The sequence below is a fragment of the Leucopleurus acutus genome, assembly GCF_964270905.1.
Source record: "Leucopleurus acutus genome assembly, chromosome: X".
Lineage (NCBI taxonomy): Eukaryota > Metazoa > Chordata > Mammalia > Artiodactyla > Delphinidae > Leucopleurus > Leucopleurus acutus.
Window position 1 is genome coordinate 97,251,211 of NC_139148.1, and position 144,179 is coordinate 97,395,389.

Here is a 144,179-nt window from a genome sequence, read left to right on the forward strand (position 1 = left end):
CTTCTTCCCACTGCCCTAGCTCTTTTCACTATTTTCCTTCCTTCCTATGATGTTTTCCTTGACCCTTTGTTATATTTTTCACCTTCTAATGTTTAAGGGCCATTGAGGGGTTCACCCAGCCCTGCAAGCCTAATGAGCTCAGCGGCTTCCCCAGTCATTTGCGCATGTCTCCCAGCTACTCCAAGCAGCTTCCTGCCACAAGGAGAGACCGCTGTGTACTACTCAGACAATGGAAAGCGATAAGTGGGTTGGGGTAATGTTTAATCAGGTGGTTGCTTGCCCCATATTAATGAGTAAACCACCTCCTATAGTAGCAGTGGTAGTGTTAGTAGAAGTAGTCATTTACTGGGTACTGGAATTGATCAGCATATAGAGGCTACAGAATTCTGTATTCTGAGGCTACAGAAGAGTTTGTGTTTGTATGGCTGTATCTTTACAGAAACTGTCTGGGTCACTAAACTCTCTCAATATCGAAGTGCAGATCTTTAAACAAAATATTTTAGCTGCCAACAGAGCCCTTGGAGAGCTTATAATCAGAATCCCTCTCCTCCCCTTTATAGCTGAGAAATCCGAGGCTAACGTGGGAAGTGCTTTGCTCCAGGTCAAGAGGCCGGTTTAAAGGCAGAGCCAGGACCCAAACTCAGATATGTCTGACTTCACAGTACCCTCCTCCGCCAGCACTATTACCCTTGGTTCACAGGTACCCAGATAAATATTTATCGAGCACCTGACGTGTGCCAGATTTTGAGTCAGAGACGTTAGTTGGTTTCCGTGGGTCACACTGCAAGCACACGTCAGGGTTTAGAGGCCCAATCTCCAGTGTATCCTCCCAGCCACAATGCCAGCTCTCATCGCAGCCCTGCACCTCAGCATTTTCCAGCGCAGTTCTGAGAAGGGGGTGATTGAGGGCTAGATAGGCAAGCTCCTTGGTGAATACTTATTGATGTGAAAAAAAGGAAAAGTCGACTCTTCCTTTGAGGATCAGTTGAACGAACTCACTAGAGCTGTGCTTCTCACACTTGAGCCTGCAACAGGGTTACCTGGAGAGCTTGTTACAACACAGATTGCAGGGCCCCACCCCTAGAGTTTCTCATTTACTAGGACTAGAATTACATTTCTAATAAGTTTTAGGGGCCACAGGTCGAGAGCCACTGTTCTAGTCTATAAAATGGGTACGATAATGCTTGACTTGGTTCCTCTCTAAGGGTCATCTCAAAGTTTTAGTTGAGAATGGTTTTGGACATCAGACCTCAGTTTTCTCCATCATTTTGAACGTGCAGGAACAACTTCCAAATCATATCTGCCCTTATCCTTTTTCAGAGCATTGTGGAAGAAGTTTGGAAGAAATGTGAGGTCATTTAGTCTAGCCTTCTGCATCTAAGCTGGAGTGTGCCTAACCTAATCCACATACATGCCTGGAGCCTCCTACTTCTTTTGTTCATTTATTCCTTGAATGACTATGACCAGCACCTCTCTGTCTGGTCCTGTGAACTAATCATCTCTTTATCTTAATTCTTCCCCTTGGATGTTTGCCGGTGGTTGTTCCCAGGGGATTTACCTGCTCTGGGCTGTGTGGGCCTAATGCCTATTGTAGTGCTTGACGCATAACAGCACTCAATGTGCATTAGCTTCCTTGCCTACAAACTGGTAACACGTCCCCATTACACAGGAGCCATCCTGGCTCCAAACCAGGGCATTGACCAGGAGATAACTGAAAAGGGAAAGTCCTCCAGGTGACAGTCTACCATATATTTCTGTAAATGGTGGTTCTCAGCCCTGGTTGTACATTAGAATCATCCGGATAACTTTTAAAACATTATGTTGCCTGGGCCCTACATCAGACCATCTGAGTTCAAACCTCTGCAGCCAGGGTCCAGCCTTCAGTAACTTTAGAGCTCTCCAGATGATTCTAATGTGCATCTAAGGCTGAGAACCTCTGTTAAAACCAAAGCCACTTTTCCCTTCACTCTGCCTTCTTGCCTTTTTAAGCAGAGTTTCAGAAGGGATTCAGTAAAGGAGTGGTTCTGAAACATTAGTGAGTGGGCATCAGAGTTACTGAGTCCCACAGACTTCTGACCTCACTCCCAGAGATTCTGATTGTGTAGCCCTGGGGTGCCCCCTGGGAATCTGGATTTCTAAGATCCCCCGTGGTGTGGGTGCTGCAGACCATTGGTGTTCAGGGAAGTGACACAATTCTCTTCATCTAGTACCCCTTACCAGACAGTGGTGATGTGTGATTTTTTCTTTACCCTCAATCTCCATGATAATTTTCCAGCACTGTAAGCGTGTGCACACCCACACAGCTGTGTTGGGGAGCACGACACCAAAGTTACCAAGTGTCCACTTGCAAAGACAAGTGAAAGACAAAGGAGCACATGTACTCTTGGGTAATGCGAGGCAGCTAGCAGCTGAGGAAAGAGTTAAATCATTAGGTTGTTTATCTTGATTCAGTCTCTGTAGGACTCGGGCATTTGCCTCCATCTCCACCTGCCATGGTTAGAACTGTCTTCTACCATTTAAAGAGAAACAGGTTCATTGTTAAAGCATGAGGGTAAATTAGAGATCACAGGCAGCAAGAAAGCAGAACAAAACAAATCATAAGCCATTCCTAATCCAGGGCAGCAGACCAGAAAGAAGAATGTTTTGGGTTGTTTTTGAATATCTCAGTCAGCTTTAGCTAACACTGCCCAGTGCTTACAAGCTTAATTATTTGCCACAAAGATGGGGGAGGGGTGGATAGCTAGATAGGGATGATGAGGTTGGGAGGGAATTGGTTAGTCACTCTGTTGGCTCAGAATGACTGGCAACACAGCTCCCGCATTTGCCATCCATTCCCTCTTCTCTCCTGGATCAAAGACAAGAACAGAGGCGACAAATTAGTCCAACAGCCTCGAGACACCAATTAGATTATACCTTGCAGGGAAGCACCTCTGGGAGGTTGGAGTGTGTGTGTGTGCACGCATGTGTCTCCCCCAACAATAACAACTTTATTAGATATTCAGTCTTTCTTACTAAATATTCTCTTGCACAGCCCAGAGTAGGGATGAGTGGGCATAACTGCTGGCCTAGCTAGGGGTACTCAGAATTCAGGGTTGGAGGCTCAATCCTGATACCTTTTCTCTTCCTGGCTCCACATCCTCTCAGGTCCCTTCCCTCAGAATGACCACCAGCTCACCATTTTGAGAGCTTGGTCCAACCTAACCATGGATTTCTCAGGGCTAAGCTTTTGCTGTGTGTGCATGTGCGTGTGTGTCTGTGTGTGTGTGGAGAGGGAGGTGAAGATGTACTACAGCTTGTTGACCCTCTAAATTCAGACTCCTTGGATTTGAATCCCAACTGTACATTCTATTAGCTGTATTACCTTGAACAAATCACTTCACCACTCTAAGCCTCAGTTCTTACCTTTAAACAAGGGATAACAAAAAGAGCCTAATATAGAGAGTTGTTGTGAGAGTTAAGAATCCATGTAAAGCACTTAGCTTGGCACATTATAAGGACTTAATACATGTCACCTGTTGTTATCATTATCATTACTTTTATGGAAGAAAAGAGAGACTTCTGGGGCAAGCAGAGAAGCCCACAGCGGTTGGCAACATGACCTAAATGTCTGGGGCACTGTAAAACCAGTATTTTGACGCCCCAGGATAGACTTTTCCTTGGGTGATTGCTATTAACACTATGGCCAAATGAAGCTGACTATTTAACAGGGTCTGACGTGTAAGATACTCTTGGGAAAAGGGGTTTAGAGAGTAACAATTCCAAGCAGAGAAAGGACTGGGCAGGATTTGCTTATGAGTGACCCTAAGTAGGAGGAGGCAGAGCTGACAGAGTGGATCAGTAGACAGTGAGCCTAATTCCATGGGCCTTTCTTCTTCCTTCCCTGTCCACACTCCAGCAGTGTCTGAAATACCTGCAGTTCTCTGGGAATGGTCCACTTTCCTCTCTCTGGCCTTTGAGCAAACTCATTCTTCTCACACTGCCTGTTCTTTGCTTATGCTAGCCCCTCATCCTGGAACACCCTTGTACCCACCATTCACCCGGTTAACATGACTGTCTCCCTTGTTTTCTCCCTTTCCCAATCTAAGTTCAATGCCTTGCCTTCACGTTTCCACAGCCTAACAAGTTATCACTGTGCATCATAGTATCAAGTAGATGTGCTGTCCAGTCCAGTAGCCATGAGCCACATGTGCTTACTGAGCACTTGAAATGTGGCTAGTCTGGAATGAGATATGTTGTAAGTGTAAAATACAAACATTAATAATTCTGTATATTGATTACATGTGGAAATCATATTTTGGATACCTTGGGTCAAATAAAATATATTAAAATTAATTTCATCTGTTTTTTATCTGCTTTTCTAAAGGTGGATACTAGAAAATTTAAGATGACAAATGTGGCTCACATAATACTTCTGTTGGACCACCCTGCACTGGACTGTCAGGTCCATGAGGGCAGATGCCTTGTCTGTCTTGCTTATCATGGAATCCCCACTGCCTGCCACAGAGTAGTGCTCCCTAGATATTTCTAAATAACCAAATGAAGGAATTGATCTTGTATCTGGATTTGCATTGAACCCCGGAACTTTAGCTAGATGCGTGGAATCATCTTGGATTTATTTTCCATTCCTCCGGATGACCAGGTATTTAATTCACATTACTGGATTTCATGTCTTTAATTTCACTGATGACAGGAAGTTGTAGCTGTGGCTAAGTGATGTAATGTTGCTCCACTTACAGATTTATTATCTGTAAATCCTGCTCACGTCTGTTCAGAGAAAGTGATGTGAAGAAGAGGAAATAATTCACAAGCTAAGGGAAATTTAAAGCAAAAAAATTAATGGAGAGGTCAACAGGAGCCAAGACTATGTGGCTAAAAGAACTTGTATTAGTGTTGTACTGCTGTATTAAAACTTACTACGAACTTAATGGCTTAAAACAACCTAAGTTTATTAGGCAACAGTTTTTGTGGGCCAAAAGCCTGGGCCCAGCATGGTTGGATCCTCTGCTCAGGGTCTCACTGCACTGAAATCAAGGTATCCAGTCAGGGCTGCCGTTTCTCATCTGGGCTAAGGGCCTCTTCTAATTCCATTCAGGTTGTTGGAAGAATTTGGTTTTCTTCTGGGTGTTGCTGGCTGGGGGCTGCTCTCAGTTCCTAGAGGCTGCCCACAGTTCTTTGCCATGTAGCCCCCAAAGGCAGTTCACGAGATGAATGTTTGCTTTCTTCCAAGCCAGCTGGAGCATATCTCTCTTCTTTCTCATCAGCCAGAGAAAAGGCTGCTTTTAAAGGGCTCATGCAATTAAGTCAGCACTACCCAGATAATCATCCTATCTTAAGGGCAGCTGATTTGGGACCTTAATTACAGCTACAATACCTTCACAGCAGTACCTACTGATAGATTAGTGTTTTATTGAATAATTGGGGGAAGGTGTGTATGCACCAGTGGGGAATCTTGGGAGCCCATCTTAGAATTCTGCCTACCACAAGACCTCAGACAAGATCCTCCGCTGCTTCAGTGAGCTGAAACTTTGAGTTTACAGAAGAAGCCAATGCCTTTAGAGCTGGAGAAGGCCTATTTAGGAAGTGGCCACAGGACCTGTGGAAGGGACTCTGAAATCAGGAAATGTCGGCACTGGAAGGCGTGTTGAAGATAATATAAAATAACCCTCCTGTTTTACAGTTGAGGATACAGAGGCCCAGAGAGTGGAAGCCTTTTGGGAGCGGTCACTGCAGCTACCTCATGTCCCCTCCGTAAAATCTGTTGACTGTCGGAAGGGCTGGCAGATGGAACATTTGAAATCCGGTAAGATTAAAACCTCTCCTCCAAACTAACTTTCTCCCTTTTCCCGTGATTACCTGTGTTCTGAAACAACTGACAGCCTAAAAACACTTGTATTTTTTGGGTTTTAGATAAATAAGTTTACTTTGTATTTAACAATGCAGTCCTCCTCTCACTCACATCTAACACTGAATGTACTGGTTGTTAATGTTACGAATTGTGCTAAATTTCCTGATTTTCAGATGTATATTTTTCTTTAAACCAATTGTTTAAGAGATGAGGAATTTGGGCAAAGAAGTGACTTTCTCATTCAGGACAAAGTACAGTGATGGAATTATTTGAGAGCAGACTTTTAAGGGGAGGGATGTAGAGGCTCTGGGCCATTGAGGGCAAACAGTCTTGACAGCTTCGGATGGAAATAACCTTTGAGCCTCAAAGTCCTCTGTTCAGCTCCTTCCCATGCCCCCAGCCAAAGGATCTGATAAGGAACACAGAAGGGAATGTAAAACCCCTGGGATCTCAAAGGAACATTACCTGAGTGACATTCTTAGGCCCAAATTTTAAAAATTCACACATACCATTTGTTCCTCCAGGGGATGTTTATCTAGTTGCCGGATGCTTTGGGCTACTTGCTTGATGACTTGCATTGGCTTCAGGTCTTCGTGGTCTTTATCCTCCCTATTACCATCTCCACCACAGGGTCCCAAGAGGATAGAAAGAACTGGCAGAAAATCAGTTTACTTTCTTTTTGTTTGAAGCTTTAAGGAAAGGACTAGTAGGAGTTGGGCTAGAAACAAAGTATTGATTCTAATGGTCTGTGGGGAATTATGTCACGTCTCGCTTTCTCTTGTTCTCCTGTCTGTCCCATCCTTACATATAAATGAGAACTGACTTAGTGAATTCAAGAAACCCTTTGGATCTGCAATATTAAAGGGTGTCCGCTGTGCCAACCCACACAGTAAAGGTGATAGGCAGGTAAAAAACAATAAGAAGAAAACAAACAAAAAACAATACCGAAAAACCTCTAGGTGATCAGTATAGGTGCTTCTATCTAATTAACTCCTTGTAGGCAAGTCAAAACTGAAGGTTCTCCACCAACCAATGGTAAAGTAGAATATTCATAAATCTCACCACTCGTACAGATATGAATGCATTTTTGCATTAATCTTTTTTTGCATTAATGTTTTTGCATTCATCTCTACTGTGAAACTGCCCAGACCTCAGGGTTCCCAATTCCAAACTGAGTAGGGATAGAAGTGCAGACTCTCAGTCATATGCTATTGAATGAATCTTTCACTACCACCACTATCCTCCTGTCCCCTCTTGGTGCCTCCATGCAGATGTGGAATCTAAAGGGAATATGAGCTACTGAACAGTCAAGATGATTGAATATACCTGCTCCAAGGACCAAGGCTACTGCATATGCTGTGCTTGTGACCATGTTTCATGCACATAGGATGATGAATAAAGAAAAAGAGTCCCCCATAAGGACACTAGGGGACAAGGGCCATGGAGTCAAAAGAATGATTTTCATATTTTAAAGAACTACTTACTAGCTTATTGACCTTGCGTAAGTCATTGACACATCTTGCTGGGAAAACTGAAGTCTACGAAGGTTAGGAATACCTATTCTGCATCTCCCATAGGGTTGTTGTGAGGAATAAGTGAAATAATTATGTGAGCATGCCTGGAACTTAATGGCTACTCAATAAATATTTGTAGATTCTGAATGATGGCCCTCAGGGGTCTGGCTTCACGAGGCCCAGGAGCTTGATGAATAGAGCTTAGGTGTACATTTTGGAGTAGATAGAAGTCCAAGGAATTAGTGAGGGAAGATACTGTATTTATACTGTAAGAATTGGATGTTCTAAGCCACACAGATTTCCATTTATCCCAGTCCTCAGTCATATTTGATGGAGAATAGAAATAATTTTCTAGGACTCAGATGCTCCATTAAACCATTAAAGTGCAGGCAGAGAAGAAAGAACTTCTGGTCACAGTGAAAAGCTGATTCTTCATGTGTGTATGAGGAAAGATCGAAAGTCCTACTTACCAGGCTCTCCCAAAAACACGTTAGGAATCTCACAGAAAGCAAGCTTTATGAGAAAGGGGATTGTTGTGTGGTTTTCTCACTGCTGTATATCTAGTGCATAGAAAAATACCTGGCACGTAGTAGGAACTCAATACATGTGTTGAAAGAATGAATAAGTACTCTCATTCATCATTCAAGATAGGACATTGTAACCAATACCTATATATTACTTTGTATTGTAATTGTCATGGAGTGGGACTGTGGAATCTAGAAAAGGCATGGGGATGAGAGAAAGAGAAGTTTATGGTAGTCCCAAAATTATAACCACAAAGAGAAATTAGGTTGGTAAGGCTTTCCAACTTGGCTCAAGTTTTCAGGAAAAGAGAAAAAAGTGTTAATTGCCATGGGATTTACTGGAAGTAATATTTCACTGGAGCAACATTAACGATGAAATTTACCAACAGCAAGACTAGCATTTTCTACCATTTGTGTAGTCTGATTTCAACACAGTGAAGCCCTCCATGAAACCCATCCTTGGGGGCTGAGGAAGATTTGTTACAAACAGGACTTAGATACTTAAAAATTCTTTACTATCTTCTTTCTTCTTGGCCTTGTCTTTGCAGTTCTCCTACCTGTCCCTGAAATCTGTTCCCAACCTCCAGCCTCTGGTGGGTTTCTCACAGTCCTTGGCAGGTGCTTTTGACAAGGATCCTGATTCTGTGACATATGGCCATATTGGTACTAGAACGGCCAGATCCTGGTGAGCAGGTCCTAGGCTCCTGTGAAAAAGTCTAAAAGGTTTCCTGTCAGAGACAGAAGTTGTCTGGTTTCTTCTTGTCTCTGGATCCTTGTGTCAGCCTCTCCTATTCTGACCCCTTCCTTGGACTTGCCTTGCCATCTAGCTTCTGGACTCTTCTATTGATTACTTTCTTGGCTCCGATCTGTTATTTTATTCTGACCTTCAGTTTCCGTAAACTCCCTGGAAGTGGACTATTTTCTTGACGTGTCCCTATATTTTGGTTCTACAATCTACCTTAATCTACAGCTATAGTTCCATGTTTTTCTGTAGATCATGGCTCCTTTGCCTGATAACCCTTGATACTCCAAACCCTGCCTAAGCTCCAACAGAGGGGAAAATGCAAGGTAGGACCAGTCCGAATAAAAGATAATTTGCAAAGGGAGTGAGGGCAGTTTCAACTAGTGATTTGACATCTTCCCCCTATTTAAAGACCTAGGGACATGGTTTCCTCAATCTCTAGAAATCTCTTCCATAGGAATTCTGGTCTCGGAAACTTCATTCAATCTAGAAGTTCCTAAAAAAATGAACCCTACTTTATTGGAGATGCTGGTCCATCTCTGAGCAGAAAGGAACTGATGAATCCCCAAGTCCTATTTCCCCAGATGAGGTAAGAGTTTCCCCCATCCCTGCTGTGATGGTTAATTTTGTGTCAACTTGACTGGACCACGGGTGCCCAGGTATTTGGTCAAATATTATTCTGAGTGTATCCGTAAGGGTATTTTTGAATGAGATTAACATTTGAATTGGTAGACTGAGTAAAGCAGATTGTCTTCCCTAATGTGAGTGGCCCTCATCCAATCCGTTGAAGACCTGAACAGAATAAAAAGGCTGACCCTCCCCTGAGGAGGAGAGAACCCCTCCTGCCCAACTACTTGAGCAGGACGTAGGCCTTTACCTGCCTTTAGACTTAAACTGAAACGTTGGCTCTTCTTGTGTCTCAAGACTGCCCAGCTTTTGGACCAGAACTTAAACATTGGCTCTTTTGGTTCTCAGGCCTTTGGACTTGGATTGGAACTATACCATTGGCTTTCCTAGGTTTCCACCTTGCTGACCCATCCTGCAGATATTGGAACTTCTCAGGCTCTATAATTATGTGACCCAATTTCTCATAACCTCCCTCTCTCCCCCTGTCTCCCCCTGTCTCCCCCTGTCTCCCCCTCTCTCCCGTGTCTGTCTCTCTCCCTCTCTCCCTCTCTCCCTCTCGCCCTCTCGCCCTCTCTCCCTCTCTCCCTCTCGCCCTCTCTCCCTCTCTCCCTCTCTCCCCCTCGCCCCCTCTCCCCCTCTCCCCCTCTCCCCCTCTCCCCCTCTCCCCCCTCCACCCCCACCCCCCCCTCCCCACCTCCCCACACACACACCCACACCAAAATTAGCTTACTGTGTTTCTTTCTCTGGAGAACCCTGACTAATATATCTGCCCTTCCACGTTGGCTGCTCCATGAAGAACAAGAGAAAGATGGAAGAAAATTTCAAGCAGTCTTATCATACTTGAGAAAATATTTCAAATCACGGTGATTTTGGAGAAAGGAAGCCTTATTAAGAATTAAGAGACCAAAGTTGTAATCCTGATTCAAATAATTTATTTGTGGCATGACTTTCAATACATCATCTCCCTTGTATTACTCCCATTTTATAGTGAGATAAACTGTTGTAATGAACACGCAGCCTACACCTATACCATAGGTCGTTCTAATGAATGCTCAGTGCATACCGATGCCATGGTTATGCTATAAAAAGTCAAGCAACTCAATCATTGTTACTGAGCAATAATATCAACTCCCAATATATTTTTTTACTTTTAACCAAGAACAATTTGTTATAATCTTTTCTGAGGCTCATTATACCAAAGGCAACGTGAATCCCTTGCTTTGTTTTGTGTCCTTTAAATAGAAATAGAGATACAATGTCTCCTAGGAAGAATGGTTTTTGTGACCATGACAATTCAACAGAATTATGTGCAGGAAATGGGTACCCAGATATTATGAAAAAAGTCTAGCCACACATAATCAAAAAGCCCTGTAAATTATGGTATATCAGTATATGGGATAAGATTTGATATTTTATTTCCAAGCTTGCTGTTGGAGATAAAAGCAAGAATTAGCTGATCGTGCCAATTGTCGAAACGGCAGCTTATTAGGGCTCATATCAAAGCTGAATCCTCCAGTACTGATGCCAGTATGAAAGGGTCAATAGGAAAAGATTCTGTCAGAATAGGAATAAAAAAGTTTTCTGAGTAGGAGACATAGGTCCACAAGGAATGGCTGGAAAAACATTCTTGATGCACCCGTGTCCCTGCACCTTTACTCATGACTGTACCTCTGCCAGGACGCCCTCCTCCTTCCAACTCATGACACCCTCCCCAAAGGCCATAACCCAGTTTAAGTCCAACCTCCCCTAGGAAGCAGCCCCACATGTACCACAGGCCCCTGTGATTGTGCCCACCCACATAATTTTTCTCCAGCACTTATTTGGCATTTAGCAATAGCAGAGATACCGCAAGGCAAAATGTATTCTTCTCTCTTCAGTACTTCATGACTTGGCTAAACACTTGCAGCAAAACCTTGGACGGATTGCTGGATGCATCTGGACCTCCATTTCTTCATCTTTGAAATGAAAAATTTGGATCCGAGCTGTGGTTTTCAGTCTTTCTTTTACTTATGAAACCCTTTCTACTAATAAAATCTGTAGAACTCCAATATACAACATTGAGACAAAAAAGGGAGTTTCTTTCAAAAAAAATAAGCCTGTGGATCTAGAGCCTTCTGAGTGCAAAAAATCCCCCTATGGTCCTTCTTAATGTCAGTTTGAGGCCCTTCTGTGGAACCCTTGAAAGCTCTGTGAAAGAGTGTGAAAACCACTGAACTGTATGATCGCTAAAGAACCTTTCCAGCCTCTGTAGTGTATGTTTCTGGACTGCAAGCATCTTGAGGGCAGTGATCATGTATGACGTTGGGTCTCTAGATTTCACATTGTCTGTGGAGAGAAGGTGCTACATTAAGATATGTAGGCCAAAGAGGAGCATGAACTCCCCTGGAGGCATTTGGTCTTCTGTTCAATAGTCTGAAGAAGTTTTTGCCTATTTCTTGGACTAGGGAGATGGACTCAGTAAGCTACCACACTCTGTCCTTAACCTTGAGACTTTGAATCTGCCCTTTAAATAACCTTCCCTAAGTTTTGGCCTCCTAGAAGCTCTACCCATGGTAGTATTCATAGATTGCTAGATTTACTAGGTAAAGACAATTCAAGGCTCCTTGGACTCACATCTAACTGATGTAATTTGAGAGGTAGATAGATCTTATTTCCTTTAGGAGAAGAGGAGTGTGTGTATGTGTATGTGCCACACGTATACACATATGTGAAGTTTTTTGTTATGTTTCATCTTTCAAAGCAAAGGGATCAAAGCTTAACTAAGTTGCTTTGAAAATAGGAGAAAGTGCCCTCAGCCCTGAAAGTAGACTATGTTGATATTTCAGACCAAATAACAAAATTCTCTTTTCTAGGTCCCCTTTTATGATTACTTCAAAAATATTCCATACCCAAGAATTCATCATCGTATCTCTGAATATAGGTTGATTCATTGTATCAATATAGTGACTACTATATACTCATGTTATTTGCATAGTCTAATTATTCTATGCATATAAAATCAGAGGCTTACTCTCAGAGAGAATAAACCTTAGAAAATGCCAACAAGGGGGACTTCCCTGGTGGTCCAGTGGCTAAGACTCCATGCTCCCAATGCAGGGGGCCCAGGTTCGATCCCTGGTCAGGGAACTATATCCCACATGCATGCTGTAACTTAAGATCCTGCATGCTGCAACTAAAGAGCCCGCATGCAGCAAGGAAGATCCTGCACACGGCAACGAAGATCTTGCATGCCACAACTAAGACCCAGCGCAGCCTAAATAAATAAATACATATTTAAGAAAATGCCAACAAGGAATTATATAGAGTCTCCATCCTAGGTGCTGGGCTTAAGTCATTCTAACATTAAATAAACTAGTTGACCTCTTGAAGTCTCTCAAATAGCCTAATGTCCATGACTCTTCTTACTAGCAAAGGCTGTGACTTGTCCTTCAGCTTTAGTGATTAGTTTCAGGTAAGTTTAAAACAGGAAGGGTTAGTCGAGCCCACACTCCTCCATTCACTATATGGGAACAGGCCCAGAAAGATGGTGTGCTAGTTAGCAGAAAAGCTAGGGCTAAACTCAGTGTTTCTAACTTTTAATTTGTTGTATTTTCCACTGATAAAAGCCTCTTATCTTTCAACTTTTAAATTGAGCCATATTGATAGGAGCCTACATAATGTAATGTAGGGGACCCTTAAATGGTAATTTGAATGAAAAGAAATGTAGAATAATGATTCATTTTCATGACAGTCTCATCTTTAAAAGGAGTCCCTTTCTGTAAAATAGGGTAGAATTTTATGTGATAGGAAGAGGGAGGGAATGAACATTTATGAGTTGTTGACTATGTGCTTGGCATTGTGCTAAGCACTTTACATGTATTTATCTTGCATAATACACATAACAACCCTACAAGGTAAGTATTATTCATTATAAGTGAGAATTCCAATTCTCAGAAGGAAAGTGACTTGCCTAAGGTCCATAGCTAGTGAGATCTGGGAATTGAACAAACATCTGTGTGGATCTATACCCACATTCTTTTTTTTTTTTTTTTTTTTTTTTTTTTTTTTTGTGGTACGCGGGCCTCTCACTGTGTGGCCTCTCCTATCGCAGAGCACAGGCTCCAGACACGCAGGCTCAGCGGCCATGGCCCACGGGCCCAGCCGCTCCGCGGCATGTGGGATCTTCCCGGACCGGGGCACAAACCCGTGTCCCCTGCATTGGCAGGCAGACTCTCAACCACTGTGCCACCAGGGAAGCCCTATACCCACATTCTTATTAGTCACTATAGCATTCTGAACCCTAGAACCTCCTGAGGAGGATAAGAAAACCATTACTCTTCTTGTTCAAATGATTTCATTGTTATTCATTCCCCAGCTGAGCTTCCTTTTGCTCATGGGATGTGGATACCTTTGGTTTCTTATGGGGCCAATAGAAAGGGCAAGGATTCTGGGATGAAATTGTTCAGCATCCTTTCTGTCATTCTGCTGATCTCTCTGCGAGGAATAAGCTTTTATCCCTCCTCATGCAGGATGTTTTACCAGGTGAAAAAGCATTGCTTTGAATACTCGTCTTCATCACCTGGTATAATTGTTTTGGTATCTTTTGTAATTGAAGGATTGGTTTATTATCCTTCTTCATCAACCAACTCTAATTACTTTTTTTGGAGGGGGAGTGAAGTGGGAGGGAGAAGTCATCTGTAATTTGATTGAAGAAAAATAACTAGCATCAAGTATCTACTGTGTGCTGGCATGTGCTGGGTACTTTGTATCTACCTCACTTAATCTTCACAATAATCTTTCAGAGTTATATATTCACATTTAAGAGAAAGGAGAACTGTGGTTTGAAATGGCTAAGTAAATAACATGAGGTCACATGGCTATTAAGGGGCAGAATTGGGATTTGAACTCAGGTCTATTTCACTCTAAAATCCAAGGTCTTGGACTTCCCTGGTGGCACAGTGGTTAAGAATCCGCCTGCCCATGCAGGGGACACAGGTTCAAGCCCTGGTCCGGGAAGATCCCACATGCCGCGGAGCAACAAAGCCCGTGTGCCACAACTACTGAAGCCCACAAGCCCTAGAGCCTGTGCACCACAACTACTGAGCCCACGTGCCATAACTACTGAAGCTTGTGTGCCTAGAGCCTGTGCTCTGCAACAAGAGAAGCCACCACAAATAAGAAGCCCGCACACCGCAACGAAGAGTAGCCCTCGCTCGCTGCAACTAGAGAAAGCCCACGTACAGCAACAAAGACCCCAATGCAGCTAAATAAATAAATAAAATAAAGTCCGAGGTCTATTCTACTATAATACTCAACCTTCATTTAAAACACAGTTATTGCCTTCTACAAGTATCTAGGCAAGCTGAGAAATCTCAGTCTTGCTCAATTATCTCTCAGTCCTGGCTCCCCATCTCTGAAGTTTTCCCTGCAGTCGAATGAACACAATCTACCACCTTTTTCAGAAAGAAAAAAATGCAGAAAGCACAGCTTCCTGACATGGACTTGAAGGATTATTTCCTGTTTCTTCCTGTCCCTGCCCTGAATGAAAGGTCTGGATATACCTCTCCTGCCTCTAGTCAAGTTAAGGACAGGCACCTGGGTGTGTCATCTTGGCTACAAAAAGTCCGATGGCATTTTTATTGTCATTTTAACTACAAGCATTTCCTCTAACCTCCTGTTTCCAATTCCTGCATCTGCTAATTGACTAATTTTGTTTTCAGTTTTCTGAAGCTTGTATATTCTTAATTATGTTAATAGGGATAAACTATTTAGACGATTAACATTTAAAACACATACTGGGCACCAGCAAAGTTTAAAAAAAATTTATTGAGGTACAATTCACATAACATAAAATTAACCATTTTAATGTGAGCAATTCAGTGGCATTTAACACATTCTCAATGTTGGGCAACTAACACTTCTACCTAGTTCTGAAACATTTCCATCACTACAGAGTAAAACCCCTAATCCGTAAAGCAATTTCTCGTCATTTGCACGCTGCCACCTCCACCCCAGCCCCTGGCAAATACCAGTCTGCGTTCTGTCTCAATGGATTTACGTATTCTGGATATTTCATACAAATGGAATCATAAAATATGTGACCTTATTTTTGTCTGGCTTCTTTCACATAGCATAATGTTTTCAAGGTTCATCCACACTGTAGCATTTATTAGTACTTCATTGCTTTTCTATGGACAAGTGATATTCCATTGTATGTATATACCACAATTTCTTTATCCATAAATTCCGTTGGTGGACATTTGGGCTGTTAACACCTTTTGACTGTTGTGACTAGTGCTGTTATGAACATGTGTGTACATATACTTGCTTTGGGACCTGTTTTCGATTATTTTAGGTATATACCTAAGGATGGAATGTAGGTTTATATTGCCATTCTGTTCTCTGTTTAACTTTTAGAGGAAACACCAAACAATTTTCCAAAATGGCTGAAACATTTTACATTCTCATCAGCAGTGTACAAGAGTTCCAATTTCTCCACATTTGCCAACACTTCTGATTCTCCTTTTTATATTATGAGGTATCCTAATGGCTGTGAAGTTCCTTATTGTGGTTTTGAATTTCGTTTCCCTAATGACTAATGATGTTAAGCATCTTTTCATGTGCTTGTTGTCCGTTTGTTTATCTTCTTTGGAGAAATGTATATTCAAGTCCTTTGCTCATTTTAAATTGGGTTTTTATCTTTTTGTTGTTGACTTGCAATAGTTCTCTATATATTCTGGATACAAACCCTTATTTGGTATATGATTTGCAAACACTGTCTCTAATTTTGTAGGTTATCTTGTCCACTTTTTGATAATGGCCTTCGATGACATAAGTCTTTAATTTTGATGAAATCCAGTTTATCCATTTTTTCTTTTGTTGCTTATATTTTTTGTATAATATCTAAAAATCATTGTGAAAGTCAAGGTCATGAAGATCTACCCATATTATTTCTTCTATGAATTTTTATGGTTTTAGCTCTTATATTTAGAGTGTTGATCTATGTTAATTTTTATATATGGTGTGAAATAAGGATCCAGTTTCATTCTTTTGCACGTGGATATCTAGCTGTCCCAGCACCATTTGTCGAAGAGACTATTCTTTCTCCATTGAATGGTCTTGACATCATGTCAAAAATCAGTTGGCCATAGATGGTTTATTTATTTATTCATTTTTGATAATTAAAACAAACAATTTATTGTTAAGGGTTATAACATGTATCAGTAATGACAGTACTATGTAACATATGATGATAATAATAGCACAAAACAGGGCCAAGGTATAAATGGAATTGTATTGCTGCAAGATACTTACTTTATCCATGAAGTAGTACAATATGTTTTTAATTTGCATTTTTTGCAGTTTTTATTGAAGTATAGTTGATTTACAATGTTATATTAGTTTCAGGTATACAACACAGTAGTTCATTATTTTTATAGATTATATTCTATTTAAAGTTATTATAGAATATTGGCTATATCCCCTTTGCTGTATATTATATCCTTGTATCTTATTTATTTTATACCTAGTAGTTTGTACCTCATAATCCCCTTCCCCTATCATGACCCTCCCCTCACCACTCTCCCACTGGTAACCACTAGTTTGTTCTCTGTATCTATGAGTCTGTTTCTGTTTTGTTATATTCATTCATTTGTTTTATTTTTTAGATTCCACATGTAAGTGAAACACAATATTTGTCTTTCTCTGTCTGACTTACTTCACTAAGCATGATACAGGTACATACATGTTGGAAATGGCAAATTTTCATTCTTTTTTATGGCTGAGTAATATTCCTGTGTGTGTGTGTGTGTGTGTGTGTGTATGTATGTATCATATATCAATCACATCTTATTTATCCATACACCTATTGATAGACACTTAGGTTGCTTCCACATCTTAGCTATTATAAATAATTCTGCTATGAACATTGCATTGCATGTATCTTTTTGTATTAGTGTTTTCATTTTCTTCAGATACATACCCAGGAGTGGAATTGCTGGATCATATTGTAGTTTTATTTTTAATTTCTTGAGGAAACTTTATACTGTTTTCCACAGTGGCTGTACCAATTTACATTCCCCCAACAGTGAACTAAATTTTCCCTTTCTCTGCTTTCTCACTAATATTTATTATATTTATTTTCTTTTTGATAATAGCCATTCTGAAAGGTGTGAGGTGATATTTCATTGAGGTTTTGATTTGCCTTTCCCTGATGATTAGTGATGTTGAGCATCTTTTCATGTGCCTGTTAGCTATCTGTATGTCTTCTTTGGAAAAAATGTCTATTCAGGTCTTTTGTCCATTTGTTAATCGCATTGTTTGGTTTTTTTTATATTGAGTTGTATGTGCTCTTTATATGTTTTGGATATTAACTCTTTATCAGATAAATCATTGGGAAATAACTTCTCTTGTTTAGTAGGTTGTCATTTTATTTTGTTGATGGTTTCCTTCACTGTGCAATGCTTTTAAATATAATTAGGTCCCATTTGTTTATTTTTGCTTTTGTTTCCTTTGCCTGAAGCAATAGATCCAAAAAATATCGATAAGACATGTCAAAGAGTGTACTGCCTATGTTTTATTCAAGGAATTTTATGGTTTCCAGTCTTACATTTAGGTCTTTAATGCATTTTGAGTTTATTTTTGTATATGGTATGAGAAAATGTTCTAATTTCATTCTATTATATGTAGCTGTCCAGTTTTCTCAACAGTACATATTGAAGAGACTGTCTTTTCCCCAATTGTATATTTTTGCATCCTTTGTCATAGATTAATTGATAATATGTGAGGGGGGTTATTTCTGAGCTCTCTATTTTGTTTCCTTGATCTATGTGTCTGTTTTTGTGTCAGTTCCACACTGTGTTGATTAGTGTGGCTTTGTAGTATAGTTTGAAGTCAGGGAGCATGATATCTCCAGCTTTGTTCTTTTTTTCCTCAAGATTGCTTTGGCTATTTTCAGTCTTCTGTGGTTTCATACAAATTTTAGGATTATTTGTTCTAGTTCTGTGAAAAATGTCATGGGTATTTTGTTAGGGATTGCATTAACTTTGTAGATTGCTTTGGATAGTATTTTTTAATGCATGTTCCTTTATATTTTATTTACCATAAACATTAAGAGAATACAGCAAACACTGGAGAAAGACTTTTTAATAATTTTTGATATAAAGTTTAAGACTTAAAATTAGGATTGCTACACCCATCCACCCCAATTCAACATGCAGGTATCATTTATTTCCAGATACAGTGATTCTAGAGCATTGCACTCACTTGATAGTTTTATAACAGTATCCTTGCCCTGTAACTTAAAACAATTTCACAAACTGTGTACAATCATGGTATACTACCATCATTCAGAGAGTTTCCCCAAATGAATATATTCACACAATATTACATTAAAATTTAAGTTTTTAGAACATCATCTTCATAAGCCAAACCACAAAAACCCAGGTTCTAGTTTTAAATGTGTTTATGAAGACTGCTGCTGAGCTCAAAGCATGCAGATGTTCATGACCACCTAGATGACGCTGGATATTGAAACTTCTTCAGTAGGTCCAATGATGCAATTTTTCACTCATCCCAGGTATCTCCATATTTGTTTACTTTGACTTGGGCAATATGATCAGTAATACCAGTGGGAGTAGATTCATTCATAGAAGCACTGAATGGAGTTGGCTCATAATGAGGAAGCATCTCTTTTTCTGTGTTGTCTGCTGCTGGGGTTGTCACAAAAGATAAATGACCCCTCATGTTTGAGTCATATTTTGACTTCTGAGAATAGTGCCCAGTTGGTGAAGATCATCATGCCTGTCCTGATCATAAAGTTTCTCCAAGAGGGGAATTCTCAAGATTCTTTAACTTCTCTTGGCAAGTTTTCACATAGGAAAGCTTTCCAGCAAAGTATCCCATGATGCAAGCAAATCTGTTTAGGGATGGAACCATATTTGGGATGACCTGAAAGGATTCATCTGGACCAGAAGCTTTCATCATTGCCTTCTGCAAAGACTCTTCTTTCTTCCTCTGTTGGAATGTAATCAGCCCTTATGTGGGGAATTGGTCTTGGAACTTCTGCATTTGTCTCTTGAAAATCAGCCCTCCCATTCGTCTTTCCTCCAAATGACACCAGTGGGTGAGAGCACAGCAAACCTTGGTGACCAGGGGCAGAAGGCCCAGAGGGGACCCGAGAGGGCTCAGTGGGGATGGGAGGGCAGGAGACACGCAGGACCACAGCGGAGTTGGGGGGTGGGGAGCAGTCAATGACACGACCGCCTAGAAGTCACCCAGATACAGGCTCAAAATGACCATGACCCGGAAGCACTGGTGATGTATGGGAGGAAATCGCTTTGGATAGTATTAACAATATTAATTCTTCCAATCCGTGAACATGGGATATCCTTCCATTTATATGTATCATCTTTCATTTCCTTCATCAGTGTCTTATAGTTTTTGAAGTATAGGTCTTTTACCTCCTTGGCTAAGTTTATTGCTAGGTATTTTATTCTTTTTGATGGGATTGTAAATGGGATTGTTTTCTTGCATTTTCTTTCTGATAGTTTATTATTAGTGTATAGAGTACCTTGCAACTTTACTGAATTCATTTATTAATTCTAATAGTTTTTTGGTGGAGACTTTATAGCTTTATATATATATCACATTACTTTTAGGGTAGGTTTAGTATATTTATCTTTCCTTCAATTCTGAATGATAACCTTGCTGTGTAGAGTAACTTAGGTTGTAGGCTTTTTCTTTTCAGTGCTTTAAATATATATGACACTACATTCTGGCCTGCAAAATTTCTACTGAACAGTCATCTGATAACCTTATCGGGGGGTGTTCCCTTATATGTGAGTCTTTGTTTTTCTCTTGCTGCCTTTAAAATTCTCTTTATCTTTAACTTTTGCCATTTTAATGATGATATATCTTGGTGTGGGTCTCTTTTGGTTCATCTTGTTTGAGACTCACTGTGTCTCCTGTACCTAGATATCTGGTTCAAGAAGTTTTCAGCCATAATTTCATCAAATACATTTTCTACCCCTTTCACTCTTCTCCTTCTGGGACCCCTATAATGCAAATGTTAGTACACTTTATGTTGTCTCAGAGATTTCTTAAACTATTCTCATTTTTTCAAAATTTGTTTTTCTTTTTGCCCTTCTGATTGGGTGATTTCCACTATTCTATCCTTCATATCACACATGTTTTATTCTGTATCATCTAATCTTCTGTTAATTCCCTCTTGTGTATTTTTCTTTTCAGTTATTGTATTCTTCAGCTCTGACAGTTTCTTTTTTATATTTTCTAGCTCTTTGTTAAAATTCTCACTGTGAGCATCTACTTAGCATTCTTCTTTTTTTTTTAATTTTTGGCTGCGTTGGGTCTTTGTTGCTGCATGCAGGCTTTCTCTAGTTGGCATGAACAGGGGCTGTTCTTCGTTGTGGTGCATGGGCTTCTTATTGCGGAGCACGGGCTGTAGGCGCATGGACTTCAGTAGCTGTGGCACACAGGCTCAGTAGTTGTGGCACATGGGCTTAGTTGCTCCATGGCATGTAGGATGTTCCCAGACCAGAGCTTGAACCCATGTCCCCTGCATTGACAGGCAGATTCTTAACCACTGTGCTACCAGGGAAGTCCCTATTTAGCATTCTTATTACTACTGTTTTGAACTCTTTATCTGGCTAATCTGGGCTGCCCAATATATAGCTTGAATCTCTTGCTCTGCAGGGAGGAGCCTTGAGTCCGTGATATCCCCTTCCTCTTCTGGGTCCCCCACTAGGGGTGTGGGCCCCGACCAGATCACTTCTCCCTTCCTACCAGACTCCATGTGGATCTTTCTTCACAGCCTTGGCTTAGAAAAGACAGCCTGCTAGCCAGGTCTATTTCAGCGAGAGTCACTCTACACATAATTGTAATCTTCATGTGTTTGTGAGGGGAGGTGAGCCCAGCATCCTCCTATTCTTTCATCTTGATCTTGAAGTCTACATGGTCTATTCTGGACTCTTAATTCTATTCCATTGATTTGTATGTTAGCTCTTATGCCAGTGACATGCTGTATTGATTACTGTAGATTTGTAGGGAGTTTTGAAATCAGAAGTGTGAGTCCTCTAACTTTGTTCTTCCTTTTCAAGATTGTTTTGGCTATTTAGGACCCCTTGCAAATCCACATGAACTTGAGAATTGGCTTTTCCATTTCTGCAAAAAAAAAAAAAAAGGCTGCTGGAGTTTTGATAGAGATTGCACTGAATCTGTATATCCCGTTAAGGCAGAACTGACATATTAACAATCTTAAATCTTGTAAACCATGAACACAGAATGTATAGGATGTCTTCCCATTTATTGAGGTTTCTTTTAATTTCTTTCAGCATTTTTAAAAAAAGTTTTCAGTATATGTCTTTCACCTCCTTGGGTAAATTTATTCCTGGATATTTTATTCCCTTGACCAATATGGTAAATGGAGTTATTTAAATAATTTCCTTTTTGGATTCTTCATTGTTGGTGTATGTCGATTTTGCATCCTGACATTTTGCTTAATTTCTTTATTAGCTTTTCTGCATCAATTGAGATGATGATGTGGTTTTTCTCCTGCTTTCTTTTAAGTTATGTTTACACTGATGGATTTTCTTGTGTTGAACCATTCTTGCATTTCTGGGATAAATCCCACCTGGTCATGGTATATAATCCTTTTAATATGCTGTGTATTCAATTGGCTAGTATTTTGGTGAGGATATTTGAATGTATATTCATAAGATATATTCTGTAGTTTTCTTGTGATGTCTTTATCAGAGTAATGCTGGCCTCATACAATGAGTTAGGGAGCTTTCTCCTATTTTTTTTTTTTGAGAAGTTTGAATTAGTGTTAATTACTCTCTAAATGTTTGGCAGAGTTCACCAGTGAAGCCATCAGGTCCTGAATTTTTCTTTGCTGAGATGTTTTGCTTTATTACAAATTCAATATATTTACTGTTCAGAATTTCTATTTCTTCTTCAGTCAGTTTTGGTAATTTGTAAGTTCCTAGGAATTTGTCCATTTCATCCAGGTCATTTTATTTGCTGTGATATAGTTGTTCATGGCATTCTCTAATAATCCTTGTTATTTCCGTAAGGTTGGTAGTAATGTTCCCATTTTCATTTCTGATTTTAGTTCTTTGTATTATTTCAATTTTTTCTTTGTCAGTCTACCTAAAGGTTTGTCAATATTGTTCTTCTTTTCAAAGAACCAACTTTTGGGCTCTTTGATTCTGTTATTTTTCTGTTCTCTATTTTGTTTTTCTCTACTCTAATCATTATTATTTCCTTTTCTCTGCCAGATAGGCATTTACTTTGCTCTTATTTCTCTAGTTCTTTAAGGCATAAATTTATGTTATTGATTTGAGGTTTTTCTTTTTTTTTAATGTAGGAGCTTAGAACTATGATTTTCTCTCTTAACAATAGATTCCCTCAGAGGTGGTTTCTGTCTACTTCTTTTCTCCTGTGAATGGGCCATACTTTCCTGTTTCTTTGTGTATGCTGTAACTTTTTGTTGAAAATTGGACATTGAATATTATAATGTTATGCATCTCTAGAAACCAAATTATACCCCTTCTCTAGGATTTGCTCTTTTTGACTGTGGAAGGCTGTAGTTGTCCATTTGTTTAATTACTTTTCCAAACTATTTTTTGCAAAGACTGTATTCCTTGTCATGTGTGTTCAGTGAAGTCTCTGTTCCTTCAGTTAGTGTTCAACTAATGTTTTGACAGAGATTTCCTTTAACTCCAGAATACACACACATAGGGGCACACACCCCGATAGTTAAAAAAGCCAAAAATCTACCTTTCCCAGTCTTTGAAGATTGGCTCTATGCTGGGACACTCTTTCAAAACTTAGCTAGACTGTTTATAACTCTGGCTTAGCCTTCACTTCCTGCTTACACTGAGCTCAGAGATGAGCCAGAGGTGAAAACTTAGGGTCTTCTTAGGTCTTTTCTGAACATGTGTCCCACTCTGGGAATGTGTATGGCTTTCTAGATTCCCCAGTGTACATGGGTGCTTTTGAATGTCCTACTTTCCAAAAAAATCTCTCTCCCCAAATATCCTTTCAGACTTTAGGCAGTCTATTGTTTGTCAGACTACAATCTTTTGCCCCAGGTTGTGTGCAGGGTTTTCATTTGCCTTACAGTGTTTTGGGGCAAAGTCCACCATTTTACTGTCCTGAGTGATTTCTGAGTTAGGTGAAACAGAGATGAGTGCCTTGCATCAGTCCTTTCAGGAAGCCCATAGACAGTTTAGAACAGATAAACATAATAAGTCTCAGATAAGGTCTGCTCTGCTCCCTCTAGAACCAGGGATTAGGGTCTCACACAAGAAATGGGAGTTGCTGTCTTCAAAACCACTGCTGAGCTAGGGAGGGGGTGGAGCAAGGGCAGTAAAAATGCCACATAACTTTCTTACCATATGGAAGTTGATTTTTTCCCTTGATTCAGTGCATTCTTGGTTTCTGTAAATCTTTGACTGTTTTCCAGATTTCTGACAACGTTGATTATGACTTTCTGCTGGTTTTCAATGTTTCTGAGAAGGGACAGGAGTTTGGAGCTGCCTACCCTGACAATTTGCTGATGTCACTCTCACCAGCAAAGTTTTAACTGGGTCACTGAATCCAGGGCTTGTCCTGGAATCTTGGCTTAAGACACTTCTCTCCAGAGAGCCTTAAAAAGAACCCTGACCTCTGTATGTCTTCCCCACATAGGACTTCTTGCTTAGACTTAGGCCTAGTGGATACCCATGGGCATTTGAATGTTGATGGGTGGTAGGAAAAGATTCCCACCATGCTATGTAATACCTCTGGTATCTAGGTTTACCTTAGTGGTCCTTTTCTCTCAGTCCATACTTACCACTTTCTGCAGTTCACCTACCTGTCCTAGTCTGGACTCCTTAATACTGAAGGCTGAGATCCCTCAAAGGCTACTACTCCTGTTGCTTCTCTAATTCCCCTCCCCACCCCTGCCACCAAAGTCTAAATAAAGAAAAAAAAAAGAATCAGATTTGCTTTATCTGGCTTGCCCTGGCTACTTCCTCTGGAATCTGACCTTTTTACTTACTGGGAAATTCATGCCAACTTTCTTTTGCCATCTTGACTTTATCATTTTTTCCCCTAAATCTTTCCTGAAGTATTGCCCTCCCTTAGAGGTACTTTTTTAGTCATGATAGTAGCTCTTAGAATTCAGCCATACAATTTCCTCTCCATCTCAATTCTCTCTCCCTCTGCTCTGGGCCCATTATTCTCACCCTTTTCCAAAATCTCTGAACTATACCTTACAAATACAGGTAGCTTCCATTTCTTTGGCATTTTCAGAAATGTATGTTGTGGACCTGTCAGATAAATTGTCAAAGCTGCAGTTGCTGCAGGCAAAATGGAAACTAAGTACTGAGTATACAGATGAGTAATCATACTAATTGCCTTGCAATCTAATTGGATGAACATTCTACTGCAAAGATGCATTGTGGGTAATTTGCTTTTACTTTGGAGGGGGGGTATCTATATTTGCACCAGAATTTTTATTGGAAATTTACTGCTAATATAAGAATGAGGGCACTTTATGACTCCTTAAAAGCGTACAAAATATGCAATTAAAAATAAAGATCCCCCTTTCTTTCCAAGAGTTGTAAAACTTGGCAAAAATAGGAACATGTATTTTTCCACTGCAAAAAGGAGCGTAAGATGCAAAATCATCATCTTTCACCAAGAGGTGACCAAGGCTGTAAAAGATAAGGTCAGAATGATATAGAGTGAAACCACAACACATGGAACTCTTAAAAAAGGATCTTTCTGGATGGTAGAGTTTTCTGGAGTTCAAAAGTTACTCTTTGCATCGCAATGACTTTAAGGTAATCATTTTGGATAAAACGTTTTCTAACGTGTATTGCACACTTCCTTGCCTCCTTAAGCAGAATATACTGAATATAATTTCATCTTTTCTCTATGACTCAGGGTGCATGCTATGATTTTCATCTTCTCACTGTGCTGTGTCCAGTGATACCCTCAGGGCCTATTACAGGCTATAAGAATATTTGCTCCAACACTAAATGTTCCCAGACTGCAGAGAATTATTTTGTCAGCTTTTTCCTAGTTTTTTTTCCTCTCTGTCCCCTTGCTCTAAGTATTCTCTTGTCTTTGTTTGAACATCCACTGTCTAGCATTTGACATGACGTTCCTAATCTTTGGTAGCACCGGAGATATCCAAACTTGGTTAGAATTATACGAAAAATACAGGTGTATAGATTCTGAATCAAATCCTGTCTAGGTTCGCCTTAAGGGAAGCACACATATTAAAATGCATGGATATGATGCAGATATCCTCTTTGTTTTGTTCCTGGTTCTTAGCTGCGTTATAGGTAAGTGATGTTGCTGAGGTTGTAAGGTGAGGTTGGGAAAGGTGAAGGGTCACTTTTTACAGTAACATTCAAGTTACTACAAAGCCAGGAGGTAGTTGACAGTGTGCTTCCCATTGCACTCCACTGTTCTAAAATGATACCCCTATTATTGCACCTTTCAGAGAAATATATTAAAGCCATAGCTGAGGTCCATAATTTAAGCATATCATTGGGTTGTACCTCATTCCCACAACCTCAGTTTCTGATCTCACGAACACCTTATACCTAATGCCCAAGACTCTGAAGGCTTTAACCCATGGGTCCTGCAGATGCAGGAGTTAAGGTAGACAGCAAGGGTCAGGGTAGAGCCCCTTTTATTGTTTACTTTTGCATGAAAAGACACAGTTCTGGTTTGATCACATCCATAGACTTGAACATTGCAACAGAGATGATTTCTAACTCGGCAACTCCTCTTTGGGAGATTGGATGAAGAATAACTGTGATAGGAGTTTTCACTTATGTTTGTAGTGAAAAAGACATGTGCAGATCCTTTTGACAAAGCCAAGGGGCTTGTTCAGTTCTTTTATCTATCCCAAAGCTGCAGGGAGCCTCTGTTACTGTCGCGCAGAGCTTAAAATCAACTGGAAAAAACAGGGACAGTGAAAACAGCAGATCTGTGCTGAATCACATTCGGTAAGGAGCATTCAGATGTTAGTAAGTCCTGTGTCTGCCACTTAATTGGATCAGTGATTTATTTTATCCCAACCTCTAGACCCAAATCATTTTTTATGAAAAATAAAAATAGCCCAATGTGACCTTGCCATTCACCTGAGTCCTGAGTATCTTGGAGGGAAGGCAGGCACAGGCAAGGTTTTCACTGATGTATCTGCTCATACCCTGCTTCCCTAATTACAATCCTTTATGGGGGACCAGATGGCCATTAATTAAAGAGGTTCTCCAAATAAGAGACCCCAATGTACAGAACCTTCTTGTGCTCTACATCTAGCAGATGCTCAGTCTAGCTAGCCTCAGTTATAGAATCCAGGGTTATAGGGTACTTCCTTTTGGGTAGGAGATACAGAACACAGAGATGGCCCAGAAAGGAGGGCACATCACATAAATAAATCCTAATTACCCAGTGGGGCATCCACTGAGGAACCGTCAGCACCCAGCTCTTTTGTATGTCTTCCGATGTAATGAGAATTCATATGTATTGATATGTACACACATGATCCTGAGGCAAAGTTGGTTCCCCAGTTTCCTTCTAAATCATCAAAGGAAGCTTAATTTACATTCAGTGTGACAACTGTGCTAAATGTTACTTTAAAAAATCAGTTTCAGCTAATTCACAACTTCTTTATTAGCTAGACTCTTTGATGAACTAGAACAATCCATTTCCAGACTCTGACAGATAATTCTATTTTCATTAGGTAGATGGCTAGTTAAGATCAGACACTTAAAGAACAAACTGATAAATATTCCTTTCACACATGGAAAAGTTCAATGATATCAGTCGGTTGGAATGTGACCCTTTCTTGCCTTGTCCAGACATACTTTTGGGAGATCAACTGATATGCAATGAGGAGAAGGATAATGGGGGATTACTGACATTATTAGTCTGTTTGTGCACAGCTGGAAAAAGCTATGATATATACTCTGGTAACAGAAAAAGAATGTATATGGTGACAAGAGACTTGGTTCCAGGCCCAGCTCTTCCATCAAATACCCACATGACCCACAACTCAGTTTACGTACTGCAAAATTATGATGTCTACCCTTATATATCTCACAGGTTTATGAGAAGATCTTAGTTTGGGCTTCCCAAGCTAAACAAGGATTCAAGTATAAGTAGTTTGTTTGAGAATAGAAGAATGGGGCGGTGAAACAAGGAAGGGAAGAAAGCAGAAATTAAAGGTAGCATTATCAAACTAGCTACCACAGAGAGTGACTAAGGCTTCAGCCTTGAGGGGAAAGTCTGGGAGGCAGTGTAAGACATCTGCTTCAGAGTGATCCCACCTGAGGGGTGAGGCGACACCGACTCCTGTCAGTCTTTGGTTGAGGGCTGTTAACACCTCGGTACGTCCTACCTGACACACAGGTTGGTAAAGTGGGCTTCACTATCCAGAGAAAATCCTCAGTGAAAGAAATGCAGGTGCTGGCAGTAGGGAGTTGGGGTAGGGTAGCATGCTCTGAAGTGGTAAGAGTAAAGAAGTGTAGGCATGATAGCATCTGCTACCTTTGGTACAAGGGTATAAGTGAATGTATTTTTTTAACATCTTTATTGGGGTATAATTGCTTTACAATGGTGTGTTAGTTTCTGCTTTATAACAAAGTGAATCAGTTATACATATGTTCCCATATCTCTTCCCTCTTGCGTCTCCCTCCCTCCCACCCTCCCTATCCCACCCTCCAGGTGGTCACAAAGCACCGAGCTGATCTCCCTGTGCTATGCAGCTGCTTCCCACTAGCTATCTATTTTACGTTTAGTAGTGTATATATGTCCATGCCACTCTCTCACTTCGTCCCAGTTTACCCTTCCCCCTCACCGTGTCCTCAAGTCCGTTCTCTACATCTGCATCTTTAAGTGAATGTATTTTGTATTAATAAAATTTCTTAGTAATTATAAGCGTTAGAGTTCTAGGTACCTGCTAATACCCATGAAAGTGATGACAAAAAGCCATATGGCTGGAAAAAATGGAAATGATTGTAATCATAACTTCTGTCGAACACTTACTATATGTCAGATATCATGACATGTTTTAAATACGTTGATTCATTTAATCCTCTTTATGAGCTAAATATTGTTATTATCTCTATCTTATAAGACTGAAGTTCAGACAGCTGACATAACTCACTCAAGGTCACAGAGCTATTAAACTGCAGATCTGGGATTTGAACCCTGGCAGTCAAACTATGAAGTCCATACTCTTTTTTTCTTTTTAACAAATTTATTTATTTTCACTTTTGGCTGTGTTGTGTCTTCTTTGCTGTGCATGGGCTTTCTCTAGTTGTGGCGAGCGGGGGCTACTCTTCGCTGCGGTGCGCAGGCTTCTCATTGCGGTGGCTTCTCTTGTTGTGGAGCGTGGGCTCTAGGCGCACAGGCTTCAGTAGTTGTGGCACGCCAGCTCAGTAGTTGTGGCTTGCAGGCGCTAGAGCGCAGGCTCAGTAGTTGTGGTGCAGGGGCTTAGTTGCTCTGGGGCATGAGGGGTCTTCCCCGACCAGGGCTCGAACCCGTGTCCCCTGCATTGGCAGGCGGATTCTTTTTTTTTTTTCATCTTTATTGGAGTATAATTGCTTTACAATGGTGTGTTAGTTTCTGCTTTATAACAAAGTGAATCAGTTATACATATACATATGTTCCCATATCTCTTCCCTCTTGCGTCTCCCTCCCTCTCACCCTCCCTGTCCCACCCCTCTATGTGGTCACAAAGCACCGAGCTGATCTCCCTGTGCTTTGCGGCTGCTTCCCACTAGCTATCTATTTTACATTTGGTAGTGTATATATGTCCATGCCACTCTCTCGCTTTGTCACAGCTTACCCTTCTCCCTCCCCATATCCTCAAGTCCATTCTCCAGTAGGTCTGTGTCTTTATTCCTGCCTTACGCCTAGGTTCTTCATGACATTTTTTTCTTAAATTCCATATATATGTTAGCATACGGTATTTGTCTTTCTCTTTCTGACTTACTTCACTCTGTATGACAGACTCTAGGTTGGCAGGCGGATTCTTAACCACTGCGCCACCAAGGGAAGCCCCTGAAGTCCGTACTCTTAAAAGACTATATCCTACCTACAACCCTTGGGATAAGGGGCAGAGCAGCCTCTCTGGTGACATTTAAGATACCGTTTCCTTTAATTTTTCATTTATAACCAACTGCCTCAGCTGGTAAAGAGGATTTAAGATATCTTGCTGACGTTTTGTTTGCTGGTTTCTGGACCAGTGCCTTGAATATGACAGGAACCTCTGAGCTATTTTTTACAGGTTACATTGCATAGAGCTCTGTAAAGGGAAAGAAATCAACTTGTTTTATGAACATGGCTCTCCTTACTGCAAGAAGATATTTTATAGCTTGACTCTTTCTCTAGTTCTCAATGGTCCTAGGCAAGCTGACCGATTTGGAAAACACTTTTTGTTTCACCTGTCACTTTATGGACAGTGGGGTGATTACATAAATACAATCAAATAAACTAAGCTTAATTTGCATGTCTCAATCCACTCAGGAGAAGCAGCATGGGGAAACCAGAGTGTTAAGGATTAGAAAATAATTCTCTATGTGCAGCCTATGATGAAGCTGACAGATGCTCACTGAAGGTATGACAAGTGCATATCTTATCTTAAAATTGTCTTCTGCAAGGACTTTGGTATAAGCCTTCTTACTGCTGCCCATGAAATGACAGTGTTGCAGTCAAGTTTCCCAAACGATGTGACAGCCATTAAATGCATGATCCATGGGAGGGGAAGGTAAATGGCATTGAACATTTGGAGGAACAGTAGAAGGTGCCGCATTGGGCCTGGGTACTCTGATGTTATTGATGGGCTGTGCTCAGTTGCTCCAAGAGGTTAAGAATACTGTTCCTTTAACTCTCTTCCCCACCTGAAACAGCATCTTCAGTTGTCTCTTCTGTGCATGTATCTATCATCCTCTGAGACTAACCATACCAAACAGAACTCACCATCCTCCAACTCTTTTTGGGCTGCTGTTAGTGCTTTCTTCTCCTTGGCTCAAGGTCACGGTCCCTCCTTTTTCTCCTCTTCTCATGGATTGACTCTCTTCAATTCCCCACACCTGGCTTCTTCTCTGTAACTAATCCTAATTGCAGACCTTCTCTGACTTAAGCCTTCATTCTTACTTCAAGAGCCCAGTCTGCATACTGAGACAGCGAAAAGTATTATAAGCCAAACATCTTTTCTAAACTCTCTGCCTTTAAGACCATACATGATATAACTTGGCTATATTTCTCCATCCTGATTTCTCCTTTATCCAGGCAAGTCCCTATTCTGACCTGCAATCCTACCAGGTTCTAACCTCTCTGCCTTTGTGAGCCTTATTCATTCCACCTGAACTATTCTTGCCTCTTGTATCAATACACGCTCATGTAAAACCTATCCAACTTTTAAGTTCTTCTCCATGAGACCTGCCTGTCTATCATAATCCACGATGCTTCATACTATCTGCAATCACTCTTTTCAATAGGTACTTATGTATACATTATATTTATATTATAGATACGCTTCATTTACGAATCTCATCTCAAGTGAATTGTAAACCTCCTGAAACAGGAACTGTAGCTTACATTTCTCCTGAGTTCTCACAATTCCTAGCAGAGTGGCAAGTCTAGACAGCCTCACCATTAAGGTTGGTGAGAACCTGGATGTTGTTTACTACAATGTGCCAGTATATCTGTGATGCAGCCATTGAATATTTCTTTATAAAAAACACTTAAATGTGTGGGGTTTTTGATTTGTTGTTTTGGTGTGACCTTAAGTTTGTATCACTTAGCTTGGAAAAAAAAAGAGACCCCATCTGTGGCAGAAGGTAATACGTGGATGTTGCCCGTAGTTAGAGATTTGCTAAGGAAACTCATCACATGTAAATTTTAAGTTACACTAAGCCAGAGGTTAGTTACCATTGGAAATATCTGCTAGGAGGACGGATGTTGTTGTCTTCCATAGACTGAATATTTGTGTCCCTCCAAATATTGAAACCTAATGCCCAATGTGACAATATTAGGAGGTGGGGAGTTTGGGAAATCATTAGGTCATGACAGTGAAACCCTCATGAATGGGATTAGTGTTCTTATAAAGGAGACCCCATAGAGCTCTCTAGCCCCTTCTGCTAATGTCTGTGGATGTTTTGTTGGATGCCTGTGAGCCAGGAAGTAGATCTTCACTAGACTCAGGATCTGCTGATGCCTTGATCTTGGACTTACTGGCCTACAGAACTGTGAAAAATAAATGTCTGTGTATAAGCTACCCATCTATGGTATTTTGTTATAGCAGCCCTAACAGACTAAAACAGTACATTTTTAGGACTAGATTGAAAATTTACCTCATTCTTATAGTAAGAAAAGCTATGGGGCTCTATGCTTTCAGTAATAACACATTGTTGTTTGATTTTCTGCTGAGAAGCAGAAAAGATAGAGATAGGAAACTCAAAAGGAGAAACTGTCTTGCCTACTCTTTTCTCATTCGAGAAGTTCTTTCCCTGAAATCTTAGAAAGTGCAAAAGAATAAAAGCTGTTTCCACCTGAGAAAAAGAGCCCGTAACTCTTTTATTGGTAAGGCAAAGAGAAATCCTGAAGCCCTGTACTAGTCAGGAAGGAAATTTGATTTAAAAATAAAGATTTAGAGTGAAGTAAAGTGGAAAATTCTAATTATGTCTGAGAATAAGACCAAGATTTAGTTAAACTGTAGTTGATAACAGGGATTATTCCAAAAGACAAAAAAGTATATATATAGATATACTTCATTTTCTTTAAATGATTTTATGCCTGATCTTTAAGCATATCTGAACATACTACTTAAAATAAAATAGACCAGCAAAGTGTAATATTTTTTCTAAAATGTAAAGTCCTAGAAATCCACAATTTTTGTTGTAGTCTAAGGTAAGCATACCTAACAGTTTAAATTTGATCATTCAAACCACTTACCCAAGGGTCTTACTGCCACCTGTTGTTCATGAATCTAAATTACATGAAAAGTGCCTGAAGGGTATTTGAGTCTCTTGAGGGTTGAACTACATGTAAAGTGACATTGGCCATCTATATTGACATCTCAGTAGCTATGGGTCATAACTTTATAAGAGATCTGGATATGTAATTCTCAAATGAGATAATATTTAGACGAGACAATTGTGGTAAGAGGATGAAGGCTTAGATTTTATCCAGCTTGGGAAAATCACTTCTCAAACCTCAGTTTCCTCATCTATAAAATGAAATGACGATAATGCCCTTCCGTACAGAGGTGTTGTGAGAATCCAACTGGAGACTATTGTGTGAGAAAGTTTTATAAAACTGTATATAGCATATGCCTACTCAGTGCTGCCTATGTGTAATGGTGAATAGCAGGTGAAACAGAATGTTGTCATGGGCTCAATGAATATTAAAAGGCTACAGTTTGCCTTCTCATGCTGGATTGTCTCCTTTTGTTTCCCTTGTGCTGTTCCAATATCTTGGGAGACTCTATGTGTTTGCCTACCCCTAAACCTCTCAGCATGATATGAGATTTTTTCCAGAATCCTCCCTAACCTAGAAACTCCACCTAATCCCTCATGATTATACAGAGTCCACAGGGCCTTTCACTATGTTTTCTGGAGGAAGGGGAAACAGGTCTCTATCCTTCCAGGCCATAGTTAATTAAAAAGAGGAGTTAGAAGCCCTGGGTTCTTGCCCCACCGCTACCAGTCTCTCACCATTGCAACCTCTTAGAAGTGATTGATTTAACTTCTTTATGCCAGTATTTCCTCATCTATAAAATGGAAATAATAATTTTTACCTGCTTCACAAGGGTGGTAGGCTGATAATAGCCCTCCCCCCTCCAAAAAATATCCATACCCTAAACTCTGGAACTTATGAATGTTACCTTATATGGCCAAAAACCAGGGGAAAAAAAACCAACAAAACACCACCACCAACAAAAAAAAAAGAGTCAGATGTGATCAAATTAAGGATTCGAAGAAATTATCCTGGATTATTTGGCCCTAAATATAATCATACATATCCTTATAAGAGGAAGATTTAATAATACACACAGAAAAGGAAGAGGTAATGTGACCACAGAGGCAGAGATTAAAGTGATGTGGTTAAAAGTCAAGGGATTCTGGCAGCTTCCAGAAGCTGGGAGAGTCAAGGAATAGAAGATTCTCCCCTAGACCCTCTAGAGGAAGTGTAACCCTGTCAACACCTCGATTTCAGCCCAGTGATTTTGATTTCAGACTTCTGGTCTCCAGAGCTGAGAGAGAATAAATTTATGTTGTTTTAAACCACCAAGTATGTGGTAATTTGTTATAGCAGCCACAGTAAACTAAAATAGGGAGTATGAAGATTAAAAGCTCCTGGTGCATAGAAAACAACCAATGAATGTTGAACTGAATTCAAATAAAGTGACAGATGTGGAAAACACGAAGTGCTATACATCTGTAAAGGGTAGTCATCATAATTTGATTTTGGGTCCCCTAAATGTTGGCCCTCAGGAATTCATATTTAGTGAGTGAAGACGTTGCTCCAATGATGCTGGGTTGTTTAAAATCAATGGAGGCAGTTGAGAAAATATAGGTAGAAGGCAGTTAACTATCCAAATTATTGATGTGAACCCTGGAGTGGTGTCCTGTGTATTTAGACTCATCTGATCCATTAGGTTTGGAAAATATAGTCTGTGTGGTCTCCCAAGAGTTAATGTCCAGGATCTCTAACTGCTCTAATTTCTAGGGCAGTGGTTCTCAGTTGGAGGTGATTTTTTGCACCCCGCCCCCCCGGCCCCGCTCAGAGAACATTGGTAATATCACAATATATTTTTGGTTGTCACAATTTTGGTGGGGGAAGCTACTGGCATCTAGTGGCTGGGGGCCAAGGATGGCTAAACATCTTACAATGTACAGGACAGTCCTCTACAACAAATACTTATCTGGCCTGAAACATTAAGAGTGCCGAGGTTGAGAAATCCTGCTCTGGGGGGAGAGAAAACTAGTAGCAGCCTAACTCATTCCCTCTGTTTTATTTCTTCTGGGTTAGAAAAGAGGAATTTTAAAACAGTTTGTTCAGGACTTCCCTGGTGGTGCAGTGGTTGGGAGTCCGCCTGCCAATGCAGGGGACACAGGTTCAAGCCCTGGTCCGGGAAGATCCCACATGCCGTGGAGCAACTAAGCCCGTGCGCCACAACTACTGAGCCTGCACTCTAGAGCCAGCGAGCCACAACTACTGAGCCCACGTGCCACAGCTGCTAAAGCCCATGCACCTGGAGCCCGTGCTCCACAACGAGAGAAGCCACCGTAAGGAGAGGCCTGCACACCACAACGAAGAGTGGCCCCCGCTTGCCACAACTAGAGGAGGACCATGTGTAGCAATGAAGACCCAACGCAGCCAAAAATAAATAAATAAATTTATTTAAAAAATACAGTTTGTTCAAGGCTGTGGGATTTGGTGAGATAGTGAGCCCATCAGACCCCTTCTCTGGATGGCTTTGCTTCTCTGGACGGTTTACAGTCAGAAGAAGGAGAAGTTTTGGAGCTCTTTGCAAAGCTCTTAGTGCAAGGAGCAGTTCTTCTGGGAAGAGGAGCTGAGCCAGAGCTTGGTATTTCCCTCCATACCAGGGCTTGGATCAGTAGCTTAATTCCTGACGGCCTGCAGGTGATCATGCTCTCACAGTCACCAGGGCCCCCATATATTATTTAGAATCAGCATGTTTGTTTATGTTCCTAGACAAAATGGATCTGGCAGTCCTGTTGCACTGCAGTAAAAGGTTAGAGCTTACATAAGCCAGATAAAGGCAAAGTCAAGGTGACTCTATTTTATGTATCACATTAACATAGAACTGTAAATCCTCGGGGCACACTTCAGGAATCCAAGGAAGTCGTGGCTATCTGCCTAGAAAAGGGAAAAGATGCATGCAATTTAGAGAAATAACGTAGATAACGAGAACTGTGTAGAGCCTTGGCATCTCTCCCATCTGGAGTTTACCTCTGTTGTGGAGCAATCTGTAAAGGAACTGCGGCAGGACCAAGTTGGATGGACCAACTGTGTCCACTTCTCTCTTTCTGCTTTTGGTTCCCCTATACTAACCAGAAGGTACTTATATTATCATTGCTCCATTTTTCCTGATCTTCGAGAGTTCAAAAGTGCAAGCTAGGTCTTTCCTTGGGTATCCAACCCACTTTGACAATGAATTGCTCCATTAGACAATTAGCTTTGTGAGGGCAGGGACCCTTGTCTTACTTCTTTATTGAATCTTCAGTACCTAGCATGGTGTCTGGTGCATAGTAGGTAATACAACAAATATTTGTTGGATAGATGGATGAATGAACTCTCAAGTTTTTTTGTTTTTTTTTTTCCTTTCTGCAACTGAGGCCCATATTCTCTGATTTGCATCTTTGGTGGAGTGATTGGCCAGATGACCTATATCCATTCACAAATATCTGTTGAGTGTCTCCTTGAAAGTGTGTTTTAAACTTAATCATACATCAGAATCTTGTGGCGGGCTTGTTAAAACACAGATTGCTGGGTCCCAGCCCCAGAGTTTCTGATTTACTTGGTCTTGGCTTGAGAATTTATATTTCTAACAAGTTCCCAGGTGATGCCAGTGTACTCTAAAGTTTCCAGAGGTGGGGAGATACTTTGAGAACCACTGCCCCTAGGTTTATGGTATGGTTATGTGTAGCTGATCCGATCTGGTCACAGCTGAGAACACAATGCTATTGATTAGCTCTTCTGGTGGAGAGGAAACAGCATGAAGTAAAAATAAATGTTCAACCTTACAAATAATGTTTTAAATGCTAACTAAAAAATAATGAGCCCCCTGGCCCAAGCAGATTGGTAAAGAAAAAGGAGACTATTCAATATAAGCAAGAGAGTGGGTACTTCATACTTTACTTGGGGGAATCTACTTTGGCGCAGCCTTCTCCTCATTGGCTATTTTCTTTCTTATCCTTCAGATCTGAGCTTAATTGCCCCTTCCTTAGAGAAGTCTTCTATGCTTGCCTGATCCCAAGAAAGATTTTTCTTTTCCTTCATAGTGTTTGATGTTATAAATCCCTATAAGTATTTATTAATGTTTTTACTGGTTTAATGCCCCCTGTCCCTACTATACTATCAATCCCTGGAAGATTGGGTCCATATCTATTTTGTTCATTGCTCTACCTCTAGCACCTAGCACTATGTCTGGCACCTAGTAGGACCTCACTTCCTCAATTAATATCTGTTGCTCAGTGCTGTTTGTAGTTGAGGAACATTGTAAACAATTTAAATGGCCAGCAATAGGTAGGTGGTTAAAAGCATAAGGTACATCCAGTCAGTGGAGTGTTTAGCATCCACTAAATATATTATAGAAATTTATCTGTTGACATGTAATGATGCCAAGAAATATGGGGGATGATAAAAGCAGGTTTCAAAACAGCAATCTGGCATCATTTGGAGAAAAGAAAGATTTCTCTTTGACTCTAAGATGCCATGACTGTAAGACACATCATCTATATGATAACCCTAACCATGTTCATGAGGGAGGCACTACCACATCAACTGTGAACATCCATTGGGAGATAGGGCCAAAGTCTGGAAACATTAGCGTGTGAAATGTCTCGACCTGCTTTTGAGTCCTGTCTCTGCTGAGTAACCTTGGAAGATACACATAATCTTGCTCTTTTTCATTTGTAAAATGGAGATGGTCATACCTACCTCAATTGTTCAGAAATGGCATGGTGCATGTGAAAGTTCTTTGCAACTGTGAACTGCTCTTCAAATGTGAATTGTTATTATTCGTGCACATTCAGCAGCCACATTTCATCTTGCTTAAATAGTGCCAGGTACCAAGGGATTGCCTAGTATTAATGTCATTCTTGAGTGCTTTTTCTGATTTGAGTTAGAAATTATGCCTTTTTTTGTATGGTGTGTAATCTATAAAAATATCAAATCACTATGTTGTATACTAGCAAATAATATATTATTCATGTTATAAAAAAAGAAAAAAGAATAAATACCATAAAAAGGAAAAAAGAATAAATTAAAAAAAGAAAAATAAGAAATAGAAAAAGAATAAATGCCATACAAGGAATCTTGAAAAAACAAAACAAAAAGAAATTATGCCTTTTGATGCCCCCTAATCCCTGCAAAAATCTATCTGGAAGCACCACCAACTGAAGGGGTCACCAGAGCAGGAACTGAGAGAGAGAGAGCATATGTTATGGGCTAAAAAATATTTTTAATTGTGAATATAGCATTATTGGGGACCGAAGTATAAGTGTACAAAGAGGTTGTCTGGATATATGACTTGGTTTAGCGATTCAGATCATTCCAAAAGAACTTGAGATGCTGTGGGCACAACGGTCAAATAAATTGAACAAAAGAAAAAGGAAAATGCCATATATTTTACTACTAGAGTACTCAGAAATTCACAACATATATTCGAACATTAAAGGCTATGAGAAGTCCTGCAGTAAAGGTGCCTGTTTATGTTTGTTTATTCCAGCATTTTCCAGACAAATTTGACTTTTTCCCCCTTTTAACACTTGTTAACATTCTAGATGAACACATGCTGGGCAATATTGCCTTAGGTGATTATCCCAGGAATAACTGGTCTCCCGTTAATGATAGGATGTAAAAGAAACAAAGTAACAATTAATGCCCTGGCTCCGACTCTCATGAGTGGCAATATTGGTTTTATGAAAGCAAAAACAAATGACTGGGTCTGAGCAAATGTATGTGTGTGAATTGAGGCAGAGGGAGAACAAGGACCGTGTGTGGGTTTGTACATATTACTGAAAAATCTCTGGAATTAGCAGGGGCATTGATAAGAACATATAGTTCAGATATTTATATTGATACATGCAAAAACTGAGACCAGAGAGGAAAAGTCACTCGCTTGAGACCAACATATATCCCACCTACCACCTACCACTTTAGTTTTTCCTACTATGCCATATTGCTTTCTGATGTTCCCAGGTAGAGAAGAAAAGGGTTACAAAAGAGTGGAAGAAACATTATTTTTCCGTGTTTAACAGTACTTTGTAGGGTAAAAAAGAGTTTGTCATTTGCTACTTGAGTTTCATAGAGCCCCCATTAGGGAGCAAGACAGGGGTTACTCTGTACAAGTTCCTAAGTGGGTCAAAAATCTGAATAGGTGAACTGACTTGCCTAAGAGCCCATGGTTAGTAACAGGCCTAGGACTAGGACCCAAGTGGGCTGCTTATTCTGTTTGCCACCTCAGCACATATACCCCATATCCATTCTCTGCCCTGCTCTGTGCATTTAGAGACTAACTCCAGCAGAATATATAGCGTAGGTCCTTTGCTGGCTGGTTTCCGGTTGGGATCAGCCAATGGGAGGTTGCTGCAGAATACTTAAAGGTGGGAAGAGATAGAGCTCAGGATATTCCTTCTCTGCTTCTTCTCTATTTGGTGCCATGACTCCAGCTTCTGGCAGGCAGCTCCCCCTTCAAGTTTCTAGTACTATTTCCTCCTCTTATTTCTTCACCTTTAGGGGTGACAGTGGAGTTCTGGTGTTGCTAGTCTCTGGGTACCTCATCATCCCTTTATCCACTCTCTTTATTAGAATTTCTCTGAATATCTGGGGTGAATTCTGTTTCCTGCTGAGACCCTGTCTGACACAGTGTGTCGTGTCAACTCAACATCCACTGTTTTTCCCCTCCACCTTCTGCCTCAGTAACATGGGAGCAGGGACTAGAGATATTTTCCAAAGCAATATTCATGTGCTCCAAAGATGATAGAAATAGACACAGAAACTGAACACTCAGGAGAAAGTATGCTTTTGCATTGCCCCACCTGATCTTGGAGCCAGTTTTGCCAGGGAAGCATTTTTTAAAAAATTGTGGCTAAATACATGTAACATAAAATTTACCATATTAACCTTTTTAGATGTACAGTTCAGTAGTGTTAAGTACATTAACCTTGGTATGCAGCCGATCTCCAGAACTCTTTTCATCTTGTAAAATCAAAACTCTATACCCATTAAACAATTCCCCATTTTCCCCTCCCCCAGCCCCTGGCAACCACCACCATTTTAGTGTCCCCATGAATTTGACCACTCTAGGTACCTCTTATAACTGGAATCATACCATATTTGTCCTTTTGTATCTGACTCATTTCATTTAGCATAATGCCCTCAAGGTTCTTCAATGTTGTAGTATGTGTCAGAGTTTCCTTTTTTTTTTTAAGGCTGAATAATATTCCACTGTATGTATATATCACATTTTGTTTACACATTTATCTGTTGATGGACACTTGGGTTGTTTCTACCTTTTGGCTGTTATGAGTAATGTTGCTATGAACATGGATGAAAAAATATCTTTTCAATACCTTGCTTTCAATTCTTTTGGTAATATACCCAGAAGTGGACTTGCTGGGTCATATGGTAATTCTATTTTTAATTTTTTGAGGAACCTGCATATTGTTTTCCATAGTGGCTGCACCATTTTGTATTCCCACCAACATTTCACAAGGATTCCAGTTTCTCCACATCCTTTGCAATACTTGTTATGTATGTATGTATTTATTTGATAATAGCCATCCTACTGGGTGTGAGGTGGTAACTCATGGTGGTTTTGATTAACTTTTCTCTAATAATTAGTGATGTTGTGCATCTTTGCATGTGCTTGTTGGTCATTTGTTTATCTTTAGAGAAATGTCTATTCAAGTTGTTTGCCCAATTTTTTTTTTTTTTTTGCGGTACGCGGGCCTCTCACTGTTGTGGCCTCTCCTGTTGCGGAGCACAGGCTCCGGATGCGCAGGCTCAGCAGTCATGGCTCACGGGCCCAGCCGCTCCGCGGCATGCGGGATCCTCCCAGACCGGGGCACGAACCCCTGTCCCCTGCATCGGCAGGCGGACTCTCAACCACTGCGCCACCAGGGAAGCCGTGCCCAATTTTTAATAGGACTGTTAGTTTATTTTTATTATTGAGTTGTAGGAGCTCTGTATTTATTCTGTATATTAATCCCCTAACAGGTATATTACTTGCAGATATTCTCTCCCATTCTGTAGGTTGCCTTTTCACTGTTGATTGCATCTTTTAGATGCATAGAAGTTTTAAATTTTGATGTAATCCAGTTTATCTCTACTTTTGTTGCTTGTGCTCTTGGTGTCATATCCAAGTAATCATTGCCAAATCCAATGTCATGAAGTTTTCTATGTTTTTTTCTAAGAGTTTTATAATTTTAACTCTTACATGTTTAGGTCTTTGATCCATTTTAAGTTAATTTTTGTATGTAGCATAAGGTAAAGTTTCAATTTCATTTTTTGCATGTTGATATTGAGTTTTCTCAGTGCCACTTGTTGAAAGACTGTCCTTTCCCCATTGAATGGTCTTGACAGCCTTGTCAGAAATCATTTGAGCATATATATGAAGGTTTATCTTTGGGCTTTCTATTCTATTCAACTGGTTTATGTCTTTCTTTATGTGCCAGAGAAACTTTTATGGAGAGCTCTAAATAATTGTTATTTTTTTAGTATGGTGCTGGCTCCCCTCACCCTTTGAGTTATGGGGTGGGGTAGCAGCAACTGAGTCAGGGGAGGAATCAGGTGGTAATACCAGGGAATGTGAAGAAAACCTGTTAGCTAATGGCAACATTAACAGTAGTGTACTCAAGCAGAAAGCAGTCTAACTGGAGAAACAAAATGGGCAACTTTACAAAGGAGCTCACTCATGGGTACAAATCCTTTAATGGTTCAAATTCCAGAAGCTGACATTTAAATCAACTTTGGAAACTTGGTTTGCATTTTCCTGTAGAAAGAAGGCATGTATGGTGCCTTCCTTCTAAAGCCAGATCATAAAAGACAATTTAACCCAGGATATGTTTGAAATAGTGGCTATTAGTAATAAAAAATATGATAGGCTGGAATACCATTGTACTCTTTGAAAGACAGTAAATGGAGATAATACTTTGTTTGGTGTATTTTGAAGGCTAGTCCTGGAGTAAAAACAACTTGAGTTTGAAGATCAAAGAGGAGATTGGTGAAGACTTGGAGAGTCTGAATGAACCTCGCCAGACTGTGGAGCAGAGTGATAAGGGAAGGACTTTGAGGTGAGGTAAGTGTCCTTCTTTCTAGCTTATGACTTAGATTCTTTGAGCTTCTACTTCCTTATCTATAAAATGGTAATAGTAGTACCTGTGTTTTGGGAGATTAAATGACATTCTGTATGCTTAGCACGTATCATAGTACTTGGTCCATAGTAGGCACTTAATAAACACTGTTCCCTTACATTTAAAGGGCTTTAGAAGTTAATGGCACCAGTTCTGATGCTGATGTATCCATAGCACCATCCCTTGACCCCATTATTTAAAGTTATTAGAGGAATGACTAGTTAGAGCTATATGGCTGAGTGGTGGAGAGGTTTTTTTCTTGGTATAACAGATCAAGAGCTGGCCTAGAGAGGAGATATAGGAAGGGGGTGGAAGATAGTGTATGTGTGTATGAAAGAATTTCCTGGTGAGGCTACGTGGAGGAAAATGGGGAGTACTTTAAGTGCACACTTTCCCTGAGGTTGGAGAAAGGATATGGCAGGTGAGGGGACATAGCACCAGGTATGTGTCTTTCCATATATGAGAGTGCTTAATGTACTTAATAAAACTGCTTTTAAGTAACCCATTAGCTCACATGTACTGAATTAGCTCACATGTATCTAACTTATAATGTATCTAATTGTTGTACTAGTTACAATTTTACCCAAATCTTAATAAAGCAGACCTGGCTTGGCTGCCATTTGGTAGTACTCTATGAGTAAACAGTTTAGGTGGATACATGCACTTAAAAAGTATTGCAAGTTCCACATTCTTCAAATTTGGTTTTTGTTTTCATTCACTGGAATGCTGAGCTGATCTAAAATAGGTGAGGTTTGACTGTGGTACAAAGAGATTACAGCTGGAGGTGATGCGGGACTATAAGGTAAGCAGGGTGGGGTGGAAGAATATGGGGAATACCTCCTGGAGGCTATGTGTTTTGAGCTGGGCCTTGAAGAGAGTGATGGGGGATGAATCATCAAGGGATTGGAATGTCGTGTTAAAAAATGCTAATGGGAGATGTGTGGGTTGGCTCAATAAAATATCTTAGCACACCAAGATGAGATGGGTGAGGTGAGGGTGCTAGAGGCTGGACTAAGGCACATGGATTTAACTCAGAAGGCCACAGGGTACCACTATGCAATATTGCAATAGGGAGTGACAGGATGTGGGTAAAAATACCATATGGTCATGGCCATGGTTTACTTTGGTAATTCTCAAACCTAGCTTGAGAAATACAGATGCCCAGGTGGCATCCCCAAAAATTCTGATTCAAGGGATAGGTCTGAGACAGGTGGGCATAGGGAGTCAATGGTGACATGTGAGACGGACGAGGTTCATGGCCAGAACTAGGGATCAAAGTCCAGAAACCTGCTTGTGTCCAAAGTCTATGAACATAACCACCACTCGTGTTGACAGTTCTCATATTGTTGCCTCTTCCTGGGATACCTTTTCTCTCCATCTCCTTGAAAATTCTGCCCATTATTCAAGGCCCAACTCAGCTGTACCTTTCCCTGAGAAGCCCTCCCTGGTCCATGTCTCCCTCCCAACTGCTGTGACCTCTCCTGTGATTAGTATGAGACAGGATATGAAGAGAACATAGGACTAGATTTCAGAAGGGAATTGGAGGAACTCAGCCAATCACAGGACATGATAATAAGGGAAGGATCTGAAGGGCAGAATGGGAGTTACAGAACAAGAAGAGGTTGATGATATCATCCTCATTCCTTCATTTATTCTTCACATTCTTGAAATGTATTGGAGCTTGTGTGTGTCTGCTTATGTGGAATTACAGATTATGTTTTCTAGTTTTAATCAACCTAAAACAAAAAGAGCAAATAGTTTAAAATTTTTCCTGCAAATAAACCAGGGATTAAGGAGAAACATACTGTACACGCGAGAACAATAAGAAAATGGCAGAACTAAAGCCATTCTGCTCCTAGAAGGTTCTATTCCTAGAATAAGCTTGTTGTCAGTCATATCACCAAATCAAAACAGCAACAATCTAATTAATAAACTGATAAGAAGTGGGCCAAAAAAATTTGCCAAAAGTCTTTGTGAAGTATCTTTTTTGGGGTTATGACAGCCATTAATACCAAGAATTGAAATAATTGAACTTAGAATTGGAACTTCAGATAGCTAGAGAATGAAGAATCAAACTAAGATTTAACAAAGTTTATTAAATCACTTGCTCTCTGTAAAGGCATGATTTTACTACTTTTTTTTGGGGGGGAGAGCAAAAAGATTTTGGAGTATATTTATACATTATTTTAAAACATGGTCAATTTCATCTTTTTTTGGTACACTTTCAGATTTCTTTTTTGTGTTGTTTTATAAGATACACAATGTAGTAGTACAGTAGCACATTTAATTATAAATATAACTTGAAAACCATTGCATTAAGCAACTACATAGTTTCAGTGAGGAGCATGGGGAAAGGTTACTACCCATTGAAAGGGCTTTTTCTGCCCAGAGACACAGAAGAGGCAACCACCAAACTGAGCCTATTTTAGGATTGGGAGAGGGTTCAAGAATATTGGGGTAGAGCAGGGGTAGAGCAGGGAGTGGTAGTAATACCTGAGAGAGGTGGGAGCCATGGAGATGGGGCTGATGCTAATCCGTATTGTGTCTTTGTATAAATTTTAGAAAAAGGTACACCTTCCTCCAAGCAGACGCAGCCCATACCAGGGTTCATGGCCCCCACTGGTGGGCACTCTCGTGCAATGCATAACCTGCACAACTGTATACAGTGGCCCTGCATGAGAATACTTAATAAGTGGCAGATTCACTTAAAAAGCCTCCCCAAGTGATCCTTTTATTTTTATTTTATTTTTTACTGACATATAGCTGATTTACAATGTTGTCTTACTTTCTGGTATACAGCAAAGTGATTCAGTTATATATATATATATATATATATATATATATACATATATACATATATATATATATATATACATATATATATATACACATATATATATACACACACACACACACACACACACACACATATATATTCTTTTTCATTATAGTTTATTACAGGATATTGAATATAGTCCCTTGTGCTATACAGTAGGACCTTGTTGTTTATTTGTTTTACATTGTAATTTGTATCTGCTAATTCCAAACTCCTAATTTATCCTGCCCCCACCTTTCTTCTTTGGTAACCAAAAGTTTGTTTTCTGTGAGTCTGTTTCTGTTCTGTAAATAAGTTCATTTGTATCATTTTTTTAATTCCATATATAAGCGATATCATATGATATTTGTCTTTGTCTGGCTTACTTCACTTAGTTTGATAATCTCTAGGTCCACCCACGTTGCTGCAAATGGCACTATTCTTTTTAATGGCTGAGTAATATTCCATCGTGTATATGTACCACATCGTCTTTATCCATTCATCCGTTGCTGGGCATTTAGGTTGCTTCCATGTCTTGGTGATTGTAAATAGTGCTGCTGTGAACATTGTGGTGCATATATCTTTTCAAATTAGGGTTTTCTCTGGCTATATGCCCAGGAGTCTTCCCAAATGATTCTGATGACTAGCCGAAGTTATGAACTACTAGCTTACATAATACTATGTTTACTTATTTATTGTATAAACTTTGTAGAATTCTTAAGAGAAATGCATTTTAAAAACTGGTCTATAATTCTGACATCTCACTAAACTTGCCTTGCCACCAATGCGTTTGATTTAGGGAATGTTTATAACCAATGATCTGGCTGTGTGACCCTGGTTTAATCACTTTCCTTCTCTGAGCCTCAGTTTCTTCAGTTATAAAATGAAAGAGTTGAACTAGATGATCTAGAAGGTCCTTTCCAGCCACAGCACCGTATGTTCAATGCATTTTGCTGCTTATCGATGCATGAAAATTCTCTGACAGGCAGCCTGTGTAGCTACATTTTACTGGCTGGCTTTGGCTCATTTTCCTGAGAGGGTTGAAGGCATATGTTCACTTTAACTCTGTTTTTAGAGAGGGGCCATTTTTACCATTAACTGCACTGTCTTCCTCTTGCAAGCGTCTAGCAGGCATCTCTAAAGTAGGGTTGCAGTACAGGCAGCATTTACAGCCAACCAGAACGGCAAGTACAATTGTTTGATTATCCTTCATATAACTATACGCTTAATTGAATACCATATTTACTCCTATATCTTGTAAATTATTCAAAACCTTTTCTTTCCTGCCTGCTCCAGTAGAAAGCTGTGAAGCCGAAGGTCTAGCTTCAACAATTTGGAAGCTTGATCAGAGCAGCTAAAGATCTGTGAAAAGTGGTTTTTGAACTTTTTCGCTTTCAGTCACAAAGTGTCATCAGATCTCCTTTAGATGCTCTGCCCAAACTCTCAGAAGAGTTTCTGCTTCAGCTGACAAGCAATAAACCCTAATTGGAAGGCAAAAATATAGTGGGAGAAATAGTGCTTTCTTCTCAGAACTGGGGGAGGGGAGGGAAACGTGGGCAGATAGGCAAACAAGCAAAGGAAGTTTGGTCTTCCCAACAGTGACATCTAATACTTATAACCAATTAACTAGTTGTGTGATCTTGGAAAAATGACTTCCACTCTCTAAGCCCCAGTTTCCTTAGTTGTGAAATAAGTTCATTTGAGTTCAAGGAGCTCAAGAAATGTACAGAGCACAATCAGAGGAATTTTTTCACTTATCGTTTTATTATTATTCCTGGAGACAGAAACATGACCCTCTCTTCAGGTAATTCAGCCTTCATATGGTTCAAGCTTTTCCCTGAACTACCAAACCTAGTCACCTTATTTTAAAAACAGAAATATATGCTAAGATTTACATAGCTTATATTGGTTTCATATTCCTATGTGCCTAACCACTTTGCCAGAAATTCAGTTCTCTTCAGCAACAATTAACACCTATTTCCAGTCAATAACTAACTTGTCCATAATTGAGATGCCCCCCACAAATAGCTAATCAGTCTTTCAAGGTGTATTCAGGGAGCTAGTGATTGGTTAGACCAGAGGCTTTAAAGCAAGTTTAGTGGACAACTGAATCAGTTGGGGAGCTTATTAAAATTGAAATTCCCGGGCCCCACTACCACAGATTCAGCTCCAGTGGGTTTGGGTAGCACTTAGGAATCTAATATTTTAACATGCACTGCAGATGACTTCACTACAAGTGATCAGTGGTCCAAAATTGGAGAAACACTTCACTTGAAAGATGGTAATGGAGAGAGGCTATCACCTAATGGTAGTCCCTGCTTTCCATTTCTCTGGCCCCTGGACTATCTTGTTTCTGCCCCTCATGCAGTGTCTTTGTGAGAGAAGCAGGGACGGTGATAGCAAATTCTGTTTTCTTCAGGTTCAAAGAGGTGATGTGACTTCTCCAGAGGCTGCAGCCAGTGGAGAAGGAACAGTACTGGAGTTTCCTCTCCCAGCTTGGAGCTGATCTCCTAGGCCAGACTTCTTAGAGCAATCTTACCCTAAGATTGCTTCTTACGTTCTTCAGCATAAGAACAGGCCAGGATGGAAAGCAAGCCAATGCAATAACGTTAGTCCTTTTACCTACTAGCTGGCCTGGGTAATTCCATTGACCAGTTAGGTTTGATGGGGAACAAAATGGAACCATTGATAAATAACACATTGCCCTCAGATGCTTGCTGCAGCTTTTACTGCTAAAGGATGATCGCTACTGTCCTCTGGCAGCTGGCGTGAGCAGATGAACTGGGGGCAGGAGCCTTTGATTCCACAATTTTGGTCTCGTGGAGTTAAGGCAGCATGGAAAGGATGACTCTTAGTCTTGGGCACTAAGAGAACCTAAGGCATATGTTGGATACCATACCCATATACCAAGATTTAGGTAAAAAGAAGCATCAACTGATCTTGAATAAAAGTTGTGCTACCAAAAAATGCTTGAAAAATCTATGATATCATCCCACCGCCTCATTTTACAGATGAGTCAACTAAGATCTAGAGAGCAGACATGACTTGTTTAAGATCTCTTCAAACTTTTAAATATTCAGCATTGATTTCAATTGTTACTCTTAAAATAGCTTTTAAGAGGAAAGTATATTAATAATAGCTAATCTATTTGAGTATTCATTGCATATTCTATGTGCTTCATATTTAATCCCGACAGCAAAACTGTAGGGTAGATAGTGTTATTACCATCCTCATTTTATAGATGAAGGAACTAGGCACAGGGAAATTAAGCAAATTGCCCAAGGCCTCACAGATAGCCTTAGAGTTGTGATTAGAATGCTGAGACACTGACTCCAGAAACTATGAGCTTAACCAGTACACATCCTGCCTCTCAAACACAAGTGGTAGGATTACCAAAATAATCTTCATCAAACTCTCCCCATCCTGTCAATTCCTGGCTCAAAACCCACATTGGATTCTGCTTGCAACAATACTGAATCCTGACTAGCTTCACTGCTGTCTGAGGAATTCCAACCATGTTGAAATGAGAACCTCAACTCACCAACCACAGCTTGCATTACTACTCATGGACTCCATCATCTCTCAAACCCATTTTGTTTTTCTGGGTGGTTTTTTTTTTTTTAATTTTTATTGGAGTAGAGTTGATTTACAATGTTGTGTTAGTTTCAGGTGTACAGCAAAGTGAATCAGTCATACATATATCAATACATATATCCACTCTTTTTCAGATTCTTTTCCCGTATAGGTTATTACAGAGTATTGAGTAGAGTTCCCTGTGCTATACAGTAGGTCCCTATTAGTTATCCATTTTATATATAGTAGTGTGTATATGCCAATCCCAATCTTCCAATTCATCCCTCCCCCCCTCCCCAGCTGGTTTTTTTTAGCATTACTAAAATGTGTTCGGTACTATTCTATGCACAACACCTGGAATGACCTCTGGCCTCTAAGAAACGTTACATCTAAAGCATCTCTGCAGCTGCCATGGGCAGCACAGCTTCTCGTTGCATACTATTATTTTAGTTGCTACGGCCTCTGCCACACGATGCAATTCCATTTCTAAGACTGTTCAAATTAGTGATGTAAAACCCATTTAAAGGCTGTGGTTCAGGGTATTCACCCAGTGGACAAGGTAACTATCTGGACTTCCTGAATTATCTCATGCTGTAGTTTAAAGGATGGAAGGTTAAGAAGGTGAGAAAAGAGAGCCCCACGACCATGCCAGTGATTTATTTTGCTAACTCTAAAGCTCCACGCCCATCCCTACCATCAGAAACTCAGCCTAAAGTGACTGTTTCTTGGAGTTTTCACCTGCGTTGATCTCAGAACAGGGCCAAGCTAGGGCAGTAGCTCCATACTGTCCAAAATGCCAGAATAGCTCTCCAGAAAATAGCTAGAGACAACGTTGATGGTGAATGAAAGAAATTTTATGGAGAAGTTTCAGTTAAAGGAGAACCATGCAAAACTTTTGTCCTGGAGGATAGAATAAGGAGAGTGGTATTAAGGTGTGAAAACTAACTTTTACTGAACCTCATTAAGAATCTGATCCTTAGGGACTTCCCTGGTGGTCCAGTAGTGAAGAATCCGCCTTACAATGCAGGGGACATGGGTTCAGTCTCTGGTCAGGGAACTAAGATCCCACATGCCGCAGGGCCGCATGCCACAAATACTGAGCTTGCGCACCTCAACTAGAGAGCCCGTGTGCCACAAACTACAGAGCCCACACAATCTGGAACCCGAGTGCCACAACTAGAGAAGAGAAAACCCACACGCCACAACTGGAGAGAAGCCCATGCACCACAATGAAGAACCCTTGTGCCACAACGAAAGATCCCACATGCCTCAAGGAAGATCCCGTGCGCCGCAACTAAGACTCGACACAGCCAAAAATAAATAAAATAAATAAATAATAAATCTATACTGGGAAAACTGGACAGCTACATGTAAAAGAATCAAATTAGAACACTCCCTAACACCATACACAAAAATAAACTCAAAATGGATTCGAGACCTAAATGTAACACTGGACACTATAAAACTCTTAGAGGAAAACATAGGAAGGACACTGTTTGACATAAATCACAGCAAGATCTTTTTTGATCCACCTCCTAGAGTAGTGAAAATAAAAACAAAAATAAACAAATGGGACCTAATGAAACTTCAAAGCTTTTGCACAGCAAAGGAAACCATAAACAAGACGAAAAGACAACCCTCAGAATGGGAGAAAATATTTGCAAACGAATCAACGGACGAAGGATTCATCTCCAAAATATATAAACAGCTCATGCAGCTCAATATTAAAAAAACAACCCAATCCAAAAATGGGCAGAAGACCTAAGTAGACATTTCTCCAAAGAAGACATACAGATGGCCAAGAAGCACATGAAAAGCTGCTCAACATCACTAATTATTAGAGAAATGCAAATCAAAACCACAATGAGGTATCACCTCACACCAGTCAGAATGGCCATCTTCAAAAAGTCTACAAACAATAAATGCTGGAGAGCGTGTGGAGAAAAGGGAACCCTCTTGCACTGTTGGTGGGAATGTAAATTGATACAGCCACTAGGGAGGACAGTATGGAGGTTCCTCAAAAAACTAAAAATAGAATTACCATATGATCCAGCAATCCAACTACTGGGATTACATACACCGTGAGGAAACCATAATTCAAAAAGAGTCATGTACCACAATGTTCACTGCAGCTCCACTTACAATAGCCAAGACATGAAAGCAACCTAAATGTCCATCAACAGTTGAATGGATAAAGAAGATGTGGCACATATATACAATGGAATATTACTCAGCCATAGGAAGGAACAAAATTGGGTCATTTGTTTAGACGTGGATGGATCTAGAGACTGTCATACAGAGTGAAGTAAGTCAGAAAGAGAAAAACAAATATATTAACGCATATATGTGGAACCTAGAAAAATGGTACAGATGAATCGGTTTGCAGGGCAGAAATTGAGACACAGATGTAGAGAACAAACGTATGGACACCATGGGGGGAAAGCAGTGGGGGGGTGGGGATGGTGGTGTGATGAATTGGTTGATTGGGATTGACATGTATACACTGATGTGTATACAATTGATGACTAATAAGAACCTGCTGTATAAAAAAAAACCTGACATCTATGTTGATAAAAGAAAACAAATGTCAAATAAAGAAAGGGCAACCTGACTTTTCCATGAACCTATTACAAACTGTACCGTGTGAGACGTACAAATCAAATTGCTCCTGATACTATGTTTCTTCTCCTTTTGGCTTCTTAGTGTTGTGACAGTACTAGGGAGATAGAGACTAGTTTGACTTTCAGAATCCTATGCAATTTTACTGGCCTCATGTTATTTATATAGATGTTGCTATCACAGAAATAGGTGATATTTAATTAAACCTTAAAGCAAAGTGGGAAAAAAAGAAAAGAAAAATAATAAATCTAAAAAATAAATAAATAAAAAGTAAGTGACCATAAAATTAAAAAAAAAAAAAGAATCTGATCCTTAAAGAGTTCTGGTTGATTTGCAACATTAAGTACAGCATGACCAAATACTCTACTTGAAAGCCATTGAGGACTCATCAAGCCCATCCCACTTCCCTTCTAGTCCTAACTAGGGGCAGGAAATGAGGTACCCAAAAGTTGAGTCCCAACCTTAGAAACCTATGTTTAGCCAGCGTGTAGTTTTACAAAGTTTTGAATTTAAGTCCATTGGTTGAGCACATCCTTTCCTGATCACCACAATTCTCACCACTCCCAATTGTCCTGTATCCAACCATTCTACACACTTAACGTTATCTGCCTCTGGCCCCTGAAGACATTTAAATTTACAACCCCTGCCAAACTACTTCAGAGTGATGAAATTATATACTGTATAGGGAGGGGCATCCACCCAGAGCCATATACAACCATTCAGAATTTGAAGCAAGAGGGAATAAAAGATATTACTTTTACAAATTCAGGCAAGATTGTGAATAATACTCGTAATATGTCTTTTGAAGGATTTAAGATCTAACATTTTCCAGTGTTGATACACTGAGGGTGTTCCTATCAGTGTAATATATTTAGCAGAATCAATTACTTGGACATTAATATATTTGAAATAAAGAACCTTATCTGAGGCCCTGTGTCAAAGACATTGGTGCTTTCTGATTCCTGTGTTTAGATGAATTGATCACCCTAGTTTAGCTCAGTGGTTCTCCACTGGGGGTGCCCATAAACATATTAGAACTTCCCAGGGGAAGTTCCCACAGTAAATTATGCTGTGCAATGAGATGCGTTGCTGATTGGAGGATGTTGTTTGTATGAATGGTGTAGGGGTAAAAAAAAAAAAATGGTTGTGAATCAGTGACAAAGCCTATTTTGAAAGGCTTCACAAGAAAGAGTTAGTTTGTTAGCTGCAATTTGCTTTCTCTCTAAGTTCATGCCTCTATAGTTCCCCTGTGAAGTTGAGAAGGTGAAAACCTGTCTTTCTTGGTTTTCTTACTTTGTGGACTCAGATGAAGATGCTTGATGACTTAATCTTGGTTTTCCCTGGACTCTCCAACAATGGACCATTTCCCAGACCTTAATGTTCTATTTCCTCTTTAGAAACCTCCTTCCATTAGTGAGGAAAACATTTGTTGGGTTAACTCCATCCTGATTTGTGTCTGATTCAGCTTGTAAGCCATCAAAGCTGCTCTACAACTGTTTATTAATTAAGCACCCACAGGGTTTCTTGGACTGTACTGAGTAAGGCAGGGCGGTTCAGGAAGCAGGCTCCGGAGTCTCTGGCATTTGGTTTCAGGTTAGGACTGTAGTCCCACACTCAGCAATTTAATCTGAGTCTTCCAAGGAGGCCAGGGAGGAGCAACATTTCCTAAGGCAGCTAATAAATGGCTCTCTCTCTTTCCCTCTCTCTCTCTCTTTCTCGCACACATACCCACACTCTAATGTTCAAAACCTGAGTGTGTGTGTCTGTGTGTGTGTGTGCACGTGTGTGCATATATGGGCTCTAGTGGTGGTTAGGACCCCAACAGGGATGAAATAACAGGAGAGGGAGGGAAAGACAGAGTAAAGGAAAAAGTCCAGAAGCAGGTTCTTCTTGTGCCAGCCCATCCGTGTTTTTTCTCTACACTAATCCACGGTCTGTAAGGAAGCCGAAAACTAACTCCTAACTGGAAGTTACTGAGAGTTTTGAATTAGTTCTTCTGACTAAAACCAGGAACAGTTTATCCCAATGATATAATGGTTTGATTTTCCTTTGTAAGTTACAGTCATCTTTCTCTTTCTCCTATATATCTTTCTCCTAAATGTTTTTTATAGGCGTTCTTTATATCTCCAGGCCATTCCATTTAATCAGCAAGATATATTTGCCTTCTAGACTTGGAATTCAATTGTATTGTGGCTGAGATAACCAACTTGTTTTACTTTTGACCTGCTTCATTTAGACTGCTTCGATGCTGCCTGACAGAATTTCCCTCCCAGAGCAATAAGATTTCTGATTGTAAATACGCTGTTATAAAAATAATTGAAAGAAATGTTTATTGCCTTCCTATCCTATACAAGGCAATGTGTTATTTGCAGGGTGTGGAGTGAGGGTTGCATAGAAAGAAATACAGAACTGAGTCCCTGCTCTCAAGGAGTTTAATCTACTTGGGAAGAGAAAAAAATGTATAGACAGAAAACCATGGCTAATACTAATGTAAGGGAATTATTTAGACTCAGGGAAGGGAGCAGTCATCAAAGACTACAAAGGCTAGCAAAGGCTTTAAAATGTCTGGTACATACTAGACATGCAATATATTGGGTTGGCCAACCCAATATATTTGTTGGGTGAGGTAGAATTTGAGCTAGATCTCGAAGGATGGGTAATATTTAGAGAGGTAGTTTAGAGCAGGAACTATATATTTTTTAAATTTTATTTTTTTATACAACAGGTTCTTATTAGTTATCCATTTTATACATATTAGTGTATACATGTCAATACCAATCTCCCAATATATTCTTGATTGAATACATGGTACAGGCAAATGTGGGGGAAGCATAGGTTGTGCCGGGGGAAACTGCAAGTAGCTGTTTTTCTAGAGTGAAGGGTTTATGGAGGAGATAACACTGAAAATGTGGTTAGGGCCAACTAAGGAAAGGCCTAGGAGGCCTGGGAGAGGAGTTTGAGCTTCATCCTGTACACAGTGAGGAAGCACTGGAGGTTTTGAGCAAAGGATAATGTCGAGGGAGGATGAATCTGGTGACAGTGTGCAGGATGGAGAGACTGGAGGCAGTTGGACCAGCCAGGAGGCTACCGCGTGGTCTGGACAGGAAGTGATAAGGGCTGTAACTGGGCTAATAGCAGTGGGAAAATGCAGTAAGATATGCAGCAACACCACGTAGAAGATAAATAAACTGGGCTTATTGACTCGATTTCATCATGTGGGGCAAAGGAAAGGTGGAAGGTAAGATGACCCAGACTTTTAGTCCATGAGACTGAAGAACGGTGGTGGCATCACCGGAAATGTTTTCTCTGCTTAGAAGTTGTTTACTGATGTCTTAGGCTAGTTTGCAAAAGGACAAGTCTCAGGCTGTTTAAGTCCATTTCATTTTGTTGTATTGTGGGAATCTGGGGCTTGAGGAGACCTAGAGATTCTAGACTGGCATGTTTGAACTCTGGACTGTAGGCAGGGCCAACCAAAATTATGACATTAATTTCACTGTGTCCTGATTCACCTTTCTTGCTATTTCATTCAGATCGCAAGTCTGTTGGCTTTATCCAGGCTTACCTTTTATGGGCTGAAGAACTCTTACTCATTGGCATGTCTTCCTCCTTCCTCACCTGTGCAGTACTGTCTCTGCTTGATATTAGCACGTCTTCATGCTCATTTTTGGCTTTTGAGAACTATAGACATCTCAGGGATTGATGCTTCCTCCTTTTTTAAAATGCACCTGAAGGCAGCAGCCCTAGAAAATTAATGACGCCTTAATTTTTATTTTATTAATTTAAATAAAGGAGCCCTTCTGCCTGTAGAGCAGGCACAGAGGCACAGGGAGATTGTTTTTTTTTTTTTTCCCTTTCCTTACAGGGGCTTGGGTTCAGTAGTGTATGCCTGAATGAATTCCTTGTAGCAAAAGAGATACTGGAGGAAGATATATGAAAGATTAAAAGAATAATGTCAGGTAGTGTAAAAAATATACTTAGCATTTTAAGTGCTTACTTATGCCAAAGCCATTTATAAAAATTTAGTTTGTTGACAAGCCAACATACTCCCCACCCTACCCCAAATATACAAACACTTCAAAACAACAAAGTTCCACGGTCACTTCTTTCATATATAGGAAAGTAAATGGAGGCGGAGTAAAAATATCACTTTTGATTGGAACAATGATAGATTGTAAAGTACAGTCCAAGGATCTGGGTGCTTGAAATTATGATCTATTTCACCTACAATGCAATATATTTTAAAAGGCATTTTCATACTCTTTAGCTCATTTCATTCTCAAAGCTTTCTGGTGAAATAGATCAGCTAAATACCATTATTTCCCAGGCAACAGAGAGGATAAATTACTCAAAGTCACCAAGCAATTTACCATCAACGCCCTTTTTCTTTTTTTTTTTTATTTTCCACAGAAGAGAAAAAGCTATTGCCAGGCTTTGCTCTGGGCCTCTAGTCAATGAGTCATCAGGGGCAGGGGACAACTGGAAGAAAGATGAAGCCCCTTCTGTAATGGAGAGTCCATGGAGCACTATGGGCTTCCACTATGGCAGCCCACACATCTCAGACAGCTAGCTTTTGGAAATGGGAAGGAAGTGCCCAGGGTCTCTGGCTCAATGCCCTCAGAATGGGAGCCAACCCTCTGCTTTGTCCATATCAGTGATTGATTTTCCTTAATCATCTAGAAATGTTGTATGGGAATAATCCTCCTACTGAAAAGTTTAGATAATGGGGTCATAGAAAAGCAAGCCGTATCTTTTCATCTGAAGACCTAGAGAGTTCCCTTTCAACATAGGATGGATCAAGTTATGGTCCGGGTCATTTTAAAAAAGATCAGTCACACTCACACACATAGTTTCTATGACTGAATTGTATAGCCACGAATAGCAAATCTAATCTCTTTCTACCTTCCTGCTGAACTTATGTGTCCAACTGCCTACTGGGCATCACCACTGGTATGTAATCCCTTTACACATACCTCAAATGTAACAGATCTAATACCAAATTCATCACCACTCCCATCTTAATCTACCACACATATTTTATATTAGTCTTTGGCAACACCATCTATGCAGTTTCCCAGGCCAGGAAAGTGGGAGTCATCCTTGAATCCCCCTTTTCCATCACTCTCCCACATCCCATCACCAAGTGCTGTCAATACAGCCTCGAAAACGTTTCTCACCTCCATTCCCTTCTCTCTATTCCTATAGCTGTTGTCTGAGTTTGGGACATTGCCATCACTCTATTGGACTCTTGTAACCTCCTATTGTGTGATCTCCCTGACTTCATGCTCTTCTCTGTCATTCACTCAGTGATTATGAGGTTTCCAGAACACAAATCTGATCATATCTTTCCCATACTTAAGAGTTTGCTGATTTTCCTCTGGCTATAGGATCAAGTTTGAATTGATCAGTAGGCCCCTACCTAGCTATCCAGAGGTATCTTATCTTTCTGCTACTCCCACTCACATATCCTAGACTCCAGCCACACCAGACTACTTGTCCCCAGCACATTGCTAACTTCCCTCATGCGTTTTCTTTGCCTGGGATGCTGCCACCTGACACCTGTTCCCTGCTCGTGAATACCTACTTCTCCTTCAAGTTGCAGCTCAAATGTTACCTCCCCTCTCAGTAGCTCTCCCTGACTTTGCCAGGCAGAACGAAACAGTCCTGCTTCTGTGCTTTCCTGGTCCCAGAGTTGTCTGTAATTCTGTCCATACATTGAAAATAGCTGCTGTCTCAAGGTATTGCAGTTATTTGTTTTTCCACAAATAAAACAAGCTTGGGGGTAAGGAGGTGGGTCTTATCTACTTCTCCCCCAACCTAAACATTTGCATAGTATTTGGCATTTAGTTGGTTTTCAGAGAATACTTATTGAATCTGTAATTCATGAATAACTTCATTTAATCATTGAGCCCCTATGTTAGGCCCTAGGAATTTGGCAGTGACCCAGCAACGCCTGGCCTGGCCCTTATGGAACCCACCATCAATGCTTAGACTGGTAGAGGATGCCCACAAACAACTATAGAATTCCAGCAAAACATAGCAGGTGTACAGTTTGAATTTCAGCTGTCAGGAAGCATAACACAGAGGTTAAGAGCATGGTCTCTTCTCTGGAATTAGGCTAGCCTGGGTTCAAATCCTGATTTTTTTTTAAACATCTTTATTGGAGTATAATTGCTTTACAATGGTGTGTTAGTTTCTGCTTTATAACAAAGTGAATCAGCTATGCATATACATATATCCCCATATCTCCTCCCTCTTGCGTCTCATCTCCCTCCCTCCTGGAGTATAATTGCTTTACAATGGTGTGTTAGTTTCTGCTTTATAACAAAGTGAATCAGCTATGCATATACATATATCCCCATATCTCCTCCGTCTTGCGTCTCTCTCCCACCCTCCCTATCCCACCCCTCTAGGTGGTCACAAAGCACCGAGCTGATCTCCCTGTGCTATGTGGCTGCTTCCCACTAGCTATCTATTTTACATTTGGTAGTGTATATATGTCCATGCCACTCTCTCACTTCGTCCCAGCTTACCCTTCCCCCTCCCTGTGTCCTCAAGTCCATTCTGTACATCTGCATCTTTATTCCTGTCCTGCCCCTAGGTTCTTCATAACCATTTTTTTAAGATTCCATATATAAGTGTTAGCATATGGTATTTGTTTTTCTCCTTCTGACTTACTTCACTCTGTATGACAGACTCTAGGTCCATCCACCTCACTACAAATAACTCAATTTCGTTTCTTTTTATGGCTGAGTAATATTGCATTGTATATATGTGCCACATCTTCTTTATCCATTCATCTGTCGATGGATACTTAGGTTGCTTCCATGTCCTAGCTATTGTAAATAGAGCTGCAATGAACATTGTGGTACATGACTCTTTTTGGATTATGGTTTTCTCAGGGTATATGCCCAGTAGTGGGATTGCTGGGTCATATGGTAGTTCTATTTGTAGTTTTTTAAGGAACCTCCATACTGTTTTCCATAGTGGCTGTATCAATTTACATTCCCACCAACAGCGCAAGAGGGTTCCCTTTTCTCCACACCCTCGCCAGCATTTGTTGTTTGTAGATTTTTTGATGATGGCCATTCTGACCGGTGTGAGATGATAGCTCATTGTAGTTTTGTCAGATCCTGAGTTTACCATATACTAGCTGTGTTGCTTTAGGCAATTTATCTAATATCCTGCTTTCCTCATCTGTAAAATGGGAAGTATCATAGTCTTTACATTACAGGGCTGTTATGAAGATTATATGAGTTAATATTTATATAATAGTATCTGGCATAAAGCAAGTGTTTAATAAAATAAACAAATTCTAGTGGAGAGTACAAAGAACTTTAAATTGCTTGGCTTGAGGGCTAATGTGGCCGGCTTGTTCCCTCTTTACCAAGTGTGATTTCACCTCTGTATAATGACTGTCCCCATTCCTGCCACTTTAGGTGCAGGGCTTATTTGGGAAAAGAAAAGAGGAAGGTATGGTGGGAATGCCCATGCAGGGTGGAATGCACAGCCCAGCATCCTGCCACTCTCTCTACTTCCCTATCTCACACCCTGGGAAGCTCAGCCTTGCTTGGGGCCAGTCACCTCTCTGGGGCTGGGGCTGAGTCATGGGGTCCTGACAAGAGGGCCTTAGGTACCTCTCTGTCCTATCACCAGTCTCATCTCTTTTCCATCTCTTACTGGAGGTAGCTCATCCCTGCCTGCTGTCCTTACAGAGAAGACTGTGGCGCCCCTTGGGGCTTTGCAGGCAGACATTTTTGCGGGGTTCTCAGCCTCTGGCCAAATGGAGTCCTTGGCCCCAGCTATTCCTTCCGCTGTCACCTCTCTTCCTCTGACTGTCACCCTTGTGGGGCCTTTGATCCCAGTAGTGTCAGGGATGGGGAAGGGAGAGAGAGAAAAAATAGCTAATAGTCTCAGTAATTATTTATATATTGCTTTATTTCCTGAGACAACTGTTTTGCCATATTGCTGGAATGTGTGTCTGTGGTCTCAGATTTGGCAGGCTAATTATGTCACTGCTTTAATGACTCCAGAGCCATGTCTCTGAGAGGTCAACCTAATTGTTTCTGCCTCCCCAGCTTGTGCCAGGGGTGTTATGTCTGTCTGGAGGTTGTGACCAGAAAGACATGTAGTCTCAAGAACCTCTGCCCATTGCCCACCTCCTCTGCTCTGGGATCAGAGATCTTAAGACCTACTGCTGGCCCCTGGGAGAGCTGGTAAACTCCCCTTTTGCTGGAGAAAGACTGAGAGATGAAGCATGGCAGGTGCATGACATGCTCCACTTAACAGCAGAGGGGCTGAGAGGCACGCCAGTTGCATCTCATCTGGTCATTAGCTGTCAAGGTCACTCCACCCTTAAGCCTCCCTTGGGAGGTTCACTGGGTGCCTTTAGTGCTGGAGTCCTAATAATCCCTTATGTCTGGGTAGGGATTTCTAAGCATGTTCATACACATTATTTCTTCTTACAGTATAATCTGGTGAGGTAGATGGTATTATCCTCCCATTTTACAGGTGAAAAAACTGAGGCTTAGAGAGGTTAAGAAGTTAGCTGATAGCATGGGAACCCTGACCTTTGCATTCAAATCCGTGCTCTTTTTAACCTTCTAGGGATGTCTCTTCAGTCCTTCCTGTCCCTCCATCCCCAGACAGGGTACAGATGAGTTGCTTTATCAGCCTACCCTTTTTGTGTCCCTCTCTCTGTTTATCATGTCTTCTCTGCTGTTCCCAGTGCTCTCTAGCTGTACAGGAGGCCTGAGCAGTGTCCTATAGTTTAAATCTCCCTCTTCCCCCCTCCCAGAGAGAGAAAGAGCTGGAGAATCTGATTCCTACTACTGAGCTGATGACTGATCCTTGGTAGCAGGCCTTGTAGGCAGGTCCTAGGGAGTTCATCTTTGGAATAAGGACTGAGGCTTAAAGGAACAATGCTGACCTGCTGGAGGTTCAGATGCCAAGGTCGGCTGGTAGTGGGGATAGGAAAGTATTTCGAGTATGAGGACAGCTGGAGCCCGCTATTTCCAAATACTATTCAGTTGCTACAGGAGTTAGGAGAAGGCTGTGAAGTTCTCGCTTCTGACATCTGCCTGAAAGGGGCTCAGTCTGTGCTGCTGCCTTTCTGGCTGGTGAGCAGCAGGGAAGCACACACATCAGCAGTCTCCACTGCTGGGACCAGATGGGACCCTCTCTTCTGGGTAGAGGACCTACTGCTCCCAGAGGACATGAGTGGGAAGAGCCCTGGCTTGGGAGTAGAGGGGTCTTGGGTTCTCATCCCTGGTTTGCCATTGCTTCATTGGATAAAACGCCTTTACCTCTCAGGTCCCTTTTCCTGTCTGTAAAAATGGGGTGATGCTCTTTCAAACAGAAAATGAGCATCTGGGTGGTACTGTATACTTTCCACACACTGTATTTTGTTTAATCGGCAAGTTTGCTTTAAACTGAGGATGAGGAAGCAGGCTCAGGGAGGTATGTGACTTGCCCAAGGTCTTATGACCTGTAAGTGGTAAAGCCGAGGTTCAGGCTTAATTTTGTTGGCAGTCACACTTCAAATCTTCATATGTTACATGGGGATGAGGATGATGGGGGAGGAGGCGGAGGAAGCTAACGAATGCTTATCATAAGCCAGGCTCTGTGCTAAGCACCGTTATTTCATCCTTACAACAACTCTGTAAGAACAGTACTACTCTTATCTTCATTTTACAAATGCTAAAAGCTGAGGCCTGGAGTGATTAAGCGTCCTCTTTAAGGTCATAGTGCTGGTAAGTGGCAGAGCTAGTGCTTAAATTCCTGACTCCTAGGGTAGTGCTCTTCACACTATACTAGTCTACTTAAAAGGCTAGATAAGAAAGTGCTCTGGAAATATGCGGTGCTATCTGAAGGCCAGCTGGTCCCCTCCATCATGTTATCAGACCCACCAATGTGCCTGGCAGCCTCTAGGGGAACACATACTTGTCTGGGCCCCAGGCCAGAAGGTCAAGGTAGGATGGGGACGTGCCTTCAGGAGACTCACTTTCTCCAGGCTCGAGCTCTCTGAAGGTAGTGTGGCACAGAATCTTGAGAACTACCCTGTTGTAGTGTCAGCTGACTGCACATCTCAAGGGGGCCTGGTGGGCACCTGTTTGGGAGCACGCGTTGTTCCATTTCTTCCTTGCCACCTTGACTCCTGGCCAAAGCTTTTGTTTCCTGTATCTCCGGCCTCTTCCAGCAAGTAGGGACACACGTCTCCTTCCCCGACCCCTGCTCTGTCTTTAGTTTGTCCAGACAGGAGTTGGTCTGTGAGCCCTGTCACTCTACCTCTGGAGTCTCAAGGGAACCAAACCTAACATACTATCTGCTGTAGTATTTTATTTGGATCCATGTCAGGACACCATAAAGCTTGCATCCTGCCTCTTGCAAATTAAAAGGGATTCTATCGCTGGGCTCTTGGAGTCCTGATCGGTACTCAAGCTACCTCTGGCACTAGCCCTCACCCTTCAGCAGTACCACTCCCTCTCCGAAAAGTCACAGTTTACGTTCCTCCTCCGAGTTTCCAGCCTACCGTCTGTCTGTTATCACGTTGCAAAGAGATTTCAGGGAAGAAAATCTAGAAATGTCTGGGGAGGCTGTGCCATTGTGCAAATTCGATGCCAAACCAGGCAGGATAAAGTTGAGCAAGCTGCTAATAAGATAGTGGTTCCGAGGACAGGCTGGTGCGGGATCAAGTGGTTGCCAGTGGTGGTGCCGCATTTTCCAAGTCTTTCAACCCATCTGCAAATCCTGACCCAACTCAACTCTTCCTTTCCTAGATTTCTTCTCCCAGACTTTGAAATACCTCTAGAGAAAGTTACATGACTGTGCAGATTGGTGCCGCCACGTTCTGATTTTCCGAGCTAGGCCGAGCCTCCAGTGCCATTCCACACACACCTCCCTTTTGCATCTCCTGAGTCTACTTCCTTTTGAAAGTCCCACATCCAGGGATCCATCCTGTCCCACTGCCCCCTGCCTCACAGCAGGAGAGCTTGTCTCCTGCCTCACAGAAGAAAGGGTCTTTGAGATACGAACTTCCACCACTCCACGGCAAATCTTATATTTGTATCTAACTTTATTTTCGTTTTTCAGCTGTTCCCACGCCTTTCTAAGGCTAATCTCCCCACCCCTGCTTTTGGTCCTCCACCTCCTACCTCCACAGTGTGTTGTTCCATTTCTTTTCTCCCATATGCTCAGTCTTCTTCACCCAATTCTCCCCTTCTCAGCCCTTGAATGTGTTTGCGTCTCTCCATCAAAAATAAGAATCCCCACCCCCACCCCAGCTACTTCCTTCCCCATTCTCAACTCTGCTGTGAAAATTCTCAAAATCATAGCTTCCATTTGTTTAGTCTTCATCTCCAGTTTGGCTTCTGTCTCCGTGACGGATTTCTACTACATCACAACATTAACAGCAGCTCACATTAAGTTCTAAATATGAACCAGGCACTGTTAGGTACTTTATACAAATTGTCTTATTTGATCCTTGCAACAGTCCTATGAGGTCAGTACTATTATAATCTCCATTTTACAGACGGTGTTGGTTAGAGCTCCTAAGTGACTTGTTCAAGGTCACATAGCCTAGTGAGTGGTAGAGCTGGGATTTAAATAGAGGTGATTTGACATTAGAGCCCATTCTTTAACTCAGGGGCCCACAAACTTGTTCTGTAAAGGCTTAGATAATAAAGGTTTTAGGGTTTGCATGCCATATAGTCTCCGGTGCTACTGTTCAGCTCTGCCATTGTGGTCTGAAAGCAGCCATAGAGGATATATAAAAGAATGAGAGTGACTGCATTCCCAGTAAAACTTTATTTATGGACACTGAAGTTGAGTTGCCTATAATTTTTACATGTCATGAAATCTTCTTCTTCTTTTGACTTTTCCCCAGGCATTTAAAAATGTGAAGATCATTTTTAGTTTGCAGCCCATACACAAACATGTGGTAGGCCAGATTTGTCCCATGGTTGTGGTTCGCTGACCTCAGCTCTAGCCATTACATTATTCAGCGCTCCTCAAACTGTCAAATCCAATGGTTACAGCTCTCAGTGCTGATAATACACACCCCCTTTCTTTCTCTCCCCATGATTTTGAAGGCAACACTTACTTCCAGTTCTCCTACCTTTATGATCTCTTAGCCTCTTCGGAAAGCTTCCTTTCTCCCACCTACCTCTCAAATGTTGGCATTTCCAAGGATTAGTAGTTAACTTATTTCTTTGTTTACTCTACTCTGCTAGAATAATTGATTCTAGTTCCATGACTAACACCTGCTGTTAACATAGTAGCTCAGCGCATGGGCTTTGGAGTTTTACTTGCCTGGGTTTAAATCCTGGCTCTAATAGATACCGCTTGTGGTACCTCATAGGTTTGTTGTGAAGGTTAAATGATTCATTATTAGGAAAACTCTCGCAACCATGCTTTTAATGTAGGGTATATTTAATAAAATAGTTGTCATCATTATTGTTATCACTATGATGGGATGTTGATTTCCTAATCTATGTCTCCAGCTCAGACTTCTATTTTGAGTCCTAGACCCACATATCTAACATCTGTACTTGGATGTCCACTGGCACCTTGACCTCAACATGTCCCACACCCAACTCATCATCTCTCTCCTACCCCTGTATCCCCTCACCCTAACCCGCTCTTTTCCCTCCATCATTCCTTGTTCTTCTTAACAGCAACACTGTTCACTCAGTCGCTTAATTGAGAAAACTGGAAGTCCAGTTTCATGTTAGAAAAAAATGACATGAAACATCTAGCTTTAAAGTGAAGATGAGACTGAACATTTTAAATCTCTCCTTAGTTGGGACTGGAGATTAACTATGTGGTTGATTTGAAAAAAGTTTTCCTCTCTTCCCTGTCCTAATCTTCTCTTCACTCCTGTCAGATGTATCTCCTCTCTCTCCCTTAACCTTGATGCGCCAATTTCTAACTCCTCACTTTGATCACATGATTCCTCTCATCTGAAATGCATCCCCCCATATATCTCCAAATGTCATCCATCGTTCAAGGGCTAAAACACCCAAGAAAATTTCTTCACCTCTCTAGTCAATAAAATAAGGTATATTTTGGAACCAAGAGCTTATATTTTTAAATTGAATGTCATTATTACATATTCCATACTTTATAATGCTGTCACAAGTCTCAAAATCACTCAAAATCATATTGTTTCATCGAGATTATAAGCATCTTAAGTTCACAAGGCATAGAATGTTCTTCCTCTGAATTCTCCATGATGCTTGGCACAGTTATCCTTTTGCCTTCCATCACTCTTTCTCTGGCGCCTCTCCTTCCAGTTAACGTGGACCATCAGGTTCTACTTTATCTGCTTTTCCCCCTCTTCTGACTTTCTTCCTTAGACATTGTAAATCTACTTTTCAGAGATAAAATTTTTATATGTATATCTATGACTTCCCAGATTTTCATCTCATTTCCTAACCTCTCTCTTGAGCTCCATTCCCACATCTAAATTTCTTGGTGGACATTTTTACAAGGATGCCTTGTCTGGCTTCAAACTTAATACTATATCAAAATCTCAATTCATCATCTTCCCATCTCACCCCACCTTCACATTTCCTTATGGCATCATCATTCTCTGTTACCTGGACAAAACTTGCAGTCATCTTTGACTACCTTCATCGCACATAGACAACAGTTCACCATAATATATTTACTGTTCCTTATGGTGTCTTTCACAGCCCCTCCTTTCCAGACCCACTACTACAGTAACAATAACAGTAATAAAATCTATAACCGTTAACATGGATCAAGTGCTTGCTGTGGCCAGGTACTGGGCTAAGTACTTTATATGTATTAACTCATTTTATCCTCATATCATTCCTATGAGGTAGGTCTTCTTAGTATCCTCTTCATAGACGAGAAAACTAAGGCTCAGTGTGGCAGAGCTAGAATCACATCACACTGGGTTTGGACTCAGATTCAATACTCAACCACAGTGTCACTTACTCCTCATGCCTGGATTTCTATAATTGCTTCCTAACCAGTGTCCTTCCTGTGTACGATTTCCAGGATAATCATCCCCAAACATTGCTATCATTATTTCATTTCTTATCTCAAAATCCATTGCTATCTCTGTTTCATACATTAAATTAAATCTAGCCACATCCTAACGTATAAAGCTCTCCACAGACCTACCACAACCTAATTTCCCAGTTCTGTCTCTTAGATGTGCCTGCGTAGATTTCCATGAATGGATTAAACCACAGCATCCTACTCAGCCATACCACGGTTTTACTTCATCCAACTCACTCCTGATCATGTTGTAAGCTCCTAGAGGGAAAGGGTGGGCATGCGCATTTGTATCCCACAGTGCCTTCCACCTGGTCCACACTCAGTGAACATCTGTCAAGTGATTGACAGTAGGGGCTCAGTTAACCCTTGGAGGATTTGACTGTTTAATTACTACTGAACACTCTCCTCTTTCTTTCCTCCCCATTCGCTCTCTCAGTTTTCTCTTCCCTGGTATAATTATCCTATGACAAACGTGAAAATCCTCTTTTCTGCGGTCCTAGGAAAACCTTTACTTATCCATTACCACTTCATCAGCTCTTTCCTTGATTTATCCCCAAACGTACCTTTCTTTATTGCTTGGTATTTACTAGACTAAATGGTACCAATCTAGGAAATGTTTCTGGGGATGACCACTTTGTGAAGATGTCAGCACAGTCTATAGCATAGAGTGGCTTTTGAGGTAAAATGTTTTATGTAAGCTGCAGACTTTCAGGTGATGTTCAGTACCGGCCAGGGCCCCTGAGCCACTGTATCTAAGAGATGGCAATGGAAGTGACAACTGGGAAGCTCAGTTCCAAATCCAGATGTCATAAATCCCCAGATGTTCTTGCATCACAGAGAGAAAGCATTCCTATTTTTATTGGATTTTTAAGTTTTTCTTTGGATCCCTGTTGCTTTCCGGGCATTGCCACAGATTTGGTACTACAATGCCAAAGGGTAGCATAGAGTTCCCTAATAGTTCAGGAAGACCAAGGTTTTTATGTTTAGGCAGAGATTCATTTATTTATAAGGATTATTTATAATATCTGGCCAGTGGTTCCAATAATTCAAAGCACTATTTATCAAACTTTTTGACAGTAACCCACAGCCAAAAAAAATTTACATAGGATCCAACATACACACAAACGTGCACATACTCACACGTACATTCACCACACACTCACACGCACAGACTCACACACATACGGCACTGAACAAAAGTTTCATGAAACAATGTTTACTCTTACTACATGTGATTCACATTTTCCTCTTTTAATCTATTTTATTTAAAAATAGTGATGATGAACTACTAAACTGATTTCACAGTATATTAATGAATCATTGCCCACATTTTGAAAAACACTGGTTTAAACAAGAAAAGGATGATAAGATGTTCCATTTTGTGCTATGAGAAGGCAAGTATATACTGCATGCAACTGATAATGTTGGGAAGAAGCAGTTCTTAAGTTACAATGTCCATAGCAGGGATAACAGAAATAATTAACTGTGGCGTATTGATTTTGTTATCAGTTTTACTCAATTCTTTGTTTAAATCAAACTTGTCATCTTTTTCTCTGCCTGTTGATATATTACATTCCACCCAACTATATGGTAGTCTGTTTCAGTGTTTACAACTATGCAAAAGTTCCACGTTCTTTTGCAAGTTAGATGGAAAGCTGTGTCAATTTTTAAAAGATTATTTATAAATAAGACATTGGGCTTATTTATACTAAAATATGATCCCCTTGTTACTCTGTGGGGTAATGATAACTATATTTCATGAATTTTTAATATTTTTTCTCCCAGTGTGCACTGTGAACACTTCTCTCCTTTCTCTATCTTCCTCCCCCACCCCTCCCCTCTTGTGTTTGTGCTTCCTGGAATTCCAGGATTCTGGAATGTTCAGATAAAATTGGTGGGATATATAAAAATATGGAGGCATTAGGGTTATATGATGTACAGAGTATTCAGGTGAGCACCATGGGGTCAGTGGGACTATAAAGCGGTATAGAAAGTGGGCGTGGCAACCAATTGCTTGCATAACTGACTGGCCCAAAGATTTGTCCCTTAACACAGGTGTTAGTTCTTCCAAAGTTGTGTTGTATTGAGAATGCAGCAAAAGGACAAAATGGATTTGGGCTGTAGCTTGAGAGGTTTTGTTATGATGTAAAAACCTTTCTGCATGTCAATTCATAGTTTCTTACATTTTCATTCAGAAGTTCTAGAGGGGAAAACATAAAATGAGGCAGGGGTGATGGCAACCAAGTAGATGGGAAACAGTGGAAGCAAGGCTTGTCACTCAATACCCTTTTATATATTTTGATTTTCAAACAATGGGCATAAATTATCTATTCAAAAATTTAAATAAAAAAGAGAAAACACGAAACAAAATAACAACAAACAGCAACAAGGAAAACAAAAATAACAATTGAAAGAGCTTTCTGATAATGAGCAGGCCAGGGGGAAAATGCAGGATTTGGAGGAAGAGACACCTATGTTCCCATTGTGCCTCCACCGTTTACTAGCTGTACAATATCAGGCATACCACTTAACTTGCCTGATCCTGTTTCCCCATCTGTTAAATGGGAGTAATAATACCTATCATTTGGAGACTGTAGTGAAGATTACTTAAGATAATGTATTTGTAGCACTCAACACATAGAAGATTATGGTAGGCAACATAATGGCCCTGTAAATATGTCAGCACATCCCCAGAACCTGACGATGTGTTAGGTTAAGGTTGCTAATTAGAATGCCTTAAAATAAGGAGATTATCCCGGATGATCCAGGTAGGCCCAGTATGATCACGTGGGCTCTTAAAAGCAGAAGAGGAAAACAGACAGAGATGCAAAGGAAGAAGAGGCAGGAGAGATTCAAATTGTGATAGGGACTCCACCTGCCCTGGTGGCTTCCTTTCATTCAACTCTTTTGCCCACACTTAAGGCTTTTACACTGAATACAGAGAGAAGTGGACATGGGGAAAGTTCATACTTTTAGTTTTTTAAATGATAAGCTGCATGAATTGTCCCTACATGCCCAGTAGGTAGTTTATTTTCAAATGACTTTCTGATGCTTTTTGGGATAAGCTCTAGCCAGTGCCTCTCAAACTTTAGCATACAAAAAAAATCACTGGGGGATATTCTTAAATGTCAGATTCTAATTCGGTAGGTCTGAGGAAGGGTCTGAGATTCTGTATTTATAAATAGCTACCAGGGGATGGTGGTGCTACCACTGTGGGGACCACACTTGGAGCAGCAAGGCCTTAGCCCACTCATTCTAGCCTCTTTCTTATCCTTGTGATATTCTCCCTATAATGTGAAAGTTTTTCATATCATTCTTCTGGGCTGTCATAGAATAGACATGTCTTCATTGGTGTCTTTTCTCAGATCCTAAAAGAAACTATGGTGGGATTAATGGAAACCAGGCATCAGGGCTAAAGAATGGAGGCAGGAAACAGCCTCCCTGCAAACCTTCCTTCTTCTCATACTTTACTATGAAAATCATCTGCCTTCTCTTTTCTACTTCCTTTGTTTTAATTTTTCAGGAAGTGTGTGTGTGTGTGTATGTGTGTATGCATACATATTTATGGGCGCCGATTCTGAGTATACAAAGCCTAAACCATAGTTACTAGATTCTACCAGCTTCCGTTCCTCAAAGCTAAAAGCGAGCAGCAGAGACTGGGTTTTGTAGATGTCTTGCTGTTGGTGGTGTGAGCCACATCAGTCAGATAAGTGTGAGCAGCTAAATCTCTGTCATGTTTAATTCTGCCCTCCACCTGAATATACTGGCTATAGGCATATGCCATGTTTTCTTAGCTAGCAAGATAGGGGTGTGTGTGTGTGTGTGTGCGTGCACACGCGCACGCGCGCTGGGGGCAGATGGTGGGTGAGAAGGCAAGGCAATAAACATATAAGTATGAATATATAAATACGGGATGGAAGTAGAGGTCTGTGATCTCGATAAACTTGGCCTTTGTTACCTCTTAATTTTTTGGAAAGATCTTCAGAGAGCTTTAGGAAATATATTCAGTACCAGCAGGCAGCCCTGGGTTGGTTCTGTCACTAGCTGGTTCTATGTTTTGGGGAAGTCATTTCTACTCTCTGGGCCTCAATTTCTTTATAGGAGAAATGAGGGGATTGGACCCTGCCAAGATCCCTGCTTATTTCCTACCATCAGCTCTTTCCTTGCCCTTGCTAAGGCAAAAAGCTGGGGCAATTGCGTGGGCTACCAGCATCAACTCCACACTGAGTGATGGACAACCAAACCTAGGGAACTTGCAGAGTTCCCTGACCCAGCGAACTGCAATTTTTGCTTTGTCCCACCAGCTTTTATTATTGTTATTTTTTAAATGATCTCTTCTTGCTCAGTTGAGTATGGTGTACATGTTTGCTCATGAGACCACAGCTGGGTCATTCAGGACTCCTTCCTTGCTATTGGGATGGGTTGGTTGGTCTCACTGGACAAAGGGCTTGAGAGATCCACCAACAGAAGTGAAGCTATGTGAGTTTAGAAAGGATGATACTATGGAAACCTCAGCTACTAAGCTCTGGACTCAGTGGCGAGCCTCAGCTTAGCCCTGGTCTGGGTTGATTAGCTACAACTTCTGCCTAGAATGAGGCATCATTTCTGTCTGCAGGCTGCAAACTTTGTCGTACCCCTCCCCAGAAATCTGGAAACTAGCCAGGCCAGATCAGGCCGGTGGCACAGGGCACTCTGGGGAGAAAGGTCCTGCTCCTCTTATTCCCCACCAGCTCACAGGAGGCTTCTGAACGACTTTGTGTACTTAGCTGAAAACAAGAAACTTTGGCAGAAGTAAAGCAGGCAGAAATATTTTGGTCCCTCTCTTTCAGTGATGGGGTCATGGCAAAAGACAAAGTAGAATATTTGGAAGCAGGCTGGAGGGCAATAGCATGACATGTGTGAAATTATCCATTCGATAATTAAGCACCTGATTGGCTCATAGATTGGAATTGAATATGCCAAGGAGTGAAATGCGATGGCAAAAGTGAAAATGTACTTCAGTGCTCCCCATTCTCAGGTTCTAAGGAATTCTCTCACTGTTTGCAGTGTTTGTTTACAAGGCAAATCGTAGGCAATTTTAGGGTGCTTCACTTCTTAATCAATTTCCTGGACTAATTCCATCCCCAGCCGAAGCAAAAGAAAGCAAACACCTGGATGGTTTTCTTTCCGTGTTTCAAAACATCTTTGGGTTCTGTCCTATCCTTTTCCTCTTCATCCCCACTGCATCTGTAATTTTCTGGCCTGGCCTTCTCTAAGCACTGTGGTTCTGTCATTCTGGTTTCAGTTGTTAATTCTAGAAAGAAAGGACTCATAGTGCTATAGCTCTTATAGCTGGTAGAAATGGCAGATGTTATCTGGTCCAGGTCTCTGCGTTAGAGCATACACTAAAGCCAGGTGAATGTGTGTCAACACAGCTGAGGACTACATGGCTCTGTATCCCTGAACTGCCCATCTCCTTGTCCCCTGAGGAACCGTGGACCAGGACCCACTGCAGCAGCCAGATACTCACATCACCAAGAACAGAGCAAAGACCTATACTTTAGGCTTCATGCCTGTTGACACTTTCAGTTCTTCCCCTAGTGTGAAGCTGCTGATTCTTTCCTACCTGTCTGCAACCTGGTCTTTGCTATTTATGGGAAAGTGTAATTTTAACCTAAGAAGATATTTGCTTATGACTGCCTAAAAAAGTAACAGAACAGGCACCTTTTCAGTTCCTATTGAGTAATCCTTGTTCTATCCTGTCTCTCGGCAGTGAGCATTAGAACAAATTGCCTGATGCAACATAAACAGTTCGCTTAATGCAAAATCTGTTTCTCTCATTTGCTGAGTTGGAAAGAGGTAATTCATTGTATTTTGGTAACATAATAATAAATAGGAAGTTTAACAGAGGAGCCTGGATGCTTTGGAAACACAAATTCAAATACTCCCCACTCGGCTACAGCAGCACAGAGCCCAGATTGTATGGAGTTGATCTGAGTTCTAGAAAAAATACATACACACCACATATATTACAACTTTATGAAAGCAGTGTCACACTCACTCTATCTATCTATCTGCCTCTCTGTCTGTCTATCTATCTATGGTAAAACTTATCTATCTATCTATCTATGGTAAAACTTCATGAAAACATCATCTTCCAGGGACCAAAACAGATTTCAAGTGGCATTCAGTTTTTCCTTCAACCTGGCAGATAGAGCTTGACCCTTTGGGTTTCCTTTATCCTGGTCTAAACATTTGCTTTGAGACCAACTTGGTACTATGCAAATGTATTTCCATGCCTTCTGGTTTAGAATAAGCAGATGTTAAAGACTGGGTGAAGGGTACCATTTGACATCATTTATCTCAGCTTTTTAAGAGTCTGTAGGAAAGGAAACATCATATAACACCAAACACCAACATCTGTAGAACACCAAAAAAATGCCCGAGACCGACAATAGACAATTACAAACGCTACTATATAAACTTGCCCTATTTGCTAAATGCCATGAAGATAAATATATAGCAATAGACAAGTGGATCTGGGTGCCATGTCAATGTAGTAAATATTTTTTCCTTTGAAGCCAAGGCTGACATGCACAATCTCTAAAGGGAGCATTACTGATTAGCCTGTGTCTCCCCTACTCATATGATAAACTCAGGTAAAGTTCAGAGATCCTGTCTTCCAGACCGCTTTCCTGGCTTTCTGCGGTAGCCATCACCACATACTTGACTATGGCAAGAAGATCCCAAACTGGCAAAGGGGTAAAGAGCCCTTTTCCTAGTTTCACTCTTAGAGACCATGGAGAAAGATCAGGATCTGGAAATACAGCTCAGTACCTGTGTGTGTGGGGGAACAATCATGATCATGACTGTTTGTCCAAGTCAGTGTGTGTGTTTGGGGAGCGAGGGGGTGTCCACTTTGGAGCAGAGATCTGACTGATGTCCCCCTATTTGTATTTCCTGGTTCCTTTAAGGATCCAGGGAAATGAATCTGGCCATTTCATAAGTTTGAAGGATACAAAACAGAAAGAAGGTCAATGGGGGCTCTGGTCCCTGAGCCCTTGTGAGCTCACCTCCGGCTCCCGGCATCTTAAAGTGGCTTTTGGCCAAAGGGCCAGTGTCCTTATTCCATGCCCATCTCCCAGGTCAATATTGATCTCAGATCACTGTCCAGGGGTAGGGCAAAGCTCTGGTTTAGGAGAACATCCCAAACGAAAAGGATGTTTTTGGACATTGCCAAGAGCCACCTTGTCCTGACACCCCCAGAGCCCCAGCATATCTCTCCTCCTGTGTCCAAAAAACAATCTGTTGCTTGCTTCGCTCTGCTCCCCACCACCCTAGCCCACAGCCAGCCAGCGCCTCCCAGCCCTCAGCATCCCGGCATCTTCACTCAGCCCGCACCTCGCCGCCTTTTGGCTGCGCTCCGGCAGCAAAGCAGAGGGCTCTGGGCCGCCTGTCGACTTACCCCAGGCCAAGCGATTTGTTCGGATGTGCGTCGTCTGGCGTCCGAGAGCCAAGGAGCTCGCTGCTGCCGCCTTACCGGTTCTTCCGCGGCGCGCCAACAGCAACCGCCTGGGACAGCCCAGCCGGGGCCTCAAGGCTGCCTGGCCGGTGGGCGGATGGGCACCGGGAAAGGGGCGGGGCGTGGCAAGAAGCGCAAGTGCCGGCTCCTACCGTGATTTCTCCCTTTGCTTCTCAGTCATTCCCAAACTTCCCTGTGGCCGGCCGGCTCTGCTCACCTTTCGCCTTCGTCAGCACCCCGAAACTCTCTGCTCTACCCGCGCCCCTGCCTTGTCCTCGCTCGCTTCTCCCGGCTCTCTGACCCAGCGTGGGCCGCTTCAAAGGCACACACTCCTTCCCGCAGCCTGACACACAATAAGAGCAGGGGAAGAAACTGACACGGGGAACTGACAGAGGTAGCTGATGCGGGAGTGTGAGGAGGAGAGAGAGGAGACACGGGGAGAGACAGAGAGACCCGCATCCGCACTCTCACATGCACACACACACACTCCAGCTCCAGCTGCTAGGTAGTGGCTGGCGGGAGCCCTGGCCACCCTTCCAAATCTTTCTAGACTAGAGGTTTCTGTCCCCTTCCGCTGCCGCTTCTGGAAAATGCTATACAACGAAGGGGAGAGAAAAGCAAAGAGGGGTGGGGAGGGGAAAATCGAGGAGGCGCGCTCCTTTTCTCCTCCGCACCCCAGCTCCAAAAATGTCCAACCCTGAGCTCTTCCCTTTCCCTTCTATCTGCTCCCCGCTTCCCTCTGCTCCTTTTCTCTTCCTCCTCTCCTTTGGGTGGCTGCGAGCTGGGAGAACCCGTTGCGGTTGTGAGGTGTGTGTATGTGTGTGTGTGTGTGGGGGGGGGGCGTTGGGGGAGACCGCTGCTGTTGGCGAAAGCACCTCTCACCTCCCCCAACCTGGACCGGCTGCCTCACACACTCTGAGCTCAAGGCAGGGCGGGCGGGGCAGGGCGGGGGAGGGAAAGAGCGAGAGGGAGGATGGGGCAGCAGCTCCTGCCTTCTCTGCAGCTCCGTAGCCAGGGGTGGAAGGAAGCCGCAGATGAAACCCCAAGTCAGCCCCCGCGCTGCCCTGTCCCACCGTCTCATCTCTCCCCCCTCGGTACGGAATTTTCTGTTTCATTCGTTTGCTCTCCCCGGGCCTCCCCCTCCCCTAGGTGGTGACAGAGACTGGGGGGCTGAGCGCGGTTTCGGGTAGAGGGGACCGGAGAAGCTCGGAGCGCCTGGCCGGCAGACTCTAGTTGCCCCTTGTATTGACTGCCCCTCCTTTGGACTGTGACCCACACCCCCCCCCCCCCCCCCGCCCCTCGTCAGACCGGGCTCTGAGCCGCTGGTGGCGGGGCTGCATGGGCAGCCACGGGTCATCCCGAGGGAAGGGGAGTTGAGCCAGCGAGAGCGCGGGCGAGCGGCCGGGGGACAGCAGGCCCTCGGCACCGAGCGCGGGACCCTGAGTCGCCAGGAGCTGACGTGGGGGTCTTGGATCCCTGACCCTTCTAGTGTAACCCAGTGCAGGCAGCCTCGGGGCGCAGCCCAATTCTCACATCCTTGCCCCTCTCACCCGTAGGGTTAGGGTCGGTCATCCAAGACCCAACCTAGATAGAAGAGGAGTGGGGATGGATAGCGGTATTGTAGGAGGGAGTAAGTTGCTTAGCGGTGGCAGTGGCGTCTGTGTGTGTGTGGAGGGGTGGATGTCACCGGCCACTTGGACCCCTCCTTGATCTTTGCACCTTCGGGTCACGTGAGGCACCTCCCCAGCCGCCACCACTCACGCTGTACTCGGGCGCCCTGAACCCTCTTGAAACATCCTGGGAAGAAATGGCTTAGATTCATACCTGCAACCTGCAGGCGCTTAGGTCCGCTAGCAGGCAGCATCTCCTGGCCCGGCCACACAGCCCCAAAGCTCGGCTTTGTCTTTTATCTCCCTCACTACCTCTCTCCAGAAAGGCGGGTGCGGGGGCTCTGCCTCTCTGGCCGCTGGGCTGGTACCTGAAACCCTTTTCCCTGCCCGTTCTCAGAACAACCTAGAGCTCGGAGAAAGCTCTGCTGTGCTTGCCGCTGTCGCCTTAACCCCCTGAGCACGAACTGCGAGCTTGAGTCGAGCTCCAGAAAGAACCGTCTGCCCTAAATGGCCGAGTGTTCCCATTGCTGTGCCGGTGAAGCTGGCTTACTTATGTTCAGCGGGAGCCCTAGCAATTCTCCTAGGCTACCCTGAGAAAGTCCCTCGAGGCACCAAGCAAGACAAGTTTATCTGTTGTCCTCGGTTCCCTAAGCCCCGGGTGGCCCAGTATTCTGGAGAGTATTAAGCTTTTGTGTGGGAGCAAGGCGCTGGAGAAAAGTATTGCTTTGGGGAACGAAGAGTTTGTGTTCCTGGATGAGGGGGTTTGGGGGGCAGGGGTGAGGGTGGAGTCTCCGTTTCCATACTCTTTAAACAACTTGAAGAAGTGTTTCTAAAGATTGGCCCGTAATATAGATTAAAAAAAAAAATCACTCGATTCTGGAACCTTGCTGCCTTTCTCCCATTCAAATGCAGTTCTGCTGTGGTCAGCCAGCTCGAATGTACAGCCTCCCAAACAAAAGAGGTCTGTGTTGTGATTAAGCTGGTCCCTCTTTCGGCATGAGGAGTGAGGAGGAAATGTGACTCTGGACAAGACGCTGGGGCATCTCCCTTTCTCTGACTAAACTGCAGCTCAGTTGACGCTTCTACTTCAAGCCTGGGATGCAATCAGGAGCGATGCCCAGGGAGAAGGAAAGAAAGCGCTATGCTTGTGCGCTGTCTCCTTCAAAGGCCCTATGTGTATAATGCAATTGTCTTTAACGTAGGGGTATTCTGGGTGTTTTTGAATTTGGGGGCTTTCCCAGTGCATGGTGGATAAGACCCATTTCTTTTTCTGCGTGTCCCTGCCTCTTCAAGAGCTTGAGGTTGTATAAAGGAAAACCCTTTCCAAGGCTAAGAGCACCATGAAAATGTGAGGCATTACCATACGAGTTCCAGGACAAACCTATTAGTGGATCTCCTAGTGCAATTAAGAAGCTGACTTCTGTAGGAGCCTAAGCTTGCCTGGGTTGCTTGTCAGCCTTGTGGGCTGGGGGAACTCATCTTCTTTGTGTATATGGAAATATTCAGGTTTTCTACTTGGTGGCTAAGAGTGTATGTTTGCTTGAACTCTCCCAGGGCACATTGCAACCAGAGGCCACATCTGCAAAAGTGGTTCAAAGCCGAAAATGGAAGTGACTGTGGATAATTTAAGTCCAAATCTATTTGGCTTCTAGGCGAGCTTTATTCACATGGCCTGGCCCTATCCAAACACCATCCAGATAACGACTGTCAAAATGCAATTGAGACAGAAGCATTCAGGGGCCCTGCCTCTTCTCTGTTCTTAACAGCCTTGACCAGAGTAGTAAGTGGGATGTGTAGACTGAAGTTTAGTGTGATAGGCAAAGAGAGACTGATATGACGAACCCAGAGAGGAAAGGTGTTGCAGGAAGTGGGACCCCTTCCAGGGCCCGAGAGTGGGCTCTTGTCTAACACTCAGAAATGAATTGTCTGAGGAGACACACGCATTGACGAAGCAAAGAGACTTCATTGGAAAGGGGCGCCTGGGAGGAGAGCAGCAGGGTCAGGGAACCCAGGAGAACTGCTCTGCCACGTGGCTGGCAGTCTTGGGTTTTATGGTAATGGGGTTAATTTCCGGATTGTCTCTGGCCAGTCATTCTGACTCAGGGTCCTTCCTGGTGGCCTGCACATGGCTCAGCTAAGATGGATTTCACCGAGAAGGATTCTGGGAGGTTGGTAGGACATACAGACTGGCGTCTCCTCTCTCCTTTTGACCTTTCCCGAATTCTTCTGGTGGTAGCTTGTTAGTTCCGCGTTCCTTACCAGGACCTTCCGTCGTAAGATAACTCATGCAAGTGGTTACTGTCGGGCCTGGCCAGAGCAGGTGGTTTCCGTCAGTGGTTCCCCTAACAAAGGCATTTTCTTTTCCCCATGAAGCAGGATTTCTCAACTTGGGTGCTATTGACATTTTGGGCCAGATGATTCCTTATTGTGGGGGGCTGTCCTGTGCATTGCAGGATGTTTAACAGCATCCCTGCCCTCTATTCACTTAAATGCCAGCAACACCCCTTATTACAGGACTCAAGTTCACGTGCCTGACTCACATGAGGCCAAAAAACTGAAACGTTGGAGTTTGGAGCAGAAAAAGTTTTATTGCAGGGCCAAGCAAGGAGAGTGGTTGGCTCATGCTCAAAAACCCCAAACTCTGATGGTTTTCAGGGAGAAGTTTTTATAGGCAAAATTTGGGGTGAGGGTTGCAGGGTGTGTGACTTTCTTTTGATTGCCTGGTGTTGAGGTAACAGGGCAGTGCTCCAGGGATCTTGAGCTCAGCCTGAAATTACCATCCTCCACTTCTTCCTGCAGAAGAACTCAAAGATATAGTTATGTATATCCTTTCAGGAGAACCAGGACGCTGCCCTGAGGCTGTGCTATTGTTTCTTGCCTGCTCCTCCTTTGTCTCTGCATCCCTCTGACTTCCCTGATTAGCAACTGTGAATCTGCCCTTTGGAACTCTCGGAAGTTCTAGGAGGCTGAATGAAGCCTATTTTTCCTACAAACAAGAATGGGGGTGGGGGTTAGTGGGGTGCACAGAAAGGATTTGTACCTGGGAGGGCCCCACAGGGTGCTGCTTGGTTTCACCCCCATCTTGGGACAACCAAACAGGTCTCCAGACATTGCTAAATGCCCCCTGTGGTGCAAAATCACCCTCCCCATTGAGAACCACTGCCATTTAATGTAGTAGTGTCACATTTCAAAGATGGGATGTTCTCTTAACTTTACCCACCTGGGATTGTCCAGGTGTTGTATGGAACAGAATCTCAGAAAATATGAAATATTTTGTGAGGAAACAACATGAAAAGGAGTCCTCACAAATTAATAAATTTTGACAAGTGATTGAATTCATTCTTATAATCATTGCTACTTCCCTATCACCATCTAACTTGTGGTGAGCACTCGCTGTGAGTAGGGTGTTGATTATAGCAAAGATCTACAAGGCATAATACCAGCTTTCAATACACTAAGAAACTATTGACTTTTTCATCCCCGAAGGGAAAGGTTTGCAGGTTTTCATGGAAAACCAGTTTCTGGATTGAATCTAGCCTTCTACCTCTTATTTCTCATTTGTCCCCAAACAGTGACTTATTCTTTAAGGTTCTGCCTTAGGGAGATTGCCCTTTGTATTGCTAATTACCATAGCTCTATGTTGAGATTTTTTGTGACTTCTCTATATGAGGCACTCATGCCATAACAACGTGTCCAGTGTCGAAATGACCACAACATCATAAAGGCTTTAACAAATTGAGCAGTTTGAAGGCAGGTTTTTATTTACTGCTGCCTAAAAAAAAAAGCACAACCTAAAAGTTGAGAATTAGTTTTTGTTTGGCAGACTGGAGGCAGCCTCTCAGATAGCTCTGAGGGACTGGCTCCAAAGAGGTAAGGGAGGGGCCAGGATACCTAGGGGTTTTTGCAACAAACACCAGGTAGTTGGAACAGCAAAATATTACTGTTAATTAAAGAAACCCAGATATCTCAAGTTGATGAATTTAGTGCTTTTCTACGTATGGGAATATGCAAGAATCTGGGCTCATTGAAATCATTCCTTTGATATGCAGCTTAGCTATCTAGGGCCAGTATCCTGCTCTTTCCCATCCTGAGTCCCCTCAGGGTGCACCACTGGGGGGTGACTGAGGGCTTGGCAGTGGTAGCAGCCCGTTTGTCTCCATCCTGAGTTCCCTCAGGGCTCACTGTTGGGGCCGTGGTAGTGGCTGATGGCTTGATGGCGGAAGCATCCTTTGTTTGCTGATATGGCGGGCAACATTTTTCATTCACAGTACAAAGGAAGGGACTTCTAGTTACCTGCATGTTAGAGAAATACTCAACAATGGCAAAGGAAATGGAATGAACTGGAGTGGAATGGAACAAGAGATGATTCTTAAAATACTGCGGAGTGTTGAAAAAATGTCTTGGTGTGATTGTGGGTTTTAACACTCAGCAGTATCTCTGCCCCAGGAAGTGAAACAACACTAATGTGAGTTGTGGGATCCTGATCAGGAATTCAGCAAAGGAAATGCAGGAGGAAGTGTGGAATATCTGTTTGAAAACAGCAGAGTAAACTCCTGCCTTAGAAAATAAGTTACCAGTGAGCCAGACTTATATCAGTGTCACTTACTTTGAATAACTCCTAACCCAACACCATGCATATGTATAGCAACATGCCACTTATAAAGGCCAATGCAGGGACCAACAAATCAGTACCTTAAAACTTTGTGTATTCATAAATTATGATTTTCTTGTCAAGGCTAATGATTTATTTAAATAAAAGTGTGTCTGAATTGGGACCATGAGTGGCTGTAACTGAAAACATGTTTCATATTTCAAAAGTAAGTTTAAGTTCTTACATAGCAACAGGCTCCCTGTAATCAAGGCATAAGGCCTTAAATGGTGATTAATCTTAATAAAAGAAGTGTAAACAAAGTCACACATCATGGATTAGCTAAGGACTTTGCTGTGCTTACCACTAATAAGAATACAAATGGGGCTGGCCCTGGGCAAATTTATTAAGTGGGATTTCAGAATCACAGAAGATTAGAGAACATTGGGCCAGTGAGAAGGGCCTTGCCCGAGGCTGCATAATGGTTAGTGACAGAGACAAGCGACCGAGACAAGTCTTGCTGCTCTGTGACTGACTCTTTATGTGGCCTAAGGAAGGGAAGGTTTAGTCTTTATTCTGTCTGCTCCCTCCTCAGCTTATTAAAATCTGCCCTCATGAAATGATGTGATCTGCCCTAATCAAAATACCAGTGTGTTTCCCCTCCCAGGAGTAGTTCTGTCTTCAGCCTTTTTTCTAATTGTGAACCCAAGACTCTATCTCCTTAGTAAAGAGCATTAAAGCATGAGGGGGCAGGTATTTCTTTGGGATAAAGACTTCCCGAGCCCCCGAAATCACCCCAGTTACAGGTCAGGCCTTGTAAATCTGTGAAGGCTGTTTGTTTCTCCTGCCTTTTCAAGAATGGACAGGTTTTTTTAATTTCAGGGAGGGCTTGATACAAAAATAAAATTTTAATTTGAATATTTTTCTCTTCAGGGTTTGTTGGTGTGAAGGAATATCCGGTGAGCTGTGCTTTATTCTTGGTCAATAACACAGGTCCTTACGGACAGAGTACTGAGGGGGGCTAGCTGTGGAAGGTTCTTGGAGAGTGGGCTGTGCTAGAGAGTGTAGGCTTTGGAGTCAGACAGACCTGGGTTTGAATTACAGCTCCATGTATTATTAGTTATGGATATTAACTTACGTGAACCTTGGTTTGCTGTTCTGTGAAATGGCGATAATGACTCACAGAGTTGTTTAGTGCGTTTAATTGGATAATACCTAATCTTAGCACAGAGCCTAACATATGGCATAGCCCAGCAATTGCTAATTTCCTTTCTTTTCCCTCTCTGCCCTTTTTGTATTGAGGTGACACATATAGCATAAAATTAACGATCTTAAACTGTATAATTCAGTGCCATTTAGTCCATGCACATGTTGTGCAACCTTCATCTCAATCTAGTTCCAAAACACTGTCATCACCACAAAAGGAGACCCTGTACCCATTAATCAGTCACCCCATTCCTCCCTCCCCTAGCTACTGACAACAGCTAATTTGCTTTCTGTCTCTATGGATTCAGCTATTCTAGATATTTTGTGTAAATGGAATCATGTAATATATAAACTCTTCTGTCTGGCTTGTTCACTTAGCATAATGTTTTCAAGGTTTATCCATATTCTAGTATGTGTAGGTACTTCACTCCATTTTATGACCAACTAATATTCCATTATGTGGATATCATTATATGGACTGTCTTAGTTTAGGCTGTTGTAACAATACCATAGATTGAGTGACTTAAGCAATAAATATTTATTTGTCATAGTGTCAACGTCAGGATTTCCAAGACCAAGATGCCAGCAGATTCTATGTCTAGTGAGGACCCTCTTCCTGGTTTGCAGATGGCTGTCTTCTTGCTGTGTCCTCACATGGCAAGGGGTGGGGGAGGGAGGGAAAGAGAGCGAGAGCGAGAGCGAGAGCGCGCAAGCGTACAAGCGTGCTAGCTCTCTGGTTTCTTCTTATAAGGGCATTAATCCCTCCCTGGGGGCTCCACTCTCATGACCTCATCTAAACCTAATTACCTCCCAAAGGCTCTACCTGCAAATACCATCACATTGGGGATGAATCTTGGGGGGATACAAAATTCATTCCATAGCAACCACATTTTGTTTTATCCATTCATCAAGTGATGGACATTTAGTTGTTTCTACCTTTTGGCTATTATGAATAATGCTGCTCTGAATTTTTGTGTACAAATATTTGTTTGAATAACTGTCTTCAGTTATTTTGGCTTTGTACCTAGGAGTGGAATTTCTGGGTCATAAGGTAATTCTTTGTTTGTTTGAGGAACCACCAAATTGTTTTCCACAGTGGCTGCACCATTTTACATTCCCACCAGTAGGGTACAATGGTTCCAATTTCCCTACATCTTGGCCAACACTTGTTATTTTCCTTTTTTTTTTTTTTTTTTTTTTTTTTTGCATTACAACCATCCTAGTGGTGTGAAGTGGTATCTTATTTGGATTTGAATTTCTCTAATGATTAGTGATGTTGAACATCTTTGCATGTGCTTGTTGGCCAATGTATATCTTTTTTGGAGAAATGTCTATTTAAGTTCTTTGCCTTTTTTTTTTTTTTTTTTTTTTTGCTTTACACGGGCCTCTCACTGTTTTGGCCTCTCCCATTGCGGAGTGCAGGCTCAGCAGCCATGGCTCACAGGCCCAGCCGCTCCACGGCATGTGGGATCCTCCCGGACCAGGGCACGAACCCATGTTCCCTGCATCGGCAGGCGGACTCTCAACCACTGCGCCACCAGGGAAGCCCCCCCCATTTTTAAATTGAGTCAATTTTCTGTTGTTTGTTGAGTTGTAAGATTTCTTTATATATTCTGGATACTAGACCCTTATCAATGTATGATTTGCAAATATTTTATCTCATTCTGTAGGTTGTCTTTTTGCTTCCTTGGTAAGTATCCTCTGATTCACAAAAGGTTTTAATTTTGATGAAGTCCAATTTATCTATTTTTTTCTTGTTCTTGTTGCTTGTGCTCTTGGTGTCATATTTAAGAAACCATCACATAATTCAAGGTCATGACGATTGCCCCTATATTTTCTTCCAGACAGCTTATGGTTTTAGCTCTTATGCTTAGGTCTTTGATTCATTATGAGTTAATTTTTTTATTATGTGAGATAGGGGTCCAACTTCATTCTTTTGCATGTGGATATCTAGTTGTTCCAGCACCGTTTGTTGAAGACACTGTTCTTTCTCCATTGGATGGTCTTGGCACCCTGTCAAAAATCAATTTGCCCTAGATGTATGGGTTTATTTCTGGACCCTCAATTCTATTCCACTGATACAGTTTGTCTATCTATGTGCCAGTACCACACTCTTTTGATTACTGTAGCTTTGTATTACGTTTTGAAATAGGAAAGTATGAGGCCTCCAACATTGTTCTGCTTTCTCAAGATTGATTTGGCTATTCAGGGTCCCCCAATTCCATATAAATTTCCATTTCCATTTTTTCAAAAAAGGCCAGCGTTTCCATTTCTTCAAAAAAGGCCATTAGGATTTTGATAGTGATTATATTGAATCTGTAGATCACTTTGGGGAGTACTTCAATCTTAACAATATTGTCTTCCAGTCTATGACACTTGATGTCTTTCTTTTCATTTAGGTTTTCTTTAATTTCCTTCAGCAGTGTTTTGTAGTTTTTGGTGTATATGACTTATACCTCCTTGGTTAAAGTATCAATATTTTATTTTTTTGATGCTGTTGAAAATTAAATTGTTTTCTTAATTTTATTTTTGGATTGCCCATTCCTAATGTATAGAAGTGTGAATGACTTTTGCACATTGACCTTGTACAACCCACAACTTGTCAAATTCATCTAATGGCCCTAGTTGTTTTGTGTATTCTTTAGGATTTTATCTGTATATAAGATCATGTCATATGTGAATAGAGATAGTTTTACTTCTTCCTTTCCAATTTGGATGCTTTTTGTTTCTTTTTCCTTCCTAATTACACTGGCTAGAACTTTTGTTCCAATGTTGAATAGAAGTAAAACAAACAAACAAAAAAGTGGCATCTTTATCTTCTTTCTGATCTTAGGAGGATAGCATTCAGTTTTTCATAATTGAGTATAATGTTATCTGTGGGTATTTCATAAATGTCCTTTTTCAGGTTGACGAAATTCCTTTCTATTGCTAGTTTGTTGAGTGGTTTTATCATGAAAGGTGTTGAAATTTGTCAAATGCTCTTTTCCTTCATTAACAGAGATAATCGTGTAGTTTTTCCTTCATTCTGTTAATTGGTGTATTACATTGATAATTTTCTTGAACCAGTCTTACATTCCTCGGATAAATTCTACTTAGTCATGGTGTATATTCCTTTAATATACTGCTGAATTCAGTTTACTAGTATATTGCTGAGGATTTTTGCATCTATATTCAAAAGGGATACTGGTCTGTAGCTTTGTTTTTATGTCTTGGTCTGGCTTTCGTATCAGAGTAATGCTGGCTTCATAGAACGAGTTAGGAAAGACTTCCAAAAATTTTTTGGAAGAGTTTACCAAGGATTGGTTTTCATTCTTCTTTAAATATTCATAGAATTCAGCAGTGAAGTCATCTGGTGCAGAGCTTGTCCTTGAGACCTTTTTGATTACTGATTCAATCCCTTTGCCTGTTATACCTTTGCCTGTTATATGCCTGTTCAATCCCTTTGCCTGTTATATGCCTGTTCAAAATTTCTATTTCTTCTTGAGTCAGTTTTGATAGTTTGTGTGTTCTAGGAATTTTTCCATTTCATCTTGGTTTTCTAATGTCTTGGTATACAGATGCTTAATTTTTTTTTTTTTTTTTTTTTGCGGTATGCGGGCCTCTCACTGTTGTGGCCTCTCCCATTGAGGAGCACAGGCTCTGGACGCACAGGCTCAGCGGCCATGGCTCATGGGCCCAGCCGCTCCACGGCATGTGGGATCCTCCTGGACCGGGGCACGAACCCGTGTCCCCTGCATCGGCAGGTGGACTCTCAACCCCTGCGCCACCTGGGAAGCCCCCAGATGCTTAATTTTTCTTATAATCTTTTAAATTTCTGTAATGTTGGTTGTAACGTACCCACTTTCATTTTTGATTTTAGTAATTTGAGCTTTCATTTTGTTCTTTCCTAGTCAATCTAAGTAAATGTTGTTAATCTTGTTGGTTGATCTTTTCCAAAAAATAACTTTATTTGATTGATTTCCTCTCTTGTTTTTCTATTCTCTGATTTATTTATCTCTTCTCTAATCTTTATTAATTCTTTCCTTCTACTAGATTTGGGTTTAGTTTGTTCTTTTTCTAGTTCTTCAAAGTGTAAAGTTAGGTTACTGATTTATGTTTTAACATAGTTGTTTACAGTATAAATGTACCTCGGAGCCCTGCTTTTGCTGTATCACATAAGCTTTGGTATGTTGCATTTTCATTTTCATTCTTCTCAAAGTATTTTGAAATTTTCTCTTGTGATTTCTTCTTTAAGACTCTTGTTGTTTAAGGTTTGCTGTTTAGTTTCTGCTTATGAAATTTCCTGTCTTCCTTCTGTTATTGATTTCTATTCTTAGCTCCTCTACATTTTGGTTGGTGAAGATACTTTGTACGGTTTTAATATTTTAAAATGTATTGAGGGACTTCCCTGGCTGTCCAGTGGTTAAGACTCTGTGCTTTCACTGCAGGGGGCAGAGGTTCAATCTCTGGTTAGGGAACTAAGATCCCACATGCTGTGCAGCATGGCCAAAAAATAAATAAATAAACAAAATAAAATAAAATTTAATGAGAATTATTTTGTGGTCTAAACTATGGTCTGTTCTGAAGAAGGTTCCTTGTGCACTTGAGAATAATGTTTATTCTGCTGTTTTGGGGTGGAGTGTTCTGCATATACCTGTTACATCTAGTTGGCTTATAGTGTTTTTCAAGTCCTCTGTTTCGTTAACCTTTTCTGTCTCATTGTTCTATTCATTATTGAAAGTTGGGTATTGAAGCCTCCAACTGTTATTGTAGAACTATCTATAACTCCCTTCAATTCTTGAATCATATATTTTGAGTCCCTGTTGTTTGGTGTATATATGTCTATATTGTTATACCTTCTTGAATTGGCCCTTTTATCAGTATATACTATTCTTCTTTGTCCCTTATAACAATTTTTGGCTTAAAGTCTGTTTTGTCTGTTATTAGTATATTCGTCCCAGTTCTCTGTTTGTTGCTATTTGCATCAAATCTCTTTTCCATCATTTTACTTTCAACCTATTTGTATATTTGAGTCTAAAGTGAGTCTGTTGTATACAGCAGATACTTGGATCATGCTTTTTGTTAAATCTATTCTGCCCGTCTCTGTCTTTGAATTAAAAATTTTAATAATTTACATTTAAAGCAATTACTGCTAAGGAAGAACTTACTTCTGCCATGTTGCTATTCTTTTTCTATACATCGTATGTTTTTTGTCCCCCACTTTCTCTATTTCTGTCTTCTTTTGTGTTTGATGGATTTCCCCTTCAACTTTGGGATTCTTCCTGGTAAAGGACCAGTATGGGAAAGCTATAAACCTATTCTTCATACATTTGTGCAATGACTATAAAATAGAAGACCCTCACCTCCCTCTATACCAACTTCTTCATCTTCTCTCATAGGCATACAAATGAGCTTCTCTGGTCCCTACCACTCACTCCCATACCTATCCACTTAAATGTTCAGCCATCAGTTCAAACTCAGTGGTTCTGAAGTTGACTAGCTCTCCCCATAAAATCCATTTTGTTTTAATAAGTAAAATATAATCAGGACTTTTATTATTCCAGTCTTCTGGACTTAAGATTACCCTGGCTTCTCCACTCTCCTTTAGTCCCCCTTCCATAAAGTCACTAAGGTTTTTATGCAATTTCTCCTTGTCCCTTGAATGTGGGAGATTTTGAGGGCAAAATTCCAGGCAAAAGTGATAGCATGTGAAGTCTCCTGGGAAAAAGCATGATATGTTCTAGGAAGTGAAAGAAAATAAAAACAGCTGTCATGTAGATTCCAAGGAGAAAGAGTGGCGAGAACAGTCAGGGACTAGATTATGCAATTATGTGAAATCATGTGAGGACTTGTCATGCTAGGGACTTGGAATTTCATCCTATGAAAAATGAAAAGCCATTGATCAGTACTAATAGCTTTTATGTGGAGTATTTACTGTTTTCTGTATAGAATATCATGTCATCTGCATATAGTAAAAATTTTACCTTTTCACTTCCAATTTGGAAACCTTTTATTTCTTTTTCTTGTCTGATTGCTGTGGCTAGTACTTCTAACACTAAGTTGAATAGAAGTGGTGAGAGTGGGCATCCTTGTCTTATTCCTGAATTTGGGGGGAAGGCTTTCAGCTTTTCACCTTTGAGTATCATGTTGGCTGTGGGTTTGTCATAAATGGCTTTTATTATGTTGAGATATGTTCCCTCTATACCCACTTTAGTGAGAGTTTTTATCAAGAATGGATGTTTAATTTTTTTTTTTTTTTTTTTTTTTTTTTTGCGGTACGCGGGCCTCACACTGTTGTGGCCTCTCCCGTTGTGGAGCACAGGCTCCGGATGCGCAGGCTCAGCGGCCATGGCTCACGGGCCCAGCCGCTCCGCGGCATGTGGGATCTTCCCAGACCGGGGTACGAACCCGTGTCCCCTGCATCGGCAGGCGGACTCTCAACCACTGCGCCACCAGGGAAGCCCTGGATGTTTAATTTTATCAAATGCTTTTTCTGCATCGATTGAGATAATCATGTAATTTTTGTCTTTTCTTTTGTTGATGTGGTGTGTAACACCAATTGATTTGAGTATGTTGAACCATCCTTGTGATCCTGGAATGAATCCAACTTGATCATGGTGTATGATCCTCTTTATGTAATGCTGGATTTGATTTGTTCATATTTTGGTGAGGATTTTTACATCTATATTTATCAAACATACTGGCCTATATTTTTCTTTTCTTGGTAGTGTCTTTGTCTGGTTTTGATATCAAGGTGATGGTGGTTTGATAGAATGAATTTGGGAGTTTTCCCTCATCTTCAGTCTTTTGAAAGAGTTTGAGAAGGATAGGTATAAGTTCTTCTTTGTGTGTTTGGTAGATTTCCCCAGTGAAGCCATCCTGTCCTGGAGTTTTGTTTGCAGGGAGTTTGTTCAATTATTGATTCTGTTTCACTTATATTGACTGGTCTGTTCAAATTATCTGTTTCTTCTTGATTCAGTTTTGGCAGTCTGTATGTTACTAGAAACTTGTCAATTTCTTCTAGTTTGTCCATTCTGTTGGCATATGACATATGTTCCTAGTATTCTCTTATGATTTTTTTTGTATTTCTGTAGTATAGATTATTATTTCTCCTCTTTTATTTTGTTTATTTGAGTCCTATGTCGTCTTCTTGGTGAGCATGGCCAGCGAGAGGTTTGTCAATTTTTTTTTATCTTTTCAAAAATCTACTTCTTGGTTTTATTGAGTTTTTCTATTTTTAAAAAATCTTTCTTTTATCTGTTTTCTCTCTGATCTTTATTATTTCCTTTCTTTTGCTCACTTGAAGTTTGGTTTTTTCTTCTTTTTCTAAACCCTTTAGGTGGTAAGTTAGGTTGTTTATTTGGGATTTTTCTTATTTTTTGAGGAAGGCCTGTATCACTATGTACTTCCCTCTTAGAACTATTTTTTAGCATTCCATAGATTTTAGAAAATTGTGCTTTTATTTTCATTTGTCTCAACCTATTTTCATTACCTTTTTTTTTAAGGGCTGGGAAGATGCTGAGATAATTTAATTAGAAACATGAGGAACTCAATCCGTTTTCTGATTTCCACTTTGATTCGTTCATTGACCCAACTGTGTTTTAGTAGGATGTTGTTCAGTCTCTGTGTTTGTATTTTTCCCATTTTTCTTCTTCTGATTGATTTCTAGTCTCATACCATTGTGGTTGGAAAAAATGCCTTATACAATTTTTGGCCTCTTAAATTTTTGGGGACTTGTTTTGTGGCCTAGCATGTGGTCTATCCTGGAGAATGTTCCTTGTACACTTAAACAGGAGGTGCATTCTGCTGTATATGGATGAATTTCCTGTAAACATCTATTAAGTCCAACAGTTCTAATGTATCATTTAAGACCCTTGTTTCCTTTTTGATTTTATGTCTGGATGATCTGTCCATATAGCTGATTCACTTTGTTATACAGCAGAAACTAACACAACATTGTAAAGCAATTATACTCCAATAAAGATGTTAAAAAAAATCGAAAAAAAAAAAAAAAAAAAAGATGTTTAAAAAAAAAAGTGGACTGTTGAAGTCCCCTACTATTACTGTATTATTGTCAGTTTTTCCCTTTATAACCGTTAATAATTGCCTTATATATTTAGGTGCTCATATATTAGGTTCATACATATTAACAATGTTATATTCTCTTGTATTGATCCCTTTATCATTATAAAATTCCCTTCTTTGTCTTTGGTTATAGACTCTGTTTTAAAGTCTACTTTGTCTGATATGAGGGTTGCTCCCCCATCTTTCTTTTCATTTCCATTTGCATGAAATACCTCTTTCCATCTCCTCACTTTCAGTCTGTGTGTGTCTTTAGCTCTCAAGTGTGTCTTTTAAGCAGCACATTGATGGGTGTTTTTTTTTTTTTTAATCCAATCAGCCACCCTTTGTCTTTTGATCAGAGCATTTAGTCCATTGCCATTTACAGTGATTATAGGTATGCAGTTATTGCCATTTTATTATTTTTTTTTCCTGGTAGTTTTGTAGTTCTTCGCTGTTCTTTCCTTTTTTTTCTTGTTGTTTGATGATTTTCTTTAGTGTTACAGTTGTGTTCCTTTCTCTCTAGTTTTTGCATATCTGTATTTTAGGTTTTTGATTAGTGGTTACCTGTGGGCTTCATATATGTTGACTTATAACTATATCTGCTTATTTTAAATGGATATTCATTTAAGTCAAAAACATTCTAAAAGATCTACATTTTTACTCCCCTCTCCCTCGTTTTGTGTTTTTGATGTCATATTTTACATCTTCATGTTTATTCCTTTACTATTTATTATAGTTATAGTTGATTCTATAATCTTTGTCTTTTAATGTTTGTACTAGCTTATTTAAGTGGGTAAACCACAGCCTTCATCATATATTTTTCTTTATGTATGGAATTTTTTCCTCTCCTGTAAGTTGTACATCTCTTTGTAGTCTTTGCTTTTCCAGTTTGAAAAGATCCTTTAACACTTTTTTTAAGATGTAACTTAGTATTGATGAACTCTTTTAGTTTTTGCTTTTCTGAGAAGTTTTTTATGTCTCGTATAATTCTAAATGATAATCTGCCTAGGTAAAATATCCTAGGTTGAAGGTTTTCCACATTCAGCACTTTATATCATGCCACTCCCTTCTTGCTTGCAAATTTTCTGCAGAAAAGTCAGTTGATAGCCTTTTGGGGTTCCCTTGTGTCTGAGTTTTTGTTGTTTTCTTGCTGCCTTTAGAATTCTCTCTTTAACTTTTACTATTTCAATTGTGGTATATCTAGGTTTGGATCTCTTTGAGTTTATCTTTTTTGGGACTTTCTGATTCCTATACCTGAATATCTCTTTTCTTCTTTGATATGTTTTCAGCCATGATTTCATCAAGCTTATTTCTACCGCTTTATCTCTCTCTTCTCATTCTGGGACTTCTATAATGCAAATGTTAGTATGCTTGATGTTGGCTCCAAAGTACCTTAAACTATTCTCAATTTAAAAAAAATTCGTTGTTCTTTTTGCTCTTCTGATTCATTGATTTCCATTATTCTATCTTCCAGATCACTTATGCATTCTTCTATATCACCTAGTCTGATGTTAATTCCTACTAGTTTGTTTTTCATTTCGGTTATTGTATTCGTTAGTTGTGACTTGTTCATTTTTCTATTTTTAGTTCTTTGTTAAAATTTTCACTGTGTTCATTTATTCTTTTCCCAAGTTTAGCTATCATTCTTATTACTAATGCTTTGAACTTGTTATGTTGTAAATTATTTATCTTTGTTTCATTAGTTGTTTTGACAGGGTTTTTTTCTTGTTCTTTAGTTTGCAACAAATGCCTTTGTTTTCTTATTTTGCTTAACTTTCTCTTTCACTATGACATTAGGTGAAGCAATTACTTATCTCAGTCTTGAAGGGGTATTCTTGTGTGGGAGCATCTCTATTCAGTCTGCGTGTGTCTGTTGGCTTTTGTGGGAGAGCTAGATTTGAAGTGAGCATGGTTCGCATCTTCATCGGGATGTGCTGTTGTCTATCACCTTGGTGGGAGGTGGGTCTGGAGATGGAGGAACCAGAGCTACGTGTGTGCTGGGGTTTCTCCTATGCTTAGTGGCTGTCTTTGACCTATCAGGGACAGGTTCAGGTCCCAAGATGCTGGAGCAGAATCTTTGAGGGTCTGATCTAAGCTCCCTCTATTTCCTCTAAGTGTACTCTCTCTCCTCTTCTAGCAACAGCATCTTTACCACAGAGGGGAGCAGCACTGGAGCAAAATGGGGCCAGAGTAGGCATTTGGCATAGGCTGGGGCATGTGCTGGGGTGATCCCAGCACAGCAGTCAGAGTTCCGGACTGCACCCCATCTGTTGCCTCCATGAACACTATTAATGGCTGCCCTCACCCCCTTTGGATGCCATACTGGGTTAGAGCTGACTCTGCTACCGCCCCCTCCCCACCAAGTGCACACTCTCCTCAGCAATGGTAGCCTTCTCCCTTTGTGGAGCTGCTCCATAGCTAGAGATGCTGGATTGGGCACTGGGCATGGGTTGGGCTATGTGCTGTGATGGTCATGGGAAACTGGCCAGAGTCCCAGGCAGTTCCATATGCTTCTTCCTCCTTGTTCCTGGGAGTTAGCAAGTATGTGTGTGCTCTTCACAAGTGGAGTCTATGTTTCTTACAGCCATCCTGTAAGTCCCACTGGTTTTAAACCAGTTAAGGGGACTCGTCTTCCCAGTGTCAGACCCCAGGGCTGGGGTGCCCAATATGTGGTTTGAACTGCTTACTACCCAGGGAGGATCTCTGAGCTTGTGTAATCCCCCTGCTCTTCTGTGTCCCTGCCTATGGGCATAGTTCCTGACCTGATCAATTCTCTTCCCATCCTACCTGACTCCGTGTGTATCTTTCTTTACAGCCTTGGTTGTATAAGAGTCTTTCTGCCAGTCTCCAGTTTATTCTCTGTAGAATTGTTCCACATGTAGATGTATTTTTGATGTGTTCATGGGGGGAGTTGAGCTAAATGTCCTCCTACTCTGCCATCTTGATCTCTTCCCTCCACAATTCTATCTACAGATTCTGCACAATCCCAATCAAAATGCTGGTATGATTTTTTTTGGAAATTAACAACCTGATTCTCACATTTACATGGAAATATAAATAACCTAGATCAGCCAAAACAACTTCAAAAAAGAACAAGGTTGGAGGACTTGCACTAGCTGATTTTCGAGTCTTATAATGCTACTGTAATCAAAACAGTGTGGTATTGGCATAAAGATAGATAACTAGATTGAGTTTTTTCAGCATCCATGAAACTGGCAGGCCAAGTTGTCAGCTTGCAAGTAGGGTAAAATCTCAGACACTTCACAGCTCTTGACACAAGGGCTTTCAAAGCTATCTGTAATGATGTATTTGTTAAACTGGTTGTAAGTACATGGATGCTCTTTTAATGTTTGTCCTTTACATCTTACATATACATTATATATAATTTTTGTATGATATATTTAATAATAAAAGTTAAAAATACTAAAATGATTTGGGAAAATTCAGTAAATCCATGTCACTAGAAATGTTGCTGTCAACCCAAACTGGGTTATTACAACCAGTATCATTTAATCCATACAACAATATTATGAAGTAGCTCGTATTATTCTCATTTTATAAATGAGGTAACAGAGGCTTAAAGAAGTTAGGTAATGCCCCAGAATGGTAGAGTCTGCATTTGAATCCAGGTCTCTTTGTCCCTAGAACCAGTACTTGCCCCCACTGTATCCGGCTACCTCTGTATGAAACAGGTTAAAATGCAAAAGCGTGTATTCAACAGGTTATTTGGCATCATATAAACAGCACACACAGCACAAAATACCTAACATTTTTCTCTTCGTCACCTCTCCTCATGCTCCCTATAAGATTAGCAGGCAGGCAGAAACATAAAGCCCTAGCCTCAGTTTTCACTTTTACTGGGGCTTTCAGGTCAAGCAGACAGCTTACCTCCCTCTGATCTCACAAATGGCCTAATGCCCAGTTCAGTCATAAAAACTTCGTCCAAACCAGAGTTTCCTAACCTGATGGGGGTTGTGAGCTCCTTTGAGATTCTGAAGAAAGCTAGACTCACTGTCCAGAAATCTGCACATACCTGCAGAATTTTGCACAAAAATGGAAGAGTTTCATAGGGCCCTTTAAAGTTCTGAGGTTTGCATCTGAGATGAAAATATTAGGGTCTGGCACTGCAAAGAAAGTGACAGTGAAATCTGAGACACAGGGTGAGCACCAAGCCTAGCACCCTGGCTCTGACAGAAATTTGATGAGTCCTTTTCAAATGTGGGGTTGCCTGTGGTTGTCTTCTCTTCCATATTAAGGCATATTCCTATAAAAAGTTTGATGCAAGAAGCTTAAGTTTAAATTCCTACCTGGACTCCTACCTGATTTGCGCTAAGAAAGATAAGTTCCATCATAGCATTATGTATTTTGTACACTCCACTGTCCACTGGTGGTCAAGGAAAAATCTTTTTTCTTGAGTATTTGGATATTGGAGATGGCTATTACTTCCTGGAGGAGGATAGCTCACTCTGAATTTCAGAATAGGGTCTTCTCTCTAGGCATTGTTTACTTTCAATTTTGATTTTTCAAAACTCATGTATTCCACTAAAATTTTGATGAAATCTTTTTGGGGTTCATGGTGAAGCAGTGGCCTACAGGGAAGAATACTAGACAAAGAGTCAGGACCTGCCACTAACTTGCTGTTATTGTTACTGAAGGTAAAGCACATTGCCTTTGTGTTCTCTGTAATTTCATCTGCAACATGAAGGGATTGTACTGTTATCAGAGCTTTTCAAACCTCTTACATTTTTTTTTTAGTAGTGAAAACTTTTTGCATTGAAATCTTGTGCAGAATGTGGATATGTAAACAAATAAAAGTAGAGCTGCTGTGATCAAAAAAGTGAGGATAGTGATGATGAGGGGTCAGACTTCCTCCCACCTTCTCACCCTCTACACCACCAACACATCCACGAAACATTTCCACAGAGTGTAGTTTGAAAACATTTGATCTAGAGAGCAACAGCATGTGATGGTCAAGAGCATGTGCTTTGGAGTCAAGCACCTATGGGTTCCAATATAGGCTTTACCACTTAATAGCTCTGTGCCCTTGGGCAAACCACTTAACCTCTCTATTCCCCAGTTTCCTTGTCTGACAAGTGAGGATGATAAATAGCTCTTACCCCATAGGGTGATTGTAAAGATTTAATGAGTTAATACATGTAAAGTGATTAGTCCAGTGCCTGACACACAGTAAGTGCTCAATAAATGTTTGCTTTTATTACTATTATTGATCTATATGATTTTAAAGCAAGGTGTGGCTCATGAAAAATTAGGCCATCCAAATTTCCCATTCTGCTCTCTTGCTCAATAACACCTTTCTTCCTATTCCATGCTAGAGCTGATGTAACGAGATTGGTAAAAAGGACTTCCCAATCTCTCTAATGTTTTAGCTAAACTATAATAACTATAATAAATGGATGTAGTGAAAAATTAGTCACATAGCAGACTGAGCTATAACTGTAGACTTTCCTTTTTTTTTTTAAGTTGTGGAGTGCTTTTATTTTTCTAAATGAAATATTACTCTGAAATTCAGTATATAGCAAATGAGTGGAGGTACTCTAATTGAAGCAGAATGGAAGAGGGACCACTACCTTCTATGTCTTCTCAACACTGACAACACCACCCTCCTCATATACACATACACTCTGGAGAACTCAGAGGAACTCCAGTGTCTTGTGGAGCAATGTCTGAAAACCGCTGAAACACTAAGAGACTTCCAAAACTTAGGTTCTCTGGAACTAATTTATTTTAGACTTGGACATACAATTTGAGGTTTTTCATATGCCCATCATTTCAAGGAAAGTACAGATTCTAGACAATACAGATCATTTTTACACCCATTGAATGAGAAAGTGAGGGCTCCCTGTCCTACTACTGTGATCTCTCTTGAGTCTCTCTACTCTGAACTCCCATAATACTTTAAAAAATAACAGATTTGTGGATGTGTATGTGGCATACAATAAACTGTACATATTAAAAGTGTACAGTTTAATATGTTTTCACTTATGTCTACACTCGTGAAACCATTACTGCCATAAAGATAGTGAACATATCCATCATCGCCCAAAGTTTCAACAGGCCCCTTTGGTATACCCTCCCAGTCCTTGGAAACTGATTTTGGTCAATATACATTAGTTTACATTTCCAAAATTTGTATATAAATGGAATCATACAGTATGTACTCTTTTTTTCTGTGGGGGGGGGGTCTGGATTCTTTAACTCGATTGTCATTATTTTGAGATACATCTAAATGTCGTTTAGTGTGTATCAACAATTTATTACCTTCCTGTAAAAATTTTTTTTATTTAATTTTTATTTTATATTGGGTACAGTTGATTTACAATGTTGTGTTAGTTTTAGGTTATATCAAAGTGATTCAGTTATACATATACATATATCAATTCTTTTTCAGATTCTTTTGCCATATAAGTTATTACAAAATATTGAGTAGAGTTCTCTGTGCTGTAGAGTCAGTAGGTCCTTCTTTTTTCGTTTCTTGTTTTGAATTTTATTTTTATTCTTTTATACAGCAGGTTCTTATTAGTTATCCATTTTATACATATTAGTGTATATATGTCAATCCCAAGCTCCCAGTTCATCACACCACCACCACCAACCCCCACCACTTTCCCCCCTTGGTGTCCATACGTTTGTTGTCTACACTTGTGTCCCTATTTCTGTCCTGCAAACCGGTTCATCTGTACCATTTTTCTAGGTTCCAATATATGCGTTAATATATGATATTTGTTTCTCTCTTTCTGACTTACTTCACTCTGTATAACAGTCTCTAGATCGATCCACGTCTCTAAAATGACCTAATTTTGTTCCTTTTTATGGCCGAATAATATTCCATTGTATATATGTACCACATCTTCTTTACCATTTGTCTGTTGATGGGCATTTAGGTTGCTTCCATGACCTGGCTATTGTAAATAGTGCTGCAATGAACATTGGGGTTCATGTGTCTTTTTGAATTATGGTTTTCTCAGGGTATATGCCCAGTAGTGGGATTGATGGGTTATATGGAAATTATATTTTTAGATTTTTAGGGAACCTCCATACTGTTCTCCATAGTGGCTGTATCAATTTACATTCCCACCAACAGTGTAAGAGGGTTACCTTTTCTCCACACCCTCTCCAGCATTTGTTGTTTGTAGATTTTCTGATGATGCCCATTCTAACTGGTGTGAGGTGATACCTCATTGTAGTTTTGATTTGCATTTCTCTAATAATTAGTGATGTTGAGCAGATTTTCATGTGCTTCTTGGCCATCTATATGTCTTCTTTGGAAAAATGTCTATTTAGGTCTTCTACCCTTTTTTGGATTGGGTTGTTTGTTTTTTTAATATTCAGCTGCATGAGCTGTTTATATATTTTGGAGATTAATCCTTTGTTCATTCATTTGCAAATATTTTCTCCCATTCTGAGGGTTGTCTTTTCATCTTTTTTACAGTTTCCTTTGCTTTACAAAAGATTTTAAGTTTCATTAGGTCCTATTTGTTTATTTTTGGTTTTATTTCCATTACTCTAGGAGGTGGATCAAAGAAGATCTTGCTGTGATTTATGTCAAAGAGTGTTCTGCCTATGTTTTCCTCTAAGAGTTTTATGGTGTCCAGTCTTACATTAAGGTCTTGAATCCATTTTGAGTTTATTTTTGTGTACGGTGTTAGGGAGTGTTCTAATTTCATTCTTTTACATGCAGCTGTCCGGTTTTCCCAGCACCACTTATTGAAGAGACTCTTTTTTCTCCATTGTATATCCTTCCCTCCTTTGTCATATTAGTTGACCATAGGTGTGTGGGTTTATCTATGGGCTTTCTATCCTGTTCCATTGATCTACATTTCTGTTTTTGTGCCAGTACCATATTGCCTTGATTACTGTAGCTTTGTAGTATAGTCTGAAGTAAGGGAGTCTGATTCCGCCAGCTCAGTTTTTTCCCCTGAAGACTGCTTTGGCTACTTGGGATTTTTGTGTCTCCATACAATTTTTAAGATTTTTTGTTCTAGTTCCATTAAAAATGCCATTGGTAATTTGATAGGGATTGCATTGAATACGTAGATTGCTTTGGGTAGTATAGTCATTTTAACAGTACTGATTCTTCCAATCCAAGAACATAGTATATCTCTCCATCTGTTGGTATCATCTTTAATTTCTTTCATCGGTGTCTTATAGTTTTCTGCATACAGGTCTGCTGTCTCCCTAGGTAGGTTTATTCCTAGGTATTTTATTCTTTTTGTTGCAAAGGTAAATGGGAGTGTTTCCTTAATTTCTCTTTCATATTTTTCATCATTAGTGTATAGGAATGCAAGAGATTTCTGTGCATTAATTTTGTATCCTGCAACTTTCCCAAATTCATTGATTAGCTCTAGTAGTTTTCTGATGGCATCTTTAGGATTCTCTATGTATAGTATCATGTCATCTGCAAACAGTGACAGTTTTACTTCTTCTTTTTCAATTTGTATTCTTTTTATTTCTTTTTCTTCTCTGATGGCCATGGCTAGGACTTCCAAAACTATGTTGAATAATAGTGGTGAGAGTGGACCTCCTTGTCTTGTTCCTGATCTTAGAGGAAATGCTTTCAGTTTTTCACCATTGAGAATGATGTTTGCTGTGGCTTTGTAGTATATGGCCTTTATTATGTTGAGGTAGTTTCCCTCTATGCCCACATTCTGGAGAGTTTTTATCATAAATGGGTGTTGAATATTGTCAAAAGCTTTTTCTGCATCTATTGAGATGATCATATAGTTTTTATTTTTCAATTTGTTAATATGGTATATCACATTGATTGATTTGCATATATTGAAGAATCCTTGCATCCCTGAGATAAATCCCACTTGGTCATGGTGTATGATCCTTTAAATGTGTTGTTGGATTCTGTTTGCTAGTATTTTGTTGAGGATTTTTGCATTTATATTCAGCAGTGATATTGGTCTGCAATTTCCTTTTTTGTAGTATCTTTATCTGGTTTTGGTATCAGGGTGATGGTGGCCTCATAGAATGAGTTTGGGAGTGTTCCTTCCTCTGCAGTTTTTGGAGGAGTTTGAGAAGGATGGGTGTTAGCTCTTCTCTAAATGTTTGATAGAATTCATCTGTGAAACCATCTGGTCCTGGCCTTTTGTTTATTGGAAGATTTCTAATCTCAGTTTCAATTTCATTACTTGTGATTGGTCTGTTCATATTTTCTATTTCTTCCTGGTTCAGTCTTGGAAAATTATACCTTTCTAAGAATTTGTCCATTTCTTCCAGGTTGTCCATTTTATTGGCATAGAGATGCTTGTAGTAGTCTCTTAGGATGCTTTGTATTTCTGCGGTGTCTGTTGTAACTTCTCCTTTTTCATTTCTAATTTTATTGATTTGAGTCCTTTCCCTCTTTTTCTTGATGAGCCTTGCTAATGGTTTATCAATTTTGTTTATCTTCTCAAAGAACCAGCTTTTAGTTCTATTGATCTTTGCTATTTTTTTCTTTGTTTCTATTTCATTTATTTCTGCTCTGATCTTTATGATTTCTTTCCTTCTACTAACTTTGGGTTTTGTTTGTTCTTCTTTCTCTAGTTCTTTTAGGTGTAAGGTTAGATTGTTTATTTGAGATGTTTGTTGTTTCTTGAGGTAAGATTTTTTGCTAAAAATTTCCCTCTCAGAACTGATTTTTCTGCATCTCATACGTTTTGTATTGTCGTGGTTTCACTGTTATTTGTCTCTAGGTATTTTTTGATTTCCTCTTTGATTTCTTCAGTAATCTCTTGGTTAGTTAGTAACGTATTTTTTAACCTCCATGTGTTTGTGTTTTGTATGTTTATTTCCCTGTAATTGATTTCTAATCTCATAGCATTGTAGTCAGAAAAGATGCTTGATATGATTTAAATTTTCTTAAATTTACTGAGACTTGATTTGTGACCCAGGATGTGATCTGTCCTGGAGAATGTTCCGTGTACACTTGAGAAGAAAGTGGAATCTGCTGCTTTTGGTTGGAATGTCCTATAGATATCAATTAAATCTGTCTGTTCTATTGTGTCATTTAAAGCTTGTGTTTCCTTTTTAATTTTCTCTTTGGATGATGTGTCCATTGGTGTTCGTGAGGTGTTAAAGTCCCCCACTATTACTGCGTTACTGTTGAGTTCCTCTTTTAGAGCTGTTAGCAGTTGCCTTATGTATTGAGGTGCTCCTGTGTTGGGTGCATATATATTTATAATTGTTGTATCTTCTTCTTGGATTGATTCCTTGATCATTATGTAGTGTCCTTCCTTGTCTCTTGTAACATTCTTTATTATAAAGTCTGTTTTATCTGGTATGAGTCTTGTTACTCCAGCTTTCTTTTGATTTCCATTTGCATGGAATATCTTTTTCCATCCCCTCACTGTCAGTCTGTATGTGTCCGTAGGTCTGAAGTGGGTGTCTTGTAGACAGCATATATATGGGCCTTGTTTTTGTATTCATTCTGCGAGCCTGTGTCTTTTGCTTGGAGCATTTAATCCATTCACGTTTGAAGTAATTATCGAGATGTTTGTTCCTGTTACCATTTTCTTAATTGTTGTGGGTTTGTTTTTGTAGGTCCTTTTATTCTCTTGTGTTTCCCACTAGAGAAGTTCCTTTAGCATTTGTTGTAGAGCTGGTTTGGTGGTGCTGAATTCTCTTAGCTTTTACTTATCTGTAAAGCTTTTGATTTCTCTGTCCAATCTGAATGAGATCTTTGCCAGGTAGAGTAATCTTGGTTGTAGGTTGTTCCCTTTCATCACTTTAAATATACCATGCCACTCCCTCTGGCTTGTAGAGTTTCTGCTGAGAAATCAGCTGTTAACCTTATGGGAGTTCCCTTGTATGTTATTTGTCATTTTTCCCTTGTTGCTTTCAATAATTTTTCTTTGTCTTTAATTTTTGTCAGTTTGATTACTTTGTGTCTCGGTGTGTTTCTCCTTGGGTTTATCCTGCCTGGGACTCTGCACTTCCTGGAGTTGGGAGGCTATTTCCTTTCCCATGTTAGGGAAGTTTTCGTCTATCATCTCTTCAAATATTTTCTCGGGTCCTTCCTCTCTCTCTTCTCCTTCTGACACCCCTATAATGAGAATGTTGGTGCGTTTAATGTTGTCCCAGAGGTCTCTTAGGCTGTCTTCATTTCTCTTCATTCTTTTCTCTTTATTCTGTTCCATGGCAGTGAATTCCACCATTCTGTTTTCCAGGTCACTTATCCGTTCTTCTGCCTCAGTTATTCTGCTATTGCTTCCTTCTAGTGTAGTTTTCATTTCAGTTATTGTATTGTTCATCTCTGTTTGTTTTTTCTTTAATTCTTCTAGGTCTTTGTTAAACGTTTCTTGTATGTTCTCGATCTTTGCCTCCATTCTTTTTTCCAGGTCCTGTTTCATCTTCACTGTCATTTTTCTGAATTCTTTTTCTGGAAGGTTGCCTATCTCCACTTCATTTAGTTGTTTTTCTGGGGTCTTATCTTGTTCCTTAATCTGGTACATAGCCCTCTGCCTTTTCATCTTGCCTGTCTTTTGTGAATGTGGTTTTTGTTCCACAGGCTGCAGGATTGTAGTTCTTCTTACCTCAGCTGTCTGTCCTCTGGTGGATGAGGCTATCCAAGAGGCTTAAATACTTTTTGTGATGGGAGAGCCTGGTGGTGGGTAGAGCTGGGTGTTGCTCTGGTGGGCAGTGCTCAGTAAAATTTTAATCTACTTGTCTGCTGATGGGATAGGTAGGGCTGGGTTCCCTCACTGTTGGCTCTTTGGCCTGAGGTGACCCAACACTGGAGTCTGCCCGGCTCTTTGGTGGGGCTAAAGGTGGGCTCTGGGAGGGCTCACACCAAGGAGTACTTTCCAGAACTTCTGCCACCAGTGTCCTTGTCCTCACAGTGAGCCACAGCCCCCCCACCATAGGAGACCCTCCAACATTAGCAGGTAGGTCTAGTTCAGTCTCCTATGGGGTCACTGCTCCTTCCCCCTGGGTCCTTATGTGCACACTACTTTGTGTGTGCCCTCCAAGAGTGGAGTCTCTGTTTCCCCCAGTCCTGTCGAAGTCCTGCAATCAAATCCTGCTAGCCTTCAAAATCTGTTTCTCTAGGAATTCCTCCTCCAGTTGCTGGACCCCCAGCTTGGGGAGCCTGATGTGGGGCTCAGAACCTTCATTCCAGTGGGTGGACTTCTGTGGTATAAGTGTTCTCCAGTTTGTGAGTCACCCACCCAGCAGTTCTGGGATTTGGTTTTATTGTGATTGCGCCCCTCCTACCATCTCATTGTGGCTTCTCCTTTGTCTTTGGATGTGGGGTATGTCTTTTGGTGATTTCCAGTGTCTTCTTTTCAATGATTGTTCAGCAGTTAGTTGTGATTCCGGTGCTCTTGCAAGAGGGTGTGAGCGCACGTCCTTCTACTCTGTCATCTTGAACCAATCTCAGTCAGCAATTTATTACTCTTATTAGCAGTATTCTGTTGTATGGCTATACCCGTTTGTTAATCCACTCGCATGTGGATGGACAGTTGAGTCATTTCCACTATTTAACTATCACATATATAGTTGTTATGAGGATTTATATACAAATTTTTATATGGACACTTGCTGTCATTTCTCTTGGGTAGATACCTGGGAATAAAATGGCTGAATTATATCATAGTTGTATACTTAACTTTTTACATTTTAAGAAATTGCCAAAGTATCCTCAAAAGTATTAAGACTTTAAATTTCCAGCAACATTGTATGAGAGTTCCAATTGCTTGAAATCACCACCGACACTTGGTAAGGTCAACCTTTTTAATTTTAAGCATTCTAATATGTGTGAAATTGTATCTTATTAATCTGCATTTCCCTAGTGATTAATGTTGTTGAGCATCTTTTCATATGCTTATTGGTCATTTGTATATTTTCTTTGTTGAACTGCTGGTTCAATTTTTTGATCATTTAAAAAATTGAGTCAGTGTTTTCCTCATTATGGAGTTTTGAGGGTTATTTATCATATATGCTTTGCAATGATTTTTCTGCCAGTTTATAACTTGTCTTTTCATCCCCTTACCAGTATCTTTTTAAGAAGGGGAGGTATAATTTTGATGAAATCTAATTTATCAGTTGTTTAGTGTGGACTGTCGTTTTGGTATTGTATCCAAGATATCTTTGCCTAACCCATGGTCAAAAAAAATATTCTCCTATGTTTTTTCTAGAAGTTTTAAAGGTTTTTACATTTAAGTCTCTGATCCATTTTGAGTTAATTTTTGTATATGGTATGGGATAAGGATGGATGTTCCTTTTTTTTTTCGCATATAGACGTTCAGTTATATGAGGACTATTTACTGAAAACACTATCTTTCTCCATTGAATTGCTCTTGAACTTTTGTCAAAACTCATTGAACATATATGTGTGGGTCTATTTCTTGGTTTTATATTTTGCTCCATTGACCCATTTATGCATTCTTACATGAATATCACACTGTCTTGATTACTGTATAAAACGTCTTACAGTTACCCAGTGTTTATTCTCCAACTTAGCTCTTTTTTTCCAAAGTCTTTTTGTTATTCTAAGTTTTCATTTGCAAATTAACTTTAGAATCAGCTCTATCTACAATAAATATTACAAGAATTTTCCAACTATTAAAAAAAATACTTCTAAACTTACTAAAAGAGTTGCAAAAATGGCTCATAATATGCCCATTTATGCTTTGCCCAGGTTCTACTAGTATCTTACATATCTATGATACAATGGTCAAAACTAAGAAATTAATGTGAGTACAATACTATTAACTATAGACTTTATTTAGATTTATCCTGTTTTCTACTTATGTCCATTTATTGTTTCAGAATCCAAACCAGGATATCATATTGCATTTTGTTGTCTTTCCAGTCCATGGTAGTTCCTCAGTCTTTCTTGTTTCTTATGGCCTTCACACTTTTGAAGAGTACTTCTCAAGTATTTTGTTGAATGTCCCCTCAGTTTGAGTTTGTATGATATTTTCACATTATTAGACCAAGGTAGTAGATTTGGAGAAAGAATACCACAGAGGTAAAGTGCTTTTCTCATCATGCAATATCAAGGGTTACATGATATCAAAATGACTTATCATTGGTAATGTTAACCTTGACCATTTGGGTAAGGTGGTGTCTGATAGATTTCTCCACTGAAAGGTACTTTTTTTCTGTTTCCATACTTTGTTAATTAAAAGAAAAACATTAATTCCAGCCAACACTCAAGGGGATAGAAATTAAGCTCCTTCTATCTCCAGGAGGGAGGAGTATCAAAAAATTATGGGCATATGTTAAAACCAACACAGTAATTAATAAATATTACTTGGAGGCTATGTAAATATCTTGTTTCTCAAAGCTTTACCCACTAATTAATCAGTGGATTTTGCCTGCAGAAGTTGTTACTGTTGTGTTATAATTGTTATTTTCTATTTCTCCTATCACTTCTACATTTTTAATTTAAATTATTCAGTAAGGAAGAGCCGTTACTTCTCTTCCATTTACTTTTTCAGTCATTTATATATTTTAGTCTGGACTCATAGATATTTATTGTATTCTTTGGGCTATAATCCAACACTATCATTACTTAGCTTGTTGCTCAAGTTGTCCAAATTTTGGCCATTGAAAGCTCTTTCGTGTCATATCCTGTGTCCTTTTGACATGGCCCTATCTTTTGTTTTTCTAAGCACTTTGTTACTTTTTTTGCACAATAAGATGATCCAGGCACCTTGTATTTTCCCTGTCCCAGCCCTAAAATCAGACACTTCTCCAAGGAGCCCTGGTTCCTTTGACTGGAGAATATTAGAAATGAATATTTGGGCTCTAGGTGTGCTCATTGCTGATTGGGTGTCACTTCTTCTAGTTCCTCTGAGCAAACAGAGTTGGGAGATGTGTTCACTCTTTGTGATGTACAGTTCTATGAGGTTTGAGAAATGCATAGTTATATATTCACCCCCACAGTATGATATAGAACAGTCATAGCACAGTGTTGTGTCTTTGTAGTAAATTCCTTCTTCACACGTGCAATCTCATACTGGGGTTTTGATTGTGATTGCATGTACTCTATAGATCAATTTAGGGAGAATCAACATCTAAATATTGAATCTTCTAACCCATATACGGAGTATATGTTTCTATTTATTTAGGTCTTTGTTTTCTCTCAGCAATGTTTTGCAGTTTTCGGTGTACAGCTCTTACACATACATTGTCAGATTTATCCCTAAGTATTTAATACGTTTTGATGCTTTTGCAAATGGTATTTCTACTTTTATTTCAATTTTGTGCGTTAATTGTTAATCTATGAAAAGACAATTTCTATATTGATATTTTATTTGCAATCTTACTAAACCCACACATTGGTTCTAGTTGCTTTTTTGTAGATTCCATCAAAATTTCTACATAGGTAATCAGGTCATTCACAAATAAAAGATGGTTTTGCATCTTTCTTTCCAATCTTGATAACTTTTATTGCATTTTTTCTAATTGTAGTTAATAAAACCTCCAGTACACTGTTTAAAAGAAGCAGAGAGTATGAATATGCTTTTCTTATTGCTGATCTCAGGGAAAAAATATCAGTCTTTCACCATTAAGTATGATGTTAGCTGTAAGTTTTACACTGATGTCCTTATCAGGTTGAGGAGTTGGGTAAGTTTTCCTTTTATTCTGAACTTGTTGAGACTTTTCCTCAGTATAGATGTTGAAATTTTGTAAATATTTTTGCATTGATTAAGATGATCATATGGTTTTACTTTTTTTGGTTTGTCTTATATAATACAGCCACTCCAGCTTTGACTATTGTTAGCAAGGTGTATCCATCATTGTACTTTTATCTTATTTGTGGGTTTTTTTAATTTGAAGAGTTTTTCTTGAAGACAGCATACAGTTGGGTCTTGTTACTGTATCCAATCTTATAATCGCAGCCTTTTAATTGGGATGTTTAGACAATCTACATTTAATGTGATTATTGATATGGCTAAGTTTAAACCTCTCCTCTTACTCTTTGTTTTTCATTTGTCATATGTATTCTTTGTTTCCTTTCCTGTTTTTCTCTGTTTGTTTTTTGGCTTTCTTTTGGATTACTTGAAATTTTAAAATTCAATTTAATCTTCTTTATTGGCTTACTTTAACTCTTTGTAATTTTATTCGTTTCTTTGGGGTTTATAGGATACATCTTTAACTAATCACAGTCCTTTCTTTTCCTTTTTTACAATTGAAGTATAGTTATTTACAATGTTTTGCTAGTTTCTGGGGTAAGGCAAAGTGATTCAGATATATATATGTGTGCATATATATATATATTCTTTTTCATATTCTTTTCCATTATGCTATATTATAAGATATTGTATACAGTTCCCTGTGCTATACAGTGGGACCTTGTTGTTTATCTATTTTTAATTAATTAATTAATTTTGGCGGGGCTGTGTTGAGTCTTTGTTGCTGCGCACGGGCTTTCTCTAGTTGTGCCGAGTGGGGGTTACTCTTTGTTGCAGTATGCAGGCTTCTCATTGCGGTGGCTTCTCTTGTTGTGGAGCATGGGCTTTAGGCATGTGGGCTCCAGTAGTTGTGGCACACATGCTCAGCAGTTGTGGTTCATGGGCTTAGTTGCTCCGTGGCATGTGGAATCATGGACCAGGACAGGGCTCGAACTGGACCAGGGCTCAAACCCATGTCCCCTGCGTTGGCAGGTGGATTCTTAACCACTGCGCCACCAGGGAAGTCCCTGTTTATCTATTTTCTATATAGTAGTGTGTATCTGCTAATTCCAAACTCCTAATTTAACCCTCCTCCACTTTCCCCTTTAGTAACTCTAAGTTTCTTTTTTATGTCTGTGGGTCTATTTCTGTTTTGTAGATAAGTTCATTTGTATCATTTTTTTAGATTCCACATATAAGTGATATCATATGATATTTGTCTTTCTCTGTCTGACTTCACTTAGTATGATAAGCTGTAGGTCCATCCATGTTGCTGCAAATAGCGTTATTTCATTCTTTTTATGGCTGAGTAATATTTCATTGTATTTATATACCACATCTTCTTTTCCATTCATCCGTGGAGGGACATTTATATTGCTTCCAGGTCTTGGCTATTGTAAATAGTGCTGCTATGAACGTTGGGGTGCATGTATCTTTTCGAATTAGAGTTTTCTTCAGATATGTGCCCAGGAGTGGGATTTCTGGATCATATGGTAACTCTGTTTTTAGGTTTTTTTTATGGAACCTCCATACTGTGTTCTCCATAGTTGCTGCACCAATTTACATTCCCACCAACAGTGTGGGGGGATTCCCTTTTATTCAAACCCTCTCCAGCATTTCTTACTTGTAGACTTTTTGATGATAGCCATTCTGGCCAGTGTGGGGTGTGGTGCTCTTTATTTCTTTGTGTAGATCCAGATACCCATCTAGTATAGTTTTTCTTCTACCTGACAGACTTTCTTTAACATTACTTGTAGTGTGGGTCTGCTGGTGATGAGTTGTGTCAGCTTTCGTGTGCATGAAAACATCTTTGTTTTCCCCTCATTTTAAGATTTTTTATTGTGATAAAACATACATAACGTAAAATTTACCATTTTAACCATTTTTAACTATACAGTTCAGTGGCATTGAGTACATTCACATTGTTGTGCAACCGTCATCCCCATCCATATCCAGAATTTTTTCATCTTTTTCAACTGAAACTCTGCACCCATTAAACACTAAATTTCCACTCCCTCCATCTGCCCCTGGAAGCCACGATTCACCTTTCTGTCTCTATGAATTTGACTACTTTAGATACTTCATGTAAGTGGTATCATACAATATTTGCCTTTCTGTGAGTGACTTATTTCACTCAGCATAATGTCCTCAATGTTCATCGTGTTGTATAGTATGTATCAGAATTACCTTACTTTTTAAAGCTGAATAATATTCCATTATATATATATATATATAATGTTGCTGTGAACCTGGGTGTACAAAAATCTGTTCAGTTCTCTGCTTTTGTTTCTTTTGGGTACATACCCAGGAGTATATGGATTTGTTCCTTTTATTTTTGGAAGATATTTTCTTTTTCCTTTTTTTTTTTTTTGTATTTTAAAGATGACGCTCCACTGTTTGGCTGTCATTGTTTTTTTTGTTTCTCTACATAACGTGTCTTTTTTTCCCCTGACAATCTGATTATGATGTATTTTGGTCTGGTATTTTTTTTTTTTTTTTTGGTTTGAGTTTCCCTGAGGTTCTTGGATATATGGTGTTATGTTTTCAACAAATGTGGAAAGTTTTTGGTTGTTACCTTCAAATGTTTTCTCTACACTTCCTCTCTCTCCTCTACTCTTTTTGTGTTTTATTTTGGATACTTTATATTGCTGTGTATTCAGATTTACTAATCTTTTTGTATTCAGTATCTAGTCTGCCATTAATTATATCTAGTAGAATATTCTGTGTAGCACATTGTAGTTTTCATCTCTACAAATTTGATTTAGGTCTTTTTTATATCTTCCATATCTTTATTTAACTTTAATATATATAGAATATGGTTATTATAATTTTTTAAATGTCCTTTTCTGCTAATTCTAAGGTCTGTTTCAGCAGTGGGTCAGTTTTGGTGAGTTGATTTATTTTCTCATTATGGGTCATCTTTCCCTGCTACTTTGCATACCTGGTAATTTTTTATTGGATGCCAGATTGTGAGTTTTACTTTGCGGGTGTTGGATACATACATACATATATATATTTGTATTCTTATACATATTCTTCAGCTTTGATTTGGAATGTAGTTACATCACTTAGGAAGAAAATGATACTTGCAGGTCTGTCTTTCAGGATTTGTTAGGCAGAACTGGAGTTATATTCAGTCTAGGACTAATTGTTTCCCACTACTAAAGATAGACCCTTCTGTCAGTAAAAGATCAGGGTCTGCGCAATTGCCTGGATTGGCCATGCCCAAGGCAGGGTTCTGAGGAGACTAAACAATGGCCCTGTTTTAAGGCAATGAATGAGTTTTCCTTGTTCTAATCAGTTCAACCAGACCATGGAATAGGAGACTAAAAAGCTATTGGAGTTTGAAAGTCCTGTGATTAGTGTGTGTTTCTGTGTATGTATGTATATAATTGGTGTGTAAGCACTATATCTTGTTTAAGCTGAATAGTAGATGACTTCATCTTCCATTTATGGCTTATGTTAACATACATGAAGGCATATTCTGGCAATAGAGGAGAATGCTTTAGATGTTATTACCATTATTGAATATTTAGTGGTTATGATGGGATGTGTGGTATGGGGCTGATGCAGGATAAGTCAGTCAGAAAGCTGTGAACTCTCTATGACTTTACATGCCAAGATTGGTGGTTAAAGACACCCCCAAATTATTCTGAGATAAACTTAGGAAATTTGTTTACAGATTTAAAACAAATCAGTCCCAAACAAGAATTAAGTAGAAAATATAAAACAGGCTGCAGTCAGCTTCCACATGTCTATGTTATAGGTCTTGCTTTTGCCATTATTGTTGTTACTCTGTAATTCTGTATGTGTGGATTCAGCACCCAAGAGGCTATTATCTCCTGTCATCCTCAGAATGATCTAAAAACGTAATTAAAAATGTAAACTTACAGGCCTCACTCCATACCTACTGAATCAAAATCTCTGGGTGTGGGGCATAGGAATCTACATTTTTAACAAGCTGCCCAGAGGTTTCCATGGCAGTCTGATAATTTTTTTTTAAAGTACTTCTACAGAACTAATATTATTGAAAGGAAAGAATTTCCTAAGTACAAATCAGTACCTTTAGTGTTAATCCTTAAATGTTCCCAGATATAGAATCTTCTAACCTTGGATTTAATCTTATATTTGTATTTTGGTTCAGTGCTTGTGTTTAACTCACTAACATCTTCTCTTGGGGATGAGAGTCCTACAAAAACAGTATCAGCTTTAGTGTTTCTGTTCAGTTGGGATTCAAAGTATATCTAGTTTGCTTCTTGCACCTCCTAATTAACTCTTTTATAGTCGGAGGGGGTATATTCACTTTTCTTAATATGTCACCTGGAGGGCTTGTTAAACCACACATCACTGGGCCTCACCCCCAGAGCTTCTGATTCCCTAGACCTGATTTGGAGGCCCATAATTTGCATTTCTAACAGGTTCCTGGGGGATACTGTTGCTGCAGGTCTAGTGATCACACTTGGAGAACCAGAGTTAAAAAAACCGACTTAGGATTTGGATCAGCTAAAAATGGTTCTGAAACCTCGCTGCACATTGCAATCACATGGGAAGCTTAAACAACATACTAGTGCCTGGAACTTACTCCAGATTAATTAAATCAGAATTCTGGGAGTGATGCCTAGGTATGTCTTAATATTCACAGTTGATTCTAATGTGAATCATTGTGCTACAAAGTACAGGCCAAATTCCCTTCTATTCCTCCACTACTTCTCTCCTGTGTAGCTGAATAACGAATGGAACTAGTGAAAATCCCTTTCACTTATTGCTTCCTCCATTGGACAACTTCTCTCATTGTACAATGTTGCCCAGGGCCAATCCTGCTCTTTAATGCCTCCTTTGACCTATTTCCAGGGTTCCCCATGCTGACTTGGAGCGAGTTTGCACATCAGCATGCTCTTCCCTTTCTTTCCTGTGTCTCTGGTTCTACAAGTCAGTATCTTTCTGTAGCAATAAGCCATTCATAATCAGAACTATTATCCTGAAGGGCTCTGAGCAGGAGTTCTTCTCCTATACAGTATTTGCAACAGGTGATGTTTTTAACCTCTTTATTTATAGCATCCTCCTTAACTGGAATGTGCCAATCAAGTGACACTAGTTGGAATATCTTAATCATTGTACATTCATCACAACCATGGTTAGGAACAGTAGTTTTGATCATGATGGATCCTTTCTCATTCAAGTATTGTAGACTGGAGAAACCACAGTTTTGCCCTTAAAATAAGACTTTCAGGGCTTCCCTGGTGGCGCAGTGGTTGAGAGTCCGCCTGCCGATGCAGGGGACACGGGTTTGTGCCCCGGTCCGGGAGGATCCCACATGCCGCGGAGCGGCTGGGCCCGTCCATGGCCGCTGAGCCTGCGTGTCCGGAGCCTGTGCTCCGCAACGGGAGAGGCCACAACAGTGAGAGGCCCGCGTACCACACACACAAAAAAGACTTTCAGAGAGCTATATGGATGCTTAATTTACCTGTTAAGGTCAAGGTGGGGTGAACAGCAGTTTCTTCACAGACTCCCTATGGTCTTATCTAGGATGTGGACTTTATTTTGGAAGGAGACTTCACAGAGACAGGCAGGACATGTTGGGACCCAGTCAAGTCTCCAGTGAGATTTCCATTTTCATTCATGTACTTAACAAATATTTGCTGAGGGCTTACTGTGACAGGTACTCTTTTAAGTGCTAGGGATAGAGCAGTGGCTAAGGTAAAGTTACTGCCTCATGGAAATGACATTCTACTGGCTAGTGTGCGTGTGTGTGTAAGACATTTAAAATTGTAAACAAGTAAAAATATATACGCATATACAGTTTCAAATAGTGAAAAGTGCTATGAAGGAAAGAAGTGGGATGGCGGGATAGAAAGTGCACTGGCAGGGCTATGCTGCTTTACCCAGGGATGTCCAATGAGAAGTCATTGCAGGAAGTTTTAATCAGAGGAATCACATTATTCGAATGATGATTTTAAAATGCTCACTCTGGCTGCTGCATAAAGAATGGTCTATAAGGCAGCAAGAGTGAATGCAGGGAGATCAGACTGGAGGTTTTTGTGCTAATTTAGGCCAAAGATAATGGTAGCTTAGCCTAGGCTTTTAGCAATGCAGGGTTGAGAAGTGGATGAATTTGTGAATATCATGAATGTCATGAATTTTAGAGGCATAGCCAACAGGACTTGCTGATGGATTAGATATGGGATCGGAGGCAAAGAAAGGAGGTTCCTGGGTTTTTGGTTTGAACAACTGGGAGGATGTTGGGGGCATTCAATGAAATGGAGAATAGTGGGAGTAAGAGCAAACCTGGTAAGAAAATCATTTACTTTGAGAAGTCTACATTGAAATGGAGCTGCTGGATTGGTATCATGACTCTGAAGCCCAGGGGAGAGAGGTCTGAGCTGGCCATACGAATTTGTGAGTCATCAACAGACAGAGGGAATTTAAAGCCCTGGGCCTGAATGAGATGCCCTAGGGAATGAGTGTAGAAGACAAAAGAGATCTGAAGCCTAAGTGCCATGGCAATCTAAAGGTCAGGGAAATGAGGCGGCAGCAGAGGAGGCTAAGAAGGGGCAACTAGTGAAGTAAGAGGGCAAACCCAGTGAGGGAGCGCCTTTCTCAGAAACCCAAATGAAAAAAGTGAATCCAGGAGGGAGGAATGGTCAACTGTGTCAACTGTGTCAAGTCACACTGACCAGTGCCTGTCCTGAGCCAGTGTAATACAGTGTAATACAGAGAACAGAATGCTGGTTTGCAAAGCAGGAAACTTGAGTTTTAAGAAGTAACTGGAACGGACTGCATCATCATCATTATAATAGTAGTAGTCAATATTTTTCCTATATCTAGTATGTTTCAGGTACTGGCCTAAGTATATGAATGCATTAGCTCAATGAATCCTCAAAGCAACCATATAGATATACATTATTATCATTCCCATTTCACAGATGGAGAAACTGAGGCTCATAGAGGTAAAATCATTTGCTTCACATCTCTTCTTTTCTCTCTTCTAAATCATTTGCTCAATGTGACACAGTGTCACCTGGGGTGAATTATTTTCCTTCTTTGCGCTTTAATTTCCCTCATCTCTAAAATGAGTGAGTGGATCAGTTTAAATTCTTTTCAGCAACAGGACCCTCATCTCAAACAAAAGCAGACACAGAAACTCAATATATAAAACAGCAGAGGTGCATTGTTTCAAGCTTGGGTGTAGAGTCTGTAGGCCCATACGCTGGGCTTCTGCCCACCCCCTACTCTCTGCCCTGTGGTTTTGCAAACCACTCAACTGGATGGATTCTATATGTCCTTCGGCTTTTAAAACTTCAGAATTCAGATTCTCACCTGTCCCCCTTGTGACCAAGGGTTGACATTACAGGTTTATTGGTCAGTGTTAGAAATTCTGTGTCTCTGGGCCACACATCACGGAGCCATCAGTACACGTGGGATGAAGTCATGACCACTTGCACTTCAGTGAACTGGCCATGATGAAAGCTGCTCACTTACTTTACAGAAGTAAACATCTGGATGGTTAAGTCCTAACACCATACCTAGAAAAAATTCGTTGTTCAATATGTGGTTGATTTAAAAAGAATTGAGTGGTTCTTTGTAATGTCGTCAGGAAAACCTTTCTCTACATCCTCTAGTAAAAGTCAGATTTCCCCCTCTTTATGTGTCTCCTGAACCCTCTTCCTACACCCCATTATAGTCTTTGCCACATTGGGTGGTCATTTATCATCTGATTACATATCTCTCTCCCCTGCTAGATGGAATCACAATCACCCTTCTGTCCTTGGCACCTAGCACAGGGCCTGGTCGCTGTGCTCATCTAACGTACATTGAATGCATAACAGACCCTCCTTTTTGGGAAAGGGTGGCTATAAGAAAGGGAAGAAAATTGTTTGGCAGGGAAACCTGGTGCCTTCCACTCATCTGGTGTTCAGTGGAATGTTTTGTCTCTGGGAACTTGCTCTGTACAGTGGCATAGGCTTGGAATTCCTTAGAGCCCATTAGTATGCCATAAACAAGGAGGACTACATGTGTTCCACTTCTCCCAATGTGATCAGACTGCTATGTGACAATTACAGTGCAAAATTCTGGTTTTGGTCTTCTAGCTCTAGGTCTGCTAATGGAAATGAAATATAGTCAGGGAAATACAGGCAAATATAGTCAGTACTGCAAATGCCAAGTCATTTCAAGTCTGAGGGTTTTGACCTGTTTGTCAGAACGAAAACTTTGGATGAGGGTACATTCCCTCCCCTCAGCTAGAGTAGTATGGTGGTACAGAAAGAGCAGAGTCTCTGCGTGCTGTTGACCTGGTTTTGAAAACCAGTTCTGTGTATTTCTACTCATGTGACTTTTGGCACATTACTCAATTTCTCTAAGTCTTAGTCTCCTCTTCTATAAAATAGGGGTAATGATATGTACTTTGATGTGTTTGTGTGAGGATTTTAGGTGGTTATATAAAGGGCCTGGCACATAGTAAATTCTCAATACACAGTAGCTTAAAAAATTAAACTATTGATAGTTTTACTTGTGCCAGAAATTGTTCTTGCATCTCATCCTATTGATGTGTCTTATCCGCTAAGCACTTCAGGTAGGGAGTGGGGGGTGGGGATGACACGTCTGAGGGCAGGTAGGGAAGGCAGTCTCTCTGCCCTTAAGCATCTCAGTATCTCCTGCATCTGTCTGCAAATAGATGCATATGTATTTTCATGTTTAAGCCATTCGGTCATTTTTTTTAATTAAAAAAAATTATTTTTGGCTGCATTGGGTCTTCATTGCTGCACGTGGGCTTTCTCTAGTTGCGGCGAGTGTAGGGCTACTCTTCCTTGTGGTGCACGGGCTTCTCATCGCAGTGACTTCTCTTGTTGCAGAGCATGGGCTCTAGGCACACGGGCTTCAGTAGTTGTGCCACACGGGCTCAGTAGTTGTGGCTCGCAGGCTCTAGAGTGCAGGCTCAGTAGTTGTGGTGCACAGGCTTAGCTGCTCCATGGCAAGTGGGATCTTCCCAGACCAGGGCTCGAACCTGTGTCCCCTGCATTGGTAGGTGGATTCTTAACCACTGCCCAACCAGGGAAGCCCCATTCAGTCATTCTTTTCTCCTGGAAAGAAAAAAACAAAACAAAACAAAACAGAAAAAGCTCAACTGATGATTACTTTAGCACAATTTACCCTATAAGATTAATCTTTTTCATTCATTCACTCACTTCCTAGTTCTTTAACAGATATTTAAATATTTAACAAGTGCCTGCTAGGAGTGAGGTGCTTTCCTAGGTGCTAGGGATACAGGACAGACAGAAATCATCTCTTTCATGGAGTTTACAATCTTTCTGAGGGAGACAGACAATAAAAAAATAAGTAAAATATGTCATCATATGTTAGATAATGCTGAGTACCAGGAAGAAAAATAAAGGAGGAGAAGTTGATAAGAAGTATTAGAGGTATCTTAAGTGACAGAGTTTCAGTTTGAGACAGAGAAACCAGGGAAAGGATCACTGAGAAGTTGACATTGTGGAAAAGGGCTGAAGAAACACAAATATCTGGGGGAAATCATTCTAGGCAGAGGGTACAGGACAAGTGCCAAGGCCCTCGAGCAGGGGAATGGCTGATGTGGACACAGGGTAGGAAAGGGGCCAGGACAGCAGGAGTTGAGCAACCAAGAAGAACAGTAGTAGGAAATGAGGTGAGAGACGTAACTGGGGTATTAGAGGGCAGATAGTGAGGGCCTTGTGCTTTGCCTTTGGCTCAGTATGAGATGGAGAGCTATGGAGGAGTTTGAAGGATCTCTCTGGATGCTGTGTGAGGATTAGACTTCTGTGAGGGAGCAAAAATCAGGCCAGGATATCAATTTGGGAGGTTATTGCCCATTTTACTCACTGTCATCAACAACGAAGGTGGTAGAAAGAAAAAGGTTTTCTTGCTCTTGCAAGAGCACCAGAATCACAACTAACTGCTGAACAGTCATTGACAGATACCCCACATCCAAAGACAAAGGAGAAGCCGCAATGAGACGGTAGGAAGGGCGCAATCACAATAAAATCAAATCCCATAACTGCTGGGTGGGTGACTCACAAACTGGAGAACACTTATACGAAAGAAGTCCGCCCACTGGAGTGAAGGTTCTGAGACCCACGTCAGGCTTCTGAACCTGGGGGTCCAGCAACGGGAGGAGGAATTCCTGGAGAATCAGACTTTGAAGGCCAGCAGAATTTGATTGCATGACTTCGACAGGACTAAGGGAAACAGAGACTCCACTCTTGAAGGGCACACACAAAGTAGTGTGTGTATCGGGACCCAGGGGAAGGAGCAGTGACCCCATAGGAGACTGAACCAGACCTACCTGCTAGTGTTGGAAGGTCTCTGCAGAGGTGGGGGGTGGCTGTGTCTCACTGTGAGGACAAGAACACTGGCAGCAGAAGTTCTGGGAAGTACTCCTTGGTGTGAGCCCTCCCAGAGTCTGCCATTAGCCCCACCAAAGAGCCCAGGTAGGCTCCAGTGTTGGGTTGCCCCAGGCCAAACAACCAACAGGGAGGGAACCCAGCCCCACCCATCAGCAGTCAAGGAGATTAAAGTTTTACTGAGCTCTGCCCACCAGAGCAACAGTCAGCTCTCCCCACCACCAGTCCCTCCCATCAGGAAAATTGCACAAGCCTCTTAGATAGCCTCATCCACTGGAGGGCAGACAGCAGAAGCAAGAAGAACTACAATCCTGCAGCCTGGGAACAAAAACCACATTCACAGAATGATAGACAAAATGAAAAGGCAGAGGGCTATGTACCAGATGAAGGAACAAGATAAAACCCCAGGAAAACAACTAAATGAAGTGGATATAGGCAACCTTCCAGAAAAAGAATTCAGAATAATGATAGTGAAGATGATCCAGGACCTCGGAAAAAGAATGGAGGCAAAGATCAAGAAGATGCAAGAAAAGTTTAAAAATGACCTAGAAGATTTAAAGAACAAACAAACAGAAATGAACAATACAATAACTGCAATGAAAACTACACTAGAAGGAAGCAATAGCAGAATAACTGAGGCAGAAGAACGGATAAGTGACCTGGAAGACAGAATGGTGGAATTCACTGCTGCGGAACAGAATAAAGAAAAAAGAATGAAAAGAAATGACGACAGCCTAAGGGACCTCTGGGACAACATTAAATGCAACAACATTCGCATTATAGGGGTCCCAGAAGGAGAAGAGAGAGAGAAAGGACCCGAGAAAATATTTGAAGAGATTATGGTCGAAAACTTCCCTAACATGGGAAAGGAAATAGCCACCCAAGTCCAGGCAGCACAGAGAGTCCCATACAGGAGAAACCCAAGGAGAAACAGGCCGAGACACATAGTAATCAAGTTGGCAAAAATCAAATACAAAGAAAAATGATTGAAAGCAGCAAGGGAGAAACAACAAATAACATACAAGGGAACTCCCATAAGGTTAACAGCTGATTTCTCAGCAGAAACTCTACAAGCCAGAAGGGAGTGGCATGATATACTTAAAGTGATGCAAGGGAAGAACCTACAACCAAGATTACTCTACCCAGCAAGGATCTCATTCAGATTCCATGGAGAAATCAAAAGCTTTACAGACAAGCAAAAACTAAGAGAAGTCAGCACCACCAAACAGGCTCTACAACAAATACTAAAGGAACTTCTCTAAGTGGGAAACACAAGAGAAGAAAAGGACCTATAAAAACAAACCCAAAACAATTAAGAAAGTGGTAATAGGAACATACATATCGATAATTACCTTAAACGTGAATGGATTAAATGCTCCAACCAAAAGACACAGGTTTGCTGAATGGATACAAAAACAAGGCCCATATATATCTGCTGTCTACAAGAGACCCACTTCAGACCTAGGGGCACATACAGACTGAAAGTGAGGGGATGGAATAAGTTATTCCATGCAAATGGAAATCAAAAGAAAGCTGGAGTAGCAATACTCATATCAGATAAAATAGACTTTAAAATAAAGAATGTTACAAGAGACAAGGAAGGACACTACGTAATGATCAAGGGATCAATCCAAGAAGAAGATATAACAATTATAAATATATATGCACTCAGCATAGGAGCATCTCAATACATAAGGCAACTGCTAACAGCTCTAAAAGAGGAAATCGACAGTAACACAATAATAGCGGGAGACTTTAACACCTCACTTACACCAATGGACAGATCATCCAAAATGAAAATAAATAAGGAAACAGAAGCTTTAAATGACACAATAGACCAGATAGATTTAAGTGATATTTATAGGATATTCCAACCAAAAATAGCAGATTACACTTTCTTCTCAACTGTGCATGGAACATTCTCCAGGATAGATCACATCTTGGGTCACCAATCAAGCCTCAGTAAATTTAAGAAAATTGAAATCATATCAAGCATCTTTTCTGACCACAGCGCTATGAGATTAGAAACGAATTACAGGGGAAAAAATGTAAAAAAACACAAACACATGGAGGTTAAACAATACATTACTAAATAACCAAGAGATCACTGAAGAAATCAAAGAGGGAATCAAAAAATACCGAGGGACAAATTACAATGAAAACACGACGATCCAAAACCTACGGGATGCAGCAGAAGCAGTTCTAAGAGGGAAGTTTATAGCTATACAAGCCTACCTCAAGAAACAAGAAAAATCTCAAATAAACACTCTAACCTTACACCTAAAGGAACTTACACCTAAAGGAAAGAACAAACAAAATGCAAAGTTAGCAGAAGGAAAGAAATCATAAAGATCAGATTAGAAATAAATGAAATAGAAACAAAGGAAACAATAGCAAAGATCAATAAAACTAAAAGCTGGTTCTTTGAAAAGATAAACAAAATTGATAAACCATTAGCCAGACTCATCAAGAAAAAGAGGGAGAACACTCAAATCAATAAAATTAGAAATGAAAGAGGAGAAGTTACAACAGACACTGCAGAAATACAAAGCATCCTAAGAGACTACTACAAGCAACTCTATGCCAATAAAATGGACAACCTGGAAGAAATGGACAAATTCTTAGAAAGTTATAATCTCCCAAGACTGAACCAGGAAGAAATAGAAATTTGAACAGACCAGTGATAAGTAGTGGAATTGAAACTGTGATTTAAAATCTTCCAACAAACAGAAGTCCAGGACCAGATGGTTTCACAGGTGAATTCTGTCAAACATTTGGAGACGAGCTAACACCCATCCTTCTCAAACTCTTCCAAAATATTGCAGAGGAAGGAACACTCCCAAACTCATTCTATGAGGCCCCCATCACCCTGATACCAAAACCAGACAAAGATACTACAAAAAAAGAAAATTACAGACCAATATCACTGATGAATATAGGTGCAAAAATCCTCAACAAAATACTAGCAAACAGAATCCAACATCACAGTTAAAGGATCATACACCATGATCAAGTGGGATTTATCCCAGGGATGCAAAGATTCTTCAATATATGCAAATCAATCAATGTGATACACCATATTAACAACCTGAAAAATAAAAACCATATGATCATCTCAATAGATAGAGAAAAAGCTTTTGACAAACTTCAACACCCATTTATGATAAATCCTCTCCAGAAAGTGGGCATAGAGGGAACCTACCTCAACATAATAAAGGCCATATACGACAGACCCACAGGAAACATTATTCTCAATGGTGAAAACCTGAAAGCATTTCCTCTAAGATAAGGAACAAGAAAAGGATGTCCACTCTCACCACTATTATTCAGTATAGTTTTGGAAGTCCTAGCCATGGCAATCAGAGAAGAAAAAGAAATAAGAGGAATACAAAAAAACAAAAAAAAGAAAAAGAAAAAGGTTTTTTTGAGAGGAGGCCCCTGGCCAGTCGGTCAGTCTGAAACAATCACTGCTTGAGGATGTAGCTGGGGAGCATGAAAATGGAAGGTAGAAATGTATCAAAGCCCCAACTGATTTAACAGTTGTTCTGTTATCTGTTTTTTCCTGGCCATGGTGTATTGGGAGTTCTCACCAACCTCAAGGCACTGCCTCAGCTCAGCTGTCATGGTCACCGTGACAACAGGCTCATCTTGGGTCTCACTCTGGCTCTGGAAGAAGGCCCACACTCACGGTGAAATGCCAAACTGCAATTGCCTCTTCCTCGCTATGTCTCTTTTTCATCATGGTTTTTTTTTCCGCCCCCCTCAGGTTTAACCTTACGCTTTTGCCAGGCACTCAGCACCAGGTTCCTTAGTATAAGCAACTGGGTGTCTGAGAGATCTGGGAAAGTGGTTACATATGTCATTTCCTCTTTGGATGAGGAAATCATGGGTGACATGCTCTCTAAGGTTCAAGGCTTTAATATTGTCAGTTTTCTGAAATTATACTTACTTTGAATATCTAGAAAAGTGAGCATGGGGCTATTTCTAAGTTTCCTGTCATTCAAGAAGTGGTCTAGGTACTAATGGCAGAATGCCACATCCTGCCTGTTGCTGGTTGAACCCAGAGGCTGAGAACACATTTGGCAAATTTAGCAAATAAGTAAATAGGCTCCAGGAAGGATGAAAGAGGGCTATGGTCTTAGCCATTAGGTGGCCATAATAAGGGAAAAGCTAAGGCCAAATGATGTGATTGTGGCAGAGCTAATCTGTTGATTTCCACTGCCTTAATGATGCACTGCCTGCCTCGCAGCGCAGTGTTGAGTACAACACTGCTGGCTTGAATCAGGCTGTTCTCCCACACAGTACAGTGATGCTAGGCTCATTATCTGCCTCCAGCTTTCTGATACAATGTTACTAATATACTTAGCCCTTTGCAGGTTATTTTCATATATATCTTATTGCATCATTATGGGATGGGCAAGTCAGGGATTATTATACCTACTTTCAGATGAGGAAATTGAGATCCAGAAGAGGGGGAAGCTTTTGCCTGTAACCAAAGAGCAGACCCATACCTTGAATCCAGTCTTTATTGCTCCTTCCTAAACATGAATCACAGTGCCTGTCACAGAATTAGTAACCAGACTTTATTAAGTGCCTGTTTACACTGGATGCTGAATTAGGCATGAAACAAAACCAAAAAGTACATAAACTTGTTTTCTCTAAATCTTTGTTCTCATATGACAAATAAGAGCACAGGGATAAAACAAATATCAAATTTGGTGATATCAAATTTGGGTTGAAGTATGGATATTGTAGGGGAGAAAGAAGGATGAGTTTATAGATATGGTCTGAGTGACAACGAGGGTGATGAACCATCCCGGTTTACCTGGGACTGAGAGGGTTCCTGAGAGACAGAACTTTCAGTGCTAAAACCAGGAAAGACCTAGGCAAACCAGGACAAGTTTGTCACCCTGGACAACCAATCTTTCCTGGGGGCAAAATATGGAAACAGAAGGATGTCATGGAAGGAGCACTGGACTTGAAGTTAAAAATCTAGGTTAAAATCCTGACTCAGGTACCACCTGTGTAACCTGGGAAATGTCATTGCTTCTCTCTAGGTCATAGCTTACTCATGTGGAAAATGGTGATATTAATAGCACCTATCTCCCAGTGTAGTAAGGATTAAATGAAATAATCCACATAGGTAAAAATGCTAAATTGTGGCCAGCTCTACAAATGTGAGGTTTTATTTGATGGTGGCTTCAAAGGAAACTCAAGAAAACAATGAGAGCAAGTTTTATGTTTGTTCTCATGCATCTGCTCTGTATATGAAAATAAAGTTTCAATGAGCCTTGAGTGATTTGAAGAGCCAAGTCACTCAGCAAAATTGTCAAATCCAAAACAAATTGGAGACTGTACTACATGTCTGCTTCTTTCATAGATCTGGAGACTAGAACATAAGCAATTTTAGATGGTACTTATCGTTTCTCCTGTACCAAATCTAATATGAGAAAGCATCCTTCTCCCACTTCCTTCTGTTCACCAATTTTCTCAAAATCTGTGGTCAGATACCATATGAATAGTGACCACACAATGTCAAAAATGGAAAGTAGAATATTCATGTTAACTGGGGTTTTACTTTCCTTTATGTCCCTATTTCTACTTCAAATCCTCAAATAGTGGTTTTGAGGGAGTTATTCATTTTTTAAACTGCATCCCTGGCGTTGGTATTGGGATAGTGTAGTTAAGAACAAAGAGGACTTAACTTCTATAAAGGTCTTCTCATTTGTTCATTTACTCATTCAACGCATTTATTGAGTCCATCAGGTCCCCATTAGTGCACTTGGGCACTAGCTACAGGTAGCCAACGAGGCCAGCCTGGTCCCAGACCCCTCAGAAGCTTTCATTCTAATGGAAGGAAGCATATGTTAAACATCTTTTAAAAAATAAATGCATGATCATTACACATGTTGAATAGTGCTATGAAAGAAAAGGGCAGGGAGCTTTGACGAAGAAGAATAACGAATATTGTAATTTAGATTGAAGGACTTGGCAATGAAACTTATACTTCAAGGTCTCATCTGACTTTGGAATAGAAATGAAGTGCATGGTTAATATAGATTATTTTCTTTTTACCTAAATTGCCAATGAGAAACTCAGTATGGGAGCTTTGATACTGAGCTCTCTGCTCATCATTCTCTGCTCACTGTTCACTCAACAGATATTTACTGAGTACCTACTATGCATTAGACATTGTGCTAGGTGCTGGGATAAGGTGCAGGGAGCAAGGTAGGTGGAGTTCCTGCCTTCATGGAGCTTACCGTCTAGCGGAGGGGAGAAAATAAATATATCTCAGATGGTGAGCTATACTAAGAAAAATAAAACAGAGTAAAGGGGAAAGAGAAAGATGAAGTGGGGGTTAGTCACTCTTTTAAATGAGGTGATCAGAAAAGACCTTTCTGAGAAGGTGATATTTGAGCAGAGACCTGAAGAAAGCAAGGGAGCCAGCTTTGGTGGTTTCTAGTAGGAGATTGTTTCTAGATGGAGGGAACAACCAGTCCACAGGATATGAGGCTAGAGTGTGCTTGTGTGTTTGAGGAACAGTGAGGAGGCCGGTGTGGCTGGAGCAACATCAGAGAGGAGGAGAATGGCAGATGAGGCCAGTAAAGTAGTGAGATTGGTGGCAGGGTGGATGGGGCTGGTGGATGCAATCATGTAAACCTTGTGGTCCATTGCTAGGAGTCTGGTTTTTATTTATCTTCTTGAGAGAAATGACGGTGATCCTTTAAGAAAATACTATATCCAAAACTTGGCAGGACCATTCTACTGTCCCTATGAAGCAAAGGGTATGTGCACTACCCAGGAAGCTAGAATGATGCTAGGCCAGAACTAAGTCACCCATGTTTTAGAAGTTGTCAGAATATAGGTTGGTAGCTTTTCTTATGGAAAGTCCAATTTGGCACATGAAAAAGAATATAAAGACCATGAAACGAGAAGAATTCCAAGTGTGGACAGTGTCTTGGTAAATGATTAAAAAAATCTTGAGGCCCAGGATGAGGTTCTTTAAGAAGAGATCTTTTAATCAGGTAGCGTTTTTCAAATTGGAGTTTGAGATTTCTTCACTTCCGGAAGGAGCAGTGGCATGGAGAAAGCAGGTATAATCTTGAAGAGATTAAAGGACATGGGCAGAGACCTAGGCAGTGGAGCTCCTTTTAGCTCTTCCAACCAATTTCTCCTGACTGAAATGATTTGTCCCCCACCACCTGCCCAGACACAGCCACTTTTCTTTTACCTGTCTCTTCCCTTTGAATCTGCTGAAATTCAAGAGGGCAGACGTACAGATGTTCAGTAGCGGCAACATCAAAAACAGTGATGTTTAACCTTTTAGAGTAAAAGGTCCGATGAGAGTCTGATAAAAGCTATGAAATATCTTTTTAAAAAGTTCTCTAGACACATGAATGTGAAATTTTGCATATTTCCATAGGCTCCTGGGCTCCCTGATAGCCATCCATGGGTGCTCGAGGGGAACGTGAGTTCAGGTTAAATAGCTCTGTGCTAAGAGATCAACCAGGGCTTTTGTTTTGATAAAGGCAAATGTGGGACGTGGAGGATTACGAGAGGAAAGAGTGGAGAACCATTACTCTGATAGCATTCATTGAGGTTATTTTCCCACCTACTCATTTTCTCTGGACTCTGAAAAGCACTCTTTGTTTCTGCCCTTCTCAGTGCTAACCATCTGGTGGACACAAGGGATTCAGAGGGACATCAGGCAGGGACTTCTGAGTATCCCTCTGCTTTCTCACCCTCCCATGGGAAAGGGTTCTGGCCACTATGTTCGAAATAAAGTCAGGAAAAAGAGGAGCAGTCAGGGTACGTTAAGGGGTCCAAATCTCCTTTCATTTTTAATTCTTCCAAAAGGAAGAATGTTCTTTTCAACCAGGTTTAGGCTGGCTGTGAATGCTGATGTCAGTGCGTGGTCTCACAGAGATTTGTCCCATTGGGGATATTTTTCTTTGTCTGGAAGCTTCCTTTTTTTGTTCATGATTTTTAAGCCTCTCAGCAGATATTCAATGGAAAAAGCTCAGGGCTGAGCCAAAGGCAATTATGAAGCACTTATAGAGTTGGAGACTGGCAAGTGGTAATTATTTGGAGATGCTTTGCTTTCTTTTCTTCTTCACCACTCTCTCCAGCCCCACCCCACAACCTGGTGTGGACTGTCTTTTCAGTTGATCTTCGCTTATTATCAAGGTTTGCCTTTATCACTTCTACATTAGGTAGAGAAATATCAGTAATGAAGCCATTTATGCTACTTCTCCAGCACTGAAGTTAGAAGTCTGATGATTTCATGTCAATGCTGAATGTCTTTTCACTACTTCCTTTTATTAGCTGCTGGGAAAAGGAAGAAACAGATTTGATGGTGTATGCCCTATACTGTCCCCTGGAAGCAAATTATTTTAATTCATTTCTACAGTCTCACCTTTTGTCCTCCTCAGCAAGGCAGGTGTTCATGCTGCTTTAGTCTATTCAGAGCAATGACTAATCAAACCATTTTGCAGCAATTCTGTTCTAAGCCCTGACCCTATAGCTCCTCTGATCACAAAATCTCCACGTTAACAGCCATGCAGGTTTATAAATGGAATGCTGGAGGGAAACAAAGGAGAAGGAAGTAGACCCTGTGGGTCAACGCAGTTTTTAATGTGCTTATTGAGCATTTGACTAAATCCATAAAACAAAACACCATTTGGGAGGGGGTTGTTCTTCCTTTCAGACTTCTAGGCTTCCAAGGACCACTTAGAAACAAGGAGATAAGGTTATAGTATCAGTATATTTTTTATACTATATAAAAATATAGTATATATTGTTTTAAATAATTTTTTTTGGGTAGAGTTGATTTACAATGTTGTGTTAGTTTCAGGTGTACAGCAAAATGAATCTGTTATACCAGGGGTCCCCAACCCCCAGGCCACAGACCAGACTGGTCCATGGCCTGTTAGGAACCAGGCCGCACAGCAGGAGGTGAGCCGCAGGCAAGCGAGCGAAGCTTCATCTATATTTACAGCTGCTCCCCATCGCTCACATTACTGCCTGAGCTCCGCCTCCTGTCTGATCAGTGGCAGCAGTAGATTCTCATAGGAGCGTGAACCCTACTGTGAACTGCACATGCGAGGGATCTAGGTTGCACACTCCTTATGAGAATCTAATGCCTGATGATCTGAGGTGCAGCTGAGGTGGTGATGCTAGCGCTGGGGAGTGGCTGCAAACACAGATTATCATTAGCAGAGAGGTTTGCACAGAGACCATAATAAATCAATTGCTTGCAGACTCATATCAAAAACCTATCAGTGAGTGGCAAGGGAAAACAAGCTCAGGGCTCCCACTGATTCTGCATTATGGTGAGTTGTATAATTATTTCATTGTATATTACAGTGTAATAATAATAGAAATAAAGGGCACAATAAATGTAATGCGCTTGAATCATCCTGAAATCATCCTCCCACCCCTGCCCCCGGTCCATGGAAAAATTGTCTTCCATGAAACCAGTCCCTGTTGCCAAAAAGGTTGGGGACCTCTGTGTTATACATATACATATATCCACTCTTTTTTAGATTCTTTTCCTATATGGGCCATTACAGAGTATTGAGTAGAGTTCTCTGTGCTATACAGTAGGTCCTTATTAGTTATCTATTTTATATATAGTATTTTGTATGTGTCAATTCCAATCTTCCAATTTATCCCTCTCTCCTTACCCCCCAGTAACCATGTTTATTTTCTACATCTGTAACTCTATTTCTGTTTCGTAGATAAGTTCATTTGTAGCCTTTTTTTACATTACAAATAAAAGTGATATTATACGATATTTATCTTTCTATCTTGCTCAGGGTATTTCCTTTTTTGTTTGGAATGAGAATGCTATCTTCAGACTGGGCCTAAGAAGAACAAACACAACAGAAAAGGCCATAGGTGCCACTAACAGCTTTGCAGGAGATAGTTCTGTGGTCTTTAGGGCTGTAAATGGGGCCTGGGTAGGGGTAGAGAATTCTAATTTTTGCCCAATGTTCTGCAATTTGGAATATGCTGAAAAAAATTATTCTTTGGAGTGGACTCTGAAAGACACTTAAGAACTCTTATTGGAAGTCTGTATAATTGGGAACTTGGACAAGAAAAATTACTCCTCACCTGACTAACCACTGTAAGGGTGGGACCTGTGTCAATTTATGTTCACTATTATATTTCCAGGGCCTATTACAGTGCCTGGTCCATGATAGCTTTCTATTATATATTTGTTGAATGAATGAATGACTTACTGCCCTGGTAGCAACTTGACCTTATCTCCTCTCCTGCACAGCCATACAGGCATTTAGGAAAGAAAGCCACTGCTCTAGATTAACCCAGCTAGGTAGCAGGCTTGTGAAAGAAGTTTGGAAGAAGTAGCCTCTGCCCCCTTCCATGTCCTGTAAACTTTCTGAAGTCTTTTCCCAACACGTTTATACTACTCTTATCGCCACTAGAGAGTTAGAGTAAATGAAAACAAGACTTTGGCTCTTTATTGTATTTTTCTTCAGTCAAGTTCATAGTCCTTTCAAACTGTTTGAGGCAGATTCTTCTGTTACATCAAAGTCTTACTGGCTTTACGAAAGATACCTTAGGGGGCTTCCCTGGTGGCGCAGTGGTTGAGAGTCCGCCTGCTGATGCAGGGGACGCGGGTTCGTGCCCCGGTCTGGGAAGATCCCACATGCCGCGGAGCGGCTAAGCCTGTGAGCCATGGTCGCTGAACCTGCGCATCCGGAGCCTGTGCTCCGCAATGGGAGAGGCCACAACAGTGAGAGGCCCGCGTACCGGAAAAAAAAAAAAAAAAAAAAAAAAAGGAAAGATACCTTAGGAAGTTGGATTAACTTATTCATGTCCTTAGAGATCCTTAAAGATCCTATGAAAAAGCCTACTAAACATTGCCCCAGTCTTCCAAAAGCATTCAATAGCTTCCAGAGTACTTAATTTACAGTCAGGTGCAAAATTTGTTTATGTATCTGAAGGCCAGACTATAGAAAAGATCAAATAAACAGATTTCTTTGGCATTTTCTGCCCACTATCTGATGAGAAAGAGTAAGCCAACCAACATAAGGAATTGACTTTTTTTAAAGCAACATAAAAGGACTGGTTAAGACTTGGTGTGTATTCAGCCCAAGTTTTCCAAAACCAGTTATATCTCTAGTACTGGATGATGAGATATCATATTCTCCATGTGGACATTAAAGCTGTAAACAAGGTTCAATCACTGAAGAAAACATGGTTATTCTCACTAGAGTAGATTTTCTGTTTTTCATATTGTTATGTCCTCATTATTTGAAAAATGGCAATTTATGTAAAGTAGAAAAGGGCTGACAACTTTTAGTTGCCCAGAGTGATCAATTAAGAAATACGCCATTTCCCCAATCAAACTGAATAAATGAAAGTTGATGGTTGAGATATTTCTCTAATGGTTTCTGTATTTTGATTTATTTAATCAAGGTTTTTTTTTTCCTCTGAGATAATTTGCCTGCAAGTATTTTGATTATGGATCCTAGATCCAAACAATCAGGCTTTCTGTAAGCTAATATAATAACAGAAAATAGTACAATTTCCCATACAAATATTCATTTCCATAAAAATGAAGATCTAATTCATGTGTTTGGCTGTTTGAATATAGGGTGACATAGATAGTCCTAAAGCATACATTTTAAAACAAAAAATAGAGACAACTAGGTACCATACTTTCAAGATTTTCTTTTTTTCATTGACTTTCAAACAGCTTGATTATGATGTGTTGTCACAAATCCAGAAATATCAAAATTAAAATCACCAGATCAATAAGTAGTATTTAGTAAGTATTTATTGCGCCTATAAGAACAGTTCACAAGCTAGGAGCTTTTAAATTCAAAGACTGATACGAAGGTCAGAGGCATGATGTTATAGGATGGCTTATAAAGTGAAAATGACGAAGTTGTTTAAACTTTATAATGATTGGTTATTACAGTGGGGGTTTCCAGACGGCAAGTCTTGATTAAAAGTGATAATCTTATACTATTTTTAGGAAGATGACTTAATTGTCTTTCGTGATTATCAGAGGCATTTACAACAAGTGGCCCAAGTTAAGTTTCACCTACGTGGCTTAAGTGGTTTTGTCTGCTCAGGGAATTTTCAAGTTCGGTCTCCATTTTTTATTTAATTTTAACAGTGTCTAGTTATGGATCTCTTTAACTTTATCCTACCTAGAATTTATTGAGCTTTTTGTATGTGTAGATTAAGGTTTTTCATAGACTTGGCAAAGTTTTAGTCATTACTTCTTCAAATATTCTTTCTGCCTCTTTTTCTTTCTCCTCTCCTAGAACTCCTATTAGGTATATTTTGGTATACTTAATAATGTCCACAGGTCTCTGAGGCTCTGTTCACTTTTCTTTCTTCTCTCTCTGTTCCTCAGACTGGATAGTTTCAATTGACCTACCTATCAGGTTGTTGATTCTTTCTGCCTTCTCAGAAAGAGTCTTTCTAGTGAATGTCTCATTTCAATTATTGTACTTTTATTAAATTCCAGAATTTCTACTTGGTTATTTTTATAATCTCTAATTCTTTATTGATGTTCTTTCTATTGATGTCATCATTCTCATACTTTCCTTTAGTTCTCTGGACATGGTTTTCTTTAGTTATTTTTTAAAAACATTTAAAATAGCTGATTTAAAGTTTTTGTCTAAGAAATCCAACACCTGAGCTTCCTCAGGGATACTTTTTACCAACTGCTTCTTATCCTATGAATAGGTTATAACTTCTTGTTTCTTTGCATATACTGGTAAATTTTTGTTGAAAACTGCACATTTAAAATAATATGTCAAATTTGGATATCAGATTCCCACTGCCCCAGGGTTTACTGTTGCCATTTGTTTTTGTTGTGGCCATGTTGTTTTTGTTTGCTTATTTAATGACTTTCCTGGATTAACTCTGTAAAGTCTGTATTCTTTGTCATGTATGGTCGCTGCAGTCTCTGCTTGGTTATCTTAGTGGTCAACTAATTATTGGACAAAGATTTCCTTAAATGAATTGAACCAAAAAGTCTTTCACCTTTTGCAGAGGGTCTCTGTGTGATCGTTGGGGCATGCCTTCAGCCCTCCAGCAGTTTATAACTCTGCCTTACCCTTTACCTCCTATTTGCAAATGCAGAGCCTCAAGGTCATGTAGAGGTGGGAGATTACAGCCTTAAGTCTTTCCTGGGCAAGCATACAGTCCTACCCATTTGCATGACTTTTGTTTTTTTAACATCTTTATTGGAGTATAATTGCTGTACAATGGTGTGTTAGTTTCTGCTTTATAACAAAGTGAATCAGTTATACATATGTTCCCATATCTCTTCCTTCTTGCGTCTCCCTCCCTCCCACCCTCCCTATCCCACCCCTCTAGGTGGTCACAAAGCACCGAGCTGATCTCCCTGTGCTATGTGGCTGCTTCCCACTAGCTATGTATTTTACGTTCGGTAGTGTATATATGTCCATGCCACTCTCTCGCTTTGTCACAGCTTGCCCTTCCCACTCCCCATATCCTCAATGCATGACTTTTTAAATCCCTAGAAATGTGTTGGAGCTTTTCAACCCCCTCTATGTGCATCTCATTCCCTAGTTTTTCCTTGTAAGTTTTTAGGTTACCTTCTTATTTGCCCCAAGTTTTATTGCTGTCTTAGGCAGATATGATATTAAATGATTACCACTGATTGTTTTCAAAACTCCAGGAAAAGGCTGTTCACACTGAGAAATGTCTGAGTTAGGTCAAATAAAGACAAGCACTGTGAATTGAGGTTTTAGTGGAACTGCAAGACGGGTCAAATAATGACAGTGTTGCAAATAGTAGTTTGGGGAAGCTTCAAAACCATTCTGCCCTGACGAATGGCTACTAGACTGCTGGTTTTCACCATGATTGTGGGGCTGTTGGTTGTTAAGGTTACTGTGGGGATGTGAGGTGGGGGTTATGAACAGGGCAAGTACAGTACCACAAAGCTCACTGTTCTTTCTAAGATTCAACCATTTTTCTTGAGTAAATGTTGGTCAGGTTGTTGCAAACCTGTGATTAATTTAAAGAGTTCTGAAAAAGTTGATTTTGCCTCCTTTTTTTGCCATTGTTCCCATTGGTTTTATGGAGGAGTAGCTTTTTGTAGGTCCTTACTCCGCATTCTCACTGACATCATTCCCCTAGGGACCATAATTACTAATCCTGTTATGAATATCTGGTTAACATATCTAGAGTTTTAAGTTCAAGCTTCAGAAAAATGCATCTTTTAATTTATTCTGGATGGCTCTGGGAGTTCTAGGCCAAATTTCCAGCAGTTCAGCATTTCGTTTTGCTTATAAGATTTGTGGCTATTGGTCATTGGGTTGGCTACTATGTTTCAGTCCAAGAAATCTGGATATTGCCCTCATGTAAAGGCTATTCTGAAATAATTTCTCAATGGTTTAAGCTCCCTTGTTTTCAGGCATTCTTTTCAATCTGTTTAACTTTTCCTGAAAAGAGAGGCAGCAATGTCACCCTCTCTGGAAAAAACTCCAAGTGAATTTTTTTCTTTGTTATTTGATATATCACCTGTGACTTGCAAGTCAAAGAGCTAAATTATTTTAAAATCAAGTAACATAAATAAAAAGTAAATGAAAGACACGTGAAGAGTCATTCAATCAAAATGGCATGGTTAGTTCATGCTTAGAGAATCCTTCCTTTTCTAACACACAGCAATGACAGATAAAATATAGACAGAGGAAATGTAGAATACACAGCTATACTCAAAATAATATAAACGTCTTCACGGATAGGAAAATGGACAGAAACACGAAAAACGGAAAACAAGTTTAGTATCATGTGTCTGTTGCACTCCTGGTTTAGATGTAGGCAGAGGTGGATGGGTGTTCAACTATTTTGGAATAGCAAAGACTAAAAGTTCTTCATTGGAGAATGAAGAACTAGAACTGTGTTTGCTACTCAGAATCAGGGTCTGGTATTAATCTTTTCTGCATTGAGGGTGTGGTGGTGGTTAGATTTTTCTGCATTTGAAAGAGCATTGCAGGGAATTCCCTGGTGGTCCAGTGGTTAGAACTCAGTGCTTTCACTGCCGAGGGCCCTGGTTCAATCCCTGGTCAGGGAACTAAGATCCCACAAGCTGGGCAGGGTGGCCAAAAAAAAAAAAAAGAAAAAGAAAGAAAAAGAAAAGGAGGGTTGCAAAACAGCTTCAGGTTATGACTTGTGTATACCAAGGAAGTGGGAGGACGGAGACACATTCTAGCATCTAGGACTTGAGTGAAATCCATAGCTAGCTCAAAAATTATGTCTGCATTATCACCAATATCATATCAGGATGGGGGTCTAAGCCACCTGGTTCTGAACTGCAGGGCAGAAGTGGGTGGTTTTGTGAGCAGAGGCAACTAAAAATGTATTAGACAGAGACGGTTGATAAAAGAGAAAGCTTGATCTCACTCAAGTTGATCCTGCAAACTAATATTCTAAAACTAAAGAAAAATAAGTGTAAGGAAGGTAACTAATAAAAATCAGGAAATGAATTGAATGCAGACCAAATGAAAATAACAGTAATCAGAAAATGATATTAAAATGTTTTTTAATGCTCTGTATATTTGAGATATCCATTACAAAAAACAACAAAAACTAGACCAGGTATAAACTAAACAGAAACACACATAATTAGAAATCTTGGAGATAAAAAAAAAATACAGAAGTTAAAATAAAAAAGCTAAATAAATGGAATAAATTCTAGGCTGCAGATAGTAGCAGAAGGCAGATTTCCACTCAAATGGCTGAAGAAAGTACCAGTCTAGAGTTCTATAACCTGATGAACTATCATTCATGAGTGAGGGACAAATAAAGACATTTTGTGATGTCAAAAGACTAAGACAATTTACCACTTACAAAACCTCTTTAAACTACTTAATCACAAACCATACAAGCATGAGTGGAGTAAAATATTTAAACTGTTGAAGAAAAAAAACCCCAACAGCCTAGAATTCTGTATTCTGTGAAATTATCCTTCAAAAGTAAAGACATATTTTCTCTGACCTACAAAAATTGAAGCAGTTTGTAGCCAGTAGCCTTACCTTGCAGGAAATGTTAAAAGAAATTCTTTCAAGAGAATAAAATAATGTAGGTCAGACAGAAATAAAGACACAGACGTAGAGAATGGACTTGACACGGGAGGGGGAAGGGTAAGCTGGGACGCAGTGAGAGAGTGGCATGGACTACCAAATGTAAAATATACACTACCAAATGTAAAATAGGTAGCTAGTGGGAAGCAGCTGCATGGTACAGGGAGATCAGCTCAGTGCTTTGTGACCACCTAGAGGGGTGGGATAGGGAGGGTGGGAGGGAGATGCAAGAGGGAGGAGATATGGGGATATATGTATATGTATAGTTGATTCACTTTGCTATAAAGCAGAAACTAACACACCATTGTAAAGCAATTATACTCCAATAAAGATGTTAAAAAATATATAGGTCAGAAACTCAGATCTACATATAGAAATGAAAAATATTGAAGAAGGAATAAGAGAGGGTAAAATAAAAACCTTTTATTTTTATCATTCTTAATTGATCTAACAAAAAAGATAGTTCAAAATAATAAAAGCAACAAAGTATATGATTATGTATGCTTATGGATATATCTGTATACGTATGTATATATAAGCTTATGTATGCTTATATATAAGTGAAATGAATGACAGCAATGATACAAGGGAAGTGAGAAAGAAATTAGGATTATTTTGTTATTATAAAGTACTCACCAGTGAAGTGGTACAGAGTTATTTAAAAGTGGACTTGGATTAGTTGTAATTGTATATTGCAGACTCTAGAGTAAACACTAGAAAAAAAAAAGAAGTATAACCGGTACCTTAAGGAAGGAGACAGAATGGAATCATACAAAATGTTCAGTTAAAACCTCAAAAGGCAAAACAGAGCAGAAGACAAAAACAAGAACAGAGGCAACAAATAGAAAACTATAGTATAAATATGACATAAGTTGAACTATCTCAATAATTATTTTGAATGCCAGTGGTTTAAATTCATTAATCAAAAGACAAAGATTGTCAGAGTGGATACAAACACACCCATCTGTATGTTGTCCACAAAAACTTTAAGGACATATAGATTACAAGTAAATGGATGGAAAAAGATACACCATGTTAATACTAATCAAAAGAAATCAGGGGTAGCTATATTAATTTCAGCACAGACTTCAAAGCAAGGAAAATTATCAGGGATAAAGAGGGTCAATTCTCCAGAAAGACATAATAAACCTTAGTGTGTATGCATCTAACAAAAGAACACCAAATATGTTATGCAAAAACTGTTAGAGCTGCAAGAAATAGATCAGTCCACTATATTCTTGGTGACTTCAATACCCCTCTGTCAGAAATGGACAGAGCCAGCAGGAAGAAAATCATTAAGAACAGTTGAATTCAACCACACCATCAATCAATTCAATATAATGCACATCTATAGACTACTTCATCCGATAGCAGCAGAATACACATTCTTCTCAAGCTCACGTTGGAACATTCAGCGAGATAGACCATACTCTGGGCCATAAAATACTCCTGCACAAATGTAAAAGAATAGGAATCATATAATGTCTGCTCTGAGACTACAGTACAATCAAACAAGAAATAAACAACAGAAAGATACTTGGAAAATCCCCCAATACATGGAGATTAAACAACTCACTTTTAAATAACACATGGGTCAAAGAAGTAATCTCAAAAGAAATTAAGAATTAACTTTAACTAAATAAAATTGAAAACACAACTTATCAATTGGTGGGATGCAGTGAAAACAATGCTTAGAGGGACATTTAGAGCATCAAATGCATATTTTAGAAAAGGAGAAAGAGCTAAAAATCAAACATATAAGCTTCCTCCTCAGGAAATTAGAGAAAGAAAAGCAAACTAAATCCAAAGTAAGCAGAAGAAAAGAAATAACAAAAATTTGAGCAGAAATCAATGAAATTAAAAAAAAACCAATAGAGAAAATCAGTAAAACCAAAACTGGTTCTTTGAACATATCAGTAAAGTCAAAAAGCCTCTAGGCAGACTAACTAGGGAAAAAAGAGAGATGATAAAAATTACTAATATCAGAAATGAAAGAGAGGGCATTTCATTTCTGAGATCTAGAGATCTCATTGGCATTAAAAGGATAAAAAAAAAAAGATACGCTATGAATATCTCTATACCCATAAATTGGATAACCTAGATGACATGGGCCTATTCCTTGAAAGGCACAACCTGCCAAAACTCACACAAGAAGAAATAGATAATCAATGTAGGTCTATATCTATTAAAGGAGTTGAATCAATAATTATCATATTCCAAAACAGAAAGTACCAGGTCCAGATGTGTTTACTGGTGAATTCTATGAAACATTTAAGGAACAAATTATACCAGTTTTCTACAATCTCTTTCACAAGGTAGAAGCAGAGGGAATACTTCCTAACTATTTCTATGAGGCCAGCATTACCCTAATACTAAAATCAGACAAAGACATTTTAAGAAAAGAAAACTACAGACCAATATCTCTCAAAAACATACATACAAATATTCTCAACAAGATATTGTCATATGAAAAGAGGCTCCACATCAGACGTCATCAGGGAAATGCAAATTAAAACAATGACATATTACTACTCACTGAATAGAATGGCCAAAATCCAGAGTACTGACAGCACAAAATGCTGGTGAGGATGTGGAGCAACAGGAACTCTCATTCACTGCTTGTGGAAATGCAAAATGGTACAGCCACTTTGGTAGACAGTTTGGTGGTTTCTTGTAAAACAAAGCATACTCTTAGCACGTGATCTAGTAATTGCACTCTTTGGTATTTATCCAAACAACTTGAAAACTTATACCCACACATAAACCTGCACACAAATGTTTATAGCAGCTTTATTCATAATTGCCAAGAACTTGGAAACAACCAAGATGTCCTTCGGTAGGTGAATGGATAAATAAACTATGACATATCCAGACAGTGGAATATTATTTAGCACTACAAAGAAATGAGTTATCAAGCTATGAAAAGACATGGAGAAAACTTAAATGCATATTACTAATTGAAAGAAGCCAATCTGAAAAGTTTGCACCTTATGTGATTGCAACTATATGACATTCTGGACAAGGCAAAACTATGGAGATAGTAAAAAGATTAGTGGTTGGTAAGAGTTAGAGGGAAGAGAGGCATAGGCAGAACACAGAGGATATTTAGGACAGTGAAAATATCATGTATTATATTTAATACATACATGATTCTAGTTAATCATGATACATATCATTATATATTTGTCCAAACCCATAGAATGTACACCACCAAGAGTGAACCCTAATGTAAACTATGGACTTTGTGTCAATCATTGTAGGTTCATCAGTTGTAATAAATGTACCACTCTGGTGGGGGATGTTGATAATGGGGGAGGCTATGCATGTGTGGGGAGCACAGGGGAATATGGGGAAATCTCTGTACCTTCCTCTCAATTTTTCTCTGAACCAAGATGTTCTAAAAAAATAGTCTTAAAATACACACACATTCACTGTACAGCAGAAGCTAGCACAACATTGTGAAGCAACTATATCCCAATTAATAAAAAAGGTAAATTAGATCAGCCTCTTATAAATTGTGAAAAAAAATACACACACAAACAAGAACTACTTAAGGTTGTATTTTAACAAAAATGAAGTGAACCCAGAAGGAAGGAGTGGGGTACAAGAAATTATGGTAAGGACAGAAACAGTAAAACATTCTGAGTATTGAATTAACTATAAACTTTATAAAATAATTGTATTTATGCATTTATAACAGAAGATATAACTAAAATTCTAGAAGGCAGTCACAGGAAATATGTAGATATTCAGTATTAATGAAGATAGTAAGGTCTTTGCCTTGTTTGAGAGGAGGACAGGAACCCTGGATAACTTCAGACTCTGTTAGAGAAGTATGTAGTTAATATTTATTAAAAATGTAAAGTTGGGGGCTTCCCTGGTGGCGCAGTGGTTGAGAGTCCGCCTGCCAATGCAGAGGACACGGATTCGTGTCCTGGTCCGGGAAGATCCCACATGCCGCGGAGCGGCTGGGACCGTGAGCCATGGCCGCTGAGCTTGCGCGTCCGGAGCTTGTGCTCCGCAACGGGAGAGGCCACAACAGTGAGAGGCCCGCGTACCGAAAAAAAAAAAATTTAAAGTTACTCACCAAAAAATAAATAAATGAAACATAATTCCAACCAGCAGGGGGAAAATGGAATAAAGGAAACTTTGTCAACTCAACAAAAAAGTAGGAATGGACAAAAACAAAAGCCAAATAAAAAAAGTTCTGTTAAAAAAAAAAAAAGATGGCAGAAGGAAGTGAAAAGAAATCACAATTGATGTAAATTAAACAAACTTTTTCTGAGACAGGACCCATCAGTTTGGATTAAAAATAACAAAATACAGCTGTATACACATTATGAGACACATCTAAAAGAAAAATAGAGAAAATGAAAATAAAGGAATAAAGAAAAATGAATGAGGCAAATACTAGGAAAAGAAAAGCTGGTGTGACAAAATTAACATCAGACAAAAATAGAATTTAAGCCAAATAGCATCAAAAAGGATAAAAAGGATACCACCTAGTAATATAAGGAACAATATGTTTTACAGATGAATTATTATTACTAACAAGAGGGTTCAGCCAGTTAATCTAGATATAAGATAAATATTTTAAAAATTGAAGGCATACTTCTACAACAGTAATTAAATTTAGAAAAATATAATGGGAAAAATCCACTCATAAAAGTAGCAGAAACTATAAGATTATAAAACATTTAATGAAGGAAATAAGAGTAATCCTAAAGAAAAAGACATGATATACTATTTTTGTAACCAGAAGACTTGGCATCATATAAAGACCTAAATAGAGCAAAACTACAATTTTTGTATAGGTGAATATATAATCTCAGAGCAGGGAAGGATTTCAAAAACATGACAGCACGAGAAGAAACCATAAAGGAAACTACTGATAAATACATTAAAATGAAATCTGTGCATCAAAAGACAGTTCTCAGAATCAGATGTTTGTAGTTCATTCAGGTAGCAAATGATCCAGAATATATTAGGAACATATACACACATAAGAAAAAGGCTAACAGCCCAATTAGAAAAATTGGAAATGTATATGCAGGCAATTCACAGAATAGAAACCTGAATGGTCAGAAAACTTGCCCATCTTCACTAGTTAGAAGGGAAATGCAAATTAAAACAATCAAGTACCACTCAGCTATCACATTGGCATGTTTTAACAAATCTGACTATTACAAATGTTGTGAATGTGGGGAAAATGATACTAAGGAGGTGCAGATTGGCACAGACATTTTTGGTGAGCAGTTTGCCAGTATCAGTCAAATTGAAGATATTTATTATCATAACGTGTCGCTGATACTCCTCCCCAGGGGACAGAAATAATTGATTTTTATTGGTGAGTTTGGGAGGAGGAACTGAGTCTGTGGAGGCTGAGCACCTGTTCTCCTATACTCCTCTGTGGGTTTTTTTTTTTTTTTTTTTTTTGCGGTACGCGGGCCTCTCACTGTTGTGGCCTCTCCCGTTGCGGAGCACAAGCTCCGGACGCGCAAGCTCCGGACGCGCAAGCTCAGCGGCCATGGCTTATGGTCCCAGCCGCTCCGCGGCATGTGGGATCTTCCCGGACCAGGACACGAATCCGTGTCCTCTGCATTGGCAGGCGGACTCTCAACCACTGCGCCACCAGGGAAGCCCCTCCTCTGTGTTTTAAGTTTTGCTGTCCAGTGGTGCTTGTGACTTGAGTGGGAGTAAATTTGGTTCTAGAATTTAAAAATATACCTGGCTGCAGATATAAACGCATTCTCTAACGTTAGCTTTATTTGTTAATAATAATCTACTTTACTCTTAAAATGAATTAAAAAAAAAACCAAACTCCTCAATTGATAACCTGAGTGAGGAAGGGAGATGCTATCTATTGGAATCTTCTCAAAACCCAACACTCATCATTCTAGTTTTATGTATATACACTAGAGAAACAATCACATGTGTACCCGAGGGGATATTTGCAAGAATATTTATGACAGGTTTGTTTGTAAGAGTGAAATGAGCAACCACCGAAATTTCTCTCCACAGAAGAAAGGATAAGTACAATGAAGTCGACCTACATGTATCAAAATGTCACAAAACATGTGTAGTGAAAACAATAAGTTTACATAAGGGTGATATGTACTGTCTGAGACCATTTATAAAAATGTTTAGAACATATAAAATGATACCATATACTGTACATAGGGTGATGAAAAGTATGAAGACATGTTTTTGAATGATCATACCAATTTGAGAGCATTGTCACCTCTTGTGGGGTCATGTAGGAATGAAGTGAGATTGGGGAAGCATGCAAAGAAAATTTCAACTGTCTACGTAAAGCTGTGTTTCTTAAAAAGATCTAGAGCAGCAAAGCTGGCAGGGTATTAAAATTTGTTAGATCTGGATAGTGGGTATATGGCTGTCTGTTATATTGTTTTCTGTACTTTTCTCTGTGCTTTAATAATAAAAAAATATCCCAGGATATTAGCTTAATATACTGACCTCAATTTCTCACTGAAAATATTTTAAAAATATCTTTTAACCCTGAATGCAGAACATGGGGCTATTGAATGAACTTGATTACTTTCTCCCTGTTTTGTTTTTAAAGTGAAGCCTAAAGCATATTCCTTCCTTTTTCTTGGGCCTGAATTTCCTCATTTATAAATCAAAAGAGGTTGGGCTAAATGATCCCTAAGTATAGTTCTCTGTAGTTTCTCGCTCTGATGTTCTGTAAGATTGGGATGTTTTCCACAAGGCAGATATTGAAAGAAAGGGAAAAGTTATATAGTGGCAGCCTAAGGCCTGTGATTTTTGGGAGAACCTATAATGTCCCTCCACTCCACCCTAGGCTTTTCAGCTGTTCTGCTCTTTTTTCTTCTTTTCGCTCCACCCTCTTTGTGATCAGTGCCTTGGCTGGTCTAGTACAGGTGGGTAATTGTAGACAGGTGCCATGCATTTGCCTACGCAGCGATGACCTTCCATGCATATACAGCAAGTGCTGCAGTCCTTAAGCAGGTTGCATGTATGGCAATCTTTTTCTGCGTGTGCAGGGAAGGCTGCTCAAATTCAACACAGAAAGCCTCAACGCTCATGCCCTCCTGTGCTGCTTCCTGAGCTGCTGTCCTGTTCTCTCTGACTAGTTCCTTTTCTTCAGTTATTCCTTTTTGACTGATTTGAAGCTTCAGCCCTGGTCCTCCTATAAAAGGCAGACCCTGCTTCCACCCATGCACTTCAGCCCGGTCTGGCACTGTAAAAACTGACCTTTGCCAGGCTCACTTGCTGAGGTCTTGCCTTTAGCCTGTTCTCTCTGGATCCATGGGACCCTATTGACAGCCACGGACCCTGCCCTTGCCTCCCTGGGACCCTAGTGCCTTTACCACACTGGCCCCAGCTGCCCTGACTCATTGTTTCCTAGGTGGCTGCCTTGAAAGGCAATTTGAATATCATTTGACTCCAGCCTTCAACACTGAAAGGAAACTGCCTGCCTGCCTGTGATAAAACAAGGCGTCATAGCAATGTCAGCCTAGACCAGAAACCCTTCTAAGCAAATGAATATCTTTTAAAGAATAAGCTATTTTTAATAAATTATTGATAGTAGACACCTAAAGTGATTTTTTAAATTATCTTTTTAAAATATAAAAGTAATATTTATTATGTAAAATATAGAATAAATACAAACAAAAAGAAGAAAATAAAGTACTTGCAATTACAACGATGAGGGGTGACAACTAACATGGTGCATATCCTTTTTGATTGTCTCTCCCTCTTCATATATATATGAGAACCATTATTTATGTGTGTATGTATATATATATGCGCACACATATATGTATAACCACACACATGTGTGTATACACATACTACACACATGCATACATATACATAGACACAGAATTAGTACTTTTTTTACAAAACATGATTAGATTGTATGTGATGTTTTCCTTTTAATGATATCATATCATTTTTAATGGCTGCATAATATCTATTATGGATATACTAAGATATAATTTAACCATTCTTTAATTGTTATACCTATAAATTATTTGCAGTTATTTTTGTTATTATAAGTAATATGTAATTAATCTCTCTGTGGCTAAGTCTTTATGTCATTATCTGATAATTTCCTGAGGATCGATCCCTAGAAATGAAAACACTGGATCAAAGAGAATGCATATTTTGAAGGCCTTTGAAATGTATAGCCTGGCTGGCTTTCAAAAAGTTTGCACAAATATATACTCTAACCAGCATATAAGAGAAAGTCTGTTTCTGGAAATCTTGTCAAACTGGATATTACCGATCTTTTCAATCTTTAACCATTTGTTAGGAAAGAATTACTATTTCATCCTTACTTTAACTCGCATCCTTTGATCACCACTGAGATTTTTATTTTACCACATGCTTCTTGGCCACTTGTATTTCTTTTTTATGAATTGCCTTTTTGTGTCCTCTGCTCATGTTTCTATTAGTGTGTTTGTCTTTGTCACGTTGATTTGTAACATCTTCTAATGACATTATTTTAAAGCAGAGATGTGAAGTGGCTTCACTGCAACCTTCCTAGGCAATTTTAGTTACAGGCAGGAATAGAATCTTTTGCTCATTTATTGTTTCAGCATCATTGTACGCCAGGACTGGAGCCCAGGGGCAGGATAGACATGTTTGGGAACATGAAAGTAAGTCCTAGAGAGGTTCAGTGGCTTACCCAGCATCTGAGATGTGATGCCCAACTTCCCAAATACTGTCATGTTGTTACTAATCTCACGTTCCAAAGTGATCCAGAGGGGAAATAGTGAAAATACCTCTCTTGATGCCAATGTTTTTAGATTCAATTAAATCCAGAAGCTCAGTTTTACATGGGCTATTTAATAATTGACTGGGCAAGGTAAGGCAAACATTTTATCACTGCATTAATTTTATCACTTTATTCCTTATCACATAAACCTCCGGTGGCTCTCCATTGTCTCCAGGCACGTCTAGACTCCCCAGCTTGGCATCTAAGACCCTTGGTAATCTGCTTCTACACAGCTCCGTGCCCTTCTCTCTCCCCAAATACAGTCCATTCAGATTGGTCTCCTCGGTGATGTCACATGTGACATTCTATGTAGCAATCCCTGTGATACTGCTGTTCTCCACATCTGCACTGCTCTTCTTCCTTCCCTTTCTTGTACCTATGTATATACATCCTGTCCTCTGGAGTCCAGATAGAGAACAACTTCCATGGAGCCTTCCCATCTCAGCTTTTATATATATGTATGTAGGTTTCCTTCTCACAATTTTTTTTTTTGGCTGTGCCATGCAGCTTGTGGGATCTTAGTTACCCAACCAGGGATTGAACCCGGGTCCTCAGCAGTGAGACCGTGAGGTCCTAACCATTGGACCACCAGGGAATTCCCTCCTTCTCACATATTTTAAAGCCTGACCACATACAGTTGATTTACTGTAGTCTTTCCTGTACTGTCCTATCTCTTAAAGCTGCATGTGGTTTTGTCTCCTGTCCCCCAAACGGAAGAACGTATCTGGGGCGGGGGAGTATGTGGGACAGAACCTGAATACATCTTGCCTATCATTATGTATATAATCTGGAATAATCTGGAACAGAGGCTTATAAATTGATAGGTGCCAATTGGTATTTGTGGAGTTGACCTTTTCATTGAAACCTATATTAAGCACTTATTGTGTGCCTCTACTTGGCTAAGTGCTGAAAGGTGTGTGCTTTTGAGGAAGTCACAGTCCACTGGGGGAGGTTCTAAATCTGTCTCTGCCAGCAATTTAATAGTTTACCTTGGGAATGTCACATAATCATCTCATCTATTCATTCCACAGGCATTTCCCTATGTGTCAGGCAGTGTGCTTGGTGCTTAGAAATACAGAGTTGAACGAGATCAACCTCTGCCTCCAAAAGCATCTGTGTTCCCACTTCCTTATAACACAGTGTGAGAAGTGCTGTAGTTAAAGTATGTACAAAGTGCTATGGGAACTGGAACAGGAGGGAAAGTCACACTTATGGGCTTGCTAGGTGGCAAGTACTATCTATGTAAATGCTCTCAGCTTAGGTAGGGGTGGGGCACAGAGGCAGGGAGTTTAAGGGAAGGCTTTGAAGAACTGGACATTTGAACTGGATAAGTTTGTTACTGACTTTTAGAGGGTAGAGGGAGAGAGAGAGCAGGACTGTTAAGAATATGTTATAGGAACTAAGGGGTGTGTGTCTACGTGTGTCTTGTGATGTATGTTGGGAGGCGGTGAGAGAGGGGAAGAAGAGCTTGGAGAGTTAGGTTAGGAATGGGTTACAAAGGGCTTTGAATGCCATGCTAAAGAATTTGAGGAAAGAGACAAAAGTTTGCTATGTTCACTGTGTGGAAGGAGAAAAGAAATGATAAATAGGAGTGAATAAGAACGCATGTTCTCTTTAAGAAATTTCAATATAAGTGGAACGGCCATATCGCATGGTGCCTCTGTGGTGTGTGTATGTAAAGGAGCTTGGTAAACTGTAAAGGCTTACAGTAGTAGTGTCCTTGTTGTATAATTTTATTTATTTTAAAATTTTTATTGGAGTGTAATTGCTTTACAATCGTGTGTTAGTTTCTGCTTTATAACAAAGTTAATCAGTTATACATATACATATATCACAATATCTCCTCCCCCTTTCATCTCCCTTCCACCCTCCCTATCCCACCCTTATAGCTGGTCACAAAGCACCGAGCTGATCTCCCTCTGCTATGCGACTGCTTCCCACTAGCTATCTATTTTACATTTGGTAGTGTATATGTCCATATATACACTACCACTCTCTCACTTTGTCCCAGTTTACCCTTCCCCCACCCCGTGTCCTCAAGTCCATTCTCTAGTAGATCTGCGTCTTTATTCCCATCTTGCCCCTGGGTACTTCATGACCATTTTTTTTTTCTTTTTAGATTCCATATATATGTGTTAGCATATGGTATTTGTTTTTCTCTTTCTGACTTCACTCTGTATGACAGACTCTAGGTCAATCCACCTCGCTACAAATAACTCAATTTCGTTTCTTTTTATGGCTGAGTAATATTCCATTGTATATATGTGCCACATCTTATTTACCCATTCATCTGATGATGGACACTTAAGTTGTTTCCATCTCCGGGCTATTTTGGTACATGACTATTTTTGAATTATGGTTTTCTCAGGGTATATGCCCAGTAGTGGGATTGCTGGGTCATATGGTAGTTCTATTTGTAGTTTTTTAAGGAACCTCCATACTGTTCTCCATAGTGGCTGTACCAATTCACATTCCCACCAGCAGTGCAAGAGTGTTCCCTTTTCTCCACACCCTCTCCAGCATTTATTGTTTCTAGATTTTTTGATGGTGGCCATTCTGACCACTGTGAGATGATATCGCATTGTAGTTTTGATTTGCATTTCTCTAATGATTAATGATGTTGAGCATTCTTTCACGTGTTTGTTGGCAACCTGTATCTCTTCTTTGGAGAAATGTTTATTTAGGACTTTAGCCAATTTTTGGATTGGGTTTTTTTTTTTGATATTGAGCTGCATGAGCTGCTTGTATATTTTGGAGACTAATCCTTTGTCAGTTGCTTCATTTGCAAATATTTTCTCCCATTCTGAGGGTTGTCTTTTCATCTTGTTTATGGTTTCCTTTGCTATGCAAAAATTTTAAGTTTAATTAGGTCCCATTTGTTTATTTTTGTTTTTATTTCCATTTCTCTAGGAGGTGGGTCCAAAAGGATCTTTCTGTGGTTTATGTAAAAGAGTGTTGTGCCTACGTTTTCTTCTAAGAGTTTTATAGTGTCTGGCCTTACACTTAGGTCTTTAATCCATTTTTAGTTTATTTTTGAGTATGGTGTTACGGAGTGTTCTAATTTCATTCTTTTACATATAGCTGTCCAGTTTTCCCAGGACCACTTATTGAAGAGGCTGTCTTTTCTCCATTGTATATTCTTGCCTCCTTTATCAAAGATAAGGTGACCATATGTGTATGCGTTTATATCTGGGCTTTCTATACTATTCCATTGATCTATGTTTCTATTTTTGTGCCAGTACCATACCATGTTGATTACTGTAGCTTTGTAGTATAGTCTGAAGTCAGGGATCCTGATTCCTCCAGCTCCATTTTTCTTTCTCAAGACTGCTTTGGCTATTCGGGGTCTTTTGTGCTTCCGTACAAATTGTGAAATTTTTTGTTCTAGTTCTGTGAAAATTGCCATTGGTAGTTTGATGGGGATTGCATTGAATCTGTAGATTTCTTTGGGTAGTATAGTCATTTTCACTATATTGGTTCTTCCAATCCAAGAACATGGAATATCTCTCCATCTGCTTGTGTCATCTTTAGTTTCTTTCATCAGTGTCATAATGTTTTCTGCATACAGGTCTTTTGTCTCTTTAGGTAGGTTTATTCCTAGGTATTTTATTCTTTTCGTTGCAAAGGTAAATGGGAATCTTTCCTGAATTTCTCTTTCAGATTTTTCATCCTTAGTGTATAGGAATGCAACAGATTTCTGTGCATTAATTTTGTATCCTGCTACTTTACCAAATTCATTGATTAGCTCTAGTAGTTTTCTGGTAGCATCTTTAGGATTCTCTATGTATAGCATCATGTCATCTGCAAACAGTGACAGTTTTTAAAATTTTTTTAATTTTTATTTTATTATTATTTTTTGAGGTATGCGGGCCTCTCACTGTTGTGGCCTCTCCCTTTGTGGAGCACAGGCTCCGGACGCACAGGCTCAGCGGCCATGGCTCATGGGCCCAGCCACTCCACGGCATGTGGGATCTTCCTGGACCGGGGCACGAGCCCGTGTCCCCTGCATCGGCAGGCAGACTCTCAACCACTGTGGTACCAGGGAAGCCCAAACAGTGACAGTTTTACTTCTCTTTTCCGATTTGGATTCCTTTTATTTCTCTTTCTTCTCTGATTGCTGTGGCTAAAACTTCCAAAACTATGTTGAATCATAGCAGTGAGAGTGGGCAACCTTGTGTTCTTCCTGATCTTAGAGGAAATGCTTTCAGTTTTTCACCATTGAGAACGATGTTGGCTGTGGGTTTGTTATATATGGCCCTATTATACTGAGGTAGGTTCCCTCTATGCCTAATTTCTGGGGAGTTTTTATCATAAATGGGTGTTGAATTTTGTCAAAAGCTTCTTCTGCGTCTGTTGAGATTATCAGATGGTTTTTATCGTTCAGTTTGTTAATATGCGGTATCACAAAGACTGATTTGCATATAGTGAAGAATCCTCGCATTCCTGAGATAAACCCCACTTGATTATGGCGTATGATCCTTTTAATGTGCTCGTGGATTCTGTTTGCTAGTATTTCGTTGAGGATTTTTGCCTCTATGTTCATCAGTGATATTGGCCTGTAGTTTTCTTCCTCTGTGACAGCTTTGTCTGGTTTTGGTATCAGGGTGATGGTGGCCTCGTAGAATGAGTTTGGGAATGTTCCTCCCTCTGCCATATTTTGGAAGAGTTTGAGAAGGATAGGTGTTAGCTCTTCTCTAAATGTTTGATAGAAGTCACCTATGAAGCCATCTGGTCCTGGGCTTCTGTTTGTTGGGAGATTTTAAATCACAGTTTCAATTTCAGTGCTTGTGATTGGTCTGTTTATATTTTCTATTTCTTCCTGGTTCAGTCTCAGAAGGTTGTGCTTTTCTATGAATTTGTACATTTCTTCCAGGTTGTCCATTTTATTGGCATATAGTTGTTTGTAGTAATCTCTCATGATCCTTTGTATTTCTGCAGTGTCAGTTGTTACTTCTCCTTTTTCATTTCTAATTCTGTTTATTTTAGTCTTCTCCCTTTTTTTCTTGATGAGTCTGCCTAATGGTTTATCAATTTTGTTTATATTCTCAAAGCACCAGCTTTTAGTTTTGTTGATCTTTGCTATTGTTTTCATCATTTCTTTTTTTCTTTTTAAATTTATTTTTGGCTGTGTTGGGTCTTCGTTGGTGGGCGCGGGCTTTCTCTAGTTGCAGCGAGTGGGGGCTACTCTTCGTTGTGGTGTGTGCGCTTGTCATTGAAGTGGCTTCTCTCATGGTGGAGCATGGGCTCTAGGCGTGTGGGCTTCAGTAGTTGTGGCACACGGACTCAGTAGTTGCGGCTCACGGGCTCTAGAGCACAGGCTCAGTAGTTGTGGCACACGAGCTTAGTTGCTTCGCGGCATGTGGGATCTTCCCGGACCAGGGATTGAACCCGTGTCCCCTGCATTGGCAGGCTGGTTCTCAACCGCTGCACCACTGGGGAAGCCCCTTTTTCATTTATTTCTGATCTGAACTTTATGATTTCTTTCCTTCTGCTAACTTTGTTTTTTTTTCTTCTTTCTCTAATTGCTTTAGGTGTAAGATTAGGTTTTTTATTTGAGTTTTTTCTTGTTTCTAGAGGTAGGATTGTATTGTTATAAACTTCCCTCTTAGAACTTCTTTTGTTGTAGCCCATAAGTTTTGTGTCATTGTGTTTCCACTGTCATTTGTTTCTAGGTAGTTTTTTGATTTCCTCTTTGATTTCTTCAGTGATTTCTTGATTATTTAGTAGTGTATTGTTTAGTTTCCACGTGTTTTTATTTTTTACAGATTTTTTTCCTGTACTTGTTAACTAGTCTCATAGTGTTGTGGTTGGAAGAGATACTTGCTATGATTTCAGTTTTCTTAAATTTACCAAGACTTGATTTTTGACCCAAGATATGATCTATCCTGGACAATGTTCCATGAGCACTTGAGAAGAAAGTGTATTCTGTTGTTTTTGGATGGAGTCCTATAAATATCAATTAAGTCCATCTTG

General features: G+C 40.1%; 1 pseudogene across 1 annotated transcript; it reads right to left on the reverse strand.

The window, feature by feature from the left end:
- Nucleotides 1-18,795: 18,795 nt before the first annotated feature.
- On the reverse strand, nucleotides 18,796-71,466 carry LOC309978619 (OCIA domain-containing protein 1-like; annotated as a pseudogene). The gene is made up of 2 exons: nucleotides 71,451-71,466; nucleotides 18,796-19,494 (listed from the first exon to the last, which is right to left on the reverse strand). The product of its transcript is annotated as an OCIA domain-containing protein 1-like (transcript).
- Between the last annotated feature and the right edge of the window lie 72,713 nt (nucleotides 71,467-144,179).